This window comes from Taudactylus pleione, unplaced genomic scaffold (genome assembly GCF_031769625.1).
Source record: "Taudactylus pleione unplaced genomic scaffold, aTauple2 ptg000682l, whole genome shotgun sequence".
Classification (NCBI taxonomy): domain Eukaryota; kingdom Metazoa; phylum Chordata; class Amphibia; order Anura; family Myobatrachidae; genus Taudactylus; species Taudactylus pleione.
This window is the reverse complement of record NW_028285084.1, coordinates 1190278-1334456: the sequence shown is the minus strand read 5'-3', so window position 1 is coordinate 1334456 and position 144179 is coordinate 1190278. Positions and strand designations below refer to the sequence as shown.

Sequence of the window (144179 nt, the reverse complement as noted above, 5' to 3'; positions counted from 1 at the left end):
CCTTAAAAACGTTATTTTAGTGTTGATGAATAGGTCCCATTGTATTATTATACAACTTGTGTTGTGAAGAGTGAAAGAATCTGTGTCTTCGTCATATGTTAACTCATTTCAATACTTCAATCACATTAATTCCAGTGTACCCAAATATTTACAGTCTAACTAAGTTTATGAATATTCTTAATGCTTGCGCTAATGGGAAAGTCATTGTTTTTGTGCTATATCCGATTCTCCTTTTTCTTACATAGTGACACCTACACAGAGGCAGATTTAGACCTCACGGGGGCCTTAACCAGGACACCAATTTGGGGCCCTCCTTCCTCAAACAATCCATAACACTATATATTAATTCCTGATTTATTCCTTTTACATTATTTCTCATCTTTCCTCCTTATACTCAGCTTTTTAAAAAAAATTCAATTGACCAAGCCCTAGCTTATCAGTTGTAGAGGATTAGATAGTGTTCACTGTAGGAATTTATTTGGGCAGGAGTGCTGAACACAGAGGAGGACACATCTGTGCATACCAAAGCAGAGCCATAACTACACATTTTGGTGCCCTGTGTACATAAAGAGCATTGGTGCCCCCATCCACAAATGAAGCAGGGAGAGCACGCACCAAAACCATGTGCTGAAAAAAAACAGGTGTGGTCTCGCTGGGAAGGGGCGTGACCAGACAATAGTACTTCCAAATCAAATTATGCCACACAGTAGTGCCCCTTAGACACATTACACCACACAGTAGTGCCTTTTGGTCACATTACACCGCACAGTAGTGTCCCTTACTCACATTACACCTCACAGTAGTGTCCCTTATTCACATTACATCACACAGCAGTACCCCTTATTCACGTTACACCACACAGTATTGCCCAGCCTGTTTAAATTATGCCACACAGAGCCCATTCACTTCATGCCACACAGTAGCAGTGTCTGTAAGCAACAGTGAAGCATGGTGGAGGTTTCTTTGGGGCTGCATTTCAGGAAATGGAGTTGGGGATTTGGTCAGGATTAGTGGTCATTAAGAACTAACTTCAGCGTAAAGAAGGACAAGGAGTCCTGGAAGTGCTGATATGGCCCCCTCAGAGCCCTGATCTCAACATCAAGTCTGTCTAGGATTACATGAAGAGACAAAAGGATTTCAGCAAGCCTACATCCACAGAAGATCTGTGGTTAGTTCTCCAATATGTTCGGAACAACCTCCCTGTTGAGTTCCTTTAAAAACTGTGTGCAAGTGTACCAAGAAGAATTGATGCTGTTTTAATAGCAGAGTGGTCAAACAAAATATTGATTTGATTTAGATTTCTCTTCTGTTCATTCACTTTGCATTTTGTTAATATTGATAAAAATAAACTAACACTTCTATTTTTGATAGCATTATTACTTTGCAGAATTTTTTCCACACCTGCCTAAAATGTTTGCACAGTACTGTATATTAGATTAATTAGCTTCAACCAAATATTTCAAACATGAATTATTCTTGTACTAAAGCTGGCCATACATGCTACTATTATCGGGGCAAACTGCCCAATATCCACGGATTGCCCAAATAATTGTAGCACCTGTGCGGGCGACCGAGGGTTAAATATTGCTAGGTCGGGCATGCCGGATTGTCCAGCATGCCCGTCCAATGCGATATTTATAAGTTAAACTGTCGGCTGCATCGGGCAGTGTATGCCCAGCCGCGGCCGACAGACAGACATTTCATGTGTTCTTTCCCATAGAAGGAACAGGGAAATGTCTCCTCCCTCGGGGGCGGAGCGCAGATGTCGGGCGAATACACTGTGAGAAATATACCACAATTTAGACATCTGCGACTGGCATGCTGCCAGATAAAATGTCTGTCGGTCTGACAGGCATTTTATCTGGACGTGTGTGCCCAGCTTTACAAGACAAACCTGCAACTCATCCCCTCAGTGAGGATGGATAACTTTAGTATTAATTGAGATGAGTCCAAAATGCCCTAAAGTGTTTGTTAGGGTGATTTTAGTATTATTCTGGCTCAAGGTAGTGTAGGAATACTTGTGGTTTTTATAGCAACAAAATATTTTTTTTAAATAAAGAAGCCTCATAGCTTTCAATATAAACACATTGTTGCTTTTAGTCAAGTAGCAGGTATTCCAAAAGACAAAGAGTGAAATAACTATCTGCAACAGACAATTTACCATGTACACAGATCACAAAAATTAAGGTATTGAACGGATGCATGAAATAAAAACAAATCTGGTATATGGTTTAATGTCATATAAATACTATTATTTGAAAAAAATGGTAACAATAGTTATTTCACTCTTTGTCTTTTGGAATACATGATACTTGACTAAAAGCAACAATGTGTTTATATTGAAAGCTATGCGGCTTCTTTATTTAAAAAAAATATTTTGTTGCTATAAAAACCACAAGTATTCCTACACTACCTTGAACCAGAATAATAATATTCATGTATTAAATACTCTCTCTAGAATTGTAGAAGACCCTTGCAGCAATATATCTGTTTAAAAATCACTTGCAGGATCGAGCTTGATAATAAGCAAACTGTTTTTGTCGTTTAGTCCATTTTATATATTTTTTTATTGTATTAAAAGCTAAGTTTTAGACGGTATTGTCAGAAAAGAGTGCACCAAAAAGGAATTATTTTTTGTAGTTGAACCATTTTTTCTTGAATGTTTCAACACCCACTGTATGACATAAAGTAAAATCTTCTGATAGTACCTGTTGCTGACCCTCGTTTCTTATTTTTATCAACAGAATATAAATGAATCCTGAATCTTATTTAGATAGTCTCCTCTGATGCTGTATCTATAGGATGTATACTCCCCCAAATCCCTCTCAAGGATCTATATATGGTGAGTATTAAGTGCAACAAGGGCTCCAGTGTCTTTTCTAATTACTATTTGCATAAAGCTGCCCATATAGTCTTACTGTGGCAGTGTGATTCACTGACCCCATATATTCTTTACACCTGTGCACATATACAGTAGTAGTGGTTTTTCAGTCAGCTGGTGTGTGATATTATATAGAGAGCATCTTATGTAGTGCTGGAGCAGCAGCTACTCACTGCTGGCACAGGGCTGTTGCCGCTGCCCCAATACACCCAATGCACTGCCTTCCAGTTGCTCCTATTGGATGTGGACTGGTTCCTCCGATCTGCCCTCAGCTGCCAGAGATGGGAGGGACGGTCTCTGATACCTTGCCTGTGCCCTGGAAGCACAGGCGCTCCACGCTTACTGCTCCCAGCCACCGCATACTGGTCCACTCAAGGACATTCACAGAGTTGTCCTGAAGCCACTACTTTGATATCTTGGTTGTGTGCTTAGGGTTGTTGTCCTTCTAAAAGATGAACCATCACCCCAGTCTGAGGTCAAGAGCACTGTGGAGCAGGTTTTCATCCAGGATGTCTGTGTACATTGCTGCATCCATCTTTCCCTCTATCCTGACTAGTCTCCCAGTTCCTGCTGCTGAAAAACATCGCCACAGCATGATGCTGCCACCACCATGCTTCACTGTAGGGATGGTATTGGCCTGGTGATGAGCGGTGCCTGGTTTGCTCCAAAACATAATGCTTGGCATTCACGCCAAAGAATTCAATCTTTGTCTGTCAGACCAGAGAGTCCTTCAGGTGCATTTTGGCAAACTCCAGGTGGGCTGCCATGTGCTTTTTACTAAGGAGTGGCTTCCATCTGGCTACTCTAATATACAGGCCGGGTTGGTGGATTGCTGCAGAAATAGTTGTCCTTCTGGAAGGTTCTCCTCTCTCCACAGAGGAATGCTGTAGCTCTGATAGAGTGACCATCGGGTTCTTGGTCACCTCCCTGACTAGGGCCCTTTTCCCAAGATCGCTCAGTTTAGATGGCCTGCCAACTCTAGGAAGAGTCCTGGTGGTTCTAAACTTCTTCCATTTTTGGATGATGGAGGCCACTGTGCTCATTGTGACCTTCAAAGCAGCAGATATTTTTCTATACCATTCCCCAGATTTGTGCCTCGAGACAATCCTGTATTGGAGGTCTACAGACAATTCCTTGGACTTCATGCTTGGTTTGTGCTTCGACATGCATTATCAAGTGTGGGACCTTATATAGACAGGTGTATGCCTTTCAAAATCATGTCCAATCAACTGAATTTACCACAGGTGGACTCCAGTTAAGATGTAGGAACATCTCAAGGATGATCAATGGAAACAGGATGTACCTGAGCTCAATTTTGAGCTTCATGGCAAAGGCTGTGAATACTTATGTACATGTGATTTCTTAATGTTTTTTTTTATTCAATTTGCAAAAATCTAAAAAAAATTCTTTACACATTGTCACATTATGGGGTATTGTGTGTAGAATTTTGAGGACAAAAATGAATTTATTCCATTTTGGAATAAGGCTGTAACATAACAAAATGTGGAAACAGTTAAGCATTGTGAATACTTTCCAGATGCACTGTATATGAGGCAAGGTCCTAATTGCCACTAATGTCAGGAAAATTACACTATGCTTGAAAGTGAGAGGCAAAGAAGTTGGCACTGATATGTAAGACAAATTATTTATGCCTAACCTAGGAACTAATCTAATTGCTAATTACCTGAAATCAATTCAAATTGAAGGTAGATATCACTGTTAAAATCCCATATTTACAAAAATTAGATTTTGTAAGCCTTTTATAAATTGAATTCAATGTGGTTTGATTTTGACTAGTGATTTTTTGTTCGGTTTTGGATGCCCATGTCAAAATTGACCATAAATCACCTATAACTTCGAACATAAAATCTTCTAAATAATAGACTGGCTTCATGCTGGTGGTGTGTTATGTGTATGAAAGTGTTAAAAAAATGAAAAAAATTATGTGCCTTCCAGCCTGTCAAAAGCACAATCAGCCAGTCCTTGTTCTGAAATTACAGGGGAAAAAAGATGTAGGGGTATTTGCACAACCAGCACTGGGCTCTATTAGCCAGTCCTGGTTGTGAAACTACTGGGAATAAAAGATGTAGGTTTCCCCTATTTTGCACAACCAGCACCAGGTTCCTGAGCCAGTCCTGGTTGTGAAAATATGGGGGACAAAATGAGTAGGGGTCCCCGTATTTTGCACAACCAGCACCAGGCTCTTTCTAGTGGGGGTGTAATGCTACAGACATGTCAGGTTTCAAGTGAATTAAACTCTCTATCGGCCGATACAGCCACACTCTCTCACAACACTTATCTAAAGAAACAAAGATGCAGACAACTGAAATTACTGTGAAATAGGTCAGCTTCTTATTTAAAGGGATTTTGACCTAAATTATTTAAACTAACTTAAATTAGCTAAAGTGGCGGGGGAAAAGAATGGCTTATCTAAGCGCTAAATTTTAAACATAAACGTAAACAGGGCCAACTGCCCACCCAAGCAGGGATGCGGTCTTCTGCCTCCATCCGTACCCGAACGACTCACAAGGGAAGGACCAACTGCTCAACCCCTGCAGGGACAATACCAGCATTTCTTTAGGATATCTGCCAACATCATCACTGATTTGAAAGCAGATCAACCACGGTGAAGACAAAGGGCCCACCAGGCCTAGTGGTAGCCCTTGACCGCAAACTGATATCCACGCCTAAACTCTGCCGTGATCGGATCTGCCCCAGGAAAAAACCATAAAACCCCACCAATAAAAGCCGTTCTGACACCAGCCACCCGAAGAACAAGCTGACACTCCAAAACTAAAACAATCTATGTAAAAAACCTAGGGAGGGTGGGTGGGTAAATCACTACAATCAAAGAGGCCTAACCATAGGCAAAAACAAAATCAAGGAAAGCCCCTACCCACTCCTGCTCTAACCAATTCACCCCACCGAGTCAAATCCCGTCCCACAAAAAGCTTAACCCTTATGTGTCCATATGGAGTGAGGATGTACAGGCCTGGAGGTTTAATGTACCTCCTGTCACATTTGTGACCTCCGTGCTTCTTCATTAAAAAGCTCAATAATGGGTTAAGTGATGTGGGATATGTATATGGAAGTGTAAAGGATGTGGGTCAGGTACTGTATGTGGAGGTGTAAGTGATGTGGGATAGGTATATGGAGGTGTAAGTGATGTGGGACAGGTGTGTGGAGGTGAAAATTATGTGGAACAGGTGTGTGGTGGTTTAAATCATGTAGGACAGGTATGTGGAGATGTAAGTAATGTGTGACAAGTATATGGAGGTGCAAATGATTTGGGACAGGTATATGGAGGTGTAAGTCATGTGGGACAGGTATGTGGAGGTGTAAGTGATATGGGACAGGAATATAGAGGTATAAATGATGTGGGACAGGTATGTGGAGGTGTAAATGATGTGAGACAGGTGTGTGGAGGTGTAAATGATATGGGACAGGTATGTGGAGATGTAAGTGACGTGACAGGTATATGGAGGTGCAAATGATGTGGGAAAGGTATATGGAGGTGTATGTGATGTGGGAAAGGTATGTGGAGGTGTAAGTGATGTTGGACAGGTATGTGGAGGTGTAAGTGATGTTGGACAGGTATGTGGAGGTGTAAGTGATGTTGGACAGGTATGTGGAGGTATAAATAATGTGGGACAGGTACAATATGTGGATGTATAAATTATGTGAGACAGGTGTGTGGAGGTGTAAATGATGTGGGACAGGTATATGGAGATGTAAGTGATGTGTGACAGATATATGGAGGTGCAAATAATGTGGGAAAGGTATGTGGAAGTGGAAGTGATGTAGGACAGGTATGTGGAGGTGTAAATGATGTGGGACAGGTATGTGGAGGTGTAAATTATGTGGGACAGCTTTGTGAAGGTGTAAATGATGTGGGACATTTATGCAGAGGTGTAAATATTGTGGAAATGGTAAATGGAGGTTCAAATGATTTAGGATAGGTATATGGAGGTGTAAGTGATGTGGGACAGGTATGTGGAGGTATAAATGATGTGGTACAGGTATGTCTAGGTGTACATGATGTGGGACAGGTATGTGAAGGTGTATATGATGTGGGACAGGTATGTGGTGGTGTAAGTGATGTGGTTCAGGTACTCTATGTTGAGGTGCAAATGATGTGGGACAGGTATGTGAAGGTGTAATTGATGTGGGACATGTGATGTGAGATAGGTATGTTGAGGTGTAAATTATGTGGGTCAGGTACTGTATGTGGAGGTGTAAATTATTTGGGACAGGTATGTGGACATATAAATGATGTGGGACAGGTATGTGAAAGTGTAAATGATGTGGGGCAGGTATATGGAGGTGTAAATGATGTGGGTCAGGTATGTGGAGGTGTAAATGATGTGGGGTAGGTATGTGGAAGTGTATATGATGTGGGACAGGTTTGCGGAGGTATAAATGATGCAGGCCAGGTACAGTATGTGGAGGTGTAAATGATGTGGGACAGGTATGTGAAGGTGTAACTGATGTGGGACAGGTATGTGGAGGTGTATAAATGATGTGGGACAGGTATGTAGAAGTGTAAATGATGTGGGGCAGGTATATGGAGGTGTTTTTTTTATGTGGGACAGGTACTGTATATAGAGGTGTAAATTATGTGGGACAGGTATGTGGAAGTGCAAATGATGTGGGACAGGTGTGTGGAGGTGTAAGTTATGTGGGAAAGGTACTGCATATGGAAATTGAAATGATGTGGGACAGGTATATGAAGATGAAAGTGATGTGGTACAGGTATGTGGAAGTGTAAATGATGTGGGACATTTATGCAGAGGTGTAATTAATGTGGAAATGGTAAGTGGAGGTGTGATGTGGGACATGTACGTGGAGGTGTAAATGATGTGGAAATTGTATATGAAGGTGTAAATGATGTGGGACATGTATGTGGAGGTGTAAGTGATGTGGGAAAGGTATGTGAATGCGTAAATGATGTGGGACAGGTATGTGGAGGTGTAAATGATGTGGGATAGGTAAATGAAAGTGTAAATGATGTGGGACAGGTATGTGGAGGTTTAAATGATGTGGGAAGTGATGTGAGATAGGTATGTGGAGGTGTAAATTATGTGGGTCAGGTACTGTATGTGGAAGTGTAATTTATTTAGACAAGGTATGTGGAGGGGTAAGTGATGTGGGACAGGTATGTGGAAGTGCAAATGATGTGGACAGGTATATGGAGATGTAAATTATGTGGGACAGTTATGTGGAGGTGTAAATTATGTGGGACAGGTATGTGATGGTGTATATGATGTGGGACAAGTATGTGGTGGTGTAAGTAATGTGGGTCAGGTACTCTATCTTGAGTTGTAAATGATGTGGGACAGGTATGTGAAGGTGTAAATGATGTGGGACATGTGATGTGAGATAGGTTTCTGGAGGTGTAAATTATGTGGTTCAGGTACTGTATGTGGAAGTGTAATTTATTTGGGACAGGTAAGTGGAGGTGTAAATGATGTGGGGCAGTTATGTATAGGTGTAAATGATGTGGGTTAGGTATGTGGAGGTGTATATGATGTGGGACAGGTTTGTGGAGGTGTAAATGATGTGGGCCAGTTACAGTATTTGGAGGTGTAAATTATGTGGGACAGGTAAGTGGAAATGTAAATGATGTGGGATAGGTATGTGGAGGTGTTAGTGATGTGGGACAGGTATGTGTAGGTGTAAATTATGTGGGACAGGTTTGTGGAGGTGTAAATAATGTGGGACAGGTAGGTGGAGTTGTAAGCGATGTGGGACAGGTATGTGAAGGTGTAAATGATGTGGGACAGATATGTGGAGGTGTAAATAATGTGGGATAGGTATGTGGAGGTGTAAATGATGTGGGACACGTACAATATGTGGATGTATAAATGATGTGGGACAGGTATGTAGAAGTGTAAATGATGTGGGGCAGGTATATGGACATGTTTTTATGTGGGACAGGTACTGTATATGGAGTTGTAAATTATGTGGGACAGTTATGTGGAGGTGTAAATTATGTGGGACAGGTATGTGATGGTGTATATGATGTGGGACAAGTATGCGGTGGTGTAAGTGATGTGGGTCAGGTACTCTATCTTGAGTTGTAAATGATGTGGGACAGGTATGTGAAGGTGTAAATGATGTGGGACATGTGATGTGAGATAGGTTTCTGGAGGTGTAAATTATGTGGTTCAGGTACTGTATGTGGAAGTGTAATTTATTTGGGACAGGTAAGTGGAGGTGTAAATGATGTGGGGCAGGTATGTGGAGGTGTACATGATGTGGGTTAGGTATGTGGAGGTGTATATGATGTGGGACAGGTTTGTGGAGGTGTAAATGATGCGAGCCAGGTACAGTATTTGGAGGTGTAAATTATGTGGGACAGGTAAGTGGAGATGTAAATGATGTGGGATAGGTATGTGGAGTTGTTAGTGATGTGGGAGAGGTATGTGTAGGTGTAAATTATGTGGGACAGGTTTGTGGAGGTGTAAATAATGTGGGACAGGTAGGTGGAGTTGTAAGCGATGTGGGACAGGTATGTGGAGGTGTAAATAATGTGGGATAGGTATGTGGAGGTGTAAATGATGTGGGACATGTACAATATGTGGATGTATAAATGATGTGGGACAGGTATGTAGAAGTGTAAATGATGTGGGGCAGGTATAAGGACATGTTTTTATGTGGGACAGGTACTGTATATGGAGTTGTAAATTATGTGGGACAGGTATGTGGAGATGCAAATGATGTGGGACAGGTGTGGGGAGGTGTAAGTTATGTGGGAAAGGTACTGTATATGGACATTTAAATGATGTGGGACAGGTATGTGGAGGTGTAAGTGATGTGGGACAGCTATATGGAGGTGCAAATGATGTGGGACAGGTATATGAAGATGAAAGTGATGTGGGACAGGTATGTGGAGGTGTAAATGATGTGGGACATTTATGCAGAGGTGTAATTAATGTGGAAATGGTAAGTGGAGGTGTGATGTGGGACATGTACGAGGAGGTGTAAATGATGTGGGACATGTATGTTGAGGTGTAAGTGATGTGGGACAGGTATGTGGAGGTGTAAATGATGTGGGACAGGTAAATGAAAGTTTAAATGATGTGGGACAGGTATGTGGAGGTGTAAATGATGTGGGACAGGTATGTGAAGGTGTAAATGATGTGGGACGTGATGTGATATAGGTATGTGGAGGTGTAAATTATGTGGGTCAGGTACTGTATGTGGAAGTGTAATTTATTTAGACAAGCTATGTGGAGGTGTAAATGATGTGGGACAGGTATGTGGAGGTGTAAATAATGTGTGGCAGTTATGTGGAGGTGTAAATTATGTGGGACAGGTATGTGAAGGTGACATGATGTGGGACAGGTATGTGGTGGTGTAAGTGATGTGGGTCAGGTACTCTATCTTGAGTTGTAAATGATGTGGGACAGGTATGTGAAGGTGTAAATGATGTTGGAAATGTGATGTGAGATAGGTATTTGGAGGTGTAAATTATGTGGGTCAGGTACTGTGGACTTCATAGTCGGTCGAAGCGGCCGTACGGTTGTACGCAGCCGATGTTCGCTGATCTGCGCATGCATACAGTTCGCAATGCACGTGCGCAAACTAGCGGCTACGATCAGAAATTTCTCTCTCCTTGAACACCGCCAGGTCGGTAGTTTGAGTGACAGATTGCGGCGTTTGTGGGTGGTAACATGGGAAGGTGCTTGAAAATGGGGGTGTGGAGATCCGAACGCAGGCGTGCCTCATTATGCGAACGGCGTTTTATGGGAGTGCATAATTAACAAAGTAGTGTCATGGCACACGTGACAGGGGAGGGTTTACACTGACATGATCGTAGAGCTTTTAAGAGAGGGTCAGGTCAACCTTTAGCTCTACGACCAGTTCTGATGGCATACGATGCTCGCAATTAATCCTTATGTAGCCGGAGATGACGCACTATGCGTACGAGATGTGGGCGTATTTTTAGCGAACTGACCGCATCCACCCCTTGGTCGGCCAGCTAGCGATCCGACCTCAGGGACGCAACATGCGCGTGCACCATTTGCATATCCGGACCCATTTTCTATACGACTGTGTGGCCGCTTCTACCGACTCTGAATGAGGTCCTGTATGTGGAAGTGTAATTTATTTGGGACAGGTAAGTGGAGGTGTAAATGATGTGGGACAGGTATGTGGAAGTGCAAATGATGTGGGACAGGTATATAGAGGTGTAAATTATTTGGGGCATGTATGTGGAGGTGTATATGATGTGGGACAGGTTTGTGGAGGTGTAAATGATGTGGGATAGGTATTTGGATGTGTAAATGATGTGGGACAGATATGTGGGGGTGTAAATTATGTGGTACAGGTTTGTGACGGTGTAAATAATGTGGGACAGGTATGTGAAGATGTAAGTGAAGTGGGACAAGCATATGGAGGTATAAATTATGTGGGACAGGTTTGTGGAGGTGTAAGTGATGTGGGATAGGTGTGTGGAGGTATAAATGATGTGGGACAGGTATGTGGAGGTGTAAATTATGTGGGATAGGTATGTGGAGCTTTAAATGATGTGGGACAGGTATGTGGAGGTGTAAATTATGTGGAAATGGTATATGAAGGTGTAAATGATGTGGGACATGTATGCGAAGGTGTAAATGATGTGTAAATGGTATATGAAGGTGTAAATGATGTGGGACATGTATGTGGAGGTGTAAGTGATGTGGGATAGGTATGTGGAGGTGTAAGTGATGCGGGACAGGTAAATGAAGGTGTAAATTATGTGGGACATGTATGTGGAGGTGTAAATATGTGGGACTGGTATGGGGAGGTGAAAGTGATGTGGGACAGGTATATGGAGGTGTAAATGATGTGGGACAGGCATCTGGAGGTGTAAATAATGTGGAACAGGTATAGGAAGGTATAAATGATGTGGGACAGGCATGTGGAGGTATAAATGATGTGGGACCGTTATGTGGAAGTGTACATGATGTGGGACAGGTATGTGAAGGTGTATATGATGTGGGACAGGTATGTGGAGGTGTAAGTGATGTGGGTCAGGTACTCTATGTTGAGGTATAAATGATGTGGGACAGGTTTGTGAAGGTATAAATGATGTGGGACATGTGATGTAAGATAGATATTTGGAAGTGTAAATTATATTGGTCAGACACTTTTTGTGGAGGTGTAAAGTATTTGGGACAGGCATCTGGAGGTGTAAATGATGTTGTACAGGTATGTGGAAGTTTATATGATGTGGGACAGGTATGTGGAGGTGTAAATGATGTGGGGGAGGCATTTGGAGGTGTAAATGATGTGGGACAGGCATGTGGTGTTGTAAATGATGTGGGACAGGTATGTGGAGGTGTAAATGATGTGGGACAGGCATGTGAAGATGTAAGTGATGTGAAGGTGTAAGTGAAGTGAGACAGGTTTGTGGAGGTGTAAATAGTGTGGGAAAGGTTTGTGGAGGTGTAAGTGATGTGAGACAAGTATACAGAGGTGTAAATGATATGGGACAGGTTTGTGGAGGTGTAAATTATGTGGGACAGGTAAGTGGAGATGTAAATGATGTGGGATAGGTATGTGGAGGTGTTAGTGATGTGGGAGAGGTATGTGTAGGTGTAAATTATGTGGGACAGGTTTGTGGAGGTGTAAATAATGTGGGACAGGTAGGTGGAGTTGTAAGCGATGTGGGACAGGTATGTGGAGGTGTAAATAATGTGGGATAGGTATGTGGAGGTGTAAATGATGTAGGACATGTACAATATGTGGATGTATAAATGATGTGGGACAGGTATGTAGAAGTGTAAATGATGTGGGGCAGGTATAAGGACATGTTTTTATGTGGGACAGGTACTGTATATGGAGTTGTAAATTATGTGGGACAGGTATGTGGAGATGCAAATGATGTGGGACAGGTGTGGGGAGGTGTAAGTTATGTGGGAAAGGTACTGTATATGGACATTTAAATGATGTGGGACAGGTATGTGGAGGTGTAAGTGATGTGGGACAGCTATATGGAGGTGCAAATGATGTGGGACAGGTATATGAAGATGAAAGTGATGTGGGACAGGTATGTGGAGGTGTAAATGATGTGGGACATTTATGCAGAGGTGTAATTAATGTGGAAATGGTAAGTGGAGGTGTGATGTGGGACATGTACGAGGAGGTGTAAATTATGTGGGACATGTATGTGGAGGTGTAAGTGATGTGGGAAAGGTATGTGAAGGTGTAAATGATGTGGGACATGTATGTTGAGGTGTAAGTGATGTGGGACAGGTATGTGGAGGTATAAATGATGTGGGACAGGTAAATGAAAGTTTAAATGATGTGGGACAGGTATGTGGAGGTGTAAATGATGTGGGACAGGTATGTGAAGGTGTAAATGATGTGGGACGTGATGTGATATAGGTATGTGGAGGTGTAAATTATGTGGGTCAGGTACTGTATGTGGAAGTGTAATTTATTTAGACAAGCTATGTGGAGGTGTAAATGATGTGGGACAGGTATGTGGAGGTGTAAATAATGTGTGGCAGTTATGTGGAGGTGTAAATTATGTGGGACAGGTATGTGAAGGTGACATGATGTGGGACAGGTATGTGGTGGTGTAAGTGATGTGGGTCAGGTACTCTATCTTGAGTTGTAAATGATGTGGGACAGGTATGTGAAGGTGTAAATGATGTTGGAAATGTGATGTGAGATAGGTATTTGGAGGTGTAAATTATGTGGGTCAGGTACTGTGGACTTCATAGTCGGTCGAAGCGGCCGTATGGTTGTACGCAGCCGATGTTCGCTGATCTGCGCATGCATACAGTTCGCAATGCACGTGCGCAAACTAGCGGCTACGATCAGAAATTTCTCTCTCCTTGAACACCGCCAGGTCGGTAGTTTGAGTGACAGATTGCGGCGTTTGTGGGTGGTAACATGGGAAGGTGCTTGAAAATGGAGGTGTGGAGATCCGAACGCAGGCGTGCCTCATTATGCGAACGGCGTTTTATGGGAGTGCATAATTAACAAAGTAGTGTCATGGCACACGTGACAGGGGAGGGTTTACACTGACATGATCGTAGAGCTTTTAAGAGAGGGTCAGGTCAACCTTTAGCTCTACGACCAGTTCTGATGGCATACGATGCTCGCGATTAATCCTTATGTAGCCGGAGATGACGCACTATGCGTACGAGATGTGGGCGTATTTTTAGCGAACTGACCGCATCCACCCCTTGGTCGGCCAGCTAGCGATCCGACCTCAGGGACGCAACATGCGCGTGCACCATTTGCATATCCGGACCCATTTTCTATACGACTGTGTGGCCGCTTCTACCGACTCTGAATGAGGTCCTGTATGTGGAAGTGTAATTTATTTGGGACAGGTAAGTGGAGGTGTAAATGATGTGGGACAGGTATGTGGAAGTGCAAATGATGTGGGACAGGTATATAGAGGTGTAAATTATTTGGGGCATGTATGTGGAGGTGTATATGATGTGGGACAGGTTTGTGGAGGTGTAAATGATGTGGGATAGGTATTTGGATGTGTAAATGATGTGGGACAGATATGTGGGGGTGTAAATTATGTGGTACAGGTTTGTGACGGTGTAAATAATGTGGGACAGGTATGTGAAGATGTAAGTGAAGTGGGACAAGCATATGGAGGTATAAATTATGTGGGACAGGTTTGTGGAGGTGTAAGTGATGTGGGATAGGTTTGTGGAGGTATAAATGATGTGGGACAGGTATGTGGAGGTGTAAATTATGTGGGATAGGTATGTGGAGCTTTAAATGATGTGGGACAGGTATGTGGAGGTGTAAATTATGTGGAAATGGTATATGAAGGTGTAAATTATGTGGGACATGTATGCGAAGGTGTAAATGATGTGTAAATGGTATATGAAGGTGTAAATGATGTGGGACATGTATGTGGTGGTGTAAGTGATGTGGGATAGGTATGTGGAGGTGTAAGTGATGCGGGACAGGTAAATGAAGGTGTAAATTATGTGGGACATGTATGTGGTGGTGTAAGTGATGTGGGATAGGTATGTGGAGGTGTAAGTGATGCGGGACAGGTAAATGAAGGTGTAAATTATGTGGGACCGTTATGTGGAGGTGTAAATATGTGGGACTGGTATGGGGAGGTGAAAGTGATGTGGGACAGGTATATGGAGGTGTAAATGATGTGGGACAGGCATCTGGAGGTGTAAATAATGTGGAACAGGTATAGGAAGGTATAAATGATGTGGGACAGGCATGTGGAGGTATAAATGATGTGGGACCGTTATGTGGAAGTGTACATGATGTGGGACAGGTATGTGAAGGTGTATATGATGTGGGACAGGTATGTGGAGGTGTAAGTGATGTGGGTCAGGTACTCTATGTTGAGGTATAAATGATGTGGGACAGGTTTGTGAAGGTATAAATGATGTGGGACATGTGATGTAAGATAGATATTTGGAAGTGTAAATTATATTGGTCAGACACTTTTTGTGGAGGTGTAAAGTATTTGGGACAGGCATCTGGAGGTGTAAATGATGTCGTACAGGTATGTGGAAGTTTATATGATGTGGGACAGGTATGTGGAGGTGTAAATGATGTGGGGGAGGCATTTGGAGGTGTAAATGATGTGGGACAGGCATGTGGTGTTGTAAATGATGTGGGACAGGTATGTGGAGGTGTAAATGATGTGGGACAGGCATGTGAAGATGTAAGTGATGTGAAGGTGTAAGTGATGTGAGACAGGTTTGTGGAGGTGTAAATAGTGTGGGAAAGGTTTGTGTAGGTGTAAATGATGTGGGATAGGTTTGTGGAGGTGTAAATGATGTGGGACAAGTATGTGGAGGTGTAAGTTATGTGGGACAGGTATGTGGAGGTGTAAATGATGTGGGACAAGTATGTGGAGGTGTAAGTTATGTGGGACAGGTATGTGGAGGTGTAAATGATGTGGGACAGATATGTGGAGGTGTAAGTGATGTGGGACAGGTATGTAGAGGTGCAATTGATGTGGGACAGGTATAGGTAAGTGTAAATTATATGGGACAGGTATGCAGAGGTGTACATGATGTGGGACAGGTATGTGGAAGTGTAAATGATGTGGGACAGGTATGTGGAAGTGTAAATGATGTGGGACAGGTATGTGGAGGTGTAAGTGATGTGGGACAGGTCTGTGGAGGTGTAAATTATGTGGGAGAGGTATGTGGAGGTGTAAGTGATGTGGGACAGGTTTGTGGAGGTGTAAGTGATGTGGGACAGGTATATGTAAGTGTAAATGATATGGGACAGGTGTATGGAGGTGTAAATGATGTGGGACACGTATGTAGAGATGTACATGATGTCGGATAGGTTTTTGAACTTGCAAATCAGAAGTAAATGTGTTTATTTCAATTTTTTAGAAACTTGTATAAAAACACTGAATAATTACTCAGCTGACATTTTTCTGTACCCAAAGAATGTTGGAAAGACTTGATTATTATAGTTGTTCCATAATTAATAAAGAATGCAAAAAACAGCCATTTGACACTATTTAAAAACCTCTAGAACTTCCCTTATGGTCACTATCAGCCTTCTATATGGTCCTGCTATCTCATTAGTCACTTATTTGGGGTCCAAGATGGTTTGCCCACTTTTTCATGTGCTTCTACCAAATCGTCTTTTGTAGAAAATATGTGCACCCTCACCACGACTACAGCAAATTGGCTTTTCCTATTGGATCTTGCATTTCTCGGGTGCGCGCCTACGTGCAATATATCTGTGTTTCATTAAACAAATTTGCTTTCACAAACTCTCTCCTAATTGAATTGACCCCATAGAGTTGATATTTGGTGATCAGAATCATGCAAAAACCAGTGAAATACATTAGGATGATGCAGATTTGAGTGCACGTCAATCTTTACCATTTAACTGGTGTGGTTGAAATATATGCGATTGCGACAAGATGGGCTTTCACTGATGTATACACATACCAGTGTGACTGTGCCATTCTGCAGAATGGATTTTCTCCTTCGTGCCTGAACTCCCGGCACTGATGTTGCATTCTCAGAACGGTGACAGCACTGACGATTTTGCGCTCCAGAATGCTGATAACTAAATTACAAAGAGTGTAAATTCAGTTCCCTTCTGAGCACTAATACGCTAATCTCTGCAAGTGCAGGGATCATCTGCAGTAAGGGTCTGACACACGCTCGGCTGCACACTGCAGGTTGATGAGGGGTTATGTCACTGGGGGATGGGTTATGCTACTGTGGGATCATGGATTGCACCTCCATGAACTGCTTTTTCCCCCATTGTAACGTATCTAGTCCGCCCAATATGAGTGCTTTGTCTAGTACGCTTGTGAATGGCATGCCTCCCCAAGTACCTTTGGAGTTGGAATGGACAATCCCAACTGTTCATCCTGCCATTTTGTATATGATATTTTGACCACTGTAACTCCCCAAAGTGTAGTCATATCTCCATGTATTTCTTATACCACCCACTGTAACCCATATAGTGCGTCCAATGTGATCGATTGAACATCTGTGTACGCAAACACTTCAGCAACATGCCCGCAATTTCCAGTAAAGCCGAGCACTTTTCCTAGACATTTCTGATACCGTGCGACTCAACTGCAACAGCGTCTTTGTGCGTACATACAGTGTAACGCATGCGCCGTAGGAGTTTTCAGGGATTTTCATGCATGCGCAGTAGCAGATAATTGCATCAGTAATGTGTTTGACAATGAATCAGGCCCGTAATGCACCCTAGATGGCTGCCTAGCCTGATACTTTACAGTGTGGGATGAACAATCTGTAGAAGTGACAACTCTATGGGTTTATTATATTTGAATTTCACACTTTGTATTCATCCACTGCAACTATAGATGGCTGCCTCCTTGTAATATGGTGTCTGTAAAGCAACTGTAAAGTGCTTTGAATCCTCTTGGAGAAAGGTGCTATATAACTGATAATTACTGACATAAGAATTTCTCATTACAGCCCAGTTATGTCCCTTCAGTCATCAGTTAAGATGCAGGTAAATTCACTCTGCATCACCAGTACTTGCGTCTGCTGGATTCCACAAATGGGCGTACGTTCAATTCTGCATCAGCTTCTATGTTATTAGCAAAAACTACAGAAGTATAGTACAATAGTATGGTCTATAGCACAGACATGATAAGAGTACCTTAAATAGATATCTGAACCAAACTAAAATAACCATTTGGCTATTGCTGTTGTACAAAGTACACAATGTATTTTTTGCATCCATTAAGGTGCTTGTGGGAAAACTTGTGCAGCGCAACAATAGTCACACTGACATCTTGACAGAGCCTAAGCACTGACCCACGATGCTTCTCTCAGTATTGCTCACTGTGAAGAAAAGAAGAATGGTCAAATTAGATGGTTTAATCTCACTACATTAGCTGCATCAATGACTTGCATAGCTGTCAACTGTTTGTAACTGTAAGGAGATATTTCACTGGAAGAGTTTGCCCATGATAATGTTTTTATACTAAGTGTACAGCTCCAAATCTTTTGCTAATTGGATATTATTTTCAGTATCAGTTTTATGCTATATGCTGAATAATTTAGTATGTATTTAATGATAAATGTTCAAAATGCTATTTATTAGGATTTGTGTCATGTTGGGAATGTCACTATTGCTAGTGATCTGCCTGTCACATATATTGAACCTACCTGTAATAAATACTTTCAAATGTTGAAAACAATAAACTTGTATTTTATGTATACAGCCAAAAAGACTTAAGGGGGAATTCAATTAGGTGCGAAAAGTCGCGTTTTGGCGAAAAGCGTTCGCAGGTACGAAAACTCCATAGACAAAAAAGGGGAAACATTTTCGCCATCTCAGAGAAGGTGAAAAAGTGCAAAATCCCTATTTTAGGCTAAAAATGTGGGGACTTGGGGCCTGATTCAGCTTCAGATGGAATAGCTAAGCTGCTCGCAAGCAGCTTAGCTATTCCATCTTTTCTGAGATGGTATTGTAGCAGGAGACATGACGCCTCCTGCTCCATTACGTATCTGAGCTGCGTTGTCCATTTTCTGCAGAACATCAGCCATTTCACACAGTTTAAGAACCCAAAATACTTTTATTAGGGCTAGTAATACGCTTCTTGATTTCCTATGTCACTTAGGGGGAGATGTATTAACGGCGACATCGCCGTTGCGGTACATCCCCCCCGACTTCGAGTACATACCGCGGTTCATTACCGCGGTATGTACCAAGGATTTCGCAAAGGACAGCCCTCTCGATGAGAGCTGTCCTTTGCGATGCGGCCGGGCAGAGGAACTTCCGGGTTGAACACCCAGAAGTCCTTCTGCGCATGCGCAGAAGGCCGCGGGGGCTCATGGGAGGGATCCGATCGGATCCCTCCCGGCCCCGAGCGCCACGCTAAGAAGCCCATAGGCTTCTATTGGGTAACGCCTCCTGAAGGTGGCGTTACCTAGCGACGCAAAGCAGCAGAATGCAGCGCATTCTGCTGCTTAATACATACGGGGAATGCGGTAAAACCCCCGAAAACTGCATTTTCGGGGGTTTTACCGCATTTTGCCGTTAATACATCTCCCCCTGAGGCTTTTTATGGGGTACAGACTAATTTCCCCATAATGTGCTGTACTTTTCGCTAGTTTTGCATTCTGCAATTATCGCACAAATGCGTTTTTGCTTGTATTGTAATTGGATAGGGCAAAAAATGGGAGCATGCATTGTGAAAATATACGAAAAGATCGCACCAAAACTGGTGAATAGGGCGAAAAGTTTTTGATTTATCGTGGCTAATTGATTCCAGCCCTTAGATGTGTTTTACATTTAAAAAAGAAAAAAAACAAGACATAAAGTAAGAACTTAACTTTGTTATCTCTGTTTCTACGAAGTCCATAGGGTCCACAGTGTTGACTTTGGGAACCAAATCCAGGCACCACGCAGTTAAAGCTTTTAGCTCCCAGGATGCACTGGATCCACTATCCCTATAGCCCCGCCCCCAAGCCAGAGGCACCTCAGTTTGTAAGTAGCCAAAGGTCGGAGGAGGAAAGAAAGACAGAGGAGACTGGAACACTCAAGAACCATACTCACAGAGAAGGAGACGGGAAACCGGTGACCAGTAACACAGCCCATATGAAGCCAGGTGCATCAGGGCGGGTGCCCTGTGGACCCTATGGGCTTCATAGAAACAGAGATAACAAAGGTAAGTTTTTACCATATATCTTGTTTTCTACTTCAGGGCCCATAGGGGGTCCACAGGGTTGACCTTGGGGATGTCCCAAAGCAGTCCTTACAAGGGTGGGGACGCTCCTGTGCTGAGAGGAGAATTCATCGCCCAAAGGAAGCATCCTGAGAGGCAAAGGAAATCAATGCATAGAACCTTAAAAATATGAGGACAGAAGACCACGTGGCCACCTTGCAAGGCAGAAAAGCCAGGGCGCCACAGCAAGCCACCCACGAGGGGCCCATAGCTCGAGTAGAATAAGCATCCACAGAAATAGAAAGGCCTATCCTATGTGTAGGTCCCTGAAATAGTCATATAGTCAGAAGAGGGAGCCACATGAGAACACTCCCAATTCTGACACTCTCCTGGCAGATGCAAACACCATAAGAGAGGGACTAAGCTATAGACCATGTAATGGCAATCAAAGCTAGTGGTTCAAATGAAGGTCCCAGGAGGGCACAAAGAACCACTACCAAATCCCAAGGAGTCCCTAGGGGAGACAAAGGGAGGCATAATCCAGAAAACACCCTGAAGGATGGATCGGATACCAGAGAGTGGAGCAAGTCCACAGCTGAACCCTACTGACAGTGCAGAGATCCGCACTCTCAGAAAGGCCAGGCAGAAGGCGAGACCCAAGCCAGCTGGAAGGAATGCCAGAACTTCTGGAAATCCTAAACACCAGAGGATCGTAGCGACAGGGACGTTACCATAAGAATTATGTATGCCACAGTCTGTGGTAGAACCCAGCAAAAGCTGGTTTATGCGCTCTAAACATTTCAATAATTACAGCGCCAGAGAAGCCTTAGTACCACATTAGTAAAACTAAGTACCAGTGACGTCTGGGGCAATCTGGAGCCACCAGCAGGAAAGCACCTCCGTCTCGATTGAAAACTTCCAAAGACCTCGAGGAAGAAGGGAGACCGGAGGAAACCGGTACACAAAGTGGAAGGTCTACTTCACTGACAATGCATCACCGAAGGTATCTTCAGTACCTCTAGTGCTGGACTCTAACACCGACAGTGTATGATAGAGTCAGAAGGCCATGAGGACCACCTCTGGGAGGCCCCCTATGGTCACTAGGAGTTGAAACCTCTCTTGGAAAACCAGTCCCAGTCCCCAGGAAGCACATCGTGACGGCTGAGGAAGTCCGCTTCCCAACAGAGAACTCCTGGAATGAACACTGCAGAGATGGCCGGGAGAAGACCCTCGGACTATGTCAGAATGTGTGACATTCCTGTCATTGCTACCTAATGACCAGTGTCTCCTAGATGGAAGTCACTGTTGTGACACTGTCGGACTGAACCTTTTCAGGTTTACTGTGAAGTATGTGTTAGGCCAGAGTGAAGGCCCAAGACAGCCTAAAGTTCCAACAAGTTAATTGGCAGGGAGGAATCAACAGACTTCCAACTGCCCCGAAATGAATGCGGACCAGACACTGCCCCCCAGAGACTGGCATACGTAGCAAAGAATACCCTGGATGAGATGGCCATAGCCACCCAGACAGAGACCATCTCGCCTCCGGAGAGAGTATCATCATCTGAACAGTGATCCGATGGAAAAACTTGTTCCATCTGGAGAGGAGCCGATTATGGAAAGGCCTGGAATGGAACTGAGAATATTCCACCCTTCCGAAGGTAGATACTCTGGATTTTAGACCATGCATTACAGAGTGTAATGACATATGTTGACTGCGTAGACATCCGCACACTCCTAGTCGAAGAGTGGAGATCTTGTCTTACGCTAGAAGAATTCTCAGATTCTGAGAATCCTGCAGGGCTCCCAGATGAAGTATACCCTATGATGGATGCAGGGAGGACCTTTGCCCTGTTGATTAACCATTTGTGCCTGTGAAGAAGCAACAGTTAACCTGACATGGCTGCAAAGTACCTTGGTGAGCCTGCTAAGAGCAGGAGGCCGTCCAGATACTGGAGCAGTCTGATACACTGAACACGTGAACTGTCAGAAAATCCATAAATCTGGCAGAGCCTGAAAATTGTAAGTGTTGCTGTGGCACAGCAAACCTGAGCCAATGCTGATGAGAGGGCTCTATATGTCCCCAGGTTCCAAGAATCGGATGATGGAGCATAGGGGACTCCTCTTGATTCCAGGCACCTTTAGAAACTGGTTCAGGGATTTGAGACAGAGGATAGGCAAATGAGGACCAGTCGGCCACTGAACCAGAAAGAAAGTAGAACAACCAGTCCCTCGCTGAGATAGTAAGGCTGGCCTAAATAGCTCTGCTTACCGCAAAGACTGTATAGCTTTCTGGATTTGTACGGCCCTGATCAGGTCTGAAGAAGGGCCCATGTAACAACACGTGAGGAGGCCATCTGAGCAATGAGAGGCCGCCCCTGTGAGAGACTACAACTGGCTCTGATGATGTCAGTGGGGTTCTTTTGGCTCTGATAGAGCCAAAATCACTCCAGGGCTTGCAGTCACCGAGACCCTACCGCAGGGTCTCGTCGCAAGCCCGATGGTCGCGATGGTCTTGACCATCGCGACCATCTTTTTGGCCGCTCGCATATGCTGTGGGTGGTCACCCACAGCTATGCGAGTGGCCAGGAGGCCGCTCCATTTTTAGGCAGGAGGGCACTGATTCAGAGCGAGCGCTCTGGTCAGAGCGTCCGGCTCTGAATCAGGCCCTCTATCTCCTGGTCAGACATATCTGACTATCGTGGAAATATTAAGCAGCGTTATACTGGTCCTGACTGACGCCAAGATTAGCTGCAGGGACCCATTATCAGCGTATGCAACACACAGTTCCACCTAAAATATGGCAACATGCAGCACGCAACAGTATGTGACAAACCTCACAAATATTGTCAAGTATATATATGTGAGGTCTCAGAACCACCCTAAATACACCTGTATTAGGGCAGATGGTAAAAAAAAAGGATAGATATACACTGACAGGTGAGAGAAAAAGCACAGACAGTCAGCACTAGCATAAGTCACATACAATGCAGAAATATATATATATATATACATACATAAGCATGACATATAATATACTGCAAAATGTCGCTACATTCAACTGCCCAGATTCAGTGTCTGGGAAGGCTATAGCGCTGTGGACTCTGACCTGATGGTGAGGTATGCAGGGGGACTGGACCAACTGCCATCTCCGGAGATCTGCTGCTGCACCACAGAGAAAATGGCCGTCTGGAGACCTCAGAGGAAGCGTGTCCAGACTATAGACACTGAAAGGCGCGCTGAGCTGAGGGGAGGAGCTGCTACAGCAGGGAAGGCTTCCTCCCCTGGCCGGCTTTTGACCCCCGGGACGCCGGCTCCCAGCGCCGATCGTTAAGTCCCTGGTGGGATAGTGGACACGCGGGGTATGCCTCCATGGAAGGGGAGCCCGCCGCCACTGCCAGCACCTCCGGTCTGTCCCCAGAGACCGGAGGCCTCGGACTGCATATTACCCGCGGGCGCTGCAATGTAGTGCTCCACAACTTACCTGCTCCCCATCGATCCGGCAGCAGTCCTCGGCACCCGCAGAGTCCTGCTAGTACAGACTCTGGGGTCCTGCTGAGATCTCCAGATCTATACTGGCGTCTCGGCGCCAGCGGGGTGACGGAGCGGCAGCTTGGACATTCTATGGACAGTCCGACGCTGCTGCTCAGAAGAGTCCAAAGTAAAACTAAAAAACTTTGAACTAAAAAATATTAAAATAAAGCTTAGGGGCTGTTAATCAGTCCCCCCTGCGATAACGATGACCCAACTCTGGCCGGGCACCAACTTAAACTGAGGTGCCTCTGGCTTGGGGGCGGGGCTATAGGGAGAGTGGACCCAGTGCATTCTGGGAGCTAAAAGCTTTAACTGCGTTGTGCCCGGATTTGGTTCCCAACCTATACCCCCAAGGACAACCCTGTGGACCCCCTATGGACCCTGAAGTAGAAAGCAGGTGTAATATCTATTTGATAAAAGAGGCAATTACGGGAGCGAGCAGTCGGACACAACTTAAGATTCTTCCAGCTCTGCAGTAGTAGCACACATGCTAGGTTTATACCAGAGGAAACAACCAGCATATGCCTTTAGCGGGGGGTATCTATAATGGGTACACTCACTCAGTATACTCAATTTTGGCAGCGGTTGCCTCAGAAGAATCTCTGGGAATATAGTGCAGCGCCATTTTCCCTGAACTTTGCGAATGCGCAATAGAGGAATACAATTTTCCTGGAGATATACGCATGCATGGAAGACTCAATCAAGGTGCCATGGTGCCAGGCTCTGGCAGTAAGCCCACTCGAACTCTGCACATGGGCCCTCTCCCCTCAAAAGACGTCCTTGGTCTATAGTTTACACAAAGTGCAGAGATGCAGTTCGACAGTGTTTATACGAAGTCACATTACTCTGTTTGTACACAATATAATACTGTAAAGTAGTGTCATATACATGAGTTAGAAGTGCCTGGACAGTGTAATTAATAAATAAAAAACCCACACTTACTATGTAAAATGCAAAAAAAGGACACAAATACAAAATAAAAGTACAGTATAATTTAAATCCATTATCTACCTATTTAAAAACTTCAATTCTGCCAATGTCTGGATGCAAATAGCAATTAAGAAATGTGAATAGAAGGCAACGACTTCATAAAAAATAGCAATGATAGTGATATATATTATACTACCAACCCGCCCCGGCTTCGCACGGAGCAATTTTGAATTTACAGCAACAGTCTTTCTTAACCAAGGACTTATAAGATTGCCTTGTAGACGGCATTAGTCGTTTTCCTCCTGACTTCAATGCGAAAAGATTTCGACCCCCATTTACTAGCGAGATTTATCACCAAAACGAGTGATACAGCATTAGCATACTTTTGCACAGCAGTTGCGTATGGGATTGCAGCTGTGATTTGTCGAAGCTGAGTAATTGGCTGAGACAAGTTCAGTTTAAAATTGAATCGCGGCGACACCATCTTGCGACTGGCCGCAAGACGCCATTTTTCGAACAGCCGCCTAAGCGCTATTTTAGATAAACTCACATTTTAGTACATGTGGCGATAATACTATTAGCACCATGCGATTGCATCTCCCATCATTTCTCATATACACAATAATACGCATAATAGCGCTGTTAACTAGTCGCATATTAGCGAATGCACAAGACCCCGAATGAAAACACAGTTTAGTAGCTAAATGCGCATGCATCCGCACCAAGTTAACTAGCGTCTTCATATCAAACCCCGTACACCCACACATTACATATTCACTTACAAGGTTCCATTAGCTTTAAGATATACGATTTAAGTTGGTTCAGTTAATATAAACGCTGTGAAATAAAGATATTTGATAACTAAGGGTTTTATACATTCTAAGCAAGCCGTGTTTGGTTTCGTACTGATGCGTACTCTTTCCACAGTATTCCGGTGTTATCGGTGGGGAGAACGCATCATGCATTCTCGAGTTATGGATCACAGAGACTTCAAGCAACAAAATGTATTAACTGTTAGGATGATACAGGGGGCGGGAAGGGAGAGACCCCCAGCTGTTAGAGGCAGGGAGAGTCTATTTGAACCAGCCTGTTAAATGCTCCGTAACAGACGGATCCCCCTTGGGAACCAATAGCATCAGCAACAAACGTCTCTATTGTTTTGTCTATTCCTGGGGGGGTATAAATATGTGTGCTCAAACACTGGGTTTTTAGTCTTCGTGCTGCATGCTGATAGACGAGGGGTTTCTTGCTGGTGCCTAACACCTGGTACCGGAAGCGCTGCTAATGTATACTGTACTTGGGTCTGTATAATTCCTTTTGCGCCTAAATTGTGTCTGGATCAATTGCGTGTAACTGTCTGAACTTTTACTTGAATAATACTTGTGCTTTGGAACCACAGATTCCGGGTCTAAGTCTTTATTTACTGTATGACTGCGTACGCAAATTAGCGCCATCCTTAGAAGGTATAACCAGGTTATAAGAAGGTATAGAGGTTCTGATCCTGTATCGTTAGATTGCATTAGCGTACATCTCTAAATCAGGCCCAAAGACCAATAAGCAAATATAAATTGAAAGCAGCTAAAATGTTCACAATGCAATTTGTCATCCAACATCCAACAGTGTTGACACAGCATACACCTCGCTGGATCTATATTGGTACAGTAAGTCCTAAAAGCTGTGAAGCTGCTGAGAAATGTTTTCCTCTGGGCAAGAGTTTTAACTTTGTCATCACTCCCCAGCACATACAAGTATAAACACCTATAATGCCTGTAAGTTCAGTACCTGCCCCTAATTTCTTCTCTCAGTCAGCCTTATACTTCTTTGATCATTCTACCGTGCTTCACAATACATGTGCAATTAGTTTTGACAACTGTTTTTAGGTGCTTTTTAAGACAGATTTTGTTAGAATGCTTAGACATTTAGTATTGGTATTTAATATAAAATTATTATTATGTTAGCCAACTGTGTAAGTTGGACCTCATGGAAGCTAGTCATCTGTCCAGTTTAGTCACCCACATATGATCATAGGGGACACACATTTGGGTATCTGGCTGAACATACAGATCATAGCATTACCAGAATCTGCAAATATTTGTGTAAAATAAACTAATGGAAGATATGGGATGTAAGCTATCTGCAATCCATAGTACAGATTACTTATCTCCATTCAACGGGGCTGGTTTATGTCACCATGCTGATGCAGTAAAATTTGCAATGTCTTCAGGATGGTCCGGGCACTGGCGTTCCAGCCTCCCTCTGTCTGGCATCATGAGGTATAGGGTGTGGCCGACACAGGGCGCCGTAACACTGAGTTATGATGCAGATTTTGTGTAAAATGCAGAAACAATGGGTTTCCCTAAGTGTTAACATGCAGAATCTGCATTTTAACACAGATTTTTCCTAGCAGCTCCTGAGGCTAAGCAGAAAAATCCTTTGGGATTTAGAGCGCAGGTTTCACGCCTCTAATTGAATTGGGCAGCCGGGAAAAATAAGAATGCCCGTGAAATCTTACTTACTAAAGGGTAGGGTGAACAGCTTGAGGATGAACTGGGAAGGATAAATGCTGGAAGGGTTGTATGTACCACAAGTTAAGAAGCTAGAGTCTGGCATATTTTGAAAATCTTTATTTGCTTTGGGTCGATTGTGCAAAACTGCAACACCATTAAGTATGCAATACATGATACTGACGGTGATCCAAGGATGGACATGAAATATGTATTTTTTACATATACACAAATGTGCTTTTGCTCACTTCCATTTTCAAATTTCTGTTTGAGCAAGACACATCTTACTATAAGCATATCTCTCAACCATATCGATTTCAGTGGGATAGTCCTAATTTCAGGACTTTGTCGCACTGCATTGTGGTGATCGCTGGGGATTGAATTGTCCTAATCGCCATGCAGCTAGGGAGCTATGTCCATCCACTACTGCTTTACATAGCAGAGCAGCAGTGACTGGGTACTGCATACCCCTTCCACTGGCACATGTGGCAGTTAAAGGGCAATAGGCAGGTTTGGACTGGGCCTCAGACTTACAAGGGAAATCCCCGGTGGGCCCCATTGCCTGAGGCCCCTCCCCATCCTCTAGGGAACAGGTTCCAGACTGTGCACTTGAGTTATATACTGTTACACTATTAGAGGGTGAGTTACCTGGTGGAGCAAGACCACGGATGAACATGGGTGCTGGGTAAAACATTTTGGGGTCTATTCATTATTGGGGGCTGTTTGGCCCCTGATAATTCAACTCAAACTTAGTAGCAGCGGTGGATACTAAAACACCGAAGCAACTCAGCATTGCTCTGCTGGATTTAAGCATGTGCACAAAGATCCCAACATCCTATGGAAGGATCCCAACAGGGAGGGAGAGATCCCATCAGATCTTCCTTTGCAACCCCAGACCTCTTTTTCATAGGAAGGAGCTGGGCTCCAGGAGCCGACGGCATGTGAAGATGATGTTACTTCCTGCAGGGAAACTCCAAAAGCTTTCAGTTTTTGGAGTTTGCGGATTACTAGCCAGCCCCATTGGGCCACTAATAATGAATGAGCCCATTAGTTAAAACATGCTGAAACTAGCGTTTATGCAAGTGTAATGAGCCCAATAAGAATGATAGAAAGGCCCCTAAGTAATAATGGGTTGAAGGGCTGAAGAGCAGACATCTTGCTGGTGCTGGTGCATCTTGCTGGCCATGTGTGCAGGATTTTTCTGTTACAACTGCAGATTTTGTTTTTACTGTGTCTAACTGACACTCTGATGGCGCTGCAGCAGTGACACTGGCTGCATGGTGCCATTCCATGCACCCAGCTAGCTTGATTCAGAGATCGTGGGGCAAAGTTGGTGCCACCCACACAGCCTTGCACTCTGTGTGGCAGCAACGCTCGCACATCCCTAGTTACGGCCCTGGGTGTAGCTAAAGTGTGTGTCGCACCTGATCTGTGCAGTGTTAAATTATTAGTGCACAGGCACAAGTGCATTCAACTGTAAGGACACTATGTATTAACCACTTAACTGACAATTTGTTTTTCAGAAAACGCTCCCAAAAGTGTCGGGTTTTTTTATTAGCAAATGATGTGAATTATAGCTATTTAAACTTGATTCAATACATTTTTTTTAACAAAAATTTAAAATCACATTTAAATAGCTATTGATTATATAATGTGATAATAATAAAATGTACCATTTTGTGGACTTTTGGGAAAAAAAAATACTTTATACTGTAGTTTTAAAAAACCTTCTAGCTGGGGGACAACGAAACGAGGGACAGGTATGTGTATATATATATTGGGATGAAATGCATTAAATTCATGAAATGTTGATACCATAAAGGAGACTGTTTGTGATTCTACAAGTAGCCAAGAGTGCCACCATCACTTCTGTTGTTATACATTTACCGGCTCCGGTCAGGACAAGGGAAGGCACTGGCACCAATTATTATATGGAGACTGCGATTGCCACCATTTTTGCTATGATATATATTCCATAGACAAAAACCCTTATGGTTTCACACGTCCCATTAAGGCTGCTTAGACATGATCTGAAAATTCACAAACCCAATTGATTCTCTGCCACTCAAACTTCAAAAAGCAATGAAATTACGATCATTAAGGCTGATTCCTTAATGGACGTGTTCCTTGCGCAATACATATATTTTATGCCATCACACCCTGTGGTTAATTGCAGATTCAGCACTCTCACAGAATGAGATTGCTGTCACTCACAAAATGGTGGAGCTGCTAATTCACAGAATTGTGTGCTCATTGGAATACACACATGCAGTCTATGCAACTGAGGTTTGGCAAGTTATGTGGCTCCAACATCCCACTCAGTGCCCACAATCTTCCCATTTGATCACCAAAACAATCTCACTAGCTTCCAAAATCCTTCTCACTGCATACATTTATCTCATTTAAAATACACATTTAGCTCCCTTATTTTTTAAAATATCATACTCTGTCTATGCATGTACACTGTCTTCCCCTATATGCCCCAATCCCTACTGCCATGTGGTCTCCCAACTGTGATAGTCTGTGCTCCCTCATCTGCACCAATGTTTTTCCCCAGCCGCACCGCCCTGCATTCGTGCCTTCTCCACAGCCAGGTTGCTGTCTTTCTTTCATCGCTCATCTATCAGGGGTGCCCTGATGATGGGGACCACTTTCTTGGGGGGGTCCCCAACTCCCCAGGGATCCCCAAACTGGGCTGACTAGCGGTCAGGGGTGATGCTGTGGCTGGGGGGCCCGGTGAAAGGGCTCCCCTGGCTAGACAGAGTCCTGTGCTGGTTCTGGGAAATACAGGGGGAGCCCTATGCATTTTTTCCCCCTGTATTTCCAGAACCAGGACCAGCTCAGAGCCCTGTGCTGTTTGCGCTATGTATGGGGGACCCCTACATAATTTGTTCTCCGTATTTTGGCAACCAGGACAGGTTCTCAAAAGCCTGGTGTTAGTTGTGCTTAATACAGGGGACCCCTATGTTGTTTGTCCCCTGTATTTAGCACAACCAGTACTGGGGCTCCAAAGCCCAGGGCTGGTTGTTTTCTGGGGGGGTGCACGCCATTTTTTTTCTTTAAACACGGGCAGCCAGTCCTGGTTGTGCTTAAATGCAGGGAACAAATGACATAGGGTTCCCACATATTTAAGTACAACCAGCAGCGGGCTAGTCAGAACCAGCCCTGGTTGCCAAAATACGGGGGACAAATGACGTAGGGGTCCCCCATAAGTTGTGCAACCAGCACTGGGCTCTGATCTGGTTCTGGTTCTGGAAAATGATTAGGGTCCCCCTGTATTCTCCAGGAGCAGCATCAGACTATTTTTAATGGGGGGCTGATGCCACAGCCAGGGGAGCCCTTTCACCGGGCCCCCAAGCTGCAGCATCAACCCTGACCGCTAGTCAGTCCAGGCTGGGGATCCCTGAGGAGCTGGGGACCCCCCCAATAAAGCCCCCCTCAGGGCACCCCAGGCCCAGGCTGATATCCCAGGGCTATCCCCAGCACCCCTGGGCGGTGAGTGCTGGGTTGATTGTGTAGTGTGGTGCATTTTAAAGAATATTTTCTTTTGCAGTTGAACTATAGGTCCCCAGCATGCCTCCCTGCATGCTGGTACTTGGAAAACCACAGGGCAGTGGACATTAGGGCCCACTGCCACCTGTAGTCCATCTGTTAAAAAAAAATATTAAAATAACACAACACACTTTAATATTGTAATATTTTATTTTACAAGTCTTCACCTGGGGGACAGCGGCCTTTAAGCTCTTTTGCATGGCCACCTCCACCCCAGGGCTTATATTGGCGGCAGAGGAGGGTCAGGCCTGGGCCCGAGAGGATCTAGTCCCCGCCAACCATTCTGCCGAGTACGGTAGCGGCGCCCATTTTAAAATTCAAAGATGGCCGCCATGAGCCGTGATTGGCTAGCGGCTGCCATGTTTGAATTTCAAAAATAGTGCTGAGGTGCCATTTTTAAAATAGGCGCAGCTGCCGTATTCGGGCATTATGGCTGGCGGGGTCTGAATCCTCTCGGGTCCAGGCCCACCGGCAACACCCTCACCGCCACCGGACCCTCCTCCCCCACCAACATCCGCGCCCCCGCCCTGTCACCCGTGCCCCGCCGACGCCAGCGCCCCCGCGCCGCCACTGACAACCATGACCTGCCGACCGCCCCACCCGCCCCACCCGCCGCCGCTGATGTCCCCAGCGCTGCATCCGTGTTCCTGCCGCTGCTTTTCCTGCTACCGCCAGCAAACAACGGCCATCTTGCTGCACCCAAGTGAAGCCATTCTGACTATACCTGCTGGAAGCTCCTATTGGAGCTGCGCAACAAGTTGAAAAGTCCTATCATTATAATGGCGCATTCTTGAGGTAATAGTTTAAAAGCTGTAACTTTCTAATTTACCTGAACCACAAAAGCACCTATCCTGGAACAATAGCTACCTAATAAAACAAACCCCAAGTCTTAATTCGCCCCCTACCCTGAGTTTTGCCTTCCCAAAAATTCCCCATAGGCTACAGCAGAAAAGTTGTCATAATTGACAAAGTCAGAAAAATGTGACAGTTGTAGCTTTAGATTACTCCCATGTCCTCAATTTTTATGTTTTTGCCCTTAAATTTGGCATGCTGCACCCAGTAACAGTTCTAACCAGCCATGCCAACTTTCAGATCCGTATCTCCTATAGCTTTTGAGGTGTAGCCCCTTGAACACCCTGCCCCCCTTCAGAATTCTCTATGGAGAAATCAATTTTTTTACATGCAGCCTTAATATAAGGGCACGACTGTCTCTGAGATTTGTGTTCCTTCCTGCCACGTGCAGGACTGGACACTGGTCTCCTGGCCTGGTATAGCTTTCTCAGCTTGTTGGCTGCCGCCTCTCACAAGAACAGTGTCAGAGGTATATGGATCTGCCTGCCTCCTTCCAGGTATGATCCTGACCACCTGGTCTGCTTCACTCACAACGCAGCCCCACCTGGACTGTCTGGCTATGTCCACCAGCAGCCTCACCTGGGCTCTGGTTATACGGCAGCCATTATACATCTTCCCACAATGCTTTTCTACTCTGTGTGGGCAGATCTGTCCTGCCCCACACAGAATCTGCTGCTCACCAGTGCCACACACATACACACACAGTAAACACTGCCTGATCACTGTTGCCAGCAGTTTTCAGGCTCATAGAGGGCAGAGACGGCGCTGACAAACCTGTCTGCTTCTAGTGCAGACACAGCAGCACTGTGAAGCTGGCGGAAGGGGAGGGAGGTCCTTGGAGCAGGAAGCAGCCTCAACGGATGCTTGGACTCGGAACTACCCTGCTGGGGCTGCTCTCACTGAAGGCAACCATGCTCGGAGGGGGTGTCGGCGACTGGACATAGTGCAGCAGCCACGGCGACTACTAGGAGCCATGGCTACTGCCTTTTTTAAATCAGCTTCTTCCTTGTAGCCGTGGCTGCTGCTGTGTCCCGATCACTGTGGCCAGCAGTGATCGGGACACAGCAGCAGCAATGGCTACAAGAAGCCACGACTGCTGCTTCTATATAAGTCACGGCTGTCCTTGCAGCCGCAATGTGAGGGGGATGATGCTGGGTGCCCGATCACCTGGCCAGCAGTGATCAGGACACAAACAAGGGGGAGCCGTGGGTATAAAGGGACCAGGAGGTCCCTCTGATATAGGTGGCTGTGGGAAGATTAGCTTCCTGCAGCCTCCTAGTGGGCGTTTCTGACTGGTTGTAACCATTACGACCATGTCATTTAAAGCCCAGCCTGGTGTGGTTGCAACTGTTGTGACCATGCCAGGCAAGAGGTTAATAATAGCGGAACTGTTGCGATTATTAAGTATCTGTATCGCGGTGGAAAATATCCCCACTATGTACTAAGAGAAACTCGCAGGGATAGTGGTTGCTGTAACCACTGTCCCTGAGAGTTTTTTTCCGCGCATTTTGTAGAAGTCTTTCACAAATGCGCATAGTGTCAGTTTCCAATGCCGCCCAGAGGCTGTGGGAAAGAAATTGGAAGATCTCTCTCCTGCCTGTAAACACTATTATGCCTGTTCCCATCTTGCCCACCTCCTCAATCTCTCCCGCTAATCTGGCACTGTCCCTTCTGTATTCAAACATGCCCTTGTCTCCCTCATTCTTATAAAACCTACCCTTGATCCTAACACACTCACCAACTACCGACCCATCTCTCTCCTCCCTTTTGCGTCCAAACTCCTTGAGCGTATAGTTTACAACCATCTTACTGCCTTTCTTTCCTCTCACTCCCTCCTTGACCCTTTTCATTCTGGCTTCCATTCTCTCCACTCCACTGGAACTGCCCTCACAAAAGTCAGCAACAACCTGCTTGCTGCCAAATCCAAAGGCCACTACTCTATTCTCATTCTCCTCAACCTCTCTGCTGCAAATCCTTCACTCCCTTGGTCTACATGACACTGCCCTCTCCTGGCTCTCCTCCTACTTCTCTGACTGATCCTTCTCTGTCTCCTCTCATGATTCCTCTTCCCCCCCACATTCTCTTACAGTAGGTGTTCCCCAAGGTTCTGTTCTTGGACCACTCCTATTCTCACTCTATACGACCTCACTAGGTGAACTCATCAGCTCTTGTGACCTCCATTATCATCTCTATGCTGATGATACTTAGATCTACTTTTCCTCCCCTGACCTTTCCCCCTCTCTCCTCACTCATATCGCCAACTGTCTCTCTGCTATATCTTCCTGGATGTCCCATAACCTCACTTCCCACTATTTCATTAGCAATTGATGGCACAGCTATCTCCTCTAGCTCCAATGTGTGCTATCTTGGAGTGATCCTGGACTCCTCCCTCTCCTTCAAACCACAAATCCAGACCGTATCACAGTCCTGTCATTTCCATCTCAAAAATATTTACAGGATCAGACCCTTTCTCACCTAGGATGCTACTAAGACCAGGCTTGCCTACCCTCCCGATTTGGCCTGGAGCCTCACGAATATCGGGTGCCACTCCCGGCCCCCTGGAAAGGCAGGCAAGCCTCCCAGGGGCTGCCATCCCTCCCAACGTCCACCCAGAATAAATAGATAAACCCCCGCAGCGGGGGGGCCTGGTGACATGATTCGCACTGAATCGCATCATTGTGGCCCGATCCCCGGCTTTACAACACCCGGAATTGTGAAGAAGGGCGGGGCCACAATGATGCAATCTCAGTCACGCCCCCGGCTCCATCCCCAGAACGACACTATCATCTGGCCACGCCCCCGCTGTAAGCTGACATTCAGCTTCCTCACAGGAGAAGGGAGCTGAATGTTAGCAAGTATGACTAAGACCCTAATACACTCACTAGTCATCTCTAGATTGGACTACTGTAACCTCCTCCTATCTGGCCTCCCCAACTCCCATCTTTCTTCTCTCCAGTCTGTCCTCAATGCTGCCGCTCGACTCATCTTTCTCTTCAAATGCTCTACATCTGCCTCCCCTCTCCTACAAGCCCTTCACTGGCTCCCCTTCCCCTTTAGAACCCAATTCAAGGTTCTCACACTCGCTTACAAAGCCCTCACCCATTCCTCTCCCATTTACATCTTGGACCTCATATCTCTTCACTCTCCTGTCCGCCCTCTTCATTCAACAAATGCACGCCGTCTCTCATGCCATTTGATTACTTCCTCCCACTCCCGCCTCCAACACTTTGCCCGTGCTGCTCCCCTTTGGAACTCTCTCCGTCTTCCCATCAGACTCTCCACCTCTCTACAATCCTTCAAATGGGCTCTCAAGACCCACTACTTCATCAAAGCCTTCCAGCTCTCATCTTAACTTGCTGCTACATATTCCTTCCTCCCTGCCTACCCCAGTTGTGTCACACCTGTTTGTCTACCCCTCCCCTTTAGAATGTAAACTCTTACAAGCAGGGCCCTCTACCCTCTTGTGCTCCTCCTTACTCTACTTTCATCTACTTCTTAATCCCCACTAGGGCACCTAACACTTGGTTACTTTGCTTTGTTGCTTATCTGGGTGCTATGGTCGCTAATGTAGCAATGTATATTATTCATGTTCCTTGTCCTGTATTGTATAGTACTGTAAGTCACTGGTCAATCTATTTGTGTATGTACTTTGTAAGGCGCTGCGGAACACGTGTGGGGCCACAGAAATAATAATAATAATAATAATAATAATAATAATAATAATAAATCAATAGAAGAGAATCAGCTGTCATACACTAGTAAGCAACTGCGTCTTATTGGGTTCTGGACAGGGGCTGGCTGGCAACTTTTAGCCTGGGGGGCAAATGCATGCAGGCGGCCCTGGCAGAGGAGTAGTGTGTAGCCAGGGTGCCCGGAGCACGTGCATGCTACGGCGCCCCCCCCCTCAAGTGTTCCAGGGAGGAGGCAGGTCCATATAGGATTAATGTCAAGTAAAAATAAAGATTAGGGGCAGCCTCCTGTAGTGGTGCCCATATGCAGTGCCCCCCTGTACCCCAGGAGAGGACCCCCTTATGCAGGCCTCCAGTAGTGCCCCCAGTAGAGATCCCCCCTATGCAGTGCCCCTTATACAGTGCCCCCAGTAGTGGTCCCCCCTGTGCAGTACCCCTTGTGCCCCCAGTAGTAAACCTCTTATATAGTGCCCCCAGTAGTGGTCCCCTGTGTGCAGTGCCCCTTGTGCCCCCAGTAGTAAACCCCTTATATAGTGCCCCCAGTAGTGGTACCCCTATGCAGTGCCCCTAGTAGTGGTACCCCCTATACAGTGCCCCTTATATAGTGCCCCAGTAGCAGTCCACCCCCCATGCAGTGCCTCCAATAGTGGTAACCCTTATGCAGTGCCCCTTAAATAGTGGCCCCAGTTGTAGTCCCCCCCTATGCAGTACTCTCAGTATTGCCCTTTATATAGAGCCCCCAGCAGTGGTCCCCCAGTGCAGTGCCCCCAGTGGTAGTCCCCTCCCCCTATGCAGTGCCCCTAGTAGTAGTCCCCTCCCCCCTATGCAGTGCCCCTAGTAGTAGTCCCGTTCCCTTGTAGTGCCCCCAGTAGTTGTCCCCCCTTTGTAGTACCCCTAGTAGTAGTCCCCCTCTTGTAGTGCCCCCAGTAGTAGTAGTCCCCCCTTGTAGTGCCCCCAGTAGTAGTCCTCCACCTTGTAGTGCCCCCAGTAGTAGTCCCCACCTTGTAGTGCCCCCAGTAGTGATCTCCCCCTTGTAGTTCCCCCAGTAGTAGTCCCCCACCCTTGTAGTGCACCCAGTAGTGATCTCCCCCTTGTAGTGTCCCACTTGTAGTTCCCCCAGTAGTGGTCTCCCCTCTTGTAGGGCCCCCAGTAGTGGTCCCCCCTTGTAGTGTCCCCCTCCCAGTAGACACGTAATAAAAAAAAAAATTAACAGAATCCTCGCCACTGCCGCCGCCATCCGCTCCTCCGTCTGTCCTCCCAGGCCGGCCCGCTCTGCATTATGGGAGAGACGTCATGATGTCTCTCCCATTACCCACTGCAGGAGCTAGAAGATGGAGCGGCTCCAGCAGTGGGCGCAGCAGCAGTCAGTGAGAGTCTGACAGACTCTCATTGGCTGCTACTTAAAACAAACACACAGTTGCCGGAGCCGGCGGCTGTGTGTTTGTCAGTCACTGTGTAGTGCTGACCGAACTCCGTCCGGTCAGCGCTACACGTGCGGTGCAGGCAGCTGTGTCACAGAGACACAGATTGCCCGCGGCCCGCATGGCACTGCGGCCCGGTGTGCACATGGCACCCTGCCCCCAGCCCGCCTCTGGTTCCGGACTATATATAGACAGTATTTAGTCAGACAATGTCTTGATAGACACCAGATGTTAGACAGTTAATAGTTAGACAAAGATAAACGTTCGACACAGACAAAAGTCAGACACACTAAAGTTAGACATGTAAAAAGTTCGACAGGTACAAAAGATCGACAGGGTCAAAAATTCGACATGAAAAAGATCGACACAAAAATGGTCGACACATATTTTTACATTTTTTTTAGGGTTAGATTTAGTGTTAGGGTTAGGCACTTACTGGAGTGTTAGGGTTAGGCACCAAGGGGAGGGTTAGGGTGAAGATTAGGGCTAAAAAACAAAGAAAATAACTGTCGATCGTTTTTGTGTCGACCATTTTCATGTCGAACTTTTGACCCTGTCGACCTTTTATACCTGTCGAACTTTTTACATGTCTAACTTTAGTGTGTCTGACTTTTGTTTGTGTCTAACTTTTTTCCTAGTCTATTGACTGTCTAACATCTGATGTCTATCTAGACATTGTCTAATTACTGTCTATCTCTTATACCACACCCATTGGAAATTATATGTAGGAAACAAGTAGCTACAATCTAAGTGATAATGTAAAATTACCTCTGTAGAACAGACAGGTGACATTACCAATGTGTTCAAGTTATCAATTGTTTGCATTGTTTGGATGATTGTGTTCTATAACACGTGCAGACTCTGGAAAGGTCACAGAAAGAAGCGGCCAATAAGGTCATCTCTTCTCTTTGCACTTTATAGTCACAATGCACTTAGAATAGAATTGATGTCCTAGGGGGGTATTGTTTCAGCAATCCGTTTGAACATGGTGCATGCCAGGATAACAGCATTACTGATAACCTGATTAAACGAAGCTAAATGATTGAGAAAACAATATTACTATTTTATAATCCATTGCGACTTATATACAGCTCCAATAAGTATATGTATATCTACATATGCAGTATATCTACATATACAAACACAACACGTTATGTTCAGTGGTAATTTTGCCTCCATAAAACTAATGTAATTATTTAAAATAAAAAAACATTAAAATACATCACGGTAACTAATCAGCAGCCACGGCTGTCATGCCCTGAGAGGGGTAATATTCCCCTGAACTGACTGATATAAGTCACGGTTAGGAAGGATCTGCAGGAGAAGGTGAGTGTGGGAGCTGCCCCCGGGGTAGCAGTCAGCAGACACCGGAATACACCGGTATTAGTGGATGCTTTTATATTTCACATCATTTTTTACTGGTTATTGGACCATAAACACCTCTGGAAAAAATAAACATTTACATAAGACGCAGTATTATATGTGTGTATTTCCATTCAGCCATCAAATCAATGCAAACCAATTAAGACAGAAAGAAAAGGTATAGTTCCTGAGTTTTTGGCAATGTCATGCTATTGATCAGACCCGCATTGGTGGTGTAATGTCCTTGCTTTCACCTGCTTATACAGGACATCTGCTTGTGCACCTAATGGAAAGGAAAACATGTTTGAATGGAGACGGCTTTTCCAAGCCGTGAATAAAGTTGTTTCTCTCTCTTTTTGCACTTGGTGGCTTCTTGCTTAACAAGTCCAAAGTTCAAGCAAAGTTTGAGCGATAAACAGAGCCAATAAATGGCCGTGTTGTCACCAGCATAACAGGGAACGTGAGCCTAGCCTCCATTCTCCTCCTCTCACTGCACCCTGTATGATTCTGCTGCCGTCCCACTCATTTGCATGTGTTATATTGCCCCATGGAGGGGAGCATGGCTAGTTAGAAGGAGCAGGCCCTTTCTACGAGGTTTTCTCTGCTTTTTCTGTAGGCACCAAAATAACAGGTGTTGTGCCAAGGGGATCTTTTTTATTTATTTTTCTTCTTTTCCCCCTCCTCCCCTATCCTTGTAAAATGGTTTCCAAATTATCCTCTCTGCAGCAGGAACTACTCAATGCACTCCTAAATTCTGGAATAACCAAAGACGTACTGATCCAAGCCCTGGAAGATATCATTCCCACACCCAGCTTTGGGGTGAAACTGGAAAACATGCAGATGTCTCCCGTGCACGATCCTGACACTAAGCCCGTCTTCCATACACTCACTAATGGGCACCACAAGGGCAAGCTGTCCGGGGACGAGGGTTCGGAGGATGGAGAGGACTTTGACACCCCACCAATTCTCAAGGAACTTCAGTCTCTTAACACGGAGGAAGCGGCTGAGCAAAGAGCTGAAGTGGACAGGATGTTAAGGTGAGGACGAAAAAACTTCACAATTACCTCAGTTATTTTTTTGGGAAAACAGTTTTTATCTTTTTTTTTTATTTTTTTTTTATTTTTTTTAATAATTCAAGCTTTTATTGAGAAAGGCGAACCTGCTATACAGTAACCTGATGAGTTTATGTTACTTCAGTACAAACGTAATATTACTGCAGGGAGATATATTTCATTCATGCTAGATTCATTTTACATTTATGTAAGTCCCACAGCCCCATTATTGTGCCAGAAGCATGATCATATCTTATAAAGTTATAAACTGTATAGAAAATGTATAATAAAATACAATAATTAAAAAGATAAAGTAAGTAACATAACAGCAATATACTTTCTTGCCTTGCTCATATTAATTTTTATTAAGTACTGTTACTTTTATTGACTAAATTATATTACCTGGTTTCTGCTTTTATATAAATTCAAGTTTACTTTTCTGGTTTGTAAATTGTACCTTCAGAAAACGAAACAACTAATTTGGCAGGATAAATTAATAGTTGTCTAAAATGTGTGTAATTTCTATTTTCTAGCAACACAGCAGGTATTAGAGATCAGGGCAGTTATTACATGTAAGTGCTTTACAATTTATGGGTATGTTTAATCTACATAAATATCTCATAATCACAAAGATAATAATAATAATAATAATAATAATAATAATTGAAGTATATATTGATTACAGTATTCGTAGGAATAAAGTGCACATGTGGTGAACTTTATTTTTAGATTGTACTTTACTAATATTTCTATTATTTTTGGTAAAGTAGTATTCTACTAAATGCATATTTTGATAGTGATATACACTACTTTAGCTTTCATATAAATAATTTTAGACAAATACGCTTTAAATATAAAGCAGGAATAGTTCTTGTAAACTATAACTGGTAATACATTTCATTTGTGTAGCAAACTGGTCATTATTCACACAAGTCCATTAACACCTGTCTAACAGAACTACTATATTGTACTTGTATCTTTCAAATTAACATTTTATATATATATATATATATATATATATATATACATACATATTCATACACAGTGGGATGTAAGTAACTAGCTATGAGAATATACAACTCTGAAGTTGAGTTTCTTTTTTTTGTTCTTAGATGCTGCTTATTTGTTCGTAACCAATAACAGAGCAACCTTTAGTTGAACATTATTATTATTTGTTAACGCCTCTGTTAACGCCTCATATAATTATATACAAAATAATGTCTACTATTGTACCCTATACAGTATGCAGTGATTCTTTAGTTTAAACAGCATCTATACTCAGTAGTTCAAAATCATTGCGTAAAAAGGAAGATGCAATTAAAGAAAAAACACATACAGTACATTACAAAAAACAACAACATATGAATCATATTTTGTTGGTGTTTACGGTTTGTTTTTTAAATATTATCTTAATACCTATGTTTTAGATGGGAATAATTCTAGCTCTTTAAATAATTAGCAATGCTACATACATATACACTGGGCGTTAGATTAAAAAACTGGACACATTGTTACAAAAATCAGTATAACATTAATAAATAAAATGCACATTTATGCAACATATTGTATAGGGAATGCGTTACTTATTTCATAATAATTAAGTTGATAAAGTTACTATTGAAATTATTAGATATTTTGATTTTTATTTAAAGAAAAAACTGTTTCAGATTGTGGTGATACATTTTGTGCACCCAATACTGCCTAACTACGTATCACCAATGGTTATTCTGCTCATTTTCAATACACATAAATCAATAGATTCGAAGTAGAAGATTACTCATGTAATTTAGTTTAGGATAAATAGGGCGCTTTTCTTTCACTCCTACTTATGGGGCGCTGAGTGAAAGTATCACATCATAGCGGTGATTAATAGCGTGGGATTGGTTATACATAGAGGCGTGCATACTACATACGTGCATGCGCAATGCGCAGTGTTATGTGCATGCCTGCTCTGTTTGATACCACTTTATGCTTCTTGATAAGTGGGCAGATACGTCAGTTACACAGCGCACACACATATGCGCACTCACAGGAGCTTCCTAGATAACAAGTGTAATGGCTATAAAGCTGCAGGTGTGAAATTACATACTTGATAGTTAAAAAAAATATCTATTGTTCGCTGGGGTCATTTAGGAAGCGTGCGTCTTTGTAAGGGTATGTACAGAGCTGTGAAGATTACGCGCGTTCCTTTTAGCATGATACATTAATGAAACCATAAAAAAAAGATGTAGCTCCGCTAATCATTAATGGATTAATAATAATGATTACATTTATAGCATGATATTTATTCAGCGTGCATTGCAAACTGCTTCAATGCCAGAATGTGTTCCATGAGTCAGACAAGATGACCATTGTAACCAGGCACTCACTTTAGATAAGCAGTCTACACGTGGAATGAAATGTGTACATTCTACATTGACAGTAATATATTATGTACTCAGTGTATATTTTATAAGCACATCTACCACTGTGTGTTTGAATAGTATGTTAAATAATCCAAAAAATATACTGGTAGGCTAATTAGCGCTTGTCAAAAATTAACCTTAATGTGTATGTGTGTGTGAACATGATATAGATTGTGAGCTCCACTGGCGCAGGGACTGATGTGAATGACTAATGGGCCCATTTATCATTGTATATTTGTGGCTTAATCCCCCAAAACACCCGTTTTTGGAGTTAACCACAAATATTACATTTCCTCCAGATGTACGAAGGAGGGACCACAGCAGATATACCTGTGATACATGCTGCAATCCCCCCATTCCCGCTCCCAGTTGTTTCCCCCATAGGTTTCTATGGGGAAACCTATGGGGGTCGAGATACTGCAAAATTAACCAACTTCAGAATGCATCGCTTTCCGAAGATTGACCCCCTGCAGCTAACGCCATCTGAAGATGGTGGTAGCCGCTGTAGCCTATGGGCTATACATTGCATCATTTGCCGGCAGAGGGTTCCCCCGGGACCCTGCCCGGTAATGGTGGCCGCACATGTGCGGTCAGGCACATCGCAGGGATGGACTCCTTTCGGAGCCTGTGTCCCTGTATGTGCCGGAGGATACATCCAAGCGCTTTGATCGCAGTTTGCAATGCCATCATGGGCGGTAATGTCATGCCCAGATCGCAATGCAAATGCGGTCATAAATGGGCCCCTAAATATTCTCTGTAAAGTGCTGTGGAATATGTGTGCGCTATATAAATCACTGGTAATAATATATAACAATTGAACCTACAGGCCGAGCTTTATTTATCAGTTAGTTAATGTACTGCAAATTATATCACATGTCATTTTGCATACCACAGGGAGCTACATTAATTAGTAAAGGGGTAATTGAGTATTTGAAAAAACAATCAGTATTCTTGTACTGTAGGATGCAAATTGCTACTGTAGGCTCATTTACTGAGGCTGGGACAAAATGCAGAGGCATGCAAATCTAATTTAAATATTGTTACCTTTATGTAATATAGGTGTTACCTTTATTAAATACATGTATAAGATAACTACATAATAATGTATCAATAGTAATATAACATGTTTTTCACTTTAACATTATAGCTTTGTTAAGGTGACTTTTTTAAAGATTCTGTAAAGAGGTATGACATTGTGAATTAAATAAATCCCAGTTGCTTTTACTTTCATTTAAAATATTAATATGGCCTGTTGTAAACTTATGTACTGTTTATATGTTGCTTAGAGGTCTATGCAGCAATAGTGACAATGTTGCCCAGAATATTATTGGGCAACATCATCACAATATTTTATCAATTATAAATATTTATGGCCACTATTCAGCAATATTTTTTGCTGTAACACATTGTCCCTGCAATGTTACAGATGGCATCATTTACAGTTTCTGAAAACAATCCCTTCTGATTCTGCTCCTGCACATGCTCAGACATGCGCTCGGGAATAGTCTCGGTCCCTGCTTTGTGGTCACTGCGGATGGGTAAGTACAACTCCAGCCTGTCCAAATAGATTGACATGTGTATGCAGGCTTTATATTAGCCTGTATACATGTATATTTATGTGCTTTTATATTTAAAATGTATATATACATTTTAAATATAATAACATATAAATATAAATGTATACAGGCTAATATAAAGCCTGTATACACATACTTTCGGCATGTTTAACAGGCTCTAATTGGTCTTACCTGCTGGCGGTCACCGGGAAGCAGGGACGGACACTGGGGCAAAGTTACACGATGCTACAGGGACTTATGGGAAAATGTTCCTCTGTCCCTGCAGTTTTCGGCCAATTTAATGCATTTTCTTCATATAATGCCATTCTGAGATGGCATTATATAAAGTAATGATTTTTCGAGTAATTTAATGCTTTTTGCTTAGCTTTACAGCAAAAAGTGTTAAAGCACTGTAGAGATCAATTGATGATCCATACAGTGCAGTACTCTGCGAGATGGGAATTAATGGAGAAGATAATTACATTATCTTCTCCATTATCCCATTGCCGAATAGGTGGATTTACATAAAAAATACGGAGATCATAGTTTCCCCGTTTTTTATGTAAAAAAATCATTGCTGAATAGACCCCTAGGGTAGGCTTAAATGTCAAATTTTGTTTACTTTTACTATATATTCAGTATTTTCTTCTAACACTTCAAGCTGGTATATTTAATATAGCAGAATGTTGGTCTAAACAGTTTAAATAGTCTATATTTATTTAATATATGTAGTGAAGGCATGATCAAGGTAGGGATTCCATTAAATAATTATTTTCTACAATAGCAATTATGAAGGTTTCTCAGGCACATTTACCAATTAATGGAAGACCACGTCCAGCCTCTAGGAGCCAGTTGGAAGGTATTTTAGTATATAATGTATTTCATATCATTATATATTTATATATAAATCTAAGCTTTTTTTTGTTTAACTATATGTCTTACAAATTAACATAGCACTTAAAGATGGTATCCTTTCATCATTGCTTTGATGTTAGTTTTCGCAAAATATTATTTGTCTATTGTACTGCCTATTAACATCTCTATCATATTGTAATACTACATTTTTTATTGTTTACCAAGAGATAGATGTAATTTGTATACAAGAAATTATTCATTAAATTAAGATAAAATTAGAATATGCCTAGGATCTACACAGAGTTTGCAAATAAGTTTAATTAACTGATTTCAAATAGTTTATTTTAATCTGATATTCCATTTCCCATAAGCAGTACAATCAACACTATAGGGTAGATATACCATACAGTACATTCTAAACCAGATTATTGCCATGTGCCTTATAGATTTATATTATAGATTCATGTGACTGCTATTGGACAAGATTGGGCACAGAACGAACATGGAAATATATTCTCCTGTTTTTCTACAAGTTCTCAATTTTCAAAGAACACCACTGTGTATTATGGGTATTATCCTTTGACCTGTTGTAGAGAAAGTGACATAAGGTGACAGTTAAAAAATAAGTATAACTGAAAAATGTATATGTATAACATTTTTTACAATTTTATATTATTAATTTGTTTTACTTTAAAGACAATACTATAGCACAGAATGTATATACCCGTATGCGTCAAATGAATACTATCAGTACAGTGGCTAATTTAACCCCTCCTGTGCTTAGCAGAACTAGAAGTTAATTTATTGCTAGGAGAGTCTGTAGCTTGAAAATCTCTTCTCTGCTAAATATTTACTGCAAGATTTATGGCATTTGAGTCTCGTAGCCCAAGGAGCTTATGAAGCCATTGGAAGGAGATCCGATTTCAAGTTACAAAATTAAAATATACAATATATTTATATACAATATTTGAATGCAGTTAATGAAATGTTGTCCTTCCCATCATAGATGAGAATAATAAAATAAATGTGGTACAGAATAATAAGTACTAAACACAATAGGAAAGAGATTAATTTATGCTTAAAGATCATGGAGCAACGCATGGAGGACTGCACTGTAAACTGCAGTAAAGCACCAAGTCACCATAAAATTCCATAGTAGTTTGGTCTTTCACCATGGTAATATGAATCTGTTTTTTCGGAGGACCTTTCTGGAATCAAGTTCATACCACAGTCAAGTCCTTGGTGTCCAGCTTTACTCTGTGTTTACCTTTGCATTACTGGGAGTGTTTAGTAAATAATCCCTTGAATAGGAGTTATAGCTATGAATCCCTGTGTGTATTTATTTAATTGGCATAAAATAACCTATATGTGTTATATCCTAAACAGACCTTGACAAGTAACTCCTCCTTTGGCATAATTTCATCTGATTGCAACCATATCAATTAAACAATTTATTTTTAGGTAGAATAAAAATGTGACACCTGTAGAAAAAAAGCCTAGGAGAAAAGTAACCAGAAACTGAGAGAATTTACATTACTGTCTTTGAGAATAAATTGTGTAAAACTATTAACGTGCAAAATTAAATTATGCATAGTATTTTGATTTACACTATATCCAGCATGGTCTGTGTATTTACTAAACAAATGTATCCGTAGTCTCCTGTGTAATAATTGCTTTCAATAATATGTTTGTAATACAGAGACTAATATGTACTATATACATAAAATACACACTTTACACAATTTAGTTTACTTTTTTTTTTTTTAAGTTTGTTTGATTTATATGAATTACAATAAAGAGCCATATTGAGTTCATACAGATCATATGTTTCATGGTATATTATTTTTAATATTTTATGGAAAAAATTAACATATTTCTATTAAATTGATAATATGCATTACAAACTCACTGTTTGGGTGGGGGAATTATATATGACCTCATGGTGAATATTGCCCCCATCTTTTATTTATAAGTTGATATAGGCCTGAGGAATGTCCTTCTGTAGAGCATGGATGAGAGCACACATATGCAGGACGTCATAAAGTACACATTGTTGCTAGACTGGCATTAGGTTTCCAGAAGTAACCTGTCTGTTCAGGATGCTCTGGCTATGAGCTGTACTATTGCATAAATGTTTTATTATACTACTGACTCATTTATCAGTGGGAAAAACCAGTGGGAATGCATACAGCAATGTTTCAGAAACCTGGTCCTCATAGAAACCTAACAGTGCATGTTTTCCGGATCATCTAGCCGGAGCACAGCTGTGTTAATTGACTAACAAAGTAGATTTACAGGTGATATTAATTATTCCTGAGGATACCTTGAACACATTCTCTGTTAGGGTTCCATGAGGACAGAGTTTGAAAAACACTAGCATACAGCAATTCACACAGCACCCATCCATTGCTTTATTAAGTGCTTTATTTGTGAGTTGGGCAGTTTAAATTAGCCATTTTTAGGAAACTGGATTTGAATGGCTGAGATACATCTTAAGTAACCATATAGGATGCACAAATTTGCACTTAAAAGTTTCCTCCTAAAGTTGTACTAGCTGGTTTCTGAGCAGGTCACCTTTCAGCTGTCTGTCTTGTCAAGTGGCTGTCGCTCTTTTGGATACAGGCTTCGATCTTCCTCTTTGCTTCCATGTGTTTACACTTGTACTGTGAAGTATCTGTCTGGTACCTTAATTTAGCCTTTGTCACACCTCTATTTCTTAGTCTCTAACGCATTGATTTGGTAAAATAAACCTTTTTTAAATCAACTTACGCATGTAAAGGTGCCCATACACGGTGCAATATAGCAGCCGATCTGACAGGTTGGTACGATATCGCTGTTATATCATACCATATGTGGACATGAAATCGGCCAGTGCACGCTCCCATGGGGTCGTACATCACACCTCCAGATCTTACTGCATGTTCACCTGATCTGGGGATGCAATGTACGATCCCATGTAGCGCTGTGAGGGAGGGGGCCGGCATATTGGGCGGGCGGTCAGCGGACCGCTGCGTGTGTGGAGACCGCCCGATGTCGTCCATCGGATCGTCTGTCACAGCGCAAGTAGCCAATCCCACTCTGTCTGGGGCCCTTTAGTCTGTTAAGGTAAACAAGTGTATCTATATTAAGGTATAATGCTGAAATGCAAGCAAACACTGTTTGACCTCGTTCAGTAAACCTAGGAAAGAAATGGGCACTTTGTTCTGCATTTATAGGGACCTAGCTGATATACCTGGTTTCACCCAGGTAGACCTCAGATATTTACTGTTGCCATTTCCATCTCACCTCTCCAGTAATACATCATTCACCTCTATAGTAATGTATCACTGCTATAGTAAGACAATACCTTCCCTCATCTGTGTACTAACACATTCCACTCCCCCACCTCTGTATTAAAACATTATCCTCGCTCACCTCTGTAGTAACATATTCTCCTCCCTCACCCGTGTTATAACACATTCCCTTCCTTCACCCCCTAGTAACACATTTGACATGGGATGCATTCGGCATCCCTGCAGTTGGGATGCCGACAGTTACATTACCGGCGCCGGAATACTGACGCAGGTCATAATCCCGGTGCCAGCATCCCGACCATCGGGATGCCGAAGGTAAGTAGCGGGGTTGGGGGAAGGATTAGGGTTAGGCACTAGGGGAAGGGTTAGGGTTAGGCACTAAGAGTTGAGGGTTAGGTTTAGGGTGCGAGGAGAGGGAGGTTAGGTTCAGGTACTAGTGGGGAGGTTAGGGTTAGTCACCAAAGAGGGACGGTTAAGGTTAGGGTAGAGAGAGGGGGAGGGTTAGCATACCAACCAACAAGTGTCAGTATGTTAACCCTGTCAGAATCCTGGCATCGGGATTCTGACCGACAGGTTCCCGACTGTCGGTATTTCATACCAATCCCTTTGACATTCCCCTCCCTCACCTGTGTAGTAACACATTTTCCTCTCTCACCTCTGTAGTACCACAGTGTCCACAACACTATACGCAACACTATACACTTACCCCCTAACCCTGAATACACAATGTATGCTTACCCACCTAACCCTGCACCCAATACTTTGTCCTTATACCTAAACACTTAACCCAATACTGTACCCTTAGCCCCTAACCCTGCTAAGAAATACTATACCCTTACTCCATAACCCTGCACCCAATATTGTATCTTTACCTGCAACCATTCCTCACTATTCAAATAGGGGAGCCACACCAACTGCTAGTGATGTTTGGCACCACTTGGGATGACAGTCGGTTTTTGTATGAGCTGTGCTACAGCCACGATGAGACAGTCCGTCAGGACATTGCACATGGGGAGGAAACATTTTAGCTCTTTTCACCCCCCTAGGATTTGAATTTTGAAAAATACCTTCTTATTGGGCACCTACGTCATGGAAAGAATTTACTCCCCAATTTTCATGTTTCTAAGTCCAGGGGTTTGGGCTGGGTGTTGATCAGTCAGTCAGTCAGTCAGTCAGGACATTTAATTATATATATATACAGATGAGCAATATTTGTTTCTGTAGGACAGAGTTTACTAATTCAAACTGTTTATATGTACGATGAGAAATTATTATTAATTCTGAACTGGACAAATGGACAGTTGCAGAATATGTTTTAAGTACATATATCTACAGATGAAGCGCTAAGATGTAGGATTCAGTCACAGATGACAGACATACAATTGCATGATAAGGTTAACAAATAGTTTTTTTTCCTTTTGTTCTACACAGAGGGGCAAATTCAATGTAATGTGAGCTGCCATCGTATTTATCTGCCAATTAGAGTAGGCAGATTCTCATGCTTCCATAAGCTGCAAGCAGAATCTGCCTTATGCAGTTAATGGACAAAAGCCAGCAGCAGTAATGGGAGTCCAGAATAATTTTCCTTTATTTATATGGCACTTAAATATGCAGCACTTTACAGGGAATATTTAATCATTCGTATCACTCTCTGCCTCATTGGAGCTTAGTCTAAATTGTCAACCACACGAACACTCACACATACTAAGGTTAATTTTTGACAGAAGCCAATTAACCTAGCAGTAGGTTTTTGGAATGTGGGACAAAACCAGAGCACCTGGAAGAAACCCTTGCAAGCATGTTGAGAACTTGAGAACATACAAATGCCACACAAGTGCGCAGGTCAGAATATAGCCATGGTGTAACCATTAGGTGACTAGGGACATGGCTCCTTTATTGCTTTGGGGCTCACAGCCTGGTTAAATTCTCACATCCAATAGTGTTATGTCCTATAAACCTGTATATGTTACAGTAAAGTATTACTGTACACACTTTGCCACCATATATTACAGACGGGTTTGGCTTGCTCAATGTTGACAAAATATACAAGGTTGGACTGGCCCACAAGGGTACAGAGGAAATCCCCGGTGGGCAACACTGCCTAAGGGCCCACCCTCTCTTCAAGGTGTCAGGTTCCAGACCTCAAATTATACTTTGTTACTCTATTAGATGGTCAGTTATCCGGTGGAGCAGTACCACTGATCAATATGGGTGATTGGTTTCTTTCTATAGAATCTACACCTATTGATTAGCCAAGCATTTTGGGTGACTGGCCACACCCCCTCTGATGGATAACCACACCCCTTAAGCATGGGCACCTACCACTGCATTCCCCGATGGGCCCTTCATGCCTCAGTCCAACACTGAAAATATACGATTCACCTTGATGAAGTAGTGGGTCTAGAGATTTGTAGAGAGGTGGAGACGGGGACCATACTGCATTTGGCAGCATGGTCCCTGCTGACGATATCGCCCATCGGACCCGCATCGATATCATAACATAGTGGGTACACACTGCCCGATGTGCCCAAGATGACATCCGATCTGCCGGATTGAAAGACATATCATTTAGTGTGTACCCGGAATCAGATTAGTAACGAGTGATAACAATAAATGAGTTGATAAATGAGGCTTTCTGTGAGAAAATTATCTAGCTTGGACAGCCTCTTTTTAAAGTAAAATTTCTTATAAATGTTGATTTTCATTAAGATACTTCATTTATGATGTTACATTCATTTGTGAGGATCATAAAAGCATACTTTCCTACTCTCCCGGAAGGTCCTTGAAACTCCTGATCCAGTATGGGATCCCAGCGCTGAAACAGTGGCAGTAATGTGTAGAGATGTATCCCGCAGGGGACACATCTCAATCGCGGCAGCGGAGGCGCTGACATGTAGCCGGGACAAAGTACCTGGTCCCGGCTGCACTGTAAGCACCACGCACTGTGCGGCTGCCAGCCAATCACAAGGCTCGCAGCTGCCAGCCAATCGCAAGACTCGAGGCCGCCAGCCAATCGCAAGGCTCGCAGCCGCCAGCCAATGAGAAGCTTCTCATTGGCTCATAGCGGCGCCAGGTAAACTGCAGTGAAGAAGACCCAAGGATCCCGGTGGCTCCACTCCAGCAGCGCAGGTAAGAGGGAATTAGAGAGAGGGGAGGGTGTGAGAGAGAGACTAGAGAGAGGGGCAGACAGAGGGAGGCAGGCTAACTATTGTAGGGGGTGAAAGAGAAAGGGAATCAGTAAAAGCAAGGTGTGAGAGAGGGGAGCAGGCAGGGAGAAGTGTGAGAGGGGTGTTGGGGAGGGGGGTAGAAGTACAATGGGGTATGGAAGCAGGGGCCCATAGGGGGGGGATTCAATCTCCATACCCCCACCTCTAAATTACCTCTTCGAGCACTGTCTCCAACATCCTCCGCATTTCTAGGATGTGGAGAATAATACTAGGAATCGCGGGTCCATCAGGAAGGGGAGAGGACAAGATGATGCTATTTAATGACAATCATTAATGGTGTGAAGAGCTCATCCAGCCCCTGGAGTGGTCACTTGCATTAATTCGTCAAGTATGTATTAAAGGGGTTTGTATAGAATGAGTACAATCACAATGTGGACAGTGACCTTGTAGACACCAGAATCCCAACATGGTTAAAATGCTACTTACAGCATTTTAATTGTGCAGGCATTATAACTTTAAACATGCTCCTACAGCTTTATTTTTTAAAGTTCTAATGGCCGCACTGTTAAGATGCTGCAGATAGTATTTTTACTTTGCCAGGATCTCAGAGCTGGCTTTCAGAGTCACTGTCGACATCGTGACTGTATCACTGTAGATATCCAGACTGCGTCCCTTAAAGTGGAACACGTGTAGCTATCATGTGATGAATCAGCATTTTGACAAAATGCATACATGCAGAAAGACAAGGTGTTTGCGCATGTTAAATGATATCTATAAGTCTTGAGGTCTTCTAATATTATTTAAACAGTAAGGGTCATTGACTAACCAGTGAATCGTCAATATGTTGCTGTTTTTCTGAATGCGTCAATTTGATCTCTGTGGACATAAATACTTGCCATCTCATTCTGCTTTTTTTTTTTTTTTTTTAATTAAGCATTTTTCATTAGGCAATAGATTTGATATATATATATATATATATATATATATATATATTTGAGCTGGCAGGCCTAACCCCATGAAAATTAGCATAGTTTGTGTATAAAATCTGTGTGATACCTGGTGGCAAGTGATGCAGAGCAATTCTCATGTTTTTGTGAGTCATTTTAAGGACTGGCCAGAAGGGAAGACTTTAAGGCAGTTGGCCGGCTTCACAAATTATTGCAATATTTTGTAACCAACATTCCCTGAATTTAAATGAAATACAGAAATACAGTTTAAAGTAAAAAGGTGCGTCAACATCGGTGTGGTCTTTCTGGGGCTAAATCACACATTTACTAAAAATAATGTATTTTTATTTTGTTTTTTAAGTATTAGTAAATGTGTGATTTAGCCCCAGAAACACAACATCGATGTTGATCGATTTTTGATAGATGTTTATCAATATTTAAATTCGATCAATATCGATTAAAATAGACCGTTAGTAAATATACCCCCGATATAGTGAGCTGATTTGGAGACCATAACACCACAAGACCATAAGACCAGGGGGCCTATTCATCATCACTTAATTATCACAAAAGCAGGTGAAAAAGCACAATGTTCACCTGCAGTTGTGACAATTAAGTATTCGGGTCATTCATTAAGAAGATGAAGCAGGAGATATCACAGATATCTCCTGCTTACCTTCTGTTTGCGGAATGGCCCGCTGTCCCCATACACTAGTGTGGGGACAAAATTCATCAAGCCGTTCAGACCCTGATAATTAACATCATGAATAGGCCCCCCAGGACTTATATCTGGATGCTGGTGGTTTGACTTAGCAGTGATATTGGTACTATGTATAATATATGTTCAAGGTGGAAGTAAAAGGACATTATCTAAGGTCAATCACAGGACATACATTCATATTAATTGTACATGCCGTTTGTTATACTTCCAGTTCTTTGCTTTCTTTAATGCTAAGGAACATACAAATGTATATTATGCATGTACTGTATGGATAAGTAAAAAAGGGGCTCATTTTATGTTTATCAAATGCAAGTAACTTATATTACATCTGTCTGTAAAATTGCACCTGATTCATAGTTGTACGATGTTGCACAGCCACTGCTTCTTTGTACGCACGTGCTACGTCCTAAGACGTCCCATTGGATCACCATTGCGACCATCGGCCATCTGAGTAAGCTTGAGCCTACTTAGACTGGCCGCCGGAAGTGCACAGCTGGTGCTAGAAAATGTGTGCCGGAAGGTGCAGACCCTGGTCTCGGCATGCCTACAAAACACCGTTATTTGTAATATGGACCACATTGCCTACCCCGCCTACAAACGGCTGCAATCATGCTGGGGCTCGGTGACACTGCAAGCAATCTCACAGACAATGATCGGCACAAGCACAGTACAGATCCTGCACATGCGCCAATCAGTAACCATTGGAGATTTACGTTAACCATCAAGTTTGCGTACATCTCTGAATCAGGCCTATAATTGGGTGTAAACATCTGTATAGACCTACTTCTGTTGCAGCAAAATGGAACTGGTATCAAGTTTAATGTCTGGTGTGAGTTGAGAATGTGAATTCACAGGAGACGGTGGCGTGGCCTGGCCTCTTTAGACACTTTCTGTAAATAGTTGGGTAAATTATTGGATTAAGGGGCCTATTCATTAAACGTAAAAATTCTCTGGAGATAATTAGCTTTAGAACTCTCATGGAGTTCTAGCTAATTATAGGTGGAATTCATCATTCCACCTCTCCATAAGTATCTATTCCGAAAAGCTGTCATTTTTGCGATGACAGCTTTTCAGGAAATAGATACTTTTCCCTGCCTACACTACCTTATCGCGTCTGGAAACAGTGCTGCGCATGCGCTGTTACATCTGTAAAACCAGCGCATGCGCAGCACTGCCTACAGATGCGATAAGATTCGAATGTCCTTAAAAACGTTATTTTAGTGCTGATGAATAGGCCCCTAAGTGCAGAACAGAAGTAAATAATAGTGTCAGAAACATTGTAAGAACGTTTTCCAGGCATAATACTTGAAGGGGATATGTATCACAACTTGGAAAGATAAAACAGAGAAGTTACCCATATTAACCAATCAGCTTCTAGCTATCATTTATCTAGCACAGTATATAAAATGACAGTCAGAAGCTAAGTGGTTGCTATAGGCAACTTTTACACTATATCTCACAAAGGTTTGATACATCTCACCCTGAAAATAATTAATTTGTAACACACCAAATAAAGGTGAACATGATACTGGTAATATTTGGACTTGAAATTCACTTACCAAAATGTGCTCAGTACTTGTTCCAATAAATGTATACATTCACTTGTACTCATTTTCATCAGTTTGTGTAATAGTGTACATGCTCAGATGACATTCACAGCTTACCTTGGATATCCTGAAGCTTAACTACCTTCCACATAGATACAGCCAGTGCCAATTCTTGGCCTTCTTCCATACCACTACAACCATATTCTGCGTAGAAGTAATGTCTTGCTACTTTCAAATAATATTTAGCTCTGGCTCACTCTACAGCTTTGTGCACCCTAGATATATTGCACCCTAGATGTATTGCACACACACATCCGTATGCCTGGAAATAGACACAATTTATGAAGACATCTAGTTAGTGGGCTGCACAGATGTGCCTGTCACAAACATCCAGACGCAGCTGCCCCAGGAAGCAGTTTTGTGGAGCCAACATTATTTATTAATTAATTAAGAATTAATAAAAATATGCAAACGTCATCGAAATTAGTGAATTCTTGTATTTACGTTTTAGTGTAGCAAACATGTTGTTTGAGGTGTGCCAGTTCATTTGTTGCCTCAGGCATTTTTGTTTTTGTTAATTAAAAATAGAAAAAAAGTATTTTAATTGTCATCTGTCTCAATTGTATCAAATATATAAAAGAGTATCTTTGAAGAGCTCTCTCTCTCTCTCTCTCTCTCTCTCTCTCTCTCTCTCTCTCTCTCTCTCTCTAATGCTTTTACAAACAAATGTTTATTTTATCCATTGATTGCAGATGTAATTTCCGTGGCTGCCCCTCATGACATCAGATGTACTGTGATATGTGTGACTTGGTTTTCACTTTACTGATTTCCATTCCCTACAGTGAGGATCCATGGCGGGCGGCAAAGATGATAAAAGGATACATGCAGCAACACAACATTCCCCAAAGAGAAGTGGTTGATATTACAGGACTGAATCAGTCACACCTTTCCCAACATCTTAACAAAGGAACGCCTATGAAAACCCAAAAACGTGCTGCTCTATATACCTGGTACGTGCGGAAGCAGAGGGAGATACTAAGACGTAAGTATGCGAGAATATGTGCCAGACAAATCAAACATTAGCAGTGCATCCTGGGTAAAAAGGGTAATTGGAATATACATCATTAATTCACATATCATGCTTATCGTGAATAGTTATAGTTCCTGAGAATAATACTTCATGTAGGAATGTAAAACATAAGTATAGAAAGGGAGCAATATAAGAACTAGCAGTGCAGCAATGATACATCATACAACAATTATACTTGATCCCAGTCACATACTTTACATGAACATAAAAGACTGTTATAAGACATGTGACAATTTGGGCTCAGCTCTGTATATTAGGTGGACCTGTCTGGTGAAAGCACGGCTCTAAGAGTCAAGGGAGTGGTGTTTGGAATTTTCTTGTAGACCTCTGAGAACTGGTGACCCTAGAGCAAAATCTGATCTGGTGCCCACTTTACCACACCCCCTGGGTACATACCCTAACAACATATGAAAGGATAACATAAGGGTGCCAAGTCTTTTGGACTGTAATTATATAATTACCAAATTACATATAGTATGTGTGGCAATGACTACCATGCTCTGGGCCATGAAAATGTATCACAACATGCGCAGGGTGGAGTATTTATTTGCTCCTGTTTAGGGGCCACTATTTTGATTCCATTGCAGACAGGGCTTGCTATGGATAACCTGCGTTTGTCATAGTTTCTTAGATAACCGTACAGATTATATATATATATATAAAGCGGGATAAATTGCGAACCCTTATCCTGATAGATTTTAGCTGCTAATAGCTGTAATGAGCTGCTGATATAACAGGTTGGGCATGTACTGGTTTCATAAAATTTTTTACTTGGTGTAAACAATCTTGACTGGAGACTCAGGAAACATGGGTCCTAACTGCAAGTGCCCGTGGACCATGGAGATCTAGGGAGAGATTTATCAAACAGTTTAGAGAGATAAAGTACCAACCAATCAGCTTCTAACTTTCATTTTTCTAGCACAGCCTGTAAATGACAGTTAGAAGCTGATTGGTTGGTACTTTATCTCTCTTCACTTAACCTTTAGGGGTGAGCTTTAAAATAGCTCACCCCTAAACCTCATAATCTTATAATCTACTATGTAATGTGTTGCATGGTAATACAATAAATGTTTGGTAATTATCTATTCACCATTACCTAGTATGTAAAACATTTCCAATATACAAGATTTAATATTGACCAGGTAAAATGCAGCACATCTTACAGTAGCATTATTCTTACCTCCAATCTGATCTGGCGAGCAGTTTTTCAACTTGACATATTCTTCATGATATGAAGCCCACAGAGCACAGCACTCAGGAAGTTAGTATCCAGAATATGTGTAGTAACAAGATATGATTTTAAATAATTCCATAACTCATCTAAAATACAATAGTAACAATAATAACACTGTGCAGTTTATTTACTAAACCGGTTTAAATGACATTGCAAAACCGCCAAAAAACACTTAATGAGGTTGGAGGCCATCTTGTTAATCTAAAAGGACAATATGCCTATTTCTTTATGTTGCTTTATATACATTTGCAGCGGCTAGATTATTTTCCCCTTTCTTTACAGAATTCAACCAGACAGTCCATGGTTCAGGAAATATGACAGACAAAAGCAGTCAGGATCAGCTGCTGTTTCTCTTTCCAGAATTTAACCAACAAACTCAAGTCACAGGGCAGTCTGACGACTCCTGCTCAGAGCCCGCCAACAAGAAAATGAGACGTAACCGCTTCAAATGGGGTCCTGCGTCCCAGCACATCCTCTACCAGGCCTATGAGAGACAAAAGAATCCTAGCAAAGAAGAAAGAGAGGCTTTGGTTGAAGAGTGTAACAGGTAATGTGGGAATCCCAGTGGTTTACCTCTACTGAGCCAAATATGGGCAGACAGTTTTATGGGCATAGGATATAGAAGTGACAATATGGGGCTAGTTCAGATGTGGAAACAGACACAGCTGCATATTTTGCCACAGTCACGTCTGTGCCTTTATGTCGCTGCAATGCTCTTGTGTACATCCATGCGTCTGCATGCACAAGGACTGAGCCGCCCACTTGCAGTGTCTTAAGGCTCTGCATTTCCATCTGGTGCATCTTTAGATCTACCATTGGTTGCACCATTGAAACTGGCACCAGCCCTATGCCAGGTACAGTTTCTCCATCTGATTACGGCCTCCTATGTGAGCAGCTGTGTGTTTTTGTACGTAGCTGCATTCAGCGACACACCGCCGACACTCCCATAAGACACAATATCTCCTGGACACAAGTCAGTGTCCAGGAACACTCCTTACCAGGGGCGTTTCAAGAGAGGAGGAGGTCCGTGTGCAGTCTTCGTCACAGACCCCCTCCTCTCAGTCCGGCTAGTGCCGCACTGATAGACTCTGGGCACTAGAATGTGCCCACAGTCTATAGCGCATGCGCAAGACAACGGGAAAATGGCCGCGGCAGCCATGTTCCAGGCGTTTTTACAGCGCTGACACCGACGTGGGAGAGGTAATTATAATATGGGTGCAAGATGTGTGGCGCAGGCCCCCCTGGACCCAGGGGCCCATGTGCACCGCACACTCTGCACCCATTATAAATACGCCTCTGCCCATTACATTTCTACTACCTACATTTGTTCTACGACTCTGTACGAACAATATCAGGGTTCATGTGCAGTGCAACTCAGACACATGCGCATTCTTAAAGCATCGGCCAACTGCGTGCAGCATTCACACTGCGTCCACCTCCGAATCAGACCCTCTGTGTTTTGTAATGTACCCAACAACTGCATGGCCACATATCGGTACCCAGGCCTATAAATCACGACCAAAAATTGTAGACAAAGTTTGTGTGATGGGAAATAATGTTGGAAATAGTTTTTTTTTTTTAATAATTGTAAATCTGCTAGGACAGGAGTATGGAAGAATAACTCTATAAATGGATTTGTGTGCTTGCATAGAATAAGAACACCATTCTGTGCATGCTGAAGATGATGACGATAGCCAGTGGTACCTAACTGCTTCTGATTGGATGATTGTACATTCATCTCTGCATATATTATATGTGTATGTGTGTTTTAGCAGAAAATATTTTCTGTACATGTGATGGAGTGTCGACAGTCAGAATTTCGACAACCGATATGTTGACATTCACAAATGTAGTATATGCTACCTTTACATGTGGCATTTTTAAGCATGAATTTGATCCAGTATGCATCTAAATCAGCATCAGGCCCTGGGTCTCTTTAGTTCTTTGACCTTGCCTAATCCACAACGTTTCCTAGTGAGTCGATGGTAGCATTGGGATTTCCCACGTAGCATTGGGATTTCCCAGCTGAATGCATCCAACAGTGGAGGCAGAAACATTGTCCTTTTGTTTATTTTCTAACATAACCCTAATTAGAAGAATATCATTCACAATATTACAATACAATTTACAGAGGTGCTTGCTGTTTGGCAGGTGTATATATAATCTGCGTCAGACATGACACACTCTAGCCAGGCAAACAAAAATTGAGATTTGAATCAAGCATAAAGAATAAGATAAATGTATTGTATTGTATTGGAAAACAGTGTTAGAGCTGGCCCCTAGTCTATTTATTGTGTGTTGGAGATAAAAACAGTGTATCACATTGTTTCATACTCCATCAATGCTGCTAATTCTGTCACTGCAGAGATAACAGAGGAGATGTTAGATTAGTTGTTTTTGTGCCATTAGAGCTGTATCTTTGATACCTGTTTGTGACTTTATGCAAATGTCACTACAAAGTCCTTCCCTGGTGTACATCCATGCGCATGAATGTGCAAGGACTGAGACGATCACTTTCAGCGTGTAATACCGCCTAGACACCATCGGCCTAACCATCGAAACTTGCACCAACCCTATGGAAAGTGATGATTTTCAATCAGAGTATGGTTTAAGTCTCCACCCAGGATCATCCAGCCCTTCTCCAAGACATTTCTGATCTCATGCGTCTCAATTGGAGTAGCGCCTTGTTCGTACGCGCAGCAGCAAAAATAATCACTGACCTCCAAGCACATCGGCATTGCACACGTGTCTATACTAAAATGTATAAATTCGTTTGTATAATGTGTGAGAATCCAATAGCAGCATATTTATGAAATGTGGTACACAACAAATGGTGCTTTAACCCAGAGCAAACCAATTCAACATATGTATGGTTGGCACCTCAAGAGTACATGTAGGTTAATAAGGCTGACAGGTGTTGGGATTCTGAGCACCAGAATCCCTGCGGTTGGGATTATGACCGCATCCCTCATGGGGTTCTAATACTTCACAAACATTATCAGTAGCAACTACTGTGTTTTAAATATATATATATACTCACATGTACAAATGCTCAACAGTACAAATAATTAGTATCATAAGATCAAAATGACATACACTAAAAAAAACCCACAGTATAAAAATATACAAAATGACAAATGAATGATAAAATAACATGATATATTTATTAAAGCTTTTAAAAATGAAAAGTGGAGGTGTTGCCTATAGCAATCAATCAGATTATGTCTATCATTTTCTAGGAAGATAGGCAGAATCTGATTGGTTGCTATGGACAACACCACCACTTTTCATTTTTAGAAGCTTTAGTAAATCTACCCCACTGACTTAAAACAATAAGAAATTAAAACAAAAATGTAATAAAACATTGAATTCAATAATAATCTCACTGTGTGGTATCATGACACGTTTCATGAATTAGTCTTCTTCCTCCTATTAACACCCAGGACAAGGATATTATAATATTAATTATTCAATAACAAACATAGTAAACATTTCATCTCACTATAGCTCATGATATTACGTGAACAAAATGATATTCCAGAGTTGGCTCAATATTTGCTATCAATTAGGGTTTTAGACAGCACCGGGAATAATTTGTTATTTGTACTAAGATAATGTCAATTAGAATTAAGTGGGTTGCTAAGATTGCAGAACTATTGAGGTTCACCAGGTTTCATGTCATATACTGTATGTAGAATTTGTTCTTTGCTGACCTACAGTACATGCAAAACAAAATCTTGTCTCTTACAGCCCTTGTTTGGCTCTATGGGTTACACGATATTTGCATTGTTTAAATGTTGACTGCAGGTCATATTTTTATATATATGTATATATCCTGTGTAAATAGGTATAAATGCCTGTATGTTGTACTGATATTTAAAGAAGAATAAACAACGTAAATGGTTTCCTTTGCTGATTTAACACTGATGTACCTTATGCTTACAGAGCGGAATGTATACAGCGAGGTGTATCTCCATCAAAAGCACATGGTTTAGGATCAAATTTGGTCACGGAGGTTCGTGTTTATAATTGGTTTGCTAACAGAAGGAAAGAGGAAGCGTTTAGACAGAAATTAGCTATGGACGCCTACAGCACAGGTTCCTCACATCCACACAATATGAATCCACTAATGTCACATGGCTCTCCACACCATACACAGTCAAGTTCTTCTCCCCCAAGCAAGTTACAAGGTAAGAAAATAAAAGGTAGTTGAATTGTATAATACAAGTGTGGCCTCATAATAATGGGATTTGGTCTAGTGGACACATCTTTAATCACTTCCTTTCATAACATTATATTAAATGTAATAATTGAGGGCTATTATTATCTTTTCACTTGCATTTTTTTTCCACTGGATTATGTTTTATGGAGATGTAAGCGAGGTAACAGACAAAGGAATGAATGATCCAATTTTAGTGTGTTTTGGGAGGAGTGGTGCTTGTCTGGAATGTGCGTTTGTTTAACATTGTTTAACCTTTTATGTTCTGCTATGGCATGCTGCCAGTTCCAGGAGGCCACTCAGAGTACATTTCATAGCACACATTTTTGGAATGTGCATGATGTCAGTGGTGGGAACAGGAAGTGCCTGGCAAAGGGGAGAGAAAATAACTACATAAAATGCCAGCTCTATAAAAAAGACAGCGTTGTTACAGTCACAAATACTGTGTTTATCTGACAAACATTTCAAAATCGAAAAAGTTGTCAATTATGTCACGGATCAAAGTTGACCCGTGTAGAGATAGGCTCAAAGGATAAATATATCCTTATATCCCTGTGGTCCAGTTTGTAATGTTGGCCATACACACAACAATTATTGGTGTTTGAATGAATGATTGGTTTTATATGTAATTAAATACATTTTTGAGACACATATTGCTGCAACATTTTCTGAGAGTAACTATTCCTATGGGAAACGAGAGAAATTTCCTAAAAAATCTTTATATGAGTTCGAAGAGGCTTCCTGTCATCTGCCTGTCTTCATACTTACGCTAGCAATTAATGGCTTAATTTTAAACAAATTCCTATCTTCCATTTTGTTGTCGTATTTTGTCATTATAGCACGTTTTCTGTTATTTATGTGTGATGATGGCATTTTTGATCAGTATTATAAAAATTTATTTTTACTTTTTGGATGCTCAATATTAATGTTGTAGACATCAGTTCTGTATTCAGATACTTTTCATGGTGTATTTATCCATGTCATTGGTTGAATTGGTACATAGCAGCATCTATATCCCAATGTTGATAATATGTGTCCAGGTGATAAGATTCCAGACTAGGAGCCCAAGAGAGCTATGATGAACAGTAGGGCAGGAGGTATTGTATGATAGCACCCATTGTCCCTCTACCTGTAATCTAAACACAAGCCAACTAAAAAGTCAAACAAAGGAAAGCAGACATTGACAAGCACAAAGGTTACCACAGGGTCAAAGCAGGGTTACAGCTCACATCTCTTTCTCAAGAGCTGCCCCATGTATTCAAACATTTGTGTGCTAATGTAACTACTTTGCTCCAGTGTAGGTCTGCAATGAAATGTAAATGAGGCTGACAAATGAACAAATGTTTAATGTAGCTCTAATAGAGTTATCATAAATCTAGATATCAATAATATTATGTAATACATGTTGAAAATGGCATTGGTGTCTTAAGCCTCTTGTTCTGATTATACCTTATATTATTATCACTGCTGTTCTTTATATGGTGCAGCACCCTATAATCTGAGGAAGTTGCTCAGGCACACACTCCCTGCACGGTACGCACCCAAATGATTTGTACAGGTTTTGTGGATGGATGATTGGGAACATCTGAGATGGTGAGATGAGTACTTGAGTTGTCAATGAAGGCATAGTTATAAAAGGGTAAAAAGCCTTATTGCTCAGACGCCCAGCAATATATTTTTGTGGAATTAAAGTGAATAAAAAAAACAGATTTAGCTGAGATTGTAGAAATTTTAGTTAATGTTTGCCTTGGTGCCAGTCAGACAGGGACAGAATGAATGGATTAGATAGCAACCCTACTCCCTGCTCCAGTAGAGCTTACTGACTAATTTCCTTACCACAGGCAAACATACACACCAAGGCCACATTTTGTTAGAAGACAATTAACCTCCCAGTATGTAATTGGAAGGTGAATGAAACCTGAAACGTTTAGAGGAAACTGACATAGAGAGAACATACACTACGGGCAAATAAGAGCCCAAGTGGGCTGAGATTATCAGTAGAGCAGAGGGTATAGAAAAATATTACAAATAAAACCCTGTGTTGGAACAGAAACCAATGACACTTTGCTGTGAGAAAGCTCTGTATCCCATACGTCTTATTGTCCAGTTATGCTTCTCCCAAGTTTGCTTTAGATGTGCCGTTCTGTGTCTCTCTTGTTCCTATTCTGGTTTTCGCTACGTAAAACATATGGGAGCGATCCTTGACTGGTGACACTACAGCTTTTTGCAATTTATGCTCACAGTGCAGCATAGAGTTGGACACATTATCACAGAGTAACATATTATATTATGTCGGGTTAGAAATTAAATTATCTACAAATTGTTAGAGTAAAACAAAATCATGCATGTTTATTATCATTTGAGGTTACAACCTCAAATGAAGGCATTGTCATAGGGATTACAATGTGAAATAATTTCCAGATACACTTTGCTATCTGATAGGGACATCTAAGCATGTTACTAACAGTATTGTTTAGGTGGGCCTTGGTGCACTACAACCCTCATCACGGGCAGCTTGTTTGTAGTTAGCTTGGTTTTAGTTATTTTTTATTTCTTTATTAAATTAAAAATAGGTATTGGAAGGTGCCTGAATGTGCAGTGAGAGTGTTCTTAGCTTTGAGCTAGTAAGACTAGCTTTATACCATACACATAAGACCCACCTTACTAATCAATGTAGGATGCCAAATTCATTTGAAATATTCATGTACTACAATATATGATTTTATGTTTTGATATACATTCCAGCCATGAATTATAGTTACTCACATTTGCATACATTTTCGGTACTTGTGTACTTTACGGACTCATTGCAGAGAGAACCCAAGTTTCCTACACTCATTATTATTATCAATCATGGTAATGTCTAAATCCCCTTCACGGAGAGGACCCTGATGTCATCAGCCAGTGCCCAGCATCATTCCATACCATCAAAGTGGGCATAGAGGGGGAATATAACCTTGTGGCGAGCGTAGTGAGCCACCGAGCCCGAAGCATGGCGAGCGCAGCGAGCCTGAGAGGGGACAACTTTCTTCTTTAGGTGGGGACAACTTTTGGTACTTGTGTACATAAAGTACACAAGTACCATTTAAACATTCATTGGGTTAGCTCTGCAATGACTCCGTAAAGTACACAAGTACCAAATTTTCAAAGACAATTTACTGATGGGTAGATAGGTATATACAAGGCATATGCACTCTTTGTAGACATATTGTCCTACACATCACCATGTAGCCACAAATGCACAGACTCTCTCCTTCAGCAAATAATCATAAACACACTATACAGAATAATTACAGATACAGGAATGTGCAGACAGCTGATTGAGCAAGAGAAAACGCATTTTGTACTTTGCCAGTAACACACAACTGCAGCACTAGGAAATCTTTTATAATTAGAATTGTATTGCAACTGTCTATATTCCCATTCTTGTTAGCATGTCCTTTTCTTCCTGTATTACTACCACCCTAAACATTACTATAAATGTAAGTATCTGATGCTGCTCTTATCACCTAAAGTGCATAAACTATTAACCAACAGTGCAGACATCTTAATAGCAATAACGTTATGAATCTTCCGTTATTGGGAATGTATGTATAGCCATGCAAAGTCATTGTGCTGATGTTTCATTCTCCAGCTTATTAAACATCGTGTATAGTAAGAATTTCTTAAAGTTTTTCACTGCAGTTTGCATCCGCTAAAAGATGGAACAGATGATTGCTCTCTTTCTGATAATGATGACAGGCCTACAGTGTAAATTTTTCAAATGTCTCAGTTTTTTCAACCCATTTTTGGACTGGTAATAAGATATAGTGTTGACTTCCTTATGCCACTTTGTTTATTTATATTGTGTAGGCCACACTGTAATATGGGAATGCAATTTTTGGGAGACTTTGATGGGATGACCAAAAGGTGACCCTAATTCAGGAATGTCTCACATAAAAGAGTGACAGAGGAGAAGTTCTGCTCTCTGAGACGGATGCCCCAAAATGTAAGACTGTCAGCAAAGTCAGCTGTTTTCAGTGCTGTTCGCTGGATGTGCTATAATACACCAGCATGTAGCCTACTGTTGTCATGGCATTGTTGCCTTTATGCATACTTAAGACAATTAAATTGTGGCTTTGTACAAGTCTTGTAGTCTTTGATGTGCCCTCATCCTTCCATTGCGTACTCAGTCACACCATGACACCCTTTGTATTTTTTTTCTTAAAGGGACTGCAATTACTGTACCAGTGTTCATTTATCTTTATCTAGAAGGCCTCTAGGACTCGTAGTTTATTTTACTGGCACTAGACTGAGACAGCAGGAGCTGTCCTAGGATATAGAAGGTATAGTGGCATCCTATTCTGGGGCTCTGTTTCACCGCACTGGAGTGATGGTTACCAACATAATATGGTTACAGAATTAGAGGTCACGTAAGGTCGGCATGAAAATTGATTGAATGAGCTGGAGACTGGTGCGCGCATTGATTAGATTCCATAGAAGAAGGAAATTTGCACAGGGTATTTGTTTGTGTGACATTGAAGCTTAGCATGTATAAATGCGGCTTCTAACAGGATAGAAAATAAAATATAGTCTGATCTATGGAATACTAGGTTTTTATTTAAATATTCAAAATGTATGATTCTACTAAAGAAAGAAAATAAATGTGAAGGTAAAACTCTATCATTAGGCATTATTGTGCTGTACCACTATTCAAAAATTATCGTAAAAGTAACCGTAATGCAGGTGACACATACTAGTTGAGGTACCACAATTAATTACTGAGTGAATAAGGATCTTCTATGGGTATAGACAAAACTTAAAGCAATCGCAACCCAGAGAGCAGACATAAAAGGTAAATTAGCATAGAACATTCCTTATGAAAGAGCTACACGTTACAAGTGTTTATGTAAAAATTCCAGAACTGCTGGTAGACTGTATTCCGTGGGGAAACAAATTTGTTCTATGCACAGCAGGCTGCATGTTCATATGACCAAGGAAGTCCTATATACTAAGGCTATTGAGAAAAACTACAGGGGATCTCTCACAGCTGATTGGGGCGGAATACAGAAGTGTCAATCGCTTGCACTCAGCTAGCCAGTAAAGAGAACTTTCAATATCCTAAATTCCATACTTTCCCGTATTCCATATGGTCAACTGAGAATACTTCACATTAACACAAGTAGAAACTATTTTGTGCAGTAGAAAGCACAGCTTTCTATATGTTTAAACTCTATAAATATATATATTTTTAAATGCCGCAAGATGCCCTTTGCTTTGTGTCAAACTGTATTTAAAAAGCCGGGTACACATTAGACGATATATTGTACGTTTTGCCATTTTGAGGCAAATTGGAACGACATATTATCTAGTGTGTAGCACAATCGTGCATTCATGTGCATCATTTATCGCATCTTCTCATCTGGTGTAATGCATGTCAGATGGGAAGATGTCATTAATGATGTGGTGCACAATGTGCAGTGTGTATGCTCCACCGGAAGGCCACAAGATATATTGGTCCAATCTTTCCTCTGAAGACATCAACTGAACTGATAGTGATCTACATGATGATTGCATAGTGTGTACAGGAGAAAAGATTAATTGGATACAATCCTCCAACATGATATATCGTGCTGTTGTTTGGAAGAGTGCATAGTATGTGTGCTTTATACCATGTGTTCTGGGATGAAGGGAAATTGGAACGACCATTGCATCGTTTGCACTTATAGCCTAAGTTTTTGAATTCTTTTAATGCCTCGGTAATCATAGATATATTTTACACATTAGATATTTGACCAAATTTCCTTTTCTTTACAACCTGTCATGGGGAAGTTTGTATCTATCCAAGTGATGTTTAGATTGTTCTACTCCCTCTATCCCGTGCCATGAAGCTGTATTTTCCCTGCAGTAGAGTACATAAATACTAAGCAGGGACGTAACTTGATATTTGAAGGCCCCATACCAAGAGTTTGTAAGGACCCCTATGTACCACCCATTGGTGAAAAATGTATATAACACATGTAAATATGACAAGGAAGATGGGCCCCCCTCAGCTCTGGGCCCCATAGCAGCTGCACCCCTTGCACCTATGGTAGTTACGCCCATGCTACTAAGGTTCTAAATTATATGAATATACTGAATTGTATAGGTGCAACTAAATATGTTATGCTTTGTATTTTCTAGGTGATCCTTTGGACTCAATAATGATACATTAATTTATTATATATTTTGGTCTTTAACAATAATAGCTCCAGAAGAGCTCAGAAAGCATTCATCGCATAGCATCCAATGAACACATTGGATTGTACTGTTTAAGATGGCCAGCATTGAAAAATAGGGACACTTCCAGGGACAAATATGTAAAGCCTGGGACTGCACCCTGGAAAGTATAAAATTGTCTTTGGAAATAGCATGAAAATATTGGCAACTATTTGCTCCCTAATAAGTTACAAACATATAAAAGCAAAAAATACTGAATTGTCAACATTTAAGAGACAGAGAAAGCATGTACAGATGCACCACAAATCCAATGTTTGCTGAGAATCCATTACCCTTTTTCTTATAAGCCACTGGAAATAGTGCCTGTCCCACGAATGTCAGAATACATCTACTGTACATTTGCCCTCATTTTGTAAGCTGCATTATAAAAATTATAGCACACACGATTTATTCTGGTGCTTCGTCCCAATGGGTAATGCCATGCTCAGGTGGCGTTACCCAATAGTAGCCTATGGGCTTCTTATCGGGATGCCTGTCCTGAGAGGGATCCAATCAGATCCCTCCCATCACCAATCGCGGCCCGTGTCCTTCTGCGCTGCTTGCGCAGAAGGACGCCAGAGGGACTTCTGGTTGTTAAACCCGGAAGTCCCTCTAGCCGGGGGAATCGCAAACGACTGCTCTTATTGGGAGAGCTGCCCTTTATGATATTCTAGCTACATATTGTGGTAATAAACTGTAGTATGTACCCAAAGAGAGGTGGGATGTACCTGAGGACATCCCTCCCATAGTGAGTTACACATCTTTTATAGTACAGGTTCTCAAACTCGGTCCTTAGGACCTCAAACCGTGCATGTTTTTCAGGTCTCCTCAACAGAATCACAAGTGAAATAATTGTATCTAACAGTGGATCTTTTAAAATGTGTCAGTGAGTAATGACTACACCTGTGCACCTGCTGGGTGCTGGGGCGCAGAGAGGGGGGAGGGGGCGGGTACAAATTACCAGGGCCCGGGCTTGCTGGAGGGGCCCGGCGGGGGCCCGAGTCCGGCACCGCTTCCCCCCCCTCTTACATCACACAGCAGCCCAGCACAGGCTGCTGTGTGCTGGGCTGCCCTGGAGACTGCTCGTGGCTGCTAAGAAGCAGCCACAGTCTCTTACGGAATGCCTGTGGGGGGAGTGCCCCAGACTGGTTATGCGCCGGGCTGAGGGGGCTCACTGCGACCCCCCTCGCTAGTGCGCGGCACTGCAAAACTTTTTTTTAACCTCCCGCGTTTAGGCCACGCCCCTTTTTTTACCGAGGCCCAGCGCAGCTCTTGACGGGCCTGGCTGGGTGACCTGAAAAGCGGGAACTGTGTGAGGTCCTGAGGTGCGAGTTTGAGAACCACTGATGTAGTAGATTTGGACAAGATGAGTAATCTGTGTATATAACTACACAGGGTGACTTTCTATGGAACATACACTATGTGAATTGTGTCACATGGAAATCTTGGCTAGTTTATTGATGGAAACTAAAGAGTAATTTTTAAATGGAAGTTTTTACATTTATGTCCATTATAATGCATCTAAATTATATATGATGTAAACTATATCTGACTAATGTGGTGTGTTCTTATATTAATCAAGCTAGAAATATACAGCACATGTTGTTATTGATTGTAAATAAAACCGCAATATACATTACAAGAAATTAAATTATTATAATTGATTAAGTATTGATGTAAATTATTATTGCTTATTTAAATTGTTATAAATTATCGTATCCATGTTGCGATACTAGGGATGCAAATTATTATTATTTATGCATGCAGGCAAATACCGCCTGCTTTTTTTTTATTCACCACACAAATACTGACCAGAATTATACTTTTTGGATGAATTTAATTAGCCGCAGAATATACCCCATAGCAAACTGATAGTGACGCGTGCAGGAAAAGTTATCCAATTATTTAGCCTTTTCCCATTAAACACAGGGTTAATGTGCGCCAACAGATTGATTCCACGTAAAATGCGGAATCAATGGATTACTCATGCGTTAGAATGCAGAATCTGCATTTTAACTTGGATTATTCCTCACAGCTCCTGAGGCCGCGAGGAAAAATCCTGCCTCTGGTAATTAGCAAGCGGGGTTCCCGCAGCTAATTGAATTGGGTAGTGCAATCAATTAGCTATGGGGTAAACCTTATGGCTATTTAAATTCCCCCCATGATTTAGAGTTGAGCTAGGACCCCCTCCAACTATAAATCTGCCCACCGATTTTAAATTATCCCAAACCGCAACATGGTTTTGCTAAGGTGCAAAAGTTCACCATCTAACTGGATGTACTCTTAACACTATATGAGCAGCGGCCAGGGCCAGATTAACAATGGGGCGGATGGAGCTACAGCTCCAGGCCTCCACATAAAAATAGGCCCATTGTAATGACAACATGATGTTGGCTGGCCGTCTGCTCTCCACACGGTCAGCCATAAATCATAAGTAGTAAAATTGTATTTCTATTTACCACACAAAATGAAGCATTTGTTTTTCTTTTACAGATTTATGGAGACATTGGGGCTGAGAGTATAGGGTGTACACGCTCACATGGCATTGGCCACACCCACACAGCACTGATCACAACTCTGCTTCTCATAATAGGCCATTGGTCATTTTCAGCTCCAGGCCCATGTGGTCCTCAATTCTGCCCTGGCAGCGGCATATCTATAATGGATGCAGTGTGTGTGAGGCACATGGGCCCCCGGGTCCAGGGGGCCCCGCACCGCACACCCTGCACCCATATTATTTTAAACTTACCTGTCCGTGGTCCCGCGGCGGGTGTCAGCGCTACTCAGAACACCGGAAAATGGCCACCGCAGCCATTTTCCCGGCATTCTGCGCATGCGCAGTAGACTACGGGCACACTCTAGTGCCCATAGTCTTCTAATGCTCCGGTGGCTGGCCAGACACGTCAGTCGGCTGCCGGCCACCGGGGAGAGAGGAGGGGGCCCGCATGGGGAGTGCACACGGGCCCCCTCCTCTCTTAAGACGCCTTTGTATATGAGGCTCAATATGTATACAGTTTAACAGTGTAATAAAAACATCCAAATAGTATGAGCACTGGAGAGTAGAGTACTGACTTCTGAGATGTGGAGTAGGGCCGTAACTAGGGGTGTACTAGGGGTACGGACGCATAGAGCGCAGGGGCTTGTGGGCAGCACCGTCGCCACTCCACGGCCTCTTCATCTGGCGTGCAGGTTGCCTAGAACTGCACCCTGTAACCAATATCAATGCTGAAATACTGCACAAAGCTGCCTATGGATGCTTCAGGCATGCACCCTGCAGTCCATACTTGCCTACTCGTCTGGGAACTGCAGGAGGCTCCTGATTTTTTCGGGTAACCACCCGCACCCCTAGTAAAGTGGGCAGAACAGGAAAATTATTCCTGAGGATCACGTAGGCGGCGGAGCTTAATAACGCTATTATATAAGAATTGCGACATTGGCCCTGCCCCCTAGTTAAATATGTGGTATTTGCGGTAATTTACCAAGCGTATGGCCCCGCCCCCGTCACCGCCCATCTGCTTCTCTGCCACAGGTTTCTTCCAGGGTGTAAAAACTTAAAGTATGCAAATATGCTGCAGTCTTTATTTACAACTGCCCAGAATGTCCTGAGGGGGTGGTGCTAGTGGCCCCACCACCTCTCTGTGATATCATGACACTGAGCGTTCAGGGGGGTGGGGCCAGCACAGAACACACTGGTCCCTTTACGGCACTGTGTGAAGGTTGTCCTCGCAGTTATCAGAGATGTTTTTTTTAGTCAAATTTTCTAAATACATTAACATTAATATATATTTTTTGTTTTCTTAAATTTAGTTCATAAGTTGAGATAACATGATAATTTCATCATTGATAACAGAGCAATCTTTAACAAAGCCCACAGTCCCACCATATGGCAGCATCAGCTTAAGGTTTTAGCTACTAACCCTATTATCCTTCTCTCCATTAGTTTACTGGTAGCTGACTCATTAATTACTGTGGCAATATAAACAAAGATAATGGTGTTGGGATCAGTAGATCCATTAATTAGTAATGGAAGAGAATCTACCATGCTGTGGGCACTGGGTACAGGTAGGTTAGGTTGGAGGAGTTTCTGAACTAGGAAAAGGGTGTGTTGGGGAAGTGGAAATTTGGAATATTATAATGAGACAGGGGGACCAAAAATCATAGGGGAATCTGGGCCTGATTCAGACCCGCTATAGCGCTGAGTGTAATACCCCACTATAGGGTTCTGTTTAAGGGAGCTCTTCGGGAAGTTACCCGAAACTGGGATATCTCAATTATCCCGTGATTCCAGCAATATCAGACTAATTGGTACTCAATGCTATTTTAATTAGCAATAACAGGAGAAATATAAGATAGAGCAAACAGTGGAATTATCCCTTTGTTTCATACAGATACATTAAGACGTACATTACAATTTCAGAGTTCACACAGAAAACACACGTGTCCCGATTGAGTTTTATTATACCGGAACCTCTGCCTTTCCCGGTCTACATGCCTGCGAAATTGGATGAGTTTAAGACACACAGCAAGAAAACAGAATATTGTACAACTTTACAACCTTGCTCAATATATATATTCTTCAAACCTAAATAGCTAGCTTTAACTATATAAGTCTATACTTTATAACAGTTGATGGCCAGATATTTCTTTAACGGTGGTGCACTACTGTATTATAATCCTATGCTCCGTTAGGGTGTAATGTCTCTCTCTCTCCAGGTTAGGTATATTTATTAAGCACAACATCCTCTCCTGCATATTGGAAACATTGTATATTACTAATGCTGTACGGAAGGTAAAGAGAGTCTTTCTGTTGAATGCAGGTTCTAAACTTTAACTGAAGTAATCCTGGCTGCAGCCTGAATCAAGTTGCTCCCCATTAACCTGCGGTGTCTACAGGATGGATCGTGTGTAGGTCATTAGAATTAAGCAGCAGGTCCCTGGTATCTCTCTAGCTGAGTTCACTCGTTGGGTTATGCAAGTAGTTGGTTGACTAGAAGTACTTGTTAGCTGTGCTTCCTTCTCTCTGTAGGGTCAACTGGTCTGGCTGGTAATACTTCCTAATTTCTCGAGCTGCCTGTGTGCATATGGTATATTAGAGGGACCAGTCTAATAGTGAGGGTAATGTCCCCTGCGCTTGAATGTAAGTCTAGCAACTCTACTTTCCTGCACACTACTCGGGGTATGCCTGATGGATAGTGTTAGGTGGTGCTTGCTTGTTGTACCAACCTCTTCTGCAGACTGTATACGAGTGAAGGGAGACTCCCCTGCAGGGTCACCAGCCAGTCTCCACATCTGCCAGTCTCTACGTCACCGGATCTCTCCTACAGTCCCGGCTCCGCCTCCAGTAGCTGCCGTCGATCTAGCTAAGGAGGTTCCCTGCAATCCAGCCGCACTGTTGCTACCGCCGGAACGTGATGCTGACTGGACCTTTGGTGAGTCCTGTCAGCGATATTCTCACCACACAAGAAGGGAAAGACCTGCCTCCGTCTTCCCCTGCAATCTCACTCCCGGACCAGCTCCACTTTGGTTGCCGGGAACTAGCACCGTATCATTAGGTCCTGGCCGCCTATTACTGCAGCGCAACGGACCACTGCCTCCAGACTGCTCCCTCAGGACTCCCAACAGTCAGCTGGGCAGTCCCATTTATATGCTCTATCCGGGTCCCTTACACGCACCGGCTCTGCTCCCTCCAGGGTCGCGTGATACAGGTCAGTTACTGGGGCTGTTAAGTAACACTAACAGGCAAGCAGGGTTCCCCTCTGAAGTATGATGGGGAAGTCCTTGCCTTGAGCCCCCCTCAATGGCAACAGTACAAGTCCGATGGGAGAAACCATAACTCCCAGGGGGGAAGCAGGGTACAGTCCCGGGCATAAGTACAATATATGGCACACAATGAGGCATGTACTTACAAGCATGGAACACAAGTACAGTACAAATTATAGTTTTGAAACAACATTAATGCATATACAATAAAACATATACATCTTTTATAAACAAAGGTATTTTTACCCTTCATCATACTCCAAGGTGATACTCCCAAATTAGGGGTATCACATCCTTCCCCACTAAAATGATGCGTGTCCTCACGCATCTCATCATCTTAAACATCACTTTATAAGATTACGTTTTAAGTGCAACATAACTGTATGTGGCATTCCTGATACTACATTTATCTCTTTTAACTAACAAAACAGTTGGATACTTTGTTATCTATAAACTTTGGTTACAATAACTATCTCTGTATACTCTATTGACTGTACCTAATGGGTAGAGTTCCCTTTGTGTCTCTTTCCTGTCTTGGTACATGCTTTTTGCAAAATTGAGACTGATAGAGCCAAAAGCACTCCTGGGCTTGCGGCAGCGAGACCCTACCTCAGGGTCTCGTTGCAAGCCCGATGGTTGCGATGGTCTTGACCATCGCGACCATCTTTTTGGCCGCTCGCATAAGCTGTGGGTGGTCACCCAAAGCTATGCGAGCGGTCAGGAGGCCGCTCCAATTTTAGGTAGGAGGGCCCTGCTTCAGAGCGAGCGCTCTTGTCAGAGCGTCCGGCTCTAAATCAGGCCCTCTGTCCCATAGTGTTAGAAGAGAGGACAGGACTCTTAATTCATCTAATTTTTTTATAATGTTATCTTGGATGAAACAAAATGATACAATTATGAAACTACAAAGGGAAAGCTTGTAGAACTACTATAATTATACAGCCTCTGCAAGTCATTGTTCAAGTTTTGCCTAGGTGTTCAGGATTTCAACAGCCGACATCCTGTCCATCGGCATCATAACTACATCCCGTTCCCTTACCTTAAAAACAATACAATGCACAAAAATACATTGTTATCAAATTAAATCAACAGCATACATATACCCTTTATACTATATAGCTGCCAAATCAGTGTGTTCGCAGTCACAGTGGCTGCAATGGCTATTGTTACACCCTGATACGCTTGCTAATGCATGAAGACTGTAAACCTGGAGAGCTGGAGGCTATTGCAGTAAATGAGAAATACAATGTGATTGGAATTACTTAGACATGGCTGGATGATTCACAAGATTGGACAGTGAGTATGCTGTGACTTTACACTTTTTACACAGCATAGAATTGGACAACCAATGGGAGTGGTCACTGTTACCGGAAGCTGGGTGCTTGACTACATGTATTGGGGCAGGAGCTCATTACACATCCATAGTTCTACAGTAGCACTTCCATAGCTCTCTATAGTGACCTACATACAGGTTTAGTCAGTCAGTGACAACATCACAACTTAAGATACCTCACAGCTATGGGTAACAGGAGGAATAACCTTCTATTTGCTGAATGGGGAGAACATGTTTTTGAACTATTCAATAGTCTTATACTGTTCAACAATACTTTTGTTTGCAATATTCTTGTTTACAGGCTTGCAGCAGGATGACATTCATCTATGTTTGCTTAGTTAGTTCATCATAAAATAACCATGTTCTGTTTCTTAATTTTAATGCATCCTTTGGGCCTGATTTCGAAAATTTCTGCTAATGCATTCACAACTGTGATCTCTTACGGTTCGCAATTGCTAAAATATGCTAATGCCTTCCAAAGCTTAGCCGAGCATAGGGAGGCCCACTACTGCCTTCTCACGACGTACAACAGCACAAACATCGGTAATAACCATGCAGATCGGGCAGCCACACAGCTTGTAAGTCAAGTCTGACCTGCCTTAAACACTGCGACTACTCTGACACGCTGAGGGCTCTCATGCTGTGAAGGAGATCGTAATGGGTAATTTATGCATGGCCATAAAACAGAGTTTAAATGGTCCCGACATGGAATTGGTATGTAATACCGACAGACAAGATCCAGGCGTTCAGAATCTTGATGCCCGGTAAGATAAGCGTCGGCATCCAGACTGCCGGGATGCCGAACGCATACCGTTTGCCTAGCCAGCCCGTTACCTCCCCCTAACTCTGACTACCTGTCACTCACTTTATGAGTGAATCCTCTGTGCGAGCGTGATCACAATACAATCACTGCACGTGGGCAGTGCGGCATTCGTGCATGCGCAATGGGTAACAATCACTATCTGCATAAATATCAGCATTGCATAAATCTCAGAATCAGGCCCTTTATCTGCTATCATTTACTACTGAAATATTGCATTTCAGCTGTAAACTTGCAATAATTATTGCTTGCTTTTTATTAGTTAATTTGTATTACGCAGATAAAAACTAACTGTTGGTTGAATTCTGTAGTCAAGTACACAATTTGTACCTAAGTGCAATGTTACTAAATTAAATGATTATTCCCTTATTTAGGAATAACACAGCAATAGAAAATATTTTGACTGTAATGAATGTAAAAAAATGTCACTGAACGGTGCTCAGCTCGCAACTGACTGTGACTGGCAGCGATATCACTGGGCTTACTGCTTGCCAGGCTAGTAGGGTGTCAAAGAGCACATACATGAGCTGACTTATCAGCTCCCACATGCATACTACAAGTTAGTTAAATAAAAAAAATAAACAATTATAAAAAAAAGAACCAAAACACAGCTGTGAATAATAAATAGTTTCACAGAAAGCCTCCAGTGAAGGCTTTCGCTTGCAATATCCAGTGATAGTCATTACCTGCAGGGTGCTTTGATAAATAGACATAACCCCTAAATCCTGGAGAGTTTGCTAAGGCTTTTGCTACATTACCCCACATCAGGTTTGTGCATAACTGAGAGCTTGACAGTTGGAGGAAACCATTGTTAATGCATTGGAAAAAAAAATAAACCAAGAAAACCAAGAGTTATTGGGGATGATTCAATTAGCCGCAAGATTTGCGTTGTGACCTTGAGTGTTAATAGTCTGTGGACATTGCATGATATTTTAGCAAATAACATCAAGAGCAATTCAATTAGAAACTGTGTGTAGTACATGAAATTGTGTGAAAAAGTGGCCATAAGGAAACTGTAATAGTCTGGTAGTGGCCGTAAGCAAAGTACAGGATGCTGGTATATGGGGACTCAGGGTTGGATATTACAACTTTTATAAAAAAAATGGAAAATTAATTCCAGCAACTGTATTTCAGCAAATAAAAGTGTTTAGAGCATATGCAAGTTAAAATAAAAAACCCTTTCCCTTCAATACAACACATCAACATACATTTCCCACGTCATTAAAAATGAAGTTTCTTTTACTCTTTAAAAACCTTTAAATACATTATTTTTCATTAAGAAGGATGTATCAGAGGTCCTGTACTATATTCTGACACTTCTACATTAAAATAAGAACTTCTAAAAAGTTATCAATTCTGGAGGTGAAAGAAAAAGCCACGATTTCTCCCTTTCAAATCCGCATTAATTTAACATGATTTCCTATAGCTGGGTACACAATGATAGATATATTGGGCGTTCTGTTGAGCGGCTGATAAATCTATAGTGCATCGGCGGGTGAGTACACCCGATATGTTTGTGAACTCTGTCATTCACAGACATATCGGATTGGCCCTGCAGCACAGCAGATGGCTGATATATCTGAAAGATATATTGGTCATCTGCTGGTGTGTACGGGCAACCCGCCAATCACCCGTACATATGCTGCTGGGACCCACCGATGAGTGACAGCTCAACTGGATGGGTAAATTTAAATGCCCGCCCAGTTGCGACATCAAGCCCAGCACATCGGGCAGACAATTTGTAAGTACGTATGATCTTACCAATTGTCAGATAGGTCGGCCGAATGGCAGACCCATCGACCTAGTATGTACACAGTTTAACTTAATAGCAACTAGGCTTGGCCATGTTTGCTTTTTGCCACTGAAAAAAGGCACAGGACTGAATTCGCAGCTAACTGGATCAGACCCATTGTATTATTGTGAATGGATACTTTTAAGATTAAACAAAATGTTAGAAGGACACAAAAATAAAAACGTGTTTTGTTGAAAGGAACTTTCACACCAATGATGGAGACAGGGACAATAGTGAAAAGAGCCATTAAACCTAAAGTAATCCAATAAACCTAAATTAATCCAGTTAATGACGAAGAGATTAGAGTATAAATATGTTTGCTGAACCAACTAGTTTGTACAAAGGCACTAAAGCCAATTTCTGTTCCATAATCCACTTATCTTCTCCCAAAACCCTCTTGTCAGTCTTACTGATTTGTAGTAATTCTCAATACAGCAATTTGGTGACATGGTCTGATGTCAATGGGCAGGTCTAATGGCATTATAAGTATAAGCAGGCCATAGCAAAGGGATAGCATAGCACTGTGTCTAACATAAGCACCTGCAGCTGAGTAGAGACAATTGTTCTCTATTAGCAGACAGCACTACATACCCACATGTAAACAGATTTTGTCTATCAATTTGTTTGTTTTAACCAAACTGGCAGACAAATTTGAAGTTTTTAGGTCCCAAATCTAGTAAAGTCATAATGCATCAAAATCGAAGCATCGAGGACAGCAAGTTTTGTCTCTTGTGCCTCTTTTATTAACTTAAACTGAACTTGAATTCCTGCTATACTACTGTATAGCATACACACTTTTATTAGCATAGACGTCTGAAAGTGACTGTGATCGATGTGATACAAAATGATGTTCCTGATACAGAACCTCTGAAACATGCAGTGTTTAGATGATGTAAAGGTCAGCAGACTAAGACAGATTTATCTAACCCTCCTGCTGTATTGTCTATGGTAAATGTAGGCTAAAATGTGTTACTTCAGGGGTAAGCAGTAAGTATACCTATAGCAGAAGGTATTTACATGGTCATAGCTCTTTACAACAACCAGCATTATCCCACAGAATGAAAGGTTTGTAGCTCAGCAGGCTGTACTAGCTAGAAAGCCAGTAATTTTGAACAGATTGTTGGTCATGTAAGGTTTCCCAGAATTCTCAGAGTGACGTTTAATCTTTCTGCCTTTTGTTCTGGATTTATAATTGTGATTAACAGGCATATTCTCAGTATTAAATAACCTTTTCATTTCATTTCCGTTTTATTATATATTTGTAGTTATTGACTGTGCAGTCAAAACTATTTCTGTATAACCATGGGCAAACTGGCTTATGTATGTAAGATAAATATAATAAAAGGTTAATGAAAACAAAAAATATCATGAAATTAATTTAAGGGGCATATCCACTAGCAGACATAGAATTGACTGCACGATTACGACATTGTAATGGTTTAGTAATTTCACAGTCCGGTGCTGTGCGTATACTGAACGATCAGTCGTTCAGTGTAGGCACATCAATCATCCCCGTACATGCTCAACCAGACGTTATTGTCAGGTTGACCAGCATGTTCGGGCGATGACTGATGTCGGAAACGACCAGAGGGAGCGTGCATTTACATGCCTGATGTGTGCCCGATCACTGAACGATTGCACGATTATGATTTCGTAATCGTGCAATTGCTCTATGTAATCGGGTAGTGGATACGCGGCATTAGCTTAACTGGTTATGGGCCTTACTATATATGTTACGTGACAGTTAAACAGTAATTGCAATCAAAGTAATCAAATTAATACAATGTTACAATAAGTATCCTGTCTTTTATAAACATTAGAGTAGTGGTTCCCAAACTGGGTGCAACAGTAACCTTGCAAAAGTGTCAATAATGATTGCAAGGGTGTTAATCTTGACTCTAATATTAATATTTGTGAAATATACTTTGATGCTTTAGTAAAAAAAATTACAACTGAAATGAGAACATAATGGCAATATTAATATTTCTGCAACAAAAATTATAGTAGAGCCTCAGTCTGACTATGAATTTGAGGTGTAATGTCATTAAATGCTTCATATGGGTGTAGAAGTACATTTTAGTTTATTCACTGCGCTGACATGTCACTACATTCTGATGCTGAAAAATCTTCTTGTTTTATTGGGGTAATAAGAGCTTTGAAACCACTGCTGAGTGGGTTGGGTTGGTTGCCATAAACAGGTTTATGATGGGCATAAAAGCTCCACTTTATAACGTTTTGTGACATAATTACTTTCAAGGAGCATGAATGTCAGGATATTTAAATGGTTATGTTACTTAGGACCAAAGTAAGCCGTTACCACTCACATATCTCTGATACTCTCCCAAGGTAACATATTTATGCTTTGCCATACCAATATAAGTAGAAGTTTTCCTTTGAATGGGGTTGTGTTCTTGTTTTGACAGATGTCAGTGTGGGTTTGCTCAATTCCCTTCCCCATCTAAGTCTGCTTATCTTTATTGACTTACTGATAAGGACACACTTGGTTGCCAAGCACTGCTCAACAATGGTGGGATCACTTAATAAATGTGCATTATGTAAAATAAAGAAAGAAACTAAGCATTTTTTGTTACTACTGTGACAATGCATTGGGGAAGCTGGGCATATGGATTTAATATGTGGCTCTGTTTCTTTAAAAAGTCTTGCTGTAAGGGCAGTGCTTCAGAAGTGACTGACCACTGTTACATTTAGAGGCGTACTCGGTACAGAGCAATATAGTAATTAGACAATAAAAATAATGACATACGAAAAATAAATTGTGTTGGATGATTGAATCAGGTTTAGCACAATGCTCTCTGCAGATAAAAGTATTTTTAAAGAGAAACTATAGTTGGATTTCTCTCCTTACCTGAATTATGCACCAACCGTTACCTACTTTTCCCATTATGTAATCCCTCTAAAAAGATTTTAAAAAAATCAGCAGCTACAGTACCGGTCCTATGTTTATTTTTATATTAAATTGATCATTCTTTCTTATGGGAAAATAATTAGCTTTTTATTTTTGTACCCATAGGTTACATTCACGCTTATCTTTATAACTATAACACTGCACAAAGTCTTGTCTTTTCTAAAGATTTTGGAAACCTTTTTTGTTGTGTTGCCTCCATAATGACTGCACAAATATTTCTGAATGCAGAAATATACATGGGCTCATGTTAATTTGGACATGCAACAAATATATGCATTTCTGTACTGCACAGGGATACCATAAGTGTGTATGCATACATCTGCATATAGATTTTCATTTATTGTTGACTTGAGTCCACTTACAACGTGGGAATGGAGGCAGCCATGGTCGAGTTTAGTAAGGGTGTTCACATAACTGCAGCATAATTATACATTGATGCATTCCCAGTTAGGACTTTTATGAGGTGCATTTATTACGAGTACTGGATGGCTTGTGCAATGACTTTCAGAGCAATATTTAACTGCTTCTGATTAGCTGGGTGCCTCTCTACTTTTTAGTACTTAAGCATTAGCAATGCAGCTGTCATGGCTGTCTAGTCACATTATTCATTCGACATGGGGATGCAGTCAGGATACCGACGGGTGCTATCCTGCCCACCGATATCCCCACACTTCCATCCCGACATGGGACTAAAGATAGGCATTGAAATCTCGACATCTATCATTAGTCCCACTACGTTATCCCGACACCCGGCATACCGAAAGAAGGTATGCTGGGTGTCTTAGCGTCTAGCAGCGGGGGGGGGAGGGTTAGGTTTAGGGACCCCCAGGGGGGAACTTACCAATTCCTTTGACATGTCCATTTTTGCTACCACAGGAAAAAAGAGTCTCATTTGATTTTTTTACTTGGGTACACACCTCAGCAATGCGCCGACTCAGCAAAGCGATGATGTGATGCATTGGATTTGCGTTTGGGATGCCGGCAGTCGGGATCCTGGCTGTCAGAATCTCGACACCGGCATCCTGACAGGGTTAGCTTACCGACACTAGTTGTTCGGTATGCTAACCCTCCCCCTCTCACTACCCTAACCCTCCCTCTTTTGTGCCTAATCCTCAACTCCTCCCCTAGTGCCTGAACCTAAACTTCCCCTCCCTGCACCCTAAACCTAACCCTCCCCCTTAATGCCTAACCCTCACCCTCCCTCTAGTGCCTGACCCTAACCCCTAAACTTAACCCTAACTCTCCCCCCCACCCCATACTTTGGTAACCCACCGATCGGGATGCCGGTGTTGGTATTGTGAGAGGCGTTGGGATTCTGGCGCCGGTAATATCTGCGCCAACATAGCGGCCGCCGGGATACTGACTGTATCCCGATGCTTTGATATATTGCATCACTGCACATACTACATGATTTGCCGTAGAACGACACAATATGTTGTTACATGCTTAATGTAACTACACCATGTCATCCATCGCGTCATCCCAACTGATGTGCAGCACATGGGAAGATGCGACCACACAATTCATCAAACTATGAATTGAGTGAAACTGGGGTTACACATTATACAATGGTCATTGATGATCCTTCGGGGATCGTAAGATTGACCAATATATTATATAGTGTGCACCCAGCTTTAGAATATAAAATTCCTTAACATGTGATTTTACAGACACAGTATGAAATGGCATTGCCCGAATGGCGAAGTAGCAGCGGATGCTGAAAATGGCATGTCCGGGCTGTTCCTCCATGAAACTCTATGTGTGTAAAGTTCCATTACCATTTTGTGTGTCTCTAATTCCCACTTTGATGGTTACACTATTGAAACGGTCTCATCTCTTATTATTCTGGTTTATTTTCCAAAGAATGAATCAATATTTTTTTTTTAAATTTCTTATTTAATTATCCATATGTAAATTCAAAAGGTTTTTACAGTTTTGACGCATATTTTTCTAAATCAGGACTAAGATAAGTCTTTGATATTCTTTTGTTGAAGCCATGTCTTTTATCCAAACTATGTGATCAAATTGTATACATGCTTTCTGGAAACTAAAGGTAAGACTGCTGGGGTAGAACTTGATGTTTCTTTCATACTAATTCTGTGTGGAGATCATCCTCAGACAGTGCTCTGTGGACACTTCAGAAATGCAACACAGTGATGACATTTCTCATAAAAGCTGAAATCAACATCTTACTTAGATACAACTTGAATAAACACATTCAAAACAGATTCCTTATGCTGTGTTATAGTACAATAATTATTTAAAAAAAATAAATGTGTTAAAAAATATAAAAGTATTATAACAACTTCTTGAGAATAATATAAATGCAATTGTCTATGTAAATTGACTTATTTTTCCCATTGTTTGCTCATTATTAAAGGCCGCAAAAATGAAGGGACCTATTTATTAATGTTGACGATAAGGCTAATTTTCTATCACTGCTTATCACAGTAATATAAAATCAGTGATCCCCAAAATTCACTAGGAAAACTTTGCCAGGACACTTGAGAGATACATGGAGATATTGGCAGGTAACAGAATGACTGAACTTTCTGCTTCGCTGGCCAGTTCTGCACCCCTCTGTTATTGGATGACCTGGATTTCAAATTCACCCACTTTTGCAGTGCCCTGGAAGTCCAGACTTGGGGCTCTATTTATAAAAGGAATATAGACTTTTTGTTTTGCTTTTTAGCATTAGAGAAAAGTTCTATTTATAATTAAAAAAAATTCTGATCTTTGCAGATTTGCTTTGCACAGAATGGAGGTGCCAGCCCCATAGCTAACAATTTGGGACTAGCACTTCTGCAATTTAAATAAGGCACATTAGTTTTGCCATACAAAACTACAGTAAATAAACACCATTCGAAGAGGGCATTATGTCTACTCGCACTGGTGAAAAACAGTTATCTTCCTGCTTTCTCCATTAGAGCCCTTGTGCATTCAGTGGCTGTCTCAATAGAATAAAAAATATTGCAAATAATTATTATATTTTGCTTAGAAAAAAAAGCATTTTGTCCTGAAATAGCATTAGTGACATGAGAACAGGCAGGGGTTCTCGTACTGTTGCTGTACTTGATAAATAAGCTTTCTCAAGGTATCGCTAGCTGGGGTGTTTATTGAATAGGCAGCAGTTCTACGTATCTCATAGATTTAGAGCTTATATTCCTTTAATAAATATACCCCTTAGTAATAACTATTAACATTCCCACATAAATATGTAAAATTTCCAGTACTTTGACATACCAAATATTTCACAATGTTTTATATTCAATATTCAGCTGAATTCACGTTATTGTCCTAAGTCATCAGATATTAGAGAGTCAGGAAAACCAGTAGGAGAAATGCTTTAAGTCAGCTAAACCCCAACCACAAGAAAGTTTTTTATTTATTTATTTATTTTTTTCAAAATGTTTTTATTTTGGTTTTTCAAAACATTTTAAATATACATATGATAACAATTACATATTGACATAATACAATAATTATGTAATATTGAATATATACATTTCCTATATATTTATTTTTATTCATAATACACTAATATTATATTGACAAATGAGAAAACAAAGAAAGTTGAACATATTATTCGGTTGAATTACCATATCAATTATAATTAATTGAGAGTTGTCGTAATAAAGAAAATAAGAAAAAGAGAAAAAAAAAGGAGAAATATACCAGGAGAAAGAAAGGGGGAAGGGGGAGGAGGGAAGGGTCACCTGTGGTTTTAGTATAACATCCGCGGACAAATACATCAGCTAAGTTGAATAGGAGGATCTGAGAGAAATATTCTAGTTTCGTACCATAAAGTCCTTCGAAAGCAATTATGTATCATTGATATATCTAAAGTGTCAATAAAAGATTCCCAGATATCAAAAAATCTTTCTATTCTTTGTTCTTTGTGTAATGATGTTTCCATCCAATCCATTTTAAAAGTGTGAAAAAGTTTTTCTTTGAACATTTGTATAGAGGGGAGGGGGGGGGGATGGGAGAGAATAAATCCACTGCAGAAGTATACATTTCCTCGCTACGGCTGAGATTATCAGAAGCAATTTTTTGCATCCTGGTGTGATCTTTGACTCTGTTGTTAACATTCCAAAAATGGCCCATTCAGGAGTTAGTGGTAGAAAATTTATTCATTCTGAGGTTGCCAGTTGTTTGATTTGGTACCAATTTTTTTTTATATTGACACAGTCCCAAAGACAGTGATATAATGTGGCCTCAGAGCTTGTACATTTCGGGCAATTTGCAGTTGAAGAGCTGCCAATTAAGTGACTACGAGAGGGCAACACATAGCCTCTATAAAACAATTTTAAAAAGTTTTTTAGACTCAAATGCAACATTTTATTTAGAAATGCAGTGCAACATTTTACTAAACTTGTCTCCTGCAGTGACACTTTTTAATTTGTTAACAATGAACTAATATAATAATGTGGTATGATTCTTCCTGGAAGCATGATCATTATGTATCACTTTGTAACATATTTTAACAGGAAGGAACACATTGAAAGAACTCTCCTTTTGAAATATGTCCTGTGATAGTATATTAGGTGCACCCCTTGTTCTGTGCACTCTTGGCACTGCTGCTCTATGGTAATGGTGGTAGCACTTATATGAACAATATTGTTTTAAAAATGGTAATACTGAATCATGGAGGAATAAAAGGCATATTCCTTGAGAACATTTATAAGAACATGTACTGCCTTCTGTGTCTAACAGCATTTATTTGATTAAAAACATTACTACTACAGATGTTTAAATGAACAAAGTGTAAAACATTATACACACAGACCCTCCATTCTCTGGCGTAATAGGTTAAATGCAGCTTAATCTATAGAATAAGCAAGAAAGTGTGTCTGTCTGTCCATCTGTTTGTCCTTTATGCACGGCCATAGTTTTGGACCTAGCTCCCCCAAATTTGAACAGAATTAGGTTTTTGCCTCGGTTTGAACTTAGGGCCTGATTCAGACCCGCTCGCTGCGCTGGGCATTACTGCTGATTGGCTGCCAGTCTGCGAGCTCTGATTGCCTCACGACCGATGGCGCTGTCTCTCCATGACTGCCTGCCAGTGCGCCAGCTAAAATCAGCTGGTGGGCCGGCACTAAATCAACATCGCTGAGAGCTGCCCCCCCCTCGATGGCACTGACTGGATTGGCCCATCTTGTGTTCGGGCACCATAGGAGCCACACCCTTTCTTACCCATGGTAGTTATGCCACTGTTTGCATGCATGGTAGCAAACAGTGGGTTCCATTTCAGGAATGGGGTTGTAAGCAAGGACAATGTAAACAAATAAAGGCTACATGTGTACTTCATGGTCCAGTCTTTAACCTAGGCAACGCCGGGTATCCCAGCTAGTATCATATACAGTAGAGATGAGTGGTTCGGTTTGCTGAACTTTGGGGTCCCAACTCAGATCACTTTCGGGTTCGGATAGTCCTGACTCGGGTCTTCATGCTAAGTTCAGAGTTTAGAGAGTATTTTGGATTGCATGTAAGTCCCTCACTCATGATTTCAGCTGCTGTGAGGTGGGCAGAATTCACTGGAAATGATTTTTTATTGAGGTTAATAATACTATAGAAACAAAAACAGGTCCAAGTTACATGATTGTAGCTGTTTTTATAAATGTAAAAGAAATCCAAAACCAAACCAAAATACTTGAGGATGGTTTTTCCAAAACCAAAAAATTTAAGGGTGATTTTACTAAAACCAAACATGGGTGTCTATGCCAGTGACGTGCAGTGAGGTAAATGGGTGGGGAGGCACTGGCTAGTATCAAAGACAGATTTACAGATACATATATGAAACCGAGGGTTCATGTGGGCATTATACAAAGGTGCAGCAGTATATAGTGCTGGAAATTTGGTGTGTTTTGATCAGGGATGTGTGGAAAAGTTAGGCAGGGGAGGCAGTGCCTCACCTGCCATACACTTTTTACTCCAGAGTTTTGATTATAAAAATTATTAGAATAATACAAAGAAGATATTTATAATATTTTCTTTACATTTTTATAATTTTTTTAGTCAAAACTTTGGAGTATACCTAAGTATGACAGAAAAAGCTCTGCCTCACCTGACTGCACGTCATGCACATCTCTAATATAAAGAGGTCTAGAGGTTTGTGATGACCAACCCATTGCCTACAGTCATGTTTATAGAGCTCTGGATCAGGCCCTGTTTCAACTCTTGACCACACCACCACATAAATGGGCTATACCCCAAGTTATTGTATTGTGAGGATTTATGCATATAAATATAATAGGGTCATCGTGTATTTAACTATTTCCCCCACTAGGCACTACAACTAATTTTAACACTACTTCATATGTTAAAATAAAAACAGCTTGTCTATAGAAGGGCTCATCCCATTAGCCCTGCAAGATTGCCAACACAGGACATTTTTAAACTGGTTTATATCACTTATATAGTAGATGACTGTGAAACGCATTGTGCATGAATATAACGAAAATCATAGTGGTGGGATGTTAAGGTGGCCACATAAGCACTGATTCTGCCACTTGACCTGATAGTTCGACCAAATGTGCAAGGACTGAGATGCCCACTGTCAGTGTCTGTAGATGCTGAAATAACGAGTAGTGCATCTTTAGACATATCATCGGACTTGCACCAGCCATATGGCAGGTGCAGTTTCTCTGTCCGCATATGGCCTCCAATGTTAGCAGTTAAACGTCTGATGGCGATGGTGAGTGTTTTCATAATTGATGGGAGGCCACCGATGGTAAACATCGGTGGCTGATCCCTGATGGTGAGCAAAATTCTACCTCTAATTGAATATGGTATACCGGTTTCATCACCAAGGTGTGAAAAGGATAGGTAGAACAACAGTTATATGATGTATGTAAACACATTTTAGCATGTCCTTGCACAGGCTGTACAAGCTTCTAGCCAACTGAATCAGAAAAACAGCAACACTTATTATTTACAAAGTGTACTTTATTTTAATAGAACAGCATATATACATAGACACATTGGGGCTGATACTGAGTAACCAGTAACTTTGCACCTGAACAAACCATGTTGCAGTGCAAGGGGTGCACATACATATATTATTTCTGCATGTAGGGTAAATACTGTCTGTTTTGCATGTAGCCCCCACATACTGGACAGCGTTATGTTTACACTGCAATGTACATTTACTTTTGGACACACCCCTCCCAAATCTAGGTCTCTCTGCACATTTTCCATCTCCCCCACTTGCAGTGCAGCATGGTTATTACCAAGGTACAAAGTTAGTTGCTTTCTATGCTTTGTTCCCAACTCAGAACCAGTCCCATTCCTGTTATTATAACGCAGTGAAAATTTATAAAGAGGAATTTCTGATCCATGGAGTAATCTGATTATTTATGTACACAAAAACATTTTTTCCCCTGTGTGATGAATTGGAAATGGTTAACACTAGGGTTATGTTTGCCTTTCCTGATCAACAGTGGGGTAATACAAGAAAGCTTGAACTATGTGGACTTGCCTTTTTCAAGCTTAATAACTATGCAACTATGCATGAGGTTAAAAATACAGCAAAAGAATGTGTATGTAACATTGCTTGGGTTAATTAATGTTTACACTGTTAGAAACTAGCACTCTTATGCTGTTTTTCTTCATTTTTAGATCATTTTTAAGCAGATAAATAAATTTTTGCTTTCTCAGTTAAAGTTGCTGAATAATGTGCTAAATAAGAACTTTAAGAATCATATTACAGCAAAAATAAATTTTTATATTCTTATTTTCTTGAAACACATTTTTATCAAGTGCTTCCCATTTGTTCAAGCATCACAAATATACACAATATAATATATACTTGATAGGAAAATTTGGAATAATTAAAAATCACTGTAATCATTAAACAGTTTAATAACAAAATGGATGCGACATTATAAAATGTAAAACTGTAATATGCACACCTTAAATTTCGTGTGGACAGTGGTGGCCACACCAGGAGACTTGCCCTCTCCTGCAGGGGGGGTGGGGGGGGGGGGGGAGTGCCACCCAATATTAGGGAGCCTCCCGTCTATTGCAGAAGAGTTAGCAAGTATGACTTAGTGTGGCTCCCCTATATGAATTTTGGACTATCACACACTTAGCACTCAGTCACTGCGGAGGGACTTTCCAATCTGTCTGTATAAAAAAGTATCTGAAAGTATCACCCTTAATGATAAGTCCTATTTCACTGGGACACATCTATAATTGTCAGTGTATTTAAACTGTGCGTAACACACCTGTAAACTTGGTGCAACATATTTATGATACTTTTTTCGTTGTTTTTCATTGTAAATTTGTGTGAACTATGTGAGGCCAGCACTGTTTTTTTTCTAAATGTACATAGCATATCTCCCAACATGACCCTCTCCAGGAGGGACACAATGCTCTGATCCTGGACTTCCCTGGTAAGGGGTGGGGCTGCAGCACAGTTCAAATTCAAATAGGGGAGCCACACCAACTGTCATTTCACACGCTGCCAAACATCACTGGTTGGGACTCACTGACAGTTGGTGTGACTCCCCTATTTGAATTTTGGACTGCAGCCCCACCTCTGGAGCCTCCACCAATCATAAATTACCAGGGAAGTCCAGGACCAGAGCATTGTGTCCCTCCTGGAGAGGGTCATGTTGGGAGGTATGTAGTAATGGCCTCTACGGGGGTATAAAGTAGTACAATCGGTGTACTTAGGCAAACAGGAAACAAACACCTATTACTGTAACCCATCATCTTCCTTTATCTGTACAATTAATATGCTTTAAACTTGTGGCTTATCATTTGTCTATTTATGAGTTAAAAATAGCATGTACAAAGGTTTAGAAATAAATGTTTCAACATGTCATATTCACTGGTCACTCAATGATAGCCTAATCTTCATGAATATACATTTTTAAATATTATATAGCAAGTACTCCCTATATATTGCGGAATTATATGTATATATTATTTTGCAGGAGTAAGATACAGTCAACAAGGAAACAGTGAGGTCACTTCTTCATCTACCATTAATCACCATGGTAACAATGGCATGTTGACCAGCCAGTCGGTGCTCCAGCAAGTCTCCCCAGTGAGCTTGGATCCTGGCCATAACATGCTTTCACCTGATGGTAAATTGGTGAGTACACCTGGCCTATTGTAGCTGCAGTGCTGATAAGATAAGAGAGACAAGCAAGCAAAATACACAGTATTCTTTTTTTTAGGTTCTCACAGGGTCAGAAGTAAACAAAGAGGCATTGTACACTAAAAATCTTGAATGCACAGTTTGCACTAAAAAGCAGTACTCTGACCCACTTTAAGGTCTTTTTGAAGCTGACCAATAAATGTAACAAAGAGCTGTTCACTTTTTATTGATTAAATACCTTACAAAGTAGAAAAGTGGGTGGAACAGTATTTGTTTTTCCTTGCAGATGACATGCACATTGATAAAACTGGCTCTCCTAAAGCCTTCTCTGTAAAGGGGTAGGCTAGGTATAGACAGGTCAGATTCTTTTGACTGATAGGAATTTACTTTCCCTTTTTCTTTTCCAGTCATTGGCTTCTTTATTCAACACCACCATTTTTGTTTCTGTAGTCAATGCAGAGATGTCAGCTCTGCCACCAGTAAGATAATAATCTAGACACAGTTTAACACCTTATTCAGAGAAACCAATTTTGCTATAACAAGGACGTCTTTGAAACACCTTTAGGATGTGGTTATATCACTGATGACTTGAATATGACTAGTACCTGCCAAAGTTATTCAGAGAAAGGGAATAGAGAACAAGTGCTTTCACTACTAGTCTAAGGGCTCTATTTCCTGGCGAAGGGCTTCTCCCTCTCTAGCAAAGAGTACAATCAGCAGTAGCAGTACTATTGCTGACTGTAGGGGGTATATTTATTAAAGTGCAGGTTTTTAGTAGTGAAGTTGTTGCTCCTAGCAACCAATCAGATTCTAGCTATTATCTTCTAGAAGGTGTTAGATAAATGATAAGAAGAATCTAATTGGTTGCTATGGGCAACATCTCCACTTCTAAAATCCCACACTTTTGTAAATATACCCCTAGGTCTCACTAGAGAAAAGATTTGAAGGCTCTTGTCCGTGAAAGCTTCCACATGCAAAGTATATTTATCAAAGGATTGCAGATGTATCAGCCACAATCCTCCTTCTGTTATCATCTCATGTTGGTAATAGCAGACAAAAGCCAAATTAAAAAACTGCTTTATTATGTAAATAAAGCATCTTTTCACATGGGAATAATATTTAAAACAAATATTTTTTTAAATAATTTCTTAACGAAGGAACTGAAAAGCCCAAGTGAAAGTTTTCAGTTGCACTGTGCGTGTGTGTGCTGGCTAGGAAGAAGAGCACTGTCTGGATTGTCCAAAGAATGCTCCTGGCTGCTCTGCAGGCTCTAGAGTGCTGTTCCAGGCAGTCTGCAAGCCAAATGCAGGTGTCATGGGGCAGCGACGGTGCATTGTCTACAACAGGGGTTCCCAACCACGGTCCTCAAGGCACACTAACAGTCCAGGTTTTAGGGATAGCCTTACTTAGAGCAGAAGTGACTTAATTAGTACCTCAGTTATTTTGATTTAACCATCTGTGCACAATCATGGATATCACTAAAACCAGGACTGTTAGTGTGCCTTGAGGACTGAGGTTGGGAATCACTGGTCTACAACATACTGCACCTGGCATAAAAATAATACAAGTAAAACAGTTTACACATATGTTCCACAAATGCCTAATATTCCATTATTGTGGGAATTGTCTCACTAATTCTGGGTCCAGTGTACACCAATAAAAAATATATTTTAAACATTTTACTTCGACACATTTAAAAAGAAGTCTGCTCTTTTTGGCTGCTGTTCTAGTTTTGGGGCGATACATGTAAATTTAACTTCCAAAAAATATTTTTGTGGTTAATAAGTATTTACTGCTAATCTTACATTTTAGTTAGGAGTAAATCCAGATAGGAAGTGCAATTTTGCACATTGACAAAACCATATTGCACTGTAAGGCGGTGTTTACAAAGAGAATAGGGTTGGTAGTATGTTGAGTTGATCAAAAATATCTTACAAAAACCAGGCAGTATTTACCTTGCATCTGTACCCGTTGCATAGCAAGATGGTTTATCAAGGGACAAATATACACCCTTTAGTTAATTTGCTACATAAATCTAGATCAGGCTCATTGTGTATACTTTATCTGACTATAGTTTCTGATTTACCTGTTGTGCGTTAGCATGATGTGTTTGGTTGTATATTTTTTTCTAAATGTTTCTTGATCTCTTTGCAGTATTTTTCATTATTATCTCAAGTACTTTAAGTGATTGCCATTTTTGTATGTTGCATTAAACACTTTCTCATTCTTTACAGATCTCTGTTTCCGGGGGTGGACTGCCACCAGTGAGTACCTTGACAAATATTCACAGTTTGTCACAGTCAGTTCACCACAATCACCAACAATCGCAGAACCTAATTATGGCACCAATTTCTGGAGTCATGGCAATAACACAAAGTAAGTAAGATATGTTTGAGAGAATGTAGGAAAATGAGGGGTCTATTCATCATCGGAGGCCATATGGCCCCTGATGATGAAGTATCCACCTCACGACTGGGGATACTTATATATCGACATCGCCACAGGGAATGCTTAGCACCGGAGCAATTCATCATTCACCGGTGCGGGGACAGCTGCTCCAAAAGCAGCTGTCCCCACGATTAGTAACACTGCTACAGGAGTAGGAGCATTAATTACCTGTTCCCGTCACCAGCTTCTGCACATGTGTGACCTAAAGTCACGCATGCATAAAGCCGCTGGGAAGGCAGTGCAGTGATCCACTCAGATCCCTCTTCGAGGCCCTGGAACTCCTTCCCATAGGAAGGAGCAGGGCTCCGAGAACAAGCGTCTTCTGAAGATGGTGCTTGTTCTCACAGGCAAACGTTTTCTGAGTTTGCTGAATATCATGTGGTCCTATTGGACCCCTGATGATGAATGGCCCATTACCTTATATATGCAGAAACTAGCTTTTCCGCATGTATAATGGGCCATTTTAGTTATGATGAATAGGCACCTGAAAATCTTGCAAAACCATAATGAATTTACTGCTCTAGTTTGGTGTGATAGAAAATCTCTCATCATGTATACCAGAGGTTCCCAAACTCTGCCATTACAGTCCAGGTTTTAAAGGATACTCATGCTTGAGCACAGGTGACTTTAACTAAGTCAATTTGATTTAACCATCTGGGTTAAAGCATGGATATTATTAAAATCTGGACTGTAATGGTGGTGTTTGGGTAACTTTGATGTATACTGTTGTTGTTAAGCTTTATATTTAGGGGATGTAGTCACCATCCCGGCGGTTGGGATGCTGAAGCTTAGAATACCAGTACCAGAATCCCGACAGCAGTCGGAATACCTGCTCCAAAATGCCAACTACCGACATCCCAACGGTATGTATTAGGGTTAAGGGGCAATTGGGGTTAGAGTTGGGTACTAGGGGTTAGGGTTAGGCTACGGAGAGGGAGGGTTAGAGTAAGGCTGCAGTGAGGGAGAGTTAGAGTAAGGATGCAGCGGGGCTGGTAGAGTTATCAGTCAGAATACCGGCTCCAAATGCTGGCCGCCGACATCCCGATGGTAAGTATTAGGGTTAGGAGGAAGGTTAGGTTTGGGGTTAGAGTTGGACAATAGGGGTTAGGGTTAGGCCATGGGGGGAGGGTTAGGCTGCAGAGAGGGAGGGTTAGAGTAAGGCTGCAGGGAGGGAGAGTTAGAGTAAGGATGCAGGGGCGGGGGGAGTGGTAGGGTTAGGCTGTGGGAAAGGTGGGTTAGGCTTTGTATACTTACCTACTTGTGTTGGGATTCTGACTGTCAGGATACTGCTGTCAATATTTTGACAGCCGGCATCCCGTACCCAATCCATATTCAGCTACACCATCATTTGCTCGATGTATGAAAACAGATGTTTCCATGAAGTCTTACTTTAGTGTAATTAGTGTAATTAATATTCACGTAATTCTATAATTTAACTCTGTAGAAAATATTTTCTAGATTTGGTCAAATGCAATGTAAAGCTTGGAATTGAGGCTAGAGATACATTGTATTTAATCATTATTCACTTTTGGTGTTATTATGGTAAAAGATAGCAATCAGACAAGGTTGTTTTAAGACTGATGCAACTTTGCTAAGGCAGTCTTTTTTTGCTTTTTTATTTTTTAAGCTAAGCTGCGTCAGAATGTCGGGTTATCACTCAACCAAATGTGTTTTACTTTTGTATCTGAACGTTATTATTACAGTTATTTCATGTGTATTATCAAGGACTATAGTATTGAGAAATGGAGACAATAGGGATCCACTTGCAATATCTAAGTGAAATATATAAGCCTTATGTTATCTAATATATCAGTGTTGAAATATTGATATTCAATCATCAGGACATACAGTACATGCATATTGGGCTGTCATGTTTGGAGCAGAAATTCATGCAAGAAAGGATTAATAATTTTGTGGCGTTCTTGTTCTTAGATTTGAACACCACTCAGGCACAGAGCGTCCCTGTCATCAACAGTGTTGCCGGAAGCCTAGCTGCTTTACAGTCAGTCCAGTTTTCATCACAACTGCACAGTCCACATCAACAGCAAATAATGCAACATTCTTCTGCTCATATGACACAACAGCCATTTATGGCTACAATGACTCAGCTTCAGAATTCACACAGTAAGTACTGTGCTAAAGTATTGGCATTGGACTATTTAGGCATGATTTGCATTTGGCAATGTGCCTTTGTCTTGCTTTACTAATAACATCAACTTATCCATGTTTTATTTTTTATTTTTTTTACAGTTTTGTACAGGGATTAAATGAAAATTTTGATTAGACAATTTTAATTTGAAATAAAATTTCAATACGCATACAGAAAGTTTAAATAGTTCATTCCATACCCACATCTGCTTTCAAGAAGGGTGCATATGAGGCTGGTGATTCTCTGCATGCCCTGATACTGAAATTGACAATAGGTGTCCACACTATAAGGGCCTTATTCAGCAGTGCATGCTAGTGCACTGCTGAGCGCAGATTCCTGATGGTCTGGAATCTGCGCAGATGTCAGACCTATACTGCGCATGTGCAGTACGGGCCCTGCGTCTTTTCATGCAGTCCGGCATTAGACTGTGAGTGATTGACAGTCTGCTGCCATTTGTGGGCGGAAGGGGGCGGCGATGGCCTCCGTTTCTTGAAACAGAGGCGTGACAACGCCATTGGGAGGGGGAAGGGAAGAGACCAGGATCTCCGTCGGCTGATGGAGATTTCCTGGCCTTTTTGCTTTATCTGCGGTGGCCGGCTTGCCTGACCCTATGGATCACTCAGCTGGCCGATATGATTGCAGATTATCCGATGCTGCATCCTTGGACTCATAATTGCAAGGACAGAATTGCAAAATTGCCTGCGTGCAGCTTTGCAATTCCATTCTAAGCTGAATCAGGCCCTAAATGCTTTGCCACTGTAATAGGCTATGTAGCAACAAAGGCACCTGACATTTACTCGAGCCAATACAACAGAGTTCTGTAATATGGAATCTGTAGAGACTCTCAGATTCCTGCATCCTTGCGTTCAGAATATCATTAGACAGGAACTGACTTATAGGAAAAAAGGCTATTTGATAAATTACAGTTTGTCCATAAAGATACAAGTTATTCTGTCACCTTGAGTGTCCCTGCCCTCCTCTGGTTGTCATTTTGAGTGCACATAGTGGGGGCGATTCAATTGTTTAGCTGGCGGATATTTATTTAGGACACCTGACTGAGCACGATAGCCGCCGGTGCCGGCATTTCTGCTTGCACCCTCCTGTACGAGAAACCTGTGGTTAGGGTGCAATTGAATAGCAAAACCGGGCTTTTATTAATTATCACCTCCCACGCAACAATTGAATCCCCCTGGTGGTAGTAAGGCTATGTACTATTTCTTTGCATGATTTAAATTATTGGCTGCATGACATTTAAAGTAACAAAAAAGTTTTAATAAGGCTCTCTTCTTCCAGCCCATTAATGGCATAATATCTAAGCTGTGTAAAAAAATAAAAATGAACTCAGATCCAATATTTTGCCATTTGTTTTCATTTCCTGTTTTAAGTACCTGATTGTTACTATGGGGCATATTCATCATTGTGTTCCATCTGACATGCATTGCTTTGGTATCCAATTCGCCATGTGCAGCGGTGTATACTAAACTACCAGAGCACTGCTTCTGCGCATATGTGAACTGAGCTTTAAATAAAAAAGGATTCAAAAAATATCTAAACACACAAAAAATGGAGGACTCGGTTTCTATAATCACCTTCAACATTTCTCTATACATTCTAGAAATGTGATTTTTCTCCACCTTGAGTGGCCAAAGATGTTTATGGGGTAAATTTATTAAAGTGCAGGTTTTTAGAAGTGGAGATGTTGCCCATAGCAACCAATCAGATTCTAGCTTTCATTTTCTAAAAGGTGCTAGATAAATGTTAAGTAGAATCTGATTGGTTGCAATGGGCAACATCTCCACTTCTAAAAATCTGCACTTTAGTAAATATACCCCTATATATGTTGTGTGTCAAAGGTACACCTGCACAGATACAATGTGTCACTTACACTAAATAAACTGTCTACACAATGTAGAAGCAATGTAGATTGGACTATCATTGTAATAGTGATTTTTTGCTTACTAATACTACTTTATTACTGCTTGTTATTTAGTATGCTTTAATACTGTTTACAATACATTCTGTGGGACTTCTACAAATATTGAGTACACGCTGCATCGCCAATTAAAAGCGAGTTGCCAGCTCTTCCTTCTTTGTTGAATAAGAAATGTTTCATTGAACTTAATAAATATTGTTCTTGTGTTTTTTGGTGTCCATAGTGTATGCACACAAGCAGGAACCCCCCCAGTATTCACACACATCCCGCTTTCCTTCAGCCATGGTTGTCACAGATTCAGGCAGCATCAGCACATTATCAAACATGTCTTCCAGTAAACAGGTAAGCAACAGAAGATATTGGCGTTATTGCGACTTCACACTCTGCACACATTAATTATGTTACGGTATAATTTTATAATCTTTAAAATGGAACAATTTTGTTCATGGATATACATATTTTCCGTGCTCTACTACCATACCTCCAAACATGATGTTCTGATGAATCATGATTATAAGGGGGCATGGTCACGATTCACAAGAGCATGTCTAGCACTTCTGATGAGCTGGACCACCCCAATCCCATCATTTTTCTTTTCAATGCCATGTACTCCACGGCAGGCATGCACAGCACCCATTCACAATGGAAATCATGTCATAACGCTCCAGCAAAACTTGGAAGGTCATACTGTATATAGTAAAGGTTATTTTCACATGCACAGATAACATTTACCATAACATCAGATGATTCTAAAATCCTGCATTAATTTAAATAAAATCAACATCATGATAATACAAGATAGATTATACTCACTATTTGAATTTAAGGTTCAAAATGTTCTTCCATTATTAGAAGTTGGAGTTTGGGGTCTAAATCATAGATAACCTGTGTCCAGGGTTGGACTGGCCCACTGGGGTACAGGGGGGAAATCCCCAGTGGACCCCACTGCCTGGGGGTCCATCCCCTCCTCTAGGTGTCATGTTCCAGACTGTGTACTGAATTGTACATTGTTACTCTAATAGAGGGTTAGTTATTAGAGTTACCACTGATAAACATTGTTCCTTGATGCTACAACAAGATTTGCCTAATGGTTAGCCAAGCAACTGTGGGTGATAACCACACTTTTTAAGCATGGGCCCCTATCACTGCATTTCCCAGTGTGCCCTTTATGCCTCAGTCCAACACTGCCTGTGTCTAAGGATTTATAGGCCAATTTCAATGCTCAACTTATGACTAAAATCTTTGGTAAAACCATAGCCCCCATTACTAAAGTAATCCATCAGGAGCAATCAGCCTTTATATAAGGCAAATGCAGTACCTAAGCATTGTGTGAGAGAAAGTGTTCATCTCACTGCAGTTTGTCTCCTGTCTTTTTCCTGAAGCTCCTCAGCTGGACCCATCTTTGTTGGTAGCCCAACTGGCCAAGTTATTTGACATTACTAACACATTGGTCCATTATATTTGTGACAGTTGCCAGAAGCCATTATGCAGTTTATTATAAAGATGTAGCTAGCACTGCTTCACCTGGTTTAGAAAATGTAAATATCCATTGTATCCCTCACTAGATTGGCCTGTCATGTAAGTTGTACCCGCAAAGCACCTTGCAAGAAAGCTGCAGAAATACTACACATATCTAAATTCAGAAAACTATTAATGTAAAAATGCTAATTGTGGTAAGCAGACATTGTGTAGCACTGCAAGTTGTATGTAAAGTTTACTAAGAAATAGTGATGCCGTAGAAAGGAAAGACAATCTAATTCAACCTTAATCACGACATATTCAGTGGAGCAGTAATTATGGGTAGTTGTGACATCCTAACGGGCAGAATTGTAATGCACTTGGATTAGATAATTATGTCCTGCATCTGTAGGGCTTGTTTCAACAAGCATCAAAGTCGGCTTGGGCAAGATGAATAATTAATCAGGTTTGGTTAGGGCTGAGTGCCCACCAGATGGATTGATAAGACCTTCCAAGGAAATAGTATTCCACGGAGCCTTGTTGTGCTTGATTGCCTGACTGATTATGATTTGTGGGGTTAGATAAATGTTTTTCTCCTGACTACAAAGAGTGGGAAATCTAAAAGAGAGCTCACCGGGAATACATGGAATTACATTTTCATTATTGGCTCTGTCAGACAAGGGCAACATTAAACAAGTCATCCATTTATTTTTTTTTAATTCAGACTGTCTCTGAATATTTTCAGGCATATGGACAGTATAATATTTGTTATAATTTTTAGCCCATAGAATACTAACAGCCATAAAAAGGTCCAGAGATCTACTCGTCGCTGCAACTAGAGGTGTGTGACCAGTGCCTCTGCACAGGGGTCTCTGCCCCACGGCCCTTGCTTCTGGCTGGCAGGGTGCCTGAATGAGTACCCTGCAGCAAGTATCACAGGGGCAGTGCTGCCCAGAGCATCCGAAGAAAGCGCCAAGCATGCCATGCACCCTGCCACCTGTAAATACAGTTTCTCTGAGTATCCTTAGGACGCTCCAGGCAGTGTTGTACTGCCCAGTGCTCTTGGCTCCATCCTCTCTGCATGACATCATGCGCTCAGGGGGTGGGGCTGGCACAGGTTGCTCGGAAGCCCTGTTATGGCACTGTATCTTCTGTATTTCCCTATGGTTCTTTTTGCCCTTTTTGCTTTCCATACCCTATGTCTCCCTGTTTAAAACCAATGAAAATATAATGATTTAAACTAAAAATAATATTAATAATATGTACCTTATACTTCCTACTGTTCTGACAGGCCAGATAGCTCAAACTGGATGTGACTTTTTCTGGTGGTTTGGGGTTTGCTGTAAAGTGGCCACACATGGCATGCGGTATGATTTGTCAGCCTCCAAACCAGTACTTCTGGCAGTTTGGCTCTGAGTAGCACATGCGATTTGTGGTATGGAAACCACACACAAAACTGCTGCTTACCAAATCTCCCCATAATGTGGTTTCCACTGAAGAGTTGCAAATTGCCCATATTATCCTTCAGGTGTACATATTATATATGCAAATAGTAGATATTGTATAATTTATGATGCACCATAGAGTTATGGTGGCATCTTATCTTGCTAACAATGTTTGCTATGAACAGGAAAAAAAAAGCTGCATTTTTTTTTCTCCCTGTTTGATCCTTTTATTTGGCTCTCACAGTCCATATTCACAAATGTTACTGCACACAACCCTAGGGCAATAAAGTCCTCCAGGTATTTCTCATTCCATAGTTGGGAAGTGTCCTTCCTGCTCTTGCACAGATCTGATGGTTGTTGAAGCCCTCTCCAGGCTTACCTATGTACCTTAGTTCTGTCACTATAGGGCATATTTCATGGCCAAGTAGCACTGTCATAAAATTCATTTGCTGTGCCATAAAATCATTTTGCTAAATTAGGGTAATTTATCATAATCAAATCCAGTTTCAGAAAGTACATATTTTCTTCTTCTCCCTTGCAGTGTCCTTTGCAAGCCTGGTGATATTCTACTGAACTTACCTAACCTTTTGCAAAGCAACATGAACAATTTTTCACAACATCTCGGGGTAACATATAGGACTTTCAGATGTTGCCATAAGGAATTGACTGAAGATCAATTTCAGATGCTGGCTGCTATGGACCTGAGGGCCAGAGTTTCTGATCAAGGTGGAAATGTGTTAGAGATGGATACTGTGATCGCCAGCATAACACGTGACTTTCAGTCTCCATCTCAGGTGATTTCAAGACCTGAGAGTTTTACTTCAGCCTCGTGCCCCAGACATGACATGGAGATGGAGTGTGATAAAATGCAATTACTTATTTGTGAGAGGAACCCATGAGGTACACAGACTGCTGCTGGAACAGTGCCATGAAAACTGGAAAATCAGGAGCCAAAACTGTACACAAAGCTGAACTGAGCCATTGTAATTGTTGGGATAAAAAAGTGAATGATTGCCGTAGACGTTAATCTGTTGAATAGCTGTAAATTGTAAACAAAGTGCAATTATTTTGTATATAATGCATAAATATGTTTGAGCTTGTTTAAAGGGAAAGGTCAAATATCTGTAGAAGAAAAAAACTTTGATCAATATGCATAAAGCCATGGGATGAATTTGCAGTGTTGCACAAAACTTTTTCAAATGTGTGTTGCATTTAATGCAGTCCATGACTTGCTGTTATCATTGGAACCTATATGTGACCTAGGGCTTCCTTGCAGACTTCTGCTGTAGCCATAGGACCCAGTTCTGTTGGTGCTTGAGCACTCCCAGTATTTGTGTTGCCTCTGCCAATAACCAGGTATATGCGTCACATATTTCAGTCATATGGGGGCATACTTAATCATTTTTAAAAGATGGCTCCTATGGCTGTAGCCTTTATGTATATGCTTCTGTTTAATCAAATGTTTGTTTGGTTGGACATTTTTCTAGAAGAAATGAACACTGACGAGGAAAACGTAACAAAGTGTGAGACACATATTTATAATCTGAATACAAGGGATGTGCCAGCCTATAGCACATTAAAGAACAACAGCTTGTAACTAATCCGTGAAACTGTCAATACATCATGTTGGTCATCAATGCAAATACTGATGTTCCTATTTTCATTCCTTATTTTATTCACTTTTATCACTGTTATATCACTGCCTTAACATTATTCATTATAAAAACTAATGCCATTCATTATAAAAGCTAATGCCATTCATTATAAAAGCTAATGCCATTATAAAACAAAAAATGGAAATTCACCTTAGATGGTACCCATAGCAAGGAGCTGCTAGGGAACATGTCCAAAGTTCAGGTCACAATATCAAAGTCTTCTCCCATAGGCAGATAGTAATTGAAGGTAACTGTGATTACTGGAGAACACACATTAAAATAGGGTGGTCATTAGCCTTACAATCTGTAGTTTATGTACATATATCCGACTGACGTACCCAAATGCAATCTTCTGATACTTAAATTGTTTCTTACGTTTTTAAAGCAGTATCAGGACAAATATTGCTCTTTTTAAACAGCAGCATATAAGTAGCAAGGCAAATACAGAGGAGTACATGGGTCAAACAGAATGACTGTGCCTTAACTTTTACAAAGCAGAGCAATACTCTATTGAAAATCAAAAGAAACAAACTATGGAAATAAATTCTATAAAATATTTAAAGGTAACTAACCTATATTTTTGCATATGTTTGTGGTGACTTTCCTCTTTAGCACCACAAGTGATCTAGCTGCCTGTCTATAAAATCCAGTTGAGCTCAGCTAAATCCAAATGACCAAGTGAGCCCATCTATTTGTTTGTAACCAGTTTTCACTTGAAGCAGGGACAGAAGTGAAAAAGATACAATATTAGATGCAGCACCTGTGATGTACAGCATTAGCTCTGCACCTTTTCAGGGAAAATATTTGAATTAAAAAAGCAGTTATACTTACAAAGTTACATGACTCTCATGTTTGTATAGTACATACTTGGCCTCCCGGTCTAAATTGTGAGCAATACTTTTATCTTTCTGTGTAACTAACATTTCAAACTGTCATACAGTGTTCCCCAAGGATCCTTTATTTATAGTAACTATTTCTGTTTAATATATGTTTAGAGTAGAACAGATATGGGGTTTATGTATCAAAGCAGTGAAAAGTGTGGAGAAGTAGACCATGAAGAAGTTGCTCATAGCAACCACTCAGCTCCTACCTATTATTTTATAAACTGTACTTGATAAATGCTACATTAAAGCTGATTGGTTGCTATGGGCAACTTCACCACTTGTCCACATCGCCACACTGTTCACTGCTTGATACATAAACCCTAGTTAAGTTTATGTTGCCTGACCAATCACAATGTTAGTTTCATTACTCACTACAGTTGACAGCAGACATGAGTTCATCATGTGACCCCCAGCTATCTTGCCTCATTGAACAAACTAGTACCTTTATACTGTTGTCTTTGGAAGATTGGAAGTCTATACATACCATCAAATTACTAAATTGGAGCAAAGGTCAACGAGAAAAGGAAGGAAAAAAAACAAACATCGCTACATCAGGGACTTAGATGTAGGATGTTGACAGTTACCTTTTTTTACTAGGTATTAAACCATAGCAGAGATATAATATAATACAGCTACGTCATTTCATTATAAACAGTATTATTTATGATCTCCTTATGATTTAAAAGAGCATTTATAACTGTACAAAATACATACAGTGTATTTTATGTCTATTTTAAAAAAAGGATCATTTGACAATGTTTTATACGCAACAGTATTAATTTACATTTGGTTTTTTGTTTCATTGTAATGTGTAAAACAATATGTGTCTCCAATGATGTGTCAAACATATTCACACTGGACAAATTATTCCCACTACAGATTTTGTGGCGAAACTGTTTCCCACCTGTACTAGAAACTTAAAGTACAAGTTGAGAAAGTATCAGCCCACTAAATTACTGCCAAAGACCCAGTCCTCTATAGGGAAGGGAGATTTCACTTGATGATTTCTTGTAATATATTATTTGTTTGTAAGAAATTGAAGCCAATCTTTTTTAATCATATTTATATTTGTTGTAAAGTCAATTTTTCAAGTAAACCAGAAAGATGTATAAAATACTATCTGTTGCCTTGTTTTTAAGCATGTGGTTTTGTCTATAATGGCCAATAGCTATGAAATATAGATTCAGTTTAAATATAGATCAGATTAGTTATTTAAAAAATAATACAGGTTTACTATAATTGAATAGAAAATAAACAAATCTAGGGCCTGATTCAGTGATGGACACGATGTTGCACACAGTGGAGCTTTTTTTGCAAGCGTGACGATGAATTAGTGACTGCGGTCGCAGAAATTTTGTTTTGCAAAGTGAGTTACTGGGCATGCTTTAGTCATTCTCTGCTAATTCAATTGCACTGGAGAGGTCTCGGAGTCTTAAGCTGGCCACACACTAGAACAACTTGTTGATTGGTTGGAATGAAAATCTGGTAAGGAATGGGAGTAAATGATGATCAGAAATTTACTCCTAAATACCAGAAAACAGATGAAAATGGTCGTCAGACAAGTTTGTTAAATGTTTGATTTAAACTATTTGTTTATACAACAGTTTTGGTCCATTTTTCAGCGTCTGGGAGCAAGTTGCTGATTGTATTCCTTACCAGATTTTCATTCCAACCAATCTACTAGTTGGCTGGTTGGACAGATAATCTTTAGATGTTTGGCCAGCTTTAGGAAAGCCGCTCTGTTTGAGACAGAAGTTTGATGAGCGACCGTTGTTTCAGCTTTTGTAAATAAGCTGTGGTTTTCAGACTCTGGAGGAGGGTGTCTCAGTGCACAATACATTAGCTAAGTCATTAGCATATTTTCACAAGCCTTCTGCAGTCGCTATAGGATTTGTGTCTATCTCTGAAACTGGCCCTTTGTCACCACTTGGGGAGTAGTATGTTCAGGGGATGCCATTGCTATGTGTGGATTCATGTAAACTGGGGGAACTGTGTGGCATAATGTGAATTGGAGCTGTACAATGTGGAATAATATGAACTGGGGGAATTACAATGTGGCAAAATGTGAACTGGGGGCACTGTGTAGCATAATGTGAACTGGGTGCACTACAGTGTGGCATAATATGAATATGGGTACTGTGTGACATAATGTAAACTAGGGCACTATTATGAGGTATAAAATTAAATAGTGCACTACTATGGGGCATAAAATGAACAACCTCCTCGGAGAGTGGTGTCTCTCTAAAAGCATTGGGGGACCATTAAAAATGTTACTAAGGGTCCCACAAAGTTGTAGTTACTCCTCTGATCATCATAATACAGTAATACAGAACACAACTCAGAATTACTACCTTTTAAGATCTTTTTACCAATAGCAAAGGGATTTAGTGTTTTATTTGGAAGAGAGTCCATACTGCTGAATTATTATTTGGTATTTTACTACTACTAGTTAGCAGCCCGTCAAAATGACGAGACATTGTCGCGCTCATGAAAAGTCCCGTTTGGGCGCTCAAATTGGTCACTTTTCGGTAATTTCTACTTACTAGCTTGGGGGGCTGCGAGCAGAGCCTGCCCTAGTCAAATTAGTGCCGTAGGCAAGATTTTGGGTGGTGCCCCCCTCCCCGTGGGATCCTGAAAAGGAGTTTGGTCTCACGGAAGGGGCCCTCACCCAGCACAGCATCAGCACCCACCCTCACCCATCATCACTGTCCCAGCAGAGCAGCCCTCTCCCAGCAGTGAGCACCCCAGCCCTCTCCCAGTTCCAAACTTACTTTTACTTAAGCGCATTCTGCAGAGCCGTCCGACTCGAAGTACAGTAAGATGCAGGCAGCCAACCCGCTTTTCCCGTCTCAGGTTGGCAGGCCACAGCTATGTGTAATGATTGCTGGAGACAAAGCCCAGAGCTGTGAGGTGTGACTCCACTAGCCGCCGTCCAGGTGCCTGCCCCCACAAACTGCCGCCGGCTGTTCCGCCACTGCCCTCTCACTGTTTCCTGCTGCCAGGCCTCTAATGGAGCTGTCAGGTGAGCTTCAATCGTGGACGCTGCGCAGCAGCAATAGCAGCTGCCAGAGTCTCTGTACAGCCGGCAGCAGGTGCCCCGACAGTGCCTGCACTAAACCTCCACCAGACCTAGGCTGGCTTGGATGCCCCTAGGCATCCCAAATTCCCTAGGAATTTGCTTAGTTTGTCTATGCCTAGGACCGGCTCTAGCTGCGAGTAGAAATCTCAGCACTGGTGGCTGTGCATGCCCGACTGGAGCAACAATTGAATTGATCAATTGGGCACCATTGAGTGGCCACCGGTGCGCAATGCAACTGATTTCCCCCCACAGAGGTGAGGAGCAGTGTTATATATATATATATATATATATATATATGTACCAATAATAGCGGCACTCCGGAGGCTTTGCAAAATATAGTGAAGCTACATTGTTTTTATTTTCAACATTTCGGCGTACAGTGACCCCTTCCTCAGGATACACAATCAAGGAATGGGCTGCCGTGCCCCAAAACGTTGAAAATGAACACAATGTTGCTTCACACAATTTTGCAAAGCCTCCGGAGTGCCGTTCTTAATGGTACCTACACATTGGGGATGCATACTCCCAGAGGAAGGCACCCGGAGCAAGGTAAAGGTCCTTAGAGACCAGCAGAGTGCCGGACTGTTTTGTGGTTTTGTGTGGATATATATAATACATATATATATATTTATATATATGTATAGACTAGAAGATATTGGTCTCTGACATCACCACTCACAGTCAACATAATTAGAAGACACATGAAATTTATGTATATCACCTGACCAATACCAAGATGCACCTATATTGCTTCTTTAAGAAGTCAATGAAAAGCTAGTAATGAGGGAACTATTACTTCGTTGATTGCTAAGATGTTTTCTTCATGTACAATAAAACTACAATTCAAATAGTTACAATAATATATGGATAATGTCAAATGTCTCTGGTATAAATTTGATGTACTGAACTATATTAGCATCCATTTTAAATAATAGTCACTGTTGATACTCATTCAACTTATCTTAAAAGAAAGTATAAGTATTAATGAAAACTTATCCAAGAACAGACAGCAGTCTCATTTGCGAGAAGCAGGTAAATAAAGGCCATGCATGATACAGAGCTTGTGGTAAGCTCCTGAAGACACATGCACACAGCACATGCCAATCGGGCTCTGCAGATGCCAGCAGTCAATGTGTTTCAGAGATGGGCCATTGTAATATGGCCAATGCTGATACTATTGCGAGAGGTAACAGGGGCGCAGAGAGGAGGGGACAATGCAGCCATGAAGTCTACAGCCAGAGAAACATCCACATGGCACAATGTTACCAGTAGATCTTTTTCAGGGCAGATATGGCCATGTCCCTCAAAATGTCTTGGCAACCCTGGGGGTAATAAAAGTCTTAAAAAAACTTAGAAAGGACCTAGTGCACCTCTTTTTACTGACTACAGTGACATATCAACTTTTATTAAAAGTCAAAATGTACAAAGTGACATCCCGCTAGGCATATCAGTCTAGTGTTATTCTGAATAAGCCCTTTCAGTATTTCTGCAGGATTTCAGGGGAAATCCTTGATATTTTATTATAACTGTAACCAATCAAGCGCTGTATACACTCTGGTTAATTTATAACTAATTACCTGTAAAACATGATTTTCACTGTATTTTTCAAGCATTTGTATAAAAGGTGGTGGGTAGTTTACCTTGCAAGACCCCCATGAAATGATGACTATTACCCTTCAACTGGGTCCCACAGCAATCAATCCCTGATTAAGGATATAGATATTCTACCTATCAGGGCTGGAGCACGGCTCTATGCAGGGCCGTAGCTAGGGTAGTGCGGCCAGTGCCATCGCACAGGGTACCACAGGTCAGGGGGCGCTGTTTGGGCCTATCAAATTTCTGTTTATTATCATTCTTGCTTGTAGCTTCCTCTTATTTCATCCCCAGCATCTCCTGGCCTCTCCTATATCTTCCCTGGCCCTTCCCCATGAAGCCATGTCCCTTTTCTGGGTGCATTATGTCTGTTTGAAAAATTTGGGGGGCGCCAATGCTCTTTATGGCACAGGGCACCAAAAAGTCTAGTTACGGCTCTGGCGCTATGCCACCCTGTGCCAGCCCCACACTGAAGCTGTGATGCCAGAATGTCTTGCCAAGGGGCAGTGTCACCAGCATTAGGAAGTAAAGCACTGCCCGGAGCATCCTTAGGGCACTAACTGCAGCTGTACAGGCTGCAGTGTGCATACCGGGAGCATCCCATGGACACTCCAGACGGCTCTGCAGCCAGGGGTGCTGAGAGGCATGCTGGGCCCGGGGAAGGGGGTGGCCTAACCGCAGGCTGCGTGGCCATGCTCTCCTTAGGATTAAAAACATGATTTTTGCAGCGGCGCAACATCAGGGGGGGGGGGGGGGGGTGCGACCAGTGTGATTGCTCCCCCCTCCCCCGCAAGCATAGGAGACAGCTTCGGCTGCAGCCCAGCACACAGCAGCATGTGCTGGGCTGCAGTGAGGTAAGAGGGAGGGGGGAGCTGGGCCGGACCTGGTAATTAGTACCCGCTCCCTCCCCTCTCGAAGACCCTGTCTGCAGCAACACTACTGGCAAGCCGAATGCAGGTGCCATGGGGCTGCAGCGTTGCCGCACCCTGCGCGATAGCAACACTTGCACACCCCTAGTTACAGCCCTGTTACCTATATTGACTGACTGTAGCTTATTTATTTAAGTCTCTATGTGAAAATTGCTACTGGTCACTGCTGTCATTTCCCAATAAATCCCAGAACAGGAGAAGAAGTACAGGACATACTCAGAGGCAAGACAAGGTTGAGTAACAAGAATATCTCGATAGTTTGACAAAGTCATGCTCAGTAATAGAAGGTCAGGGAATCTCAGGAAGCTCACACTGTGGTCAAAACACAGGACAATACAGATAGTAATGTTTAGACCTGTAACAAGGACACTAAACTGAGAACATATTGAATTCAGATGCAGGAATATAAACACAGAGGGCATGATTCAAAGTTGTACACAAGTCAGTTTTGCTCAAGTTCTTGCTATTTTTTGCACTGCGCATGCTCTGTAGCCATACATAACCATCTGTAGCCATACATTACCATCTGTAGCCATACATAGCCATCTGTAGCCATACATTACCATCTGTAGCCATACATAGCCATCTGCAGCCATACATTACCATCTGTAGCCATACATAGCCTTCTGTAGCCATACATAGCCATCTGTAGCCATAGATAGCCTTCTGTAGCCATACATAGCCACCTGTAGCCATACATAGCCATCTGTAGCCATACATAACGACTATGAACAACTACGGGTGATTCAGAGTTGTAAAAATCTCAGATGAAACTCTCCAAAGGTGGCTGAGCTGGTATAGCAGGGCGACAGCTGGGCGGCAGCCAGGCCTTTGCATGTAGGATGCAAGTGTTCAGTGGCTTTATTGCAGGTGCACTGATAGAATTGTAGGCTATTTAAAGGTGAGTGGATAGATCAGTCTGATTTAATACAATCTCTTGTACAAAGCATAGGCAATGGTATATCTATAATTGGTGCACGCATGTCCCTGGGTCCAGGGGGCCCTACACCGCACACCCCGCACCCAAATTTTGTTATACTTACCTCTTCTCAGTCTCCAGCGCCAGGCCACTGCAGCAGAGCAGCAAAAATCACTGGGGAAATGGCAGCGACCATTTTCCTGGTGACTTGTTCAGTAGCGATGACCCCGGAAATAAGGCGTGGGTGCCATTGTCTTGGAGACCCACGCATGCACAGTACATTCTGGCACCAAACCAATCTACTGTGCTGCCAGATAGTAGGGGGTCCATACTGAGGCCCTGATTCAGAGCCGGACGCTCTGACAGAGCGCTCGCTCTGAATCAGGGCCGTCCTTCTGAATTTTTAGAGCGGCCTCCTGCCCGCTCATATAGCTGTGGGTGACCACCCACAGCTATAGCGAGCGGCCAGGAAGATGGTTGCGATGGTCAAGACATGAGCCCTCTCCTCTCTCAAAATGCCCCTGAGCATAGGATTGGGTGAAATGCACATACTTTCAAAAGCGAATCGATCGATAGAGACATGCACCTGCATTCTCCAAGCACACAATGCTGCTGCAACTATGGTCGACTTGCGTGCAACTCTGAATCAGCCCCAGATAATCAACTGAAAGGTGAGAAACTTACATAAATGACAGTCCCTCCCAATCGGTATGTAATATTTGGAAGGTGGGTTCAAATCTTTTCATAGTTGACTGCAGAAGAATAGGAAAAATCATATCAGACAACAGAAAAAAACCTAAACACTAAACTAAAAAAATTTTTTTTAAGCAAATTCACAATATATTACAAATAATGGGGTACAATAATTATGATATGTGCAATTCAAAATTAAACCTACATTTAAGTTTTAAGTGTATGATGAGGTGGTGGCAATCTTTTATTAACCTGGTGTATTATAGTAGAAAAAAAATAATGATCTTTTTTTTAAAACAATTATATCAGTGAAGATCCTTGTAGCTTAAACTTTGGGGTTTAGCTGCAAATTATCATTCAGAGTGACTTACTCACACTCTGAGCAACCAGAGTGAAGCTGCTCCATATTGGTTAGTGCTGAATGGCCTACTAGAAGCAGGTGTGTATTGTCCATGTGTATAAAAATTCCATTTGGATTAAAAACCTGAAGAAAGACGAAGATCCCTGCAGATTTTGGAAACTAACACACTGGGAAGCTCTTTATTTAAATAAAGCATTTTATTACAGTGTCTGCTTTTTTTTTTCTTTTTAAACTATTTTTATGTGGCAAAACAGATCACAGAAGGATCCTGTATGCCAGGGCATGCTGGAGCTTGTAGTTACAAAAGACTGCATGCTCTGGCAGCCATATGTATGCTACATACTTGCCGACCATGGCAAGTACCTCTCCGGGAGTTCCCTGGAGAGAATGAGCCAGGTGGACGGATTGGGAGCGGGGTGGCATGAATCTCGTCATCACGGCCCCAGCCCTGTGATATTTTTCTACAATTCACTGCTTTTTGTAGCTGGGGACGGGGCTGTGATGAAGCAATTCATAGCAAGTTGTGTCATCGTGCTCCATTGCCTGCTCACTTTCACGGGTAAGTGCTGAAGGCCATTGGGTTGCGGGAGGATTGCCCACTTTTCTGAGACCCGGGAGGCTGTCGCCCTACTTCGGGAGTCTCCCATTGGTTTCTCGGAGAATGGGCAAGTATGATATGCTAGTACTTGTAGTTCTACAAGCATCAGCATGCTCAATCAGTTTATGGTTGCCAGCGCTGCTGTGACTACAAGTGCCACATATTATAATTCTTTATTTACTGTATTTAACACTATTAGCCCAAAACTCACCTCACTTGATGTTGGGAGGAGCCCCAGTGCTATCAGCACTGGGATTTATTTTTTAGTAGGGACTTTTTTTGTGGCATTGATTCCCCTAGGGAAATCAGTCCTAAGCTGAACAAGCCGGCACTGTGTCACGTTAATATAGGGGGTCCCCACACTGCAGGTTTCTGGTGCTGGTGTGGCGTTTGCAGGAGTCCATGCTGCAGAGCCGTAACTAGACTTTTTGGTGCCCTGTGCCAGAAAGAGCATTAGCGCCCCCCTCATTTTTCAAAGGGACATAGGGCCTCATTCAGAGGCGGTCGGAGGATACAAGCGGTCGCTCAGAAACTGGGCGGCCACTTGCATCCTGACCGCCCGCCTCTGTTGTGGTCGTTAGGCTGTGGGCTAACACCCACAGCTCTAACGACCGCTCGGGTGATGGTCGCGATGGTCAGAGACCATCGCGACCATCGGGGCTTACGACGAGACCCTAGGGTAGGGTCTCACTTGTCGTAAGCCCTGGAGAGCTTCTGGCTCTGTCAGAGCCGGAAGCTCTCCACTGACATCACTAGTGATGTCAGTGGGGCCTCCCCCAAAACGCCTCCATTTGGGCTGCCACCCCCGCGGCCCGCCTTCCAATCGGGGTGAGCTGTCGATGTTGAATCAACATCGACAGCTCGCCCCCTTTGGAAAGAGACCCGCTACGACCAGCGCTGTCGGTCGTAGCGGGTCTCACGCATGCGCACGAGGGAGCCAGCTCCCTCATGTGCATGCGCACTGGCAAAACATCGAGGCAGCCGTGCGGTCGTAGACCGTACGGCCGCCTCTGAATAAGGTCCATAATGCACCCAAAAAGGGTCATGGTTTCATGGGGAAGGGCCAGGGAAGAGATAGGAGAGACCAGGAAATGCTGGGGATGAAATAAGAGGAAGCTACAAGCAAGAATGATAATAAACAGAAATTTGACAGGCCCAAACAGCGCCCCCTGCCCTGTGGTGCCCTGTGCGATGGCACCGGCCGCACTACCCTAGCTACGGCCCTGCCATGCTGTTCATCTCGGGAAGTTACCACAACCAGCCCAGGCTATATATGCTGATGCTTAGATCAGTTTTGGGGTGGGTATTCAAAAAACAGTTATTTATTTAAAACTTTTTTTCAACACTGCAAAGTTGACTGCTGATAATGACCATTATTAGCACAGATATTTGCTCCTAGTATACACCTCATGACAGACAAATCTACAAGCTGCATCAGACCCAGCGCATGTTGGAGAGGAGACCTACACTTTATTTCCAGATTCCTTTTAGTGTAAAAAAAAGTAAAATAAAGAGAAAACATTTGTGTGTCAACACCATGGGATCGATACAAATAGGGGTAAGTTGGCTTACCCAGCAGATCAGCACTTACGGTAGCCTTGGGCTTTCTGATTTTTGTTTGCAGACCCATATGACTGTGTACAAAAATCTGTGAGATGGGGGGTGAGATGAGCTGCCATTGCTGGCATTTTCACACTGTTGTAATGGCACTTCGCCCCGGTCGCCCCTAATTGAATTGACCCTCGTGAATGCAAACTAGTTTTTAACATGTCAATTAAAAAGATAGATTAAGCCATGACTTAACGTAATGGTGTACAAAGCAGGTAGTTCAAGCCACTGCTCAGTTGGAAGTTGTTTCACAGCCCTAAGCCTAAGACAAGAAAAGCAAAAGTTTTCTTTTAGTGTATAGGGAGTTGTAAGACCTGAGGGGGGTGGGTGGGGGCACAGGGTCAAGAAGTTGTGACCAGGTTACAACACAGGGAACAGAAGGACAAGACAAAGCAACAGAAAGTGGAAATGGGCAAATGAATTGAGGAGCATGTTTCTTTCCTCAAAGAGAATAGACACTACATCAAGTCATACCGAGATCTAAAGGACGTGAAGCCTGCTAATGGTTTGGAGGGCACAGCAGGGGTCTCAGGTCAGGAGTCACTGCTATAATCATTGGTAGTTATTTGCATATTAGCTAAGACAATACAGCATAAACAAAGTGATTTAACTTTTTTTTAGACTGAACACACCAAACAATGGCTTCTCTTTGAATGATGATCCCCTAGGAAATTGCAGTACTTGTGGACCTTTATTTAATCAGACATATTGCAGCTCTTTTTCCAAATAAGACAGTATAGTCATAATTTTTTGTATAATGATGACAAATACCTACAAATAACAAATACAGATAGTGTGTACAATGTATAAACTCGCATGCTTCAATATGGCTGACATTAAGATACATTCATTGATTGCATTTAGGAAACATGGGTCTAACTATTATGAAATGTTTTTGGGTAACAGTGTATTAATGACAAGCAAACAGTAGGAGCATAAATGTTTATTTTTTCATGTGATAAGTCTAAATAATAAAGCATTATTGTATATATAACATCTACTATTCTAAATAAAATGTATAAATATATTTTTCATATACATATTTTGAAAAATAATTCTATAGAAAAAATGTAAGCTGTCTGACCGTTATACCCAGTTTTGTTCCCAAATGTAAAGCGCAATAGAATATGCTGGTGCCATATAAATAAATGTTAATAAATAAATGTTAATAAACAAATGTTTCATAATTGTTGGCTTTGTTTTCTTTTTTTTGCTATTACTTTTTCAGATAATGTAAGCAACAAATCCATGCATAGTTACATCCTGTTGTTTTTGTTATTAGCAGGACAACAATGATTTTGTAATAGATGATTTTATTGAAATTTATATTTTGCAAAAACACTGTTAAAATAATATTTTCAAAGACTTGTACTAGTGCGATGATGCAGCTGGCTGCTGGCATCAGCTGTAAGGGGCAATAGCAGGTTCTCAAAACCGAGGACTCATGCTCACTCAGGTACACTCAGCATATTAATAGTTCCAGACATATGGTAGAAAGTTACAAGATGCATTATTTATAAAATTGAAAGTGACACCAATGAAATACAAAAATGTTTACAGGTGTACAGGTCCAATCATGTTTACACACATCTAACAAACTGTTGTAACTTAATTAGAGACTCAGGACCAGAACTCAGATTTTATCAAATCCTTCTTCCTTATTATTAATCAACTCAATTTCTCCTCTCCTTCTCATAAGCCTCCATAGGCTTAAAGCAGTTTACACTATCTGAAGATGGTGTAAGCTACTGGGGAGATTGGCACATGAGGGTCAGATCGTAGCCTCCATTGAAAATAATTGAAACTACAATCTGCAGTGCTAATTAGCACTCTGCCTGAGATTTCTGTGTAATCTCCTGCATTGTGCTATTAGTACATAGTTACATACCATATCATTATGCAGAAACTGCAATTTCTACATAATTTTATTTAAAAAGTTTGATAAATAGGCCTCTTGGTCTCATACTATGTATAACATCATGGACAACGCTAGGTTAGATTATCAATGCAGTGCATGATAGGATTTATTACTAAATCCACATTTAGGTGCATTTGCAGTGGATCATAGCAACCAAATAGTAAATTAAACAAAGGCTAGCAAATTTTGCACTTAAATACAAAGTTATCAAATGAGCCCCGGGACTCTGGATTATAGAAGGATGACACAGAGTGGCTACCAAGTGTAGGTGCTGATCTATTATAAAACCTAGGGCCTAATTCAGCAGCATTCGCAACTGCTCTGTGATCACACTGCAATTCCAGAGGAATCCATCGCAGAGTGAGTGACAGGCTGTGAGCGTTTGGGGGTGGTGACGGGGGAGGGGTAGGAAGCACGCAGGCGGGCCTATCCGTTTGAACGCCTGTGCTTGGGTGTGCATAAATTAGCCACTGCGATTGTATACGTAGTTTGAGAGCCCACTGTGTGTGAAGAGACTTGCAGTGTCTGCAGCAGGACAGAACTGGTGTAAATGCTGCATGAGTGGTCGATGTGCGTTGATGGTACCGATGTTTAAACAGAAGAGCGACAGTGGACGGATATGAGAAAGTAGCAGTGGGCGTCTTTATGTAGGCGGTGCTTTATGCAAGTATTAGCAGATTTTTGCAGTTGTGTTCCGTGCGAAATCGTAGCTGCGAGTGCAGTAGCAATCACTTCTGAATCAGGCCCCTAGATAACAGATCCAAGAGGAGCAGCATACTGTAAAATAGTACACATCCCAGAATCCTACATGCTTTCCCTGTAGTTTTATTTTACTGAAATACTATTCCAGCTCAGGGTTCTATTTCATACTTGCCTACTTTTGAAAAAGCATTTCAGGGAGATTGTGAGAGCAGCACCTATGAGCGTGGCGGTAATGTGGACGTGTACAGCTACATCTGAGAGGTGCGTCATAACATTACCTTAAATCCAATTGTAAATGAGCCCCAAATCAGTTAGTAAGATCTACTTGTTGATGAAAACACACTAATACTTAGCAGAAAATGCATTTAGCCATAGGGATCACTGTGCCTTATAACCAATGTATGGAAATTATACTAATCATCCCAGTTGAATGTATATATCTGTGTTTTTTTTTTTATGTAACAGCTACATAATGGGGGTAAGGTGCAATCAGGGAGATTGCTGGACTCCTCAGGGAGACAGGGAGATTGCTACTATTTCAGGGAGTCTTCCTGACAATGAGGGAGAGTTAGTAAGTATGTTCTATGTACGTAGGGCCTGATTCAGAGATGGACGATAATGCAATCGCAGCTGCAATTTTTATGCAACGTAGCTGCGAAAACATACTAATGGTTGCAAAGATAACCCGAACATAGAGACGCCCACTGCTGCCTTCTTACCTGCGTACGATGTTGCTAACCTGCGTAAATATCTGTAACATCAACGCACATCGAGTCGCCATCTTGCCCTTGTGGCAGGTCTGACCAGCCATAGACTCAGCACCTCTCCTGACACACGGAGGGCTCTCATGCTGCGTATGCTATCGCAGTGGTTAAATTATACACACCCATTAAACGGCATTCTAACAGACAGACGCCTGCACTTTTCTGACCACACCCACGTTACCACCCCCAAACACTGACTACCTGTCACTCATTGTGTGAATGGATCCTCTGTGCATCCGTAATTGCAATGCAATCACTGCGCACGAGCAGTGTGGCTAATACGCATGCGCAATGGCAAACAAATCACTCAATCTGCATAAATATTGGCATTGCGTATATCTCTGAATCAGACCCTGAGCCTTGGAGAGAGATAAAGTGGATGGAGAAAAAGTACTAGCCAATCAGCTCCTAACAGTTATTTTTCAAACACAGCCTGTAAAGTGACAGTTGCTGATTGGTTGGTACTTTATCTCCAGCCACTTTATCTCTCTCCAAGGCTCAGTATATAGACCCCTAAATAAGATACAAAATCATAGACTGTTCCCTTTCACTGTTCACTCAACATAGAATAGCAGTAACCATAAAAGCTCCATTAAACTAGTAACTGGGCATTTTAAAGCTCACATAAATTCCCCTTAGCACATGCAGCTACATTGACAATAAATACCATTGTATGACGCACACATTACTTTCCGTAAGAGAAACCACCCTTTGCTGCACAAACATTGAATCTCTGTGCCTGCTTTCATTTTCTAAAATGCTCTAGAAAAATCTCATCTAAATTATGACTGGTTGCTATTGGTAAATTCATCTTTATAAATATCATCTGACCAAGACCACCTACTTCCTACACCTCTCAGGACCAAAACTACACAAAATGTCCAGCATCCAACAACTATGCATGTTGGCTTCAATCACAGTTTTTATTTAATATTTTGCTTGTTTGTTTTTGCTAGGTAAATAGGGGCACTGGTGCTTTCCTAGAAAGCACCAGTGCCCTTATTTACCAAAGAGAGTAAAGGCCTTTCTCCATTGCAAACAGATGTTTTTACCAGCCGTGGTCCCTCTCAATAATTAGCATGCCCCCCCGGCTGACGATAGCTATAGTCAGGTATTGCCAGCTATAGGTTTCGCTGTGTCTCTCAGTGGGAGCCTGTTTAACAAGGGCAGCAGTGGTACAGGGATGGTTCAGCAGAGAATCCAGAAAAATGCATTATTTCATTTATTTTGAAAATGCAACTGGAAGCCAAGTCCGGGCCGGAAAAGTTGGGTCACACATCCACAAGGAAACTAGGACTCGTAGATGAAACAGCGGCTGCTAAATATTGATTAGATATCGTTGTCTGATCGTCCTGCATGTGCTGGATGTTCGATATCGAACATCCAGCAACATGCACCAACCCCCAAACGACGTAACGATCAACGATTGCGGGTCCCTTTAGTAAACAGGCTAACCTGGTCGATATCGACCAGGTTGGCCTGCATGCACGGGCAATGGTCGATATCGACCATCCGTGCCCGCGCATCGACCGCCGTTTGGTCATTGGAGGGGTTAAAAAAAAGGACGATATGAACGATGAAACAATAAACGATATTGTTATCGTTTATATCGTCCTTTTTATCTGACCGTGTGTATGCACCATTAGGGGCCTATGTATCAAAGCTTGAGAGATAAAATTGTGAGAGAAAAAGTATTAACCAAACAGCTCCTAACTGTCATTTTTCAAAGACAGCCTATAAAATGTAAGTTAGAAGCTGATTGGTGGGTGATTTATATCTCACAATTTTATCTCTCATCAAGCTTTGATACATAGGCCCCTAATGGTGCATACCCTTACTAAGAGGTTCTGTATATTGCTCTTTTTAACTAGCTGTTACTGTTCTGCTTCTTGGAAGTGGCTCAGTGCAGTATATTTTAGATTCTCACAGTCAGTGGCGTCACTACTGCCCCCGCAGCCCCCGCGGTGACTTGGAGGTGCTGGGTAGCTTGGGGGCGACGGGGGCAGTAGTTACACCACTCAGTGGTGGAACTCCCATAACTACGGAAGGGGCAGGAGGTGCGGTCGCACCCCCTGCACCCTCCATCTGCCGGGTGTTGGCTGAGTGTGTTACCAGCGGGCGCCCGGCTCCTATTCAAACCCTCGGCGGCAGCCGGAGGATGGATCTCCCTCCGTCTTCCGGGTCCCGCAGGGCACTATGGGAGTGACGTCATGAAGTCACTCCCATAGTGCCGAGGAGCGGACGCCGGGGACGGAGCTCAGGAGTGAGCTCCGTCTTCCGGGTCCCGCAGAGCACTATGGGAGTGATGTCATGACGTCACTCCCATAGTGCTGAGGAGCGGACGCCGGGGTATGGATGGCGGCAGCACTGGAATGGGGATAAAGGCAAGTGTTTTGTTTTTTTTTGCATGTGTTTGTGTACGCGCGGGGGGGAGCAACTACAGAGGGCTAACTACTGGGGGCAACTACAGGGGGCTCACTACAGGGTGCAACTACTGGGGGCTCACTACAGGGGGCAACTACAGGGGGCTCACTACTGGGGGCAACTACAGGGGGCTCACTACTGGGGGCAACCACAGGGGGCTAACTACAGGGGGCTCACTACTGAGGGCAACTACAGGGGGCAACTACTGGGCACAACTACAGGGGGCACTACTGGAAGGGGCGCAACTACAGGGGGCACTACTTGAAGGGGCACTGCATATGGGCACAACTACAAGGGGCACTACTTGAAGGGGCGCAACTACAAGGGGCACTGCATATGGGCACAACTACAGGGGGCACTACTTTAAAGGGCACAATTACAGGGGGCCCTGCATAATGGGCACTACTACAGGGGGCATTGCATAAGATGCAGTAGTATCGGGGGCATTGCATATGGGGCACAACTACAGGGGACATTACTTTATTGGGCACAACTAAAGGGGGCCCTGCATAATGGGCACTACTACAGGGGACATTGCATAAGGGGCACTATAACAGGGGGCATTGCATAAGGGGCACTAGTATAGGGGGCATTGCATTTTGGGGCACAACTACAGGGGGCACTGTATAAGGGGCACTAACTTGATACACACAGTTTACAGGTTATAAACTATGGCCCTGATTCAGAGCCGGACGCTCTGACAGAGCGCTCGCTCTGAATCAGGGCCGTCCCTGCTCCTTTTTGGAGAGGCCTCCTGGCCACTCGCATAGCTGTGGGTGACCACCCACAGCTATAGCGAGCGGCCAAAATGATGGTCGCAATAGTCAAGACCATTGCAACCATCGGGTTTGCGACGAGACCCTTGCGGTAGGGTCTCGCTGCCGCAAGCCCTGGAGTGCTTTTGGCTCAAAAGGACTCCCACTGACATCACTAGTGATGTCAGTGGGGCCGGCCCCAGATGGTAGGCATTCCCATGGGAACGCCTCAGTCTGGGCAGCCACGCCTATGGCACGCCCACCAAAGGGGGCGTGCTGTCAATCACCATCGACAGCACGCCCCCTTTGGTGCGAGACCCATAACGACTGCTTGGCGGTCGTTATTCGGGCCTTCGGGTCTCGTGCATGCGCACGACGGACCCGGGTCCTTCGTGCGCATGCGCACTTGGGTAACATCGACCCGCTTGCGAGCGCTCAGTGCTCGCGAGCGGGTCTGAATCAGGCCCTATGTTCCCAATAATCTGGTTCTACACGGACATAAAAACTGTTCAACCTGTCTTGAGCTGAGGTGACAGACTGGCAGGAGCAGAGAGGAGGGTTGGTGAAGTAGATCTGTCAGGGTGGGATGTAATGGGCATTACTGATTGGCATAATGTGTATTTGACATTACTGTGTGCACAATGTGCTATTAGGGGCATTACTGTGTGGCATAATGTGTTGTATGTGGCATTACTGTGTGGCATAAAGTGTTGTGTGTGGCATTACAATGTGGCATAATGTGAAATAGGGGCATTACAGCATGGCATAAATTTGTTATAAGGGTTTTACTGTATGTCATTATGTGTTATACGTGGCATTATTGTGTGGCATGTGTAAGGGGCATTGCTGTGTGGCATAATGTGTTGTAAGGGGCATTCCAGTGTGGCATAATGTGTTGTAAGGGGCGTTCCGGTGTGGCACACTGAGTTATAAGTGGCATTACTTAGTGTGTTTTAATGTGTAAGGCACGTTGCTGTATCATGTAACCACACACCTTAAACGTCGTCATTGGGTGTGTTTGATCTTTGGGAGGGGGGGGGGGCGCTTGAAACTTTTTTGGCATGGGGGAGCAAAATTTATAGTTACGCCACTGCTCACAGTTCTTTCTATTGGATCACATTTTCCTGCCTAATTTCACAAACAAACTTATGGGTTTGATGACCAAACTACTATTTTGTTTACTTTACTTTTGTCATTTGTTGCTGTTGCTTTGCATGGGTGCTTTGTGGAGCTTTTAAACCACTCTGATTAATGGTAATTGTATTGACACAATTTCTCTTTAAAAAGACAGTTCATGTACTTTTCTTGGGAAATAATAACTAACAGTAATTTTAAAAGTAATCAGTCCCCAGCCAAATAAAAATTGTAGACGTTTATAAAGCAATGGCTGAAATTGTACTTTATCAGCTCCTTTTAATCACTTAGAAATAGACAAACATGTCTGGAGTATTATTGTTATGTTCCTCTTGTTATGGGCAGGAAGGTAGGTGTAGTAACACTTGTCTCCCTAGGCTCTCACTTAAGGTTCACAGCTCCATACTTAGGGCACAGGCAATAATATGGAAAACAGTACAGGTTATAGGGGTCTATTTACTAAGCAGTGTTAGGAGACAGAGTGAAAAGTGATAAGACAGTGATAAGGTGCCAGCCAATCAGCTCCCAATTGTCATCGCACAGGCTGTGTTTGAAAAATGACAGATGGGAGCTGATTGGCTGGCACCTTATCACTTTCTTATTGTTTAGTTTAGCACAAACATTTGAACCTCCAGCTAGAATAGACATGGGCATGAAGTGTGGTATTACACTAATCTACAGCCCTTCCAGGTCAGACTAACTCATGTTTATATAAATGATTTTTGGTCACACGGAAGGAGTTAAGTAAAAAGTTGAATCCTATCTACCAATTATGCGTCTCTATGCATCAATTAGAGATTCCCTTTGAGGTGAGCCTAGTACTGGAAAGGATGAAGGTGACATTATCATTTTAAAATATTACTCGTCTCATATTTGCTTTCAATAAGGAGACATAAGGTTTTATCTAACTGTTCTGTAAAATATATATTCCACAGAGAGAAACTTACTTCTCAGAATAAAAGAAATAACTTGTAAAGTGAGGTAAAATTAAATATTATCCTAACACAACATGGTGACCCAAAGGGAAAATATCGGATACATGAGTTCTCAAGTTTAATATTTATATTGTTTTTTTTTATTAAATACTAATTTTACTTAAATGTTGTCAAATTAAAATATTAGTACATATGTAACATCCAGATGTAAGTCTCAAAAACGTTTACTAATTTCATGTAGTTAAATGAATAAATGAATAAATGAGTGTCTCATAATCGTGCACAAATCTCATAACTCTTTCCCCTGGAATTTAGATAAGCATTGTTATCTACTTTACCTACATATTCGCTGTTATAATTAATAAGGACTAATTTAAGGACAGCTAAGTTTTCAGCTGTACACCCTTCAGTTCTTGTCTTGGCTCAGCCTGTGAGAAAATATAAAAAGCTTGATAGATGACTTCAATACAATTTTCATCCCAGCAGAAATTCCCATGTGGAGCCTTGTAAAGTGATTGATAGGAAAGGGGCTGGAGTGCAACAGTGTATTGAAGGACTAATTATACTGTAAATCATGCAAACGTAGACATGTGTGAACAAAAGTTGTTTGTGAGGTTTTGTCTTCTTATTTAAATTAGATAGTGAGGTTTTTTTAATGAAATTAGGCAGCTCTTGTAATTACTTTCTCATTAAGATATTGTAAAGATCCAAATACAGAAATGACCCTATAAAGATGTTCCACAGATTTACGGATACAATAAATGTACACATTTTCTAAAGGTTTAATGATTTGTGTATAAAGTGGTAACATATATAAAAATACAGGTTATTAGCTGTATTCGTCCAATTCATCTTTATTCAACTATTTAATGGTCCATTGGAAACATCCCTCTCCCCCATTTAAATGCATCTTTCAAATAAGATGTTTACAAAAAATGAGTAATTTGGATACAATGTCTATGCAATTCATATCACTATCAAATTCATTGAATTGAATGTTTTTCACTTTTAAAGATACAAAAAGATACCCAAATAATGAAAGGTTGTCTAAGAACATATATGGCCTGGTTCATAGGTACACACAGTTCTTTTGCTGCAGCTGTGGCTGCACTGTATGATAATGCCGAGGACGAAGATCTTCATACTGTTACACTCACAGGCAGCGGCGTAAATCCATCTTGGTGCGTCTTTAGACACACCATCGCTGCACCATCGGTCGCACCATCGAAGCCTGTGCCATCCTATGGATGGTGTAATTTCTCTGAACATGATGTGTGTGCATCCTCCCCCTTGTTATCTCCCAGGAATGCCCATTGTAATACAGGGATATTGCATCCAAATTCACTCTGCATATCCCAGTGGTAATCATTGGGATGAATGCGCAGTGTGACTCAGATGCATGCGCAGACATTTAATATCGGCCACTTACGCTTACAAAGGTGTACTTATCACTGTACTTATCAGGACATTAGTGACTACACATCTCATTATTTAGAGCAGGGAGAAAAATGCAATTGTGTTTTAGAAATTACAAAGGTAACAACTGAGGCCCTGATTCAGAGCCGGACGCTCTCACCAGAACGCTCGCTCTGAATCAGGGCCGTCCTATTTAAATTTGGAGCGGCCTTTTGGACGCTTGCATAGCTGTGGGTTACCACCCACAGCTTATGCGAGCATCCATGATGATGGTCGCGATGGTCAAGACCATCGCGACCATCGGGCTTGCGACGAGACCCTGCGGTAGGGTCTCGCTGCCGCAAGCCCTGGAGTGATTTTGGCTCTATCAGAGCCAAAATGACTTCCACTGACATCACTAGTGATGTCAGTGGGGCCGGACCCAGACGGTAGGCGTTCCCATAGGAACGCCTCCGTCTGGCAGCCACGCCCCCGGCATGCCCACCAAAGGGGGCGTGCTGTCAATCACCAACGACAGCACGCCCCCTTTGGTGCGAGACCCGGAGCGACAGCTTGGCTGTTGCTATCTGGGTCTCGCGCATGCGCACAACGGAGCTCCCTCCATCATGCGCATGCGCATTTGGGTACCATCGACCCGCTTGCGAGCGTCCTGCGCTCGCGAGCGGGTCTGAATGAGACCCTGAGATCCATTTATATTGAAAGCTCCCAAAATGAATAAAGGGCTCATTTATCAATAATAGCATTGCAATGCGATCTGGGCACAATATTAGCACCCATGATCACATTACAGTATGCGATCAAGCGCCGGGATGTATTAAAGAGCACCTGCGGGGACAATTGCTCTGAATGGAGCCTGTCCCAGCGATATGCTCGGAGTGAAGAGACCATCTCTTCACTTCTGTGCCACACGTGTGGACTACAGACCATGTATTTGTGGTGGCCATTGCCAGTGGAACCCTTTCCAAGTAAATTTGTATGTAGACTACAGCAGCGCAACTCCATCTTCAGATGGCGTTAGCTGCGGAGGCCAAGCTACAGAATGCTTCACATTCCGGAAGTTGGTAAATCTGATAGCATCGCATCCCCCATAAAAACCTATGGGGGTTGCGGCTGCTGTTGGAAATGGAGGGACAGCAACAGACATTGGATATATCTGCTGCGGTTCCTCCATAATACATCTGAGGAATACTAAATATTTGTGGGTATCCCCAGAAAATGGGTGTTTTCAGGGAATAAGCCGCAAATATTTAATCATGAATAGACCCCTAATAGCGAGTGTGCAAAAGCCATACTTTTTGACTAAGTTAACCATTGGCTGCACATACGCACACACAGGTGGGGTTTCGAAGTACCTAGAAATCCCCCCTGCCAGCTGATCCATCGCCAGCGCAGCTGACCGATATTTTTTGGGGGGAGACAGAGCGGTGCTTAGGCCACTGTGTGCGGCAGTTGCCCACTCACTGCTTATTCACACTGAGAGAATGTAGGCTGTCTGAATGTAGGGGGAGCTGCAACGTTAGCACGCAGCCCCTCCCAGGCATTTCCAATGGGGCATTGAATGAGAGGCTGAGAGCTGCCGCTGGATGTCCCAGAGCCACAGGTGTGTGCCCCACATGTGAAGTTTTTGTTCCCATCCAGTGGAAGGCCGAAAACAGGCTCCCCGTGTCAAAGTTATGCCCAGTGTACACCAACAGGAGGTCCGACCAGGATCTCAACCCCCTAGTATGTCTTCTGGGATTCAGTGTTACCACTCTGTGAAATTTTCATCCAATCCATCCAGTGGAAGTCCCAGAACAGGCTCCCTGGGTCAAAGTTCTACCCGGTGCACTCCACTGTGAGGTCCATTAAGCATCCCAGACCAATTTCCACCCCTCTGTGACGTTTTCATCCAAATCCATCCAATGGAAGGCCCAGAACAGGCTCCCCAGATGAAAGTTCTACCCAGCGTCCTCGGGTCAAAATTCTTGCAGGCGTACACCAACAGGAAGTCTGACCAGGGGCCTCAACACCCTAGTATGTTTTTTGGGATTCCAATTTTACCACTCTGTGAAGTTTTCTGCAAAATCCCTTCTTGGATAAAAATTATTCCCAGATTAAGCTAGCGGGAGGTCAGACGAAAATGTTGCAATAACATTGAAACGTTGACAAGCTGGGAGACTGATTGTCCTTTATTTGAAGCCCTCAGTGCCTCTTCTCTTTCCTGTACATATATATAAATATATATATATATATATATATATATATATATATAAAAAAATATCATACAAATTCGGCACTCACATGCTTTTCAAAATGCAACTCCTTTGAACATAGGGAATGTTGGTTCCAAAATATTGCAATAATTTCTTAAGCTGACAAACGCTTCACGGTCATTCCCATCTGGCCAGTGCCTACACTGATTATCAGATAAATGAACTTGATCTGCCACCTTTGGCTCAATATATATATATATATACACAGTCAGGTGCATAAATATTGGGACATTGACAGAATTTTCATATTTTGGCCTCTATTCACCACCACAATGGCTTTGAAATGAAACAAACAAGATGTGCTTTAACTGCAGACTTTCAGATTTAATTTGAGGGTAATTACATCCAAATCTGGTGAACGGTGTAGGAATTACAATGGTTTCTATATGTGCCTCCCACCTTTTAAGGGGTCAAAAGTAATGGGACTATCAACTCAAAAGCTATTTCATGGACAGGTGTGGGCTATTCCCTAGTTATTTCATTCTCAATTAAGCAGGTAAAAGGTCTGGAGTTGATTCTAGGTGTGACATTTGCATTTGGAATCAGTTGCTGTCGAATCTCAATATGAGATCCAAAGAGCTGTCACTATCAGTGAAGCAAGCCATCATTAGGCTGAAAAATCAAAACAAACCCATCAGAGAGATAGCAAAAACATTAGGTGTTTAAAAATCAACTGTTTGGAACATTCTTAAAAAGAAAGAACGCACCGAAGAGCTCAGCAATACCAAAAGACCTGAAAGACCATGGAAAACAACTGTGGTGGATGACAGAAGAATTATTTCCCTGGTGAAGAAAAACCCCTTCACCACAGTTGGCCAAATAAAGAACACTCTCCAGGAGGTAGGTGTATATGTGTCAAAGTAAACAATAAAGAGAAGACTTCACAAGAGTGAATATAGAGGGTTTACCACAAGATGTAAACCATTGGTGAGCCACAAAAACACAAAAACAGGAAGACCAGATTAGAGTTTGACAAACAACATCTAAAAAAGCCATTACAGTTCTGGAACAACATCCTATGGACAGATGAGACAAAGATCAACTTGTACCAGAGTGATGGGAAGAGAAGAATATGGAGAAGGAAAGGAACTGCTCATGATCCAAAACATACCACCTCATCAGTGAAGCATGGTGGTGGTAGTGTCATGGCGTAGGCATGTATGGCTGCCAATGGAACTGGTTCCCTTGTATTTATTGATGATGTGACTGCTGACAAAAGCAGCAGAATGAATTCTGAAGTGTTTCGGGCAATATTATATGCTCATATTCAGTCAAATGCTTCAGAACTCATTGGACGGCGCTTGACAGTGCAGATGGACAATGACCCGAAGCATACTGCAAAAGCAACCAAAGAGTTTTTTAAGGCTAAAAAGTGGAATCTTATGCAATGGCCAAGTCAATCCCCTGACCTGAATCCGATTAAGCATGCATTTCACTTGATGAAGACAAAACTGAAGGGAAAATGCCCCAAGAACAAGCAGGAACTGAAGACATTTGCAGTAGAGGCCTGGCAGAGCATCACCAGGGATGAAACCCAGTGTCTGGTGATGTCTATGTGTTCCAGACTTCAGTCTGTAATTGCCTGCAAAGGATTTGCAACAAAGTATTAAAAAGTGAAAGTTAGATTTAGGATTGTTTAGTTTGTCCCATTACTTTTGGCCCCTTAAAAAGTGGGAGGCACATATAGAAACCGTTGTAATTCCTACACCGTTCACCTGATTTGGATGTAATTACCCTCAAATTAAATCTGAAAGTCTGCAGTTAAATCACATCATGTTTGTTTCATTTCAAGGCCATTGTGGTGGTGAATAGAGACAAAATATGAAAATTCTGTCAATGTCCCAATATTTATGGACCTGACTGTATATATATATATATATATATATATATATATATATATGTGCCTCCACAAATCAGTACTCACAACTCTCCCATAGGTGCGGTACAATAACCAGACTTTCAAGGAGGCTACATCAACATTTCAGTTTATAACCAGACTGTGTTCAGGATGCAAATGATACACATAACAGCTAACATTTATATATCCCACCACCTACACCATGTGTAAATCCAAGAACTCTGCATCCTGGCCAGACAAGGGACCACTGGTCTGACAAGTTCCAAGGGATACGTACATCTTATGTCTCCCCGCAGCCTAACCCTAACCCTCCCTCCCCACAACCTAACCCTAACCCTCCCCCTAGTGCCTAACCCTAACCCTCATACTTACTCAACGGGATAACAGGCACTGGCATGCTGATGCCAGCATTTTCACCCCTGTCGCGATTCTGGTGCTGGGATGCTGGGTGCCGGCATTCTGTGCGCTGAGATCCCAACTACATCCCCTACCTTCCATCTATCAATAAACCAACACCACTAGTAAAACAACTGGACTGTTCATAGTTTGAGTCATCCTCTAAGGTGTGCCTACATAACTCTGTAATATCAACACCTGAACACACATCATTTCCAAAAGTGTATGGACCCAGACACCTAGGCACTCACAGATCCAGACATACGTAACAAGCTATTATGGGCATCCAGAGCAGCATACATATGCCATCTTAAGCACATGTGTAGTGCAGACTGCATATGAATGCAGAATGTAGACAGCACAGAGTGTTTCCAGCGCAGTGTAGCAGTAGCGCAGTTTATTAAGCTAAAAGGTATAGAAAATGTTACAACCCAGAAATATGCTATGGAAATGCACCATAATACCAGATGCAGATTCAAGCCCAGATGATATAAAGAGAGCCTTTTGGATCATCGGCTTAAGCAACATGGTTAATCTATAATACACAGGAAAGAGTCAGCTAAAGGCATGTGTACAGTACTGATCAAGAGAATCCAGAGGATATATTTAAGCTGTTTATTGTACACCAAATTGAGTTAATGCAGCAGTATGAGTAATTACATAGACAAAATGAATTGTGTCTCTCAGCAGCAACTAACATCTGTTGCAGTGCATTTGGATGATGAAGAGATTGATACAGCAATGCTGCAAAACTTGACACCAGAGTTAGACTTCTTGGATGTGGCATTAGAGGCAAACTCTGCAACTCAGTTAACAACAGACACAGTCAGAGCAAAGTTCTTACATTTTCAGGAACGTGTGACCTGTGATTTGAATGCTGAGACAACTGCATTACATACAAAATGTGAAAAATTCAGAAAATTTTAATTCAAAAGTTATAATTGACAGAAAGGTCACATAGCAATTGAGTGCAAACACAACAATGTGAATCCTATACAAAGCAAGAAATGCAACAGCAAAGAGGAGTCAGTCCTGAGTGCTACAGATAGCCACAGAAAACATTATTGGTATATTGATTCAGGTGCGACAAGTCATTTTTTGTTGCAATGAGGAATCTTTCACCAAGTTAACTAAATGTGACCCTTTCACTATCAAAGGAATAGGCAATCAAGTCCTTAAAGCTACTAAAGTTGGACAATTAAAGCTTGCTTAAAAATTGGAAAGAGAAGAAAAGACACAGAGATCCAAGGTGTGCTCTATGTACCAGAAATGGGAACAAATCTTATAGTTACCAGTGTCCTAGAACAGAGAAACAGAGAGGCTACAGAGTTTACTTCATTAAAGAAATGTGCATTGTGAGAAATCTGAAGTGGTGATAAAGATTGCCAGGTGATTTTTTTTTGCATTATGACCAATTTTTTTATTTTGCAACTGCCAAGGAAAGCAATGAGCAGCACATTGTGGTTCCGGAGGTGGTGACTGTGGGGGGGGGGGGGGAGGGGTTGGGTGAGGTTTGGGCAGCTTTGACGGTCCAGAGTCCATGGGACAAAGGGGGCAGTGACGTGATGGGATGCGACCGATAATGTTGTGCCTAGAGCTGGCCTGACTACTAAATTCACTGGTTGTAGTCTATAAAAGTACTGTAGCTCCTTCTTTTAGAACTGAAAGAGGCAAATAGTTCTGTGTATAATATAAAATACCTGTGGTCCAGCTCTACAATGAAGTCCACCATTTGTAGTCACTTCTACAATAATTACATGTGTGACATACAGTTATAAGTGACAAGTGACCCTAGTAAAAGGACATTTCAGTTTCCAGGGAGGTGCTGGGCTGGGTAAGCTCCGCTGCCATCTTCTTTTCTCCATTTTCCATGTGCCCGCTGAGATTTTGTTACCAGCGGGCACATGGAAATGCAGGTCTTCCCTGTAGTCAGAGACTGGAGCTCATTCCATAGCTCTGCCTTCCGGCTCCCGCAATGTGTGTAGGGAGAGACGTCATGACGCGAAGAGCTGTCGGCAGGCTCAGGAGTGGGGCTTCAGGTATTGTGTCTGTGTATCACTATGTGTAAGGGGCACTACTACTGGGGGCATTGTATAAGAGGCACCACTACTGTGGGCATTGTACAAGGGGCACTACTACAATGGGCATTGCATAAGGGGCACTACTACTGTGGGCATTGTATAAGGGGCACTTTTACTATGGACATTCCATAAGGGGCACTACTACTGTGTGGCATTATGTGTAAGGGGCACTACTAATGTGCGCATTATGTATATAAGGGGCAGTACTGTGTGTTGTAACGTGAATAAGGGACACTATGGGGTATGTTTACTAAAGTGAGAGTTTTTAGAAGTGGAGATGGTGCCCATAGCGACCAATCAGTTTCTACCTATTATCTTCTAGGTGCTAGTTAAATTTTAAGTAGAATCTGCTTGGTTGCTATGGGCAACATCTCCATTTCTAAAAACTCTCATTTTAGTAAATATACCCCTACTACCGCACCTTCGGCGTGCATTGTCACTTTATAAATAATGGGAGGGAGGGCACAAATTTATAGTTTTCAGGGGGACACGAACACCCTAGAACCGGTCCTGATTACATTTTTTGGAAATTCTGTATAATTAGGTATCTGTTTATGAATATAGAAAATATTTTCTATCTCCATTTATCATAGCTACATAAAACCTTCTGTTACTGCACTTTATGAAACATAGATTTCTTGTTTTTGGGCCTTCTGCTCAAGCCATTGTAAAGTGGTAAAGTTGTAGGTCTTAGTATGCAGCTTCCTGGGCTGCACTAAGTGGAAGAATTCAGTCAGTGAAAAACAACCAGGTAAGTGTGAATGTTGCTTTAGTACATGGTTCTCTAATGCGATATTAATTCTGTCATGTAGGTGTCAAATGCTGCCTCTGGAACTGTCCATATAAAAAAATGATTTGTAAAGAAATTTGTGAATATCTCACTATATAAAAATTCCATGCTATTATTGTTTGAGTATAATGCCCCACAGTGCTTCATAAAGTCAACCAGGTATTGATTCCTACCTATCAATTCCTACCTACCTATACGCTCTAAAAATTGTTGCTGTTTAGCGTTCTGAGTCGCAAAAGAAATAATTGCTTTCAGACTTTGATTGTGGTTCCAAAGCACAAAAAGTTATTATTCAACATTAAAACAGATAGTTACACGCTGTGATCTAAATACAATTAGTGCAAATAAATTATACAGACCCAAGGTACAGTCGTTACATATGCATGCACTCTGGATCCAGATCCCGGCATCAAAGATGAAACCTCCGTCAACAGCAAAGCAAGAAGACTGAGATCCAGTTTCAGAGAGCCCACATATATACCCTTACAGAGATAGGCAATACAAAAGAACAGGTTGGCATGATTCCATTGGTTCTTCTTCCTGGTTCTTCTGTTACAGTATAGTTTATAGGTCAATTCGTATGGTCACAATCCAGCCTCCAACAGCTCTTTGTGTCCATTTTCCCACTGCATAATAAATCTAAGCTGGCTACATTACAGAGTACATTTTAATGTTTTAACTCTCTATGATCCATAGTTTGCAGACACATGTTGCAATCTCCTCACCGATGATACCAGAAATCTGCAAAGACACAGTGGTTTAGATTGACACCAAACACGGTCTGCTTACCATGTACTAAACCCAGGGGCGTATCTACCCATTGGCCAGGCACTCACCAGGGGCGCCGACCAAATGGGGGAGTGCCGTCCTGCAGTGTCACCAGCAGCCACGGGGTGGACTATCCCCGCTAGCCCCCCAGCCCCACAAGTGTAGGGCAGACCGCAGTGAGAGTGGTCTGCCTTACACAGTTTACAAACACACAGCCGCCAGACAGACTCTCATTGGTTGCTGCGCCGTTCACGGAGGGAGATGGCTGGAGCTCACTCATGAGCTCCGTCTTCCGGCTCCTCCCGCAGCAGGTGATGGGAGAGATGTCATGATGTCTCTCCCATAGTGCAAGAGAAGAGCCAGGACTCGGAGCGGACAGAGGCCCTGATTCAGAGCAAGATTCTCTGACAGAGCGCTCGCTCTGAATCAGGGCCGTCCTTCCTGATTTTAGAGTGCCTCAAGGCCGCTAACATAGCTGTGAGTGACCATCACGACCATCGGGCTTGCGACGAGACCCTTGTGGTAGGGTCTTGTCTGCCGAAAGCCCTGGAGTGCTTTTGGCTCTATATGAGCCAAAAGCACTCCCACTGACATTACTTGTGATGTCAGTGGGGCCGGCCCCAGACAGTAGGCGTTCCCATGGAAATGCCTCCATCTGGCCAGCCACGCCCCTGGTACACCCACCAAAGGGGGCGTGCTGTCACTCACCATCGACAGCACGCACCCTTTGTAGCGAGACCCATAGCAATGGCTTGCCCATCGCTATCTGGGTCTTGTGCATGCGTACGACGGAGCCGGGTCCATCGTGTGCATGCACACTGGCCCAACATCGACCCGCTTGCGAGCACTCAGAGCTCGTGAGCGGGTCTGAATCAGGCCCAGTGGTGGTTGAGTAAGGAGCAGTGATCAGGTAAGTTGTATTTTTTTTTCTTCTGTGTGTGTGTGTAAGCTGGGCACAGTAGGGGGGCACTGTAGTGGGGGGTGGCTGCTACTGGGGGTACTGTATAGGGGGACTACTACTGGGGACACTGTATAGGGGGGACTACTACTTGGGGCACAGTATAGGGGGACTACTACTGGGGGCACTGTATAGGGGGGGCTACTACTGGGGCAATACAGCATAGGGGAGATTACTACTGGGGGCACTGCATAGAGGGGGGGCACCAGTCCATTACATTGCCAGGGGCGCTTGGATCCCTAGATACACCCCTGACTAAACCTTAGATATCAAATAACATTTATTTCACAACATTACTAATACTGAATAAACCTTGGATATCACACTTTAATGCTAGGGAACCTTTTCATGTAAGTGTGCAGTGTGTAAGTATTGGGGTATTGAGAAAAGATGCTAGTTAGCATTGTACGACTACGTGTTTGTGGATTACACCATGGTACGTGTTTTGCTGGGTTGATCATTTTATATGTTTTAGTGACTGTCTGTATTTATATAATGAGGACTTTTAACATCTTTCTATTGCATGGGAATCGCACGATGCTAAATAATAGCATTGCTGTATGAACTTATAATGGGCGAGATTCGCTAAAATGGCGCTGGGTGGCCAGTCGCAAAATGGCATCTCATTGCCATTCGCGGAATGGCGTCATGCAGATTTAATTTTAAACTGATTCTGTCTCAGCCAATTATCCGGCTTCAACAGTCCACCCTTTGATAGCAAACAACATGCTCTCATACTCTGATTTTAAAATTAATTTAGGCTTACATATTGACATATTATTTAATGTTATATTATAGGATGGCACAAAGTGGTTCTTAAACCATCAATAATGTGTCTCTAGGAGGGGACATAGGAACTTACATTATTTAAGATGTCTAAAATTAACATTTCATAATACATTTCATGCATATCTAAATCTTATACATCATATGATGGTACCTTCTAGTTCAGAGTTGTAATGTAGTCCTACATTTACCTCAGTATTCATATTGTTACTATTGGTCACCATCATAATTTAATTCCTTTGATTCACCTTATCTTTACACTTTCCACATTTCAACACAGTAGGAACACACCTGACACATATGCCAATTACTATGATGACAACCAATATAAGGATCAGGAGTTTACCTATGCTCGCAATCATTTCCTGGACCCACTCTCCTAGACCTGAGAACCATTTCACAGGGTTCAACCAAGAAACCCATTCCTCTACCTTCTCCTCTACTTCAGCCACTGAAGTATTATGGTTCTTTCAAAATTCCCATTTTAACTGCAGAATTTCATCCATCTTCCATCTTCCGGTCTATCAACTCCTTGGGATCGCTGGTATCATTTGTAATGTAAGTGCAACATTTTACACCAAATTGGGTGGCCAAAGTTATGCAATACCCTCCAGTGACAGCTGTTAAATAGTTTAACACTAGTCTATGTTGCACGAGTTCTTTCTTGTAAGCTTGCAACTCCTTACCTGTGTACCTGAATGTGTCATAATACATCTCGGTGATATTATCTATTAATTTAGCAAGATCTTGGATATATCTAAAATTTAGTGTACCCCGAGCGATCCTGGTTGGATCCCATGATACCAAAACTTGAAAGCCAGTTGTCTCACTAATTAACTGTGTGGCTTTATGCACATCACCAGGTATCATATTTCTTTTGCCTGTGTGATCATACTGTGCGTGAAGATATGATGGTGTGTTTTTATGAATATCAAGCATTTCACCATGTGTAAGGGTCATAACCTTTGGAAGTACTGTTCCCAAATAACACAAACCTTCGGAACTCGGAGAGAGCCACTTATACGCTTTCGTTCCACATATAAAATATACATAATCAGGGAGAACATAAGGAATAGAATGTATCATAATCATCCAGCATATTTCCCTAACAAATGATCCTATCTCAGGTTCTCTCACCTGGCTAATACACATTTCTGGTTGTATAACCCTAGCACAGTACCCTTCTGGTATTCTGCCAACCATTTCTTTAGTGTTACTTAGTGTATATTTATACCGGAAGTGTCTTCCACCCAACCTAATTGTGCGTAACAGTTCATAATTCATAGGCTCATGATCAGCTCTTAGTGAGAAGGTCATCATCTGGTTGTTCCTGGTCACCTCCCAACTTCCTGGTTCATTGGAGTTGGTGAAGTTCAAACATAAAAGTGTTTTATCTATCTGGTACTGGTGGAGTTTAAAATGGGGTGGTTTGGTGTTAAGAAATTTTCCATCCAGTGTCTTCCCTTTTTGTAATTCTAAAATCTCAGAGACATTTAATGGAAATGGCACTAATCCTACATTATGCTGTCCTTGGGGCACATGAGAGCACACCCAATAGTTGGTTTGGTTTAAAACTTCACCCACCATAGTATGATAATCCTCTAAAGGATACCCACCCCAATACTGGTTGGTACCGTTGGATGCATCTCTCATTGACTACAGACCCACAGAACTCATATCTCAGACGATAGACCTTCACACTGTCTCCGAGTATCCAGAATAGCAGATCTCTTAACAATTACTGTACTGGATTTGGTCAGATACCGCCCTTGTGACTGTTTTGCTCCTTCTCCCGACTCTACTCCATTGATGTCACCATCAGCTCCCCTATCCGTCCTCTGTCCTCCGTCACAGAAACCAGAGATCCCGAAACAACCCAAGATAATGAGGTCTCTGGGAGAAAACACAAAGATAACCACAGCAGACCAATCCATTGCTTAAAACAATGATCTACAAATTTCTTTAGCTCAGGTATCTCACTGTAACATTTAACTTTCCCGGAACAGACTCGCAATTGACAGGTCTACATTATCTGTCTCTATTCCGCCTTGTTTCTCCACCGGTTGGTTGACCTTCTTACAGTGAGTAGAATGGACCTAGGTATCTCTCTCCGCCACCTTCAATGAAGTTGTACTCATCAGTAACACCTAATACAGACCTTCCCACTGATCGGAAAAACAACCTGAATGCAAGAAATTTCTGATCATAACAAATTCTCCAGGTTCAACATCATGACAGTTTGTTTCAGGCATATCATATGACAACAATTTCAGTTTGTGCTGTTGCTGTCTTAACTGTTTACTCATTGTTATAAGATACCTTACAGTTACCTCGTTGTTACTTTTCAAGTCCTCCTGTGGGATTATAATCAAAAGAGGCAGTCTACCAAACAATATTTCAAAGGGGGACAGATTGAGAGGGGGTCTAGGAGTTGTCCTGATACTATGAAGGACAAGTGGTAGTGCTTCTGGCCAACCCAGTCCAGTTTCCGACATGATTTTCTTAATTTGTTTTTAATAGTCCCATTCATCCTCTCCACCTTGGCACTGGCTTGCGGTCGGTAGGGGGTATGAAGTCTACTATTAATACCCAGCAGCTTACGCGTATTTTGGAAAACATCACCTGTGAAATGATTTACTATCACTCTCAATAATTCTAGGGATACTGTATCTGCATACAAACTTCTGAACAATTTTCTTGGCAGTAAACGCAGCAGTATTAGTGGCAGCTGGATATGCCTCAACCCAATTAGAAAACACATCAGTGCACACTAATACATACTTGAGATTCCTGCAGGGTGGTAATTGGATGAAATCAGTTTGTATTACCTGAAAAGGTCCGTCGGTCGGAGGAATGTGGGATGGTTCGATAGGGATCGTTTTCCCAATGTTTTGCCTCAAGCAGGTCAGACAGTACATTGCTCTCTTTTCCGCTTGAGAAGAAAAACCCGGTGCACACCAGTATGCTCTCACGCATTTTCACATACCTTGCTTTCCCAAGTGAGTCAGACCGTCTGCTGCCTCAGACAGGCTTGGGAGCCACTGGCTTACCTTGTCCATCTCTCCAGAGTCCAGAGGACTCTTGCCCACAACCCTTGGACTTCCAGACTGCCTTTTCCTGAATGGAACACAAGTTTTGTATCTCAATTAATTTCAGCATGTCAATCGTTTGAAAAGTCATCATTTGTTCAGTTGGTACATTCATTTTTAACCCTGCTGCCCATTTTGCAGCTTCGTCTGCCCTGTTGTTGCCCAGTGACACCCGATCATCCTCACATGTATAGGCTTTACACTTAATTACCGCCACTGCCTTAGGCAACTGGATTGCTGTCAGTCATTCTTTTATATGTCTGGAATGTGCAATTGGTGTGCCTGCTGCTGTCATAAACTTTCTTAGATGCCATAGAGCGCCGAAATTATGTACCACCCTGAAGGCGTACCTAGAGTCAGTGTAGATATTAGCAGGTTTACCTTCTGCTAACTCACACGCTCTCCTTAATGCCACCAATTCTGCCACTTGGGCCAAGTGTGGTGGGCCTAAAGGTTCGGCTTCTATAATGTCCTTGTCATTTACCACAGCATAACCTGTACATAATTCTCCAGTGTCAGTTTGTCAATGACAACTCCCATCTGTGTAAAATGTCACATTTACATTTTCTAAAGGTGTATCCCGTATGTCAGATCTTTCAGTAAAGGTTTGATTCAGATATTCCATACAATCATGTGCATCAATATACCTGCAGAACTCGCCTTTCGCCAGCGACTCACCTCTCTCCACCCTTTGTGATCATGTTGCACATATGGTAAATACGTAGCTGGATTTAACGTACTGCACCTTTTGATGGTGATGTTTGCAGGTGCTATTAGGGCTAGTTCCCATTTTGTGAACCTAGCTGAGGAGACCTGTCTGGTTTGGGCAGAGTTTAGCCAAGCAGATACAGCATGGTGAGTATAGACAATCATATTATGGCCTAATACCACATCCTCACTCTAACTGACCAACAGAGCAGTTGCTGCTACACTTCTTAAACACGTTGGGAGTGATCTTGCCACAGTGTCCAATTGTGCATTGTAGTATGCTACGGGCCTACTGGCATCACCATGTTTTTGTGTGAGGACACCTGCTGCACAACCATTAGCTTCCGTACAATACAAATCAAAAGGTTTTTCATAATCAGATATTCTCAATGCAGGTGCTCTTGTCAGACTATCCTTAAGATTAAGGAAAGCCTGCTCTGATTCCTCCGTGTGTATGACATGATCGGGCTTTGAGGAAGAGACTAAATCCTGTAATGGTAAGGCCAAAATAGAAAAATCTGGGAACCACATTCTGCAGTATCCACACATTCCCAAGAAGGTACGAATTTGCTGTTGGTTCTGCGGCAGTGTCATGGTCTGTATGGCTTGGATTCTGTCATTTGTCAGATGTCGTAACCCCTGGGTTAGGCAATGTCCCAAGTATTTAACCCTGGACTGGCATGGCTGTAGTTTGTCCTTAGCAACCTTGTGTCCTGTTTGCGAGAGATGAAGCAATAAAAGTTTAGTATCATTTAAACTTGGCATAAATGAATCAGAACATAACAATAAATCGTCCACATATTGTATTAGAACAGATCCATTGGCAGGTTGAAAAGATTTTAAACAGTCGTGTAAGGCCTGGGAGAAGATACTGGGGCTGTCTATGAAACACTGGGGCAATCGTGTCCATGTGTATTGTACACCCCTGTATGTAAAAGCGAATAGGTACTGACAGTCAGGATGAAGAGGTACAGAGAAGAAAACAGAACAGAGGTCAATGACAGTGAAATGGGTTGCATTTGGTGGGATCTGCAAAAGAATGACAGCTGGATTTGGCACTATGGGAAATTTGCTCTCTACTACCTTATTAACCCCTCTAAGGTCTTGTACCAGCCTATAACCCCTCCCACCACTCTTCTTCACAGGAAAGATGGGACTGTTGGCTACACTTGCTGTACGGACTAAAATTCCCTATGGGATAAACTCCTAACTCTACCTCCTGTTTTAATGGGTACTGGGGAATTTTTGGAGCTTGCCTACCACTTTTTAGATTTACCATTACGGGAGCTACATTTGCCATTAATCCAGTGTCCTGTCCATCCTTGGTCCAATGTGAATCTGGAATTTGGGATAACATTTTATCTGCCTGAGGTAGATTTTTACCTCAGAGTGATACATTATTCTGTGGGGAGTGTCCAATATATCTCTCACCTCGTGCGCAACTCTCTCTGGGATATCTAGAAATATACCATCAGGGGTACAATATATGACATACATAACAAATACCTTCCCAGTAGGTTAATATGAACTGCTGCTGCCAGGAGAAAAGAATGCCTGGTATGCAATGGCCCGATAGTAACCTCTGTGGATTTAGTTACAGGATAATGTTGCACTTTACACGTTACACCCATTGCTGTACTGTCTCGCTGGTCACCTGTAAATTAGTTGGAGATTTTATCACTGATCTGTTCACCCCTGTGTCTACAAGAAAAGCATGCTTAGTACCAGCTACATCAACCATCATTACCGGTTCTTCCCTAGTACTTCCCGTTAACCTGGCTATCTGCAGACTACAGGTATGACCTGACCCCTAGCGTTGACTTTCACTCTCCAATACAGCATTTAAGGCCACAATTGGAGCTGGTGACTGTTGGAAATTTCCTGTACTCTGTGTATATCCCTTATGTGGATATCCAGGTACTCCCTGGTTAGGGGGTCCTACCTTCTTCACCTTACAGTTCCTACTTACATGTCCCACTTGGTTGCAGTTAAAGCACCTTCGTGAGTGAGGTGGGTGGAAGGATTGCTGTGTGGGTTGACTAGTAGAGAAAGATTGTGGGTGTGGATAAGGATTTTGAGGGTAATATGGTGGTTGTGGATAGTATGGGTTTTATGGCTGTGTGTGATAAGTGGGGTAGGGCTGTGTTTGTGGTGGTGCAGAATTGGTGAGGGCGTGTAGCTGTACAGGTGCATGTGTGTCTGGTGACTGTGATGTTACATTCATTCCTTCTAGAGCTTGAATACTCTCTCTGGGTCTCTCTCTTTTTAAAGATGTTTTTATCATGTTCAATAGCGGATTCCATGAGTGTGTCTACAGTAACTCCTCCAGGTAGTGAGGTCTGAACTCGGGTCTTTAGATTGTCTTTTAGACCATCCATAAGTACCGTGATGATCATTCCCCTGTGATGAGTGCTATCTTTAATATCCTCTATTCCAGTCTACTGGGTGATAGCCTGCAGAGCTCAGGTACAGTAATCCTCTGCAGATTCACTCTCTTTTTGTTTTATAGTGAAAATTTTACTCCAGTTAACTACTAATGGAAAATATACACCCAATTGAGTTATTATGTGGGTAATGTTACCTTGGTTACCCTCGTCTGTTAAGGGACCATCTCCCTCCAATACGCAATACGTGATAAACTTTTTCATGTCGGTATAGCGTGGAAGACAAGCCCTTAACACCACTCGCCAATCTTTATTGGTTGGCTAGTGAGCATTACCCAAATTTTTCAAAAATCTTTTGCATTTTGCTAATTCCTTTTTAGGGTCAGGGAAATCATTCGTTATGGAATTTAGCTCAGCTCTTGTCCAAGGACAATGCATTGCTACCTACCTTGTGGGCACTACACTGTTCACATCCGCATTCCCATTTGGAACAGTTATTGTCCGGATGGGATGCAGACTGGCCGCACTGATACCTTTGACCTTGTTACCTGGCTGGGGATTTAGTATATTACTGCTACTTCCTGTACTATCACTGATGAAGATGGGGCCACCACTCGTGCTTGTTGTGATGGAGCATCTAACATGTGTACAGCATGGGAAATGGCATACATAACAACAGGTTCATCATCCACACCATAAACATTTTCTTTGTGATTACTCAAGAGAGGGTACAAGTTACTTGTTACATTTTTATGGGTTTTTACATCGACTGTACCTCCACCCCCATCCGCATAGGGCGGTGGTGGTGCGTGTGAACCACTGGCAATACCTTTCACAACGCTACCTTGCTGTGGGTGCACGTTATTTTAAGGTGCACACCGCAGTTTAGCGCCGCATGTGCACTCTCCTGCATCGTGCTCATGGCGCTAGTTTGCATCGCGTGCACACTTTTAAGCCACACATCCCCCTCATGCTGCCACAACTTTAAACACTCGTTATGCTTTATCTTTTTCTTTCGAGAGTGCACCATACAGATGCTATCTCGGACATTGTTCAATATCTCCTTTTCAAAGCTGCCAATTCTGGGGAACGGTCTAACACTCTTCCTCGTCATTTTAAACCATACATCACAGTACCTAGTTGCATAAGCACCGTACCTAGTATGCATAATATGCCGTGCCGACCCAAGCGACGCTTACAACAGCAGCACATCATCTAACATCTCTACCATTTGCTTGACTCCCTTTTCTGGGAAAATAACCCTAAGCTTTTCAATAGAGATTTAGAATCTCAAGGCTACTTTCACTTGCCTGTGGACGATATTAACAGGATGCGCCCACACACCTATGGAAGAATAACCAGGCTGCTTCCATGCACCTAATCCCTTTTTGACTACCTTTCAACTGCTAGCATGTAGGCATTCCAATAGCACCTACCCTTTTCAGTGATTTCGTCCACCCTCTGCTCAGTTCACAATCACAATTTGCCACAACTGTGCGATTCAATTACAATGCTCAAATAACCCTAACTGATCACTGAATGCTGTAATCACACTGAGAGCCGATACCTACAACAAAGACTACTAAGCCACTAAGCCGACACCAGGCGCCTAGCACTTAAGGGTCCTACGATACCCTTAACTAGGGAACATGTTACCCCTACCAACAAATGTTCACTGTTACACACCTTTTTCTGTGCAGAAAATACATGTTTTCCCAGATTAAGGCAACACTGATCAAGATATTTACAACAATGCTATCTCAATGACTTTGTTTAAAACATGTGGCAGCAATACAGGAAATACGTATACGCTATTGTGCGACTTCCCCTTTTTAACATGAAATTCTATCAACAAAAGAAAACAAACTTTTTCCTCCCTTGTCCCTGGATTCTAATCTAAATTATACAGACCCAAGGTACAGTCATTACATACGCATGCGCTCTGGATCCAGATGCCGACATCAAAGATGAAACCTCCATCAACAGCAAAGCAAGAAGACTGAGATCCAGTTTCAGAGAGCCCACATATATACCCTTACAGAGATAAGCAATACAATAGAACAGGTTGGCATGATTCCATTGGTTCTTCTTCCTGGTTCTTCTGTTACAGTATAGTTCATAGGTCAGTTTGTAAGGTCACAATCCAGCCTCCAACAGCTCTTAGTGTCCATTTTCCCGCAGCATAATAAATCTCAGCTTGCTACATTACAGAGTACATTTTAACGTTACCCCTACCAACAAAAACGCTCGCAACCGGGTTGATGGTGGCCCAGAGCGCATGCACATGATGGAGCTGGCTCCATCGTGCACATGCGAGAGATCTAGATAGCGACGGGCAATCCGTCACTCCAGGTCTCGCACCAAAGAGGGCGTGCTGTCGATGTTGAGTGACAGCACACCCCCTTTGGTGGCCGGCCCGGGGGGGTGGCAGTCCAGATGGAGGCGTTCCCATGAGAACGCCTACCATCTGGGGCGGCCCCACTGACATCACAAGTGATGTCAGTGGGAGAGCTTTCGGCTCTGCTTGAGCCAAAAGCTCTCTGGGGCTTGCTGCCATGAGACCGTACCACAAGGGTCTCGTCACAAGCCCGATGGTCGTGATGGTCTTGACCATCGCGACCATCATCCTGGCCGCTCGCATTAGCTATGGGTGGCAACCCACAGCAATGCGAGCGGCCAGGAGGCCGCTCCATACAAAAACAGATGCCCTGATTCAGAGTGTCCGGCTCTGAATCAGGGCCTCTGTTCCAACTCCGGGTCAGATCCGGAATTTTGGTGGAAAAGGGGATTAAGAGTGTGGTAAAAACTTATTTTATCTTCATATTTTACTAATATCATGGCCATGATGGACAGCTAACCCATTAAACTAATATTGGGAACAGAAACCCCCCAAAAATATATATATATTTTTGTTTATTATAAGGGAGACCAGAATTGTAACTAATATTATATGCTCAACAATTGCTACACATTAGACATCGTTATGTTTGCAGCATATGTTTTCAAATCGCTGAAGTGCTTGTCTTAGAGGAGACCAGAACTGCTGCTAATAGTATAAGCTCGTTAATTGCTGCATTTTTGAAACTCAATGTTTGCTGCATATGTTCATAAGCTGTTGAACGCTTAACTTAACCACATTTGCTCTGGCACGGTCGTATCAGATACGACCGCACCAGGCTGGGCTTTCCCTGACATGGTCGTATCTGGTACGACCAGTCAGAAATGCCCACTAGGCGGCTGTGGGAAGCTAATCTTCCCGCAGCCACCTACATCAGAGGGACCTTCTGGTCCCGATCACTGCTGGCCACAGTGATTGGGCACCATCGGCAGCCCCCCTCCCATAGAAGCAGCAGTGCTGCTGCTGTGACCCGATCACTGTGGCCAGCAGTGATCGAGCAGACATCTCCACCCCTTCAGCAAACAGCAGTAGTGGCGGCTCTAGTAGCCGCCGCCGCTGCTCTGTATCCGGGCCGCCAGCGAGACACCTTCCCGCTGCGGCTCCGGAACTACAGTGATCACATAGTGATCACTGTGTGTGAAGGAGCAGCGGCGGCGGCTCTGGTAGCCGCTGCCGCTGCTCTGTATCCGGGCCGCCAGTGGGAGACGCTCCCGCTGCGGCTCCGGCACTACAGTGATCACTAGGTGATCACTGTGTAGGAGCAGCAGCAGCAGCGGCTCTGGTAGCCGCCGCCGCTACTATGTTTCCGGGCCGCTAGCGGGACACCCTCCCACTGCGGCTCCGGAACAGTGATCAGTAAAATCACTGTAGGAGCAGCAGCAGCGGCTCTGGTATATATATGTGTGTATATATATGTATGTATATATATATGTATATATGTATGTATATATATATACGTATATATATATATATATATATATATATAAGTATGTATATATACGTATGTATATATATGTATATATACAGTCAGGTGCATAAATATTGGGACATTGACAGAATTTTCATATTTTGGCCTCTATTCACCACCACAATGGCTTTGAAATTAAACAAACAAGATGTGCTTTAACTGCAGACTTTCAGATTTAATTTGAGGGTAATTATATCCAAATCAGGTGAACGGTGTAGGAATTACAATGGTTTCTATATGTGCCTCCCACTTTTTAAGGGGCCAAAAGTAATGGGACTATTAACTCAAAAGCTATTTCATGGACAGGTGTGGACTATTCCCTCGTTATTTCATTATCAATTAAGCAGGTAAAAGGTCTGGACTTGATTCTAGGTGTGACATTTGCATTTGGAATCAGTTGCTGTCGACTCTCAATATGAGATCCAAAGAGCTGTCACTATCAGTGACGCAAGCCATCATTAGGCTGAAAAATCAAAACAAACCCATCAGAGAGATAGCAAAAATATTAGGTGTGGCCAAATCAACTGTTTGGAACATTCTTAAAAGAAAGAACGCCCCGTAGAGCTCAGCAACACCAAAAGACCTGGAAGACCACGGAAAACAACTGTGGTGGATGACAGAAGAATTATTTCCCTGGTGAAGAAGAACCCCTTTACAACAGTTGGCCAAATCAAGAACACTCTCCAGGAGGTAGGTGTATATGTGTCAAAGTCAACAATCAAGAGAAAACTTCACAAGAGTGAATATAGAGGGTTCACCACAAGATGTAAACCATTGGTGAGCCACAAAAACAGGAAGACCAGATTAGAGTTTGCCAAACAACATCTAAAAAAGCCATTGGCGTGGGCATGTATGACTGCCAATGGAACTGGTTCCCTTGTATTTATTGATGATGTGACTGCTGACAAAAGCAGCGGAATGAATTCTGAAGTGTTTCGGGCAATATTATATGCTCATATTCAGTCAAATGCTTCAGAACTCATTGGACGGCGCTTCACAGTGCAGATGGACAATGAACCAAAGCATACTGCAAAAGCAACCAAAGAGTTTTTTAAGGCTAAAAAGTGGAATGTTATGCAATGGCCAGTCAATCCCCTGACCTGAATCTGATTGAGCATGCATTTCACTTGATGAAGACAAAACTGAAGGGAAAATGCCCCAAGAACAAGCAGGAACTGAAGTCATTTGCAGTAGAGGCCTGGCAGAGCATCACCAGGGATGAAACCCAGCGTCTGGTGATGTCTATGCATTGTAGACTTCAGGCTGTAATTGCCTGCAAAGGATTTGCAACAAAGTATTAAAAAGTGAAAGTTAGATTTAGGATTGTTTAGTTTGTCCCATTATTTTTGGCCCCTTAAAAAGTGGGAGGAACATATAGAAACCGTTGTAATTCCTACACCGTTCACCTGATTTGGATGTAATTATCCTCAAATTAAATCTGAAAGTCTGCAGTTAAAGTACATCTTGTTTGTTTCATTTCAAAGCCATTGTGGTGGTGAATAGAGGCCAAAATATGAAAATTTTGTCAATGTCCCAATATTTATGCACCTGACTGTATATTTATATGTATGTATATATAAATTATATATGTATGTATATATATGTGTGTGTGTATATATATATGTATATGTCTATATGTGTATATATATATATGTATATATATATATATATAGTGTATATATATATATATAATGTTCGATCGATATATATATATATATATATATATATATATCAATATCGCAGAGCCTCTGATTAGGGATGGCATCTGACCATCGATGGTTTGCAAACCATCGATGGTCTGACTGATAACAAGTGGTTTGCCATTGCTGGTGGCCATCAATGTTGCACCATCGATGGCAACCCTCAATCAATGTTTAGGAAACATCTGCATTTGTGGTGTACACAGATCTCCTCGACCAAATGCAAAACAATTTATGGCTTCTAACGATGGTTGAACCATCGATGGTACAGCCGTCAATGGCCATCACTACAGTATAATATAAAAATTGCTATTTTTATGGTATACTGTGTTTTAAAAAAATATTTTTTTCAAATAAAATAGTGATGGATAAGTTTAAAATTATGTTCGTGACCTAATTCAATCATAAAAGAAACCGACAATTTTGGAGCGGTTGTTGGAAAAAGAATTCGTCAGTTAAGTGGTTAAAGGAGATCTGAACTGCTGCTAATAATATGTCTGCTAATAGTTGCACTATTAACATCACTGTTTCTGTTGCGCATATTTTAAAAATCACTGAATGAAAGAGACTACATATGCTGCATGTGTTCATGAGCTGCTGAATGTTTTTCTTAAAGGAGATCTGAACTGCTGCTAATAATATGTCTGCTAATAGTTGCACTATTAACATCACTGTTTCTGTTGCGCATATTTTAAAAATCACTGAATGAAAGAGACTACATATGCTGCATGTGTTCATGAGCTGCTGAATGTTTTTCTTAAAGGAGACCTGAACTGCTGCTAATAATATATGTCTGATAATTGTTGCACTGCTAACATCATTGTCTCTGCTGTACATATCTAAAAATCATTGAAGGGAGGAGACCTGGATCATAATTATTATATGCAGGGCCATCTCTTCCATTGGGCTTGTTGGGCAGTTTCCCAAGGGTCTGAAACTTCTAGGGGCCCGCCAACCTGACCCCCTGCAGCTGTTTTTTAAAACAGAGCAGGTCCTTAAGGACGTGCTGTGTGTGTTCTGTGCAGGGCCACCATCGGGGGGGGAGGACTGTCGTCTGCCGGGACTGGAGTCCCGGGCCCAGACACAGGCAGAATGGGAGGGGGCCCGCACCTACCACTGCTTCCTGCTGGCCCACACTAATAGGAATAAAAGGAGGAATGTGCCTGCTCCAACCTGGGAACCGCCCCATGGACCGATTACCTGATTCCCCTCTTCAGTCGCTGATGCTGACCACAATGAGGGCGGATCCAACGTGACAAGCCCCGCCCCATATTGCCGCAAATCGCGGCATTATGGGGGGGTGGAGCCTAATCATGCGAGATGCATCCTGCTGTTGTGTTAATAACTATGTATTGTATGCGTTTTAGCATGTGTATGTATGTGTCTTGTGTTAGTGTGTATGTATGTGTTAGAGTGCAATTATGTGTATGAATGTTAGTGTGTATAACTATATATAAATATATGTGTTAGTGTCGATGTATGTGTATGTGTTAATGTGTGTATCTAGTGTGTATATATGTGTATGTATGTGTCACTGTGTATATATGTGTATATATGTGTATGTATGTTAGTATGTATGTTTATGTATGTTAGTGTGTATACAGTATATGTGTAAGTGGTATACGTTTAATATGCCGGCGGATGGGATCTCGGACCTCGATATACTGATGCCGGATTCCCGACACCCGGCATAATACCGATGACGATATCCTGAAGACATCAGGATACTGACGTCGGCATCCCAACCCCCGCCATCCCGAAGGTAAGTATATGGGTAAGTATGATACTTAGCCCGGGATGGGGGGGGTTAGGTTTAGATACCCCTGCGGGGAGATGATTAGGGTTAGGCACCCCCCGGGGAGGGTTAGGCTACAAGGAGGGGGGGGTAGCGTTAGGCACTCCCCCGGGGAGGGTTAAGTTTAGAGAGCAGGAAAGGGGGTTAGGGTTAGGCACCACAAAGGGAGGGCTAGGGAGGAGAGGGGAAGGGTTAGGGTACTTACCGCCCATGTCGGGATTGTAGACGATTGGGTTTCTAGCGTCGGTATATGAACCAGAGGCTATTCAGCCGCTGGCTATTCATACTGAACCTGTGTATGTATGTTACTGTGTATATATGTGATAGTGTGTGTATACTGCATATGTGTTAGCGTGTATATATGTGTATGTATGGGTTAATGTGTATATATGTCTGTTATATATATTATATACATGTGATATACTGTATATATTATATATATATGTCTGTGTGTGTGTTTAATAAACACACACACATATATATATATATATATATATATGTGTGTGTGTTTATGTATTATTATTATTATTATTATTATTATTATTATACTTTAAGGTGCCACAAGTGTTCCGCAGCGCCTTACATAGTAGATAAAACTAATAAATGAGCAAGAAACAAGTAACTTACAGTACATTACAGTGAAGGACATGGTTTATATATATTGCTACAATAGCGATTAAAACACTCACAATAAGCAGCTGGGAGTTTGTAGTCAAGTGTTAGGTGCCCGTATGAGGAGTAAGGAGTAGAAGAAAGTGTAGGGAGAAGCACATGAGGGAAGAGGTCCCTGCTCGTGAGAGCTTACATTCTAAAGGGGAGGGGCAGACAGACGTGACACATAAGGGGAAGATAGGGAGGAAAGAGCATTATGTGGGTTAGGATGAGAGCTGGAAGGCCTTGATGATGTAGTGGGTCTTGAGAGCCCGATTGAAGATTTGTAGAGAGATGGAGAGTCTGATAGGGAGAGGGAGAGAGTTCCAAAGGTAGGGAGCAGCATGGTCAAAAAGACAGCCATTGACTACTTAGACATTCTGTTACTTG

At 42.2% G+C, this 144179-nt stretch overlaps 1 protein-coding gene across 2 annotated transcripts; it reads left to right on the top strand.

Moving 5' to 3' along the window:
- Window positions 1–38466: 38466 nt before the first annotated feature.
- Window positions 38467–97944, top strand: HNF1B (HNF1 homeobox B). 2 transcript variants are annotated; one of them, XM_088455955.1, is made up of 9 exons: window positions 38467–38884; window positions 54233–54432; window positions 56075–56261; window positions 59660–59904; window positions 87741–87901; window positions 90142–90283; window positions 92288–92479; window positions 94661–94779; window positions 97882–97944. In XM_088455955.1, the coding sequence occupies exons 1-9, from the start codon at window positions 38547–38549 to the stop codon at window positions 97900–97902; spliced, it is 1605 nt and encodes a 534-aa protein (XP_088312081.1). In that variant the 5' UTR covers window positions 38467–38546; the 3' UTR covers window positions 97903–97944. The 2 variants fall into 2 exon arrangements, with proteins under 2 accessions (XP_088312081.1, XP_088312080.1); XM_088455954.1 differs by having other exon boundaries at window positions 55997–56261.
- Window positions 97945–144179: the final 46235 nt, after the last annotated feature.

What these genes read in the sequence shown, in the direction of transcription:
- HNF1B (XM_088455954.1), top strand. Translation starts at nt 38,547, where the DNA reads ATGGTTTCCAAATTATCCTCTCTGCAGCAGGAACTACTCAATGCACTC. An exon ending in GCAGAGGGAGATACTAAGAC is followed by an intron (nt 54,433 to 55,996) that starts GTAAGTATGCGA and finishes CTTTCTTTACAG; the next exon opens with AATTCAACCAGACAGTCCAT. An exon ending in TTTCACCTGATGGTAAATTG is followed by an intron (nt 87,902 to 90,141) that starts GTGAGTACACCT and finishes CATTCTTTACAG; the next exon opens with ATCTCTGTTTCCGGGGGTGG.